The sequence below is a fragment of the Capricornis sumatraensis genome, chromosome 1, assembly GCF_032405125.1.
Source record: "Capricornis sumatraensis isolate serow.1 chromosome 1, serow.2, whole genome shotgun sequence".
Classification (NCBI taxonomy): domain Eukaryota; kingdom Metazoa; phylum Chordata; class Mammalia; order Artiodactyla; family Bovidae; genus Capricornis; species Capricornis sumatraensis.
In genome coordinates, this window is record NC_091069.1 from 176348763 (window position 1) to 176492941 (window position 144179).

At 38.8% G+C, this 144179-nt stretch overlaps 1 protein-coding gene across 1 annotated transcript; it reads right to left on the reverse strand.

Moving 5' to 3' along the window:
* Positions 1-13862: 13862 nt before the first annotated feature.
* Positions 13863-111311, reverse strand: OSBPL11 (oxysterol binding protein like 11). The gene is made up of 13 exons (XM_068974210.1): positions 111121-111311; positions 82248-82316; positions 70087-70262; positions 69195-69274; positions 67489-67665; positions 59760-59961; positions 57098-57243; positions 50388-50528; positions 43456-43954; positions 40460-40646; positions 29283-29465; positions 21898-22051; positions 13863-15453 (listed from the first exon to the last, which is right to left on the reverse strand). The coding sequence occupies exons 1-13, from the start codon at positions 111309-111311 to the stop codon at positions 15388-15390; spliced, it is 2271 nt and encodes a 756-aa protein (XP_068830311.1). The 3' UTR covers positions 13863-15387.
* Between the last annotated feature and the right edge of the window lie 32868 nt (positions 111312-144179).

The following is a 144179-nucleotide window of genomic DNA, read 5'->3' on the forward strand; positions in this document are numbered from 1 at the left end:
CACTAATGAGAAGCCTGTGCACCACAACCAGAAAAAGCCCATGTGCAGCAACAGAGACCCACCCCTGCCAAATGAATAAGCAAAGCTTGAATGTTTCAAGGCATTGAAACAGTTTTTCAGGGAATATCCATGCTAGGCAAGTTCTTAGGGTTTTTTTTTGTGTGTGTGTGGCCTCACTGTGTGACTTGTGGAATCTTAATTTCCCCACCAAGTGTTGAACAACCCTGGCCCTTCACAGTGATAGTGCTGAGTCCTAACCACTGGACCACCAAGGAATTTCCAGGAACCACTTTTAAATCAGAAGACTTTATTAATTTATTATAGGAGAAACAGATATCAGGGACAGATTTGTATCTGTTAATTTTTGTCATTCAGTTGCTAAGTGATGTTCAACTGAGACCCCATGGACTGACACATGCCAGGCTCTTCTGTCCTTCACTGTCTCCAGGAATTTGCTCAGATTCATGTCCATTGAGTCAGTGTTGCTATCTAACCATCTCATCATCTGCTGTCCCCTTCTTTTACCTTCAGTCTCTCCAGGGTCTTTTCCAATGAGTCAGATCTTCTCATCAGGTGGCCAAAGTATTGGAGTTTCAGCTTCAGCATCAGTTCTTTCAATGAATATTCAGAGTTGATTTCCTTTAGGATTGACTGATTTGATCTCCTTGTTCTCCAAGGGACCCTCAAGAGTCTCTACTCTAGCACCACAGTTCAAAAGCATCAGTTCTTTGGTGCTCAGCCTTCTTTATGGTCCAACTCTCACACCAGTATGTTACTACTTGAAAAAACATAGCTTTGATTATATGGACCTTTGTCTGTATCTGTTATACTGTGCCCTTTTCCCAGTTTTGAGATACCCAGGAAACTAAGTCCTAGAGCCATTGGGATAATTGCTCTGGGCTGGTGACTTGAGCATCACACCTTGCAGTGAGTAGTGTTAAAAAACCATAATTCAACTGAGTAAACTTTGAAAGTCAAGTGCCAGAGAATTGATGCTTTTGAACTGTGGTGTTGGAGAAAACTCCTGCGAGTCTCTTGGACAGCAAGGAGATCAAATCAGTCAATTCTGAAAGAAATTAACCCTGAATATTCATTGGAAGGACTGATGTTGAATGTCCAATACTTTGACCACCTGATGCAAAGAGCCAACTCACTGCAAAAGATCCTGATCCTGGGAAAGATTGAAAGCAGGAGAAAAAGGGGATGACAGAGGACGAAATTGTTGGATGGCATCACTGACTCAATGGACATGAGTCTGAGCAAGCTCCAGGAAATGGTAAAGGACAGGGAAGCCTGGGGTGCTGCAGTCCATGGGGTTGCAGAGTCGGACACAACTGAATGATTGAACAACAACAAACTTTGAGGATCTTTTTGGCTTTATTCAACAATTCATGGATCAGGCAGCATCCCATCAAAGCAGAGAGAAAGGCACTCCAACGAGCTGTACAAAGTGGAAGACTTAGGAGGGAACGAGGGCAAGGAAGTTATACCAGCAAAAACTGAACTGCTGGTGTTAAGGACACATTTCTTTTGAGGATAGTAGTGTCTAAAGAACAAATTACCTCACTAGTACTGACCAAGTAATTCCTGATTGACAAGTTTGATTCCATTTCGGGAAGAGCTGAAACTGTAATTAAGTTAAATATTAAGTCCCGTTTGATGACGTGGGGTTAGCATAAGTGACCTGAGGCACCTTTCCTTGATTATGAAGGTAAAGTCACTATACTGGTTAAAGTCTAGAAGAGCCCAAGACTAACTCGGTGGAGATTTCAGATGTTCCCCATTCTTCTGATTCAGATAACGGTATCTACCCCAGCACTTCCCTCCGGGAGGGCCTGAATGGGAAAATCTCAGGAGCAGGGTTATCTAGCCAGGGTGGTGTAGTCACCTTCTATGTGGACACACTCCCCACCTCACCAGCCAGAGGAACTTCAGTTTCTTACATCTGGATAGCGTGATTTAAGCTCCCATTTTGTCATGGGTTTAACAAATATTTATTGAGCTCTGCTATTAGCCTAGGATCTCAGAACACCCATTCTTGCTCCACATCATCCAAGTTCTGTGCTCCCCTCCCCAGGATTCTCCTCCTGTGTCTGGCCAACCCCTCAGGGTCTGTGAAGGTCATGTTCTTCTTCCTCTGAAACTATACCCTTCTTCTCCTTGAACAGCAACCAGCCCCAACCACTCCCATCTCTCATTTTAGTGTCATTGTGGGTGACATCTGCTTCATGTATTCTGAAGATGTTTATTAAGTACATACAAACTTACGATTATTGTGTATTTCTAATGGAATTGATCTTTTATCATGGAGAAGCGTCTGTCTACGGATACTCTGTACGTTAAGGCCCATTTTATCTGATATCATATGGCCACACCAGGTATTATAATGTTACTTGTTTTGTTTGCATGGTAGATCTTTTTTCCATTTTGTTATCTTCAACCTGTGTCTTTAAAGTGTTTCTTATAGACAGTATAAGTGGGAGGGGGGGAGTGGGGAGGAAGGCTGCGTTTGTGAGAAAATTTAAATTACCACGAATCAGTTTAAAACATTGATGTCTTAGATGGACTCTTCTACTTGGAACTTCTGGTATCATTTGCCCCTTGCTGTGTGGACTGCCACAAGGGAACACTTTAAGTCACTAATCAGAGGTACAACCCTCCTGAGGGGGATCCTATCCTTTTTCAGCCAACCACCCTCAAAAAGCAGTGGTTCCGAGGGCAGCAAAGTGAAGGGAAAGCCATGCTGCGAATGAGAACACTCAGGAATAGAATTAAATGAGGGAGGGTAGGACGCAGGAGAGAGAGCAGTATCTGGGATCTTACCCCTGCCTGAGAAGCAGCGTGTCCCAATACATGTTTAGAAAGGTGAACAAGAAACAGGCAAGAGACGGTTGTTGTGACTGATAACCTGTGGAGAGCGCTTCAGTTGTTTTCTGCTAAACTATTTTGTCCTTTTTATGGACATCTATAGAACAATAGGGTACTTCCTGAATACTAAAAATTATTTTAAATATGTAACTTTATACTGAATGTACTTTGCCCTTTCTTTTTTATTGTGTTCTGCTTCATTTCCACCAGTCTATCTTCCAGCTCAAGTAATTGTTCTTCTGCCTCACTTACTCTGCTGTTGATTCCCACCAGTGTATTTTTAATCTCAGTTATTGTGTTGTTGATTGTTAATTGTTGAATTTTTCTAGGTCCTTGTTAAACAAGACCTTGTGTCTTTTTGATCCATGCCTCCATTTATCTTCTAGATTTTGGGTCATCTTTACTATCATTACTTTGAATTATTTTTCGGGTAGACTGCCGATTTCCTCTTCATTTGTTTGGTCTTATGGGTTTTTACCATTTTCCTCCATCTGCTGCGTATTTCTCTGTCTTTTCACTTTGCTTAATTGACTGTGTTTGGGGCCTCCTTTCTGCAGACTGGAAGGTCACAGTTGCTCTTAACTGTGGAGTCTGCCTGCCATGGGTGGACTGGGCTAGCGCCTTGTGAAGTTTTCCTGTCTGGGGGGACTTGTCCCTGTGTTCTGATGGATGGGGCTGGATTTCATCTCTCTGGAAGGCAGTGCCATGGCCAGTAGTGTGTTTTGGGGTGTCTATGGGTTCAGTATGGCTTTGGGCAGCCTGTCTGCTAATATGCAAGGCTGTGATCCTGCTTTGCTGAAGGATTGGTGTGGGGCATCCAGCACTGGAGTCTGCTGGCTTTTGGGTGGAACATGGTCTTAGTGTTGAGATGGAGGCCTTTGGGAGGGCTCTTGCCTATTAATTTTCCATGGGGTTAGGTGTTCTCTGATAGTCCAAAGTCCTGGAGTTGATTCTCCTGCCTCTGGGGTGCCAGCTCAACCCCTTAAGCAGCATCAAGACTTCACAGGGCACACAGCACAGAAGACAAAACACCTAGAATAATGGAGAAACAATTCTCAACATCCAAGATCACCCAAAGAGATTCACACACTTATACAAAGCAAAGAGGAGCGAAGAAGGAGAAAAAACGGGGAAAAAGGTCAAAAGAAAAGAGAGCAATCAATTCAGTAACTTAACTCCTAAATGAAAACAGGTACTAAAAATTAGACTCTCAAAGATACAAAATTAAAAACCAAAGATCAAACAACAAAAATCAAAAACGTGGAAAAAAATTAGAGTCTCAAAATTATAAAATCAAAAACAAAAACAAAAAAATATGTAATTTGTTTAAAAGGTGTTTCCATTTTTTAAGAAAAAGTAGGTTACAAAAAATAAAAATTAAAGGAGTAATAAGGCCAATATGAGAAAAAGAAGAAAAAGCAGGGGAGTGCAGAATATAGAGAGTGGCAGTGTGAGGAATGTTCAAGCGATTCCTGTTTTCCTGCTGCAGTCGATCTGCCTATTCAGAAAGTCCTCCAATACATCCTGGAAGGTCTCTGAACCTGTTGTGGGTGGTGTGGGGTCAGCTTAGACTCAGATCTTCCCTTGCTCAAGCCTGTACTTGCTTTCAAAATCTACAGTTGCCACTAAAGCACACAACCTCAGATTAACTGCAGGAATTTAAACCTCTGCACTTGCCACTTCTGGGGCGGTTTCCTCTTCCTTCCTTTGCTCACAGCTCTTGGTGTTCCACTTTGGTTTGGGGGTTGCCTCTTCTCTCTCCAGTGCCTGTTCTCTGCCCATACATGAGGGGGCGAGAGTAGCCACATATTAGGACTCACTTGCTCAGTTGTGCTAGGAAGAGGCAGGGGTACAGCAGATACTGCTGGAGTGTGTAGGGAGTGCTTGCTATGACTGGGCCCTGAGGGAGGTTGCCTAGTCTGGGGTGGGCCGTGTGCTTTCACGGGGGAGTTGGTCCCAGGTTGTGACACCCTTGGCAGAGCCAAGTCACTCAGGCTTTCAGGAAAATGTGGGTAGTGACTGGCAGGTGCTCATAGCTTGATGGTAATTGTGATCTGTGGGGTCAAGACTGTAGATCTCCTACCCCTGGCACTCATGCCTGCTTCTCTGCCTCTGAGACCTTAGACGGTAGATCAGAGTCCTTTGATCTGTGAGCACATAGAGTTAGAACATGCGGCATTAGAGATTTCCCATGGGAATAATCTTTTGCTTCTCTGGTGGTCCCATATATCTCTCCCTTAAGAATTTGAATATGTCCTACACATTTCAGGGCTTCCCTGGTGGCTCAGATGGTAAAGAATTTGTCTGCAATGCAGGAGAGCCAGGTTCGAGATCCCCTGGAGAAGGAAATGGCAAGCCACTCCAGTATTCTAGCCTGGAGAATCCCATGGACAGAGGAGCCTGGTGGGCTGCATTCCATGGGGTCACAGAGTTGGATACAACTGAGCGACTAACACACGCCGGTGGTCCCAGGGTTTTCCCTGATCCACTTCCACCGTGTCATATTAGCCCCCTCAGAGTACCTTCATGGTAGTCAACCCCTATTCCTCTCACTGAGGACCAATCCCGAGGCCTGAGCCTCCACACCCAGCCCCTACTTGCCACAGCGTGCGAGCCAAAGTGGTGAAGTTTCTCCATTTTGCCTTCGGCGCACCTGTCTCACTGTGCTTCCCTCTGAGGTTCTGAAGCTCCCCTCCTCTGACCTTGCTTGTGAGGGGTTTTCCTAGTATGCAGAAATCTTTTCTCCTTCACGACTCCTTCCCCAGGGTGAAGGCCCCCATCCCAAATTCTTTGTCTCCTTTTTTGTCTTTTATCTTTTGCCCTACCTCATTCCGAGGAGATTGGCTTGCCTTTCTGTAAATCTGGGGTCTTCTGGCAGTATTCAGATGTTCTGTGGGAACTGTTCCACATGTAGATGATATTTTGATACATTTGTTGGGGAGAAGGTGGTCTTCCCGTCCTGTTCCTCCACCATCTTCTCTCCCTGTCTGCCCTGTGTTTAGACTGGTCGTTTTCTTGATGAGATTTTTTTCATGACCTCCTTCTCACGTACTCATTAACCCCTTTCATTGAAGGCTGGCTTTTTTCTGTTCTGGCACATCTCACCTGGTTTACTAACAGACTGTCTCCTCTTCTAGGCTAATGGGGGAGTGGGGAGTATCTCACATCTCTGTATCCCTAGCACTCAGCATATAGGTCTCCTGGATTAATAAATGAGTGGGGGGTGGGACAGAGCATATAAGACAAAACAAACAAATAATAAGAAACCACACTTTTACTTATTAAAGCCAGTAGGTCTCCTGCTCACCCTAGCTCTCATTGTACCAGTCAGGCCAAAAGAAAGTTCTTCTTCCAGCCCATGTAGGCATTTCCTCATACCTGAATGTTCTTTGGAAGGAATGATGCTAAAGCTGAAACTCCAGTACTTTGGCCACCTCATGCGAAGAGTTGACTCATTGGAAAAGACTCTGATGCTGGGAGGGATTGGGGGCAGGAGGAGGAGATGACAGAGGATCAGATGGCTGGATGGTATCACCGACTTGATGGATGTGAGTTTGAGTGAACTCTGGGAGTTGGTGATGGACAGGGAGGCCTGGCATGCTGCAATTCATGGGGTCACAAAGAGTCGGACATGACTGAGCAACTGAACTGAACTGAATTCTCCCTAAAACTGCAAGAGGGTAGGTAAAAATGGTGATGGTGGAATGGTGGCCAGTGCTGCCTCCTTTCATATCCCTTCCCCAGTCCCAAGATGGGCCCTCCTCCCTAGTCCCTACCCCATGGGCCTGGTCCTGTGAGGACCCCAGCTTGGTTCCTGAGAATCATTTTCTTGAGCTAGAGAGGCACGAAGCGGAGTCACCATGTCCCTTTATGCTTCTGGGCCCTAAAGGCAGAGCTCTGCTTCTACCAGGGAGTGACTCTGAGCAGCCTTAGCATCCTCACTTCTCCGCTTTGTTAGGCAGGAAAAGCGGTGACATGGCAGAGATCTGAGTCAGCTGACTGGTTCCAGAAATGAACTTCAGCCCTAAGGGCAATGGGAGAGGAAGGGATTCTATTTTTTTTCCCTTATATAAATAACCCAAACTGGAGATCATCAGTAAGATATTATCCGAGAGATCCTCTAATCAACCCCTTCATTTTTCTGATGAGGGCCAGGAAGCCCAGAGAGGCAGTTAGACTTACACATAGTCAGCACTAGTAGCAGTAGTAGTGTTGGTCGCTCAATCATGTCCAACTCTTTGCAACCCCATGGACTGTAGCCCACGAGGCTCCTCTGTCCACAGAATTCTCCAGGCAAGAATACTAGAGTGGGTAGCTATTCCCCTCTCCATGGGATATTCCTGACCCAGGGATCAAACACGGTCTCCTGCATTGCAGACAGATTCTTTATCATCTGAGCCACCAGGGAAGCACACAGTCAGCACTAACAACCAGCTAATAGCACAAGGTGGTTGGGACAGAGCTCACTAGCTCCAAACTCTGACTGAGGGCAGAGAGTGCCTGGCTTAGCTTCTTCTAAAGGCCAGAGTAAGCCATTTCCTTGTCTGGAGGGATGGAGGAGGAGTTTTTTCTCTTCCACTTCAGGCAGAATGAGGTGCTGGGAAGACAACCACAGCTATCTATCAGCACCAGTGAATAAATGAATAAATTGTGGTATATTCCAAACAATTCATCAATAAAAAAGAATATACAAATCAACATGGATAAATAGCAGATAATTATGCCGAATGGAATAAGTCAGACATCCCCGGTCCCCGCCCCTGCCCCACAAAAGACCATACTGTTTGATTCTGTTAACAAATCTGTGATACAAAGCAGTTAGTGATGTAATGGGTTGAATGATGACCTCCAAAATGATATTCCATATCCCAATTCCTGGAACCTATGAATGTTACCTTACTTAGATAAAAGGTCTTTGCAGGTGTAATAAAGGATCCTGAGATGAGTTCACCATCCTGAGTTATGCTGGTGGGCCTTAAATTCAATGTCAAGTGTCCTTACAATATAATACATTGATATAAGAAGTTCCCTGGAAATGGGAAAGAAGATGGGGAGAGGTGGAAAGGAGAGATTACAAAGAATTAAGAGTCAACTTTCGGGAATGATAAATATTTTCATTATCATGACTGTGATACTGTTTCATGGATGGATACATATGTCAAAACTTATCAAATTGTACACTTTAAGTCCATTATACATTAACAGAACTGTTAAAAAGATGAAAGATCCATGGATCCAAAACAAGACTCCACTTGCAATATTTTGGCTTTTTGGAAGTAACATTGATATATGGTGCATTCTCAGGAAATTGATCATGAGAGAACATACCATCATATGAAGAACAGCTAAATAACACCAGAATACTAAAATTGGGAGGATGAACATACATATAAATATATATATAGTAATCAAATATATTAAGTATTGTGACGTACCAGTTAAAATATTCTTATCTTATATGAACTTCATTAGAATCGAGATCAATGATATCCTTGTAGTGAGACAGATTTTGGTTCAAATAACTTCCTAAAGTCAGTACCTGTCCACAGATATGATAGTGGTTGGAGGAGCTAGTTAGTGGTAGACTACCGGTCGAGATGGACAGAGGAGCCTGGTGGGCTAGTCCATGAGGTCGTGAATGAGCCAGACACAACTTAGCAACTAAAGAACAACAATGTGTCTCAAGATCATAGAGTGGAAGCCTCTCTGAATTGTGTTTGATCTTCTGTTTTTCATGAATTTGTATCCTCTCCAATTTCTGTTTTTTCCCTCTTGTTTTGCTGGAGCATATACTTTAGAAGCTTCCAGAAAAGGAAATGCTGGCATAAAATTTTGAAATCTTGAATGTCAGATTTGTCTTTTGGCTGGGAATAAAATTCTAGGCAAAATTGGAGGTGTTACTCTTTTGCCTCTTAGCTTTAAGCGATGTTATCGAGAAGGCTGGTACTATTCTCTTTTTAGAATCTTCCCTCTATCCTTGCCTCCATATGTGCTAAGTTGCTTCAGTCGTGTCCGACTTTGCACAACTGTATGGACTTTGCCTGCCAGGCTCCTCTGTTTGTGGGATTCTCAAGGCAAGGATTCTGGAGTGGGTTGCCATGCCCTCCTTCAGGGAATCTTCCTGACCCAGGGATGCTGGAACCTGCATCTCTTATGTCTCCTGCATCGGCAGCAAGTTCTTTACCGCTAGCACCACCTAGGATGCCCTCTCTACCCTTAGTGTTATGAAATTTCACAACATACTTTGGTTTGGGCTTTTGTTTTTTCCCCTATTGTGCAGGGTATTCATGGCATTTTCAAATGAATTCACATCATTTATTTCTGGTAAATTTTACATATACACAAATATCTAAATAGTATCATCCTTTCCATTGGTTTTCTTTCCCTGGAATCCCCACTAGTTACATGGTAGACTTCCTGGACTGCATCTCCCATTTTCATATTATTTCTCTCCTATTGTCCATGGTCTGTCCTTTCGTTCTATTTAGTGAAAGCTTTTTCTCTTATCCTCTAGAACATCTATTGAGTGGCTAATTTGAACTATCATATTTTAAATTTCCAAGACCAGTGCCTGTTCTCTGAACAGTCCATTGAAAAAATAGCATTTTGTTCATGTTTCATAGAAGCAAAACCATCTAAAGGTTTAATTTTTTCTGAAATTATTTCCCCCAACTTCCTAAATTATCTCCTTCCTCTAATTTCTCTTTTCCTGTTTGCTTTGATCTCTTTTTTATGTTGGAAGCTTTCCTGAAATGTCTGCTGAAACTTAGCTATTAAAATGAAGTGTGATGTTGTGTATATATAGTGTGTGGAGGAACACAGATGTGTGTAGTGTGTTGGAGACAGGGTAGAGAGTTATGTTGAAGGAGTTGGTGACTTAGAGTTACTAACAGAGTTGTCAGCTGAGCTTTTTGTTGGTGGACCCTTTAAATTTATCATAGGACTTTTTGTTTTCTAGAGTTTTACTCCAGAAAATGTATCTTTTAATCTCTCACCTAAGGGTTTAAGCCTGACTGCCAGTATTTTGGGAATGGGATAGAGGAAGGGGCTGAAAGGTCTCACTTTTACTAACTTGTTCTCTGTTTTTCGGTTTAATAATTTGTGTTCTTGAATTGAGAACCTCTCTGGTTAAATCCGGAGAAGGCAATGGCACCCCATTCCAGTACTCCTGCCTGGAAATTCCCATGGACAGAGGAGCCTGGTAGGCTGCAATCCAGGGTGGCTAAGAGTCGCACACGACTGAGCGACTTCACTTTCACTTTTCACTTTCATGCATTGGAGAAGGAAATGGCAACACACTCCAGTGTTCTTGCCTGGAGAATCCCAGGGACAGAGGAGCCTGGTGGGCTGCCGTCTATGGGGTCGCACAGAGTCGGACATGACTGAAGCAACTTAGCAGCAGCAGCAGCAGTAGCAGCAGCTGGTTAAATCTCTCCACGTCTTTTGTAGGGATGAACAAGGGTAAGTCACCTGGATGCATTGTTTGGAGCTTCTTATGCAGACTTTAAACCAACATTCTTGATTTCGTCTCAATGCTCAACTCTGCCTTTCACATTACTGAGGTATCTGGGTTTTGGAAAGACCAATATATAGCCTTACCTGTGTCAACGTACCATTTTCAGGAATTCAGTTTCCTCCCGCATCTAAGTCTGTGAGGATACAGACAGTATTTACCATATCTGAGTCCAGTGCATCAATCAGCTCTAAAAGGAATACTCAGCAGATGTTTGTTGAATGAATGAAACTCTACCTAAGTGACCTGAAGTGAGCACTAAACTTTCTGAGCAATAATTTCTTCATCTGTACAGTATGAACACTCATCCCTGAGTTTACAACTTCACAGGGTTGTCTGAACATTAAGTGAAAATGCTTTGTAAGAATTTCCTTTGCAATTTGGTTTTTGGACCAAATAGGAATTTTTGTTGTTGTTGCTGTTGTTTATGCCACTAGAATATATATTTTATTAGAATTTTTATGTGTATGAGCTTTGTCTTTTTTATCCCCCATATGGTAGAATCTGGAGAAGGGAATGGCAGTCCACTCCAGAATTCCTGCCTGGAGAATTCCATGGACAGAGAAGCCTGGCGGGCTACAGTCCATAGGGTCGCAAAGAGTCGAACATGACTGAGTTACTAACACACACATGGTAGAATCATCTTATATTCACTTTTCTACTATCTCTGGTGAATCATCACTCAGTTTCCAGTCACTGTAGCAGCTAAAAAGAATCTCTCCAAAGTGTAGATTCTGGAATAATCACACCAATTTGCCTTTCTATAGGAACACACTGAATAGAAGTTAGCTTTTATCTTAAGGCAATATTTTTAACAAAATTTCAGACTTACCAAATTAATTAATAAATCTTAAGAATCCATCTAGACAGCATATTAAAAAGCAGAGACATTACTTTGCCCACAAAGGTCCGTTTAGTTAAGGCTATGGTTTTTCCAGTAGTCGTGTATGGATGTGAGAGTTGGACTATAAAGAAAGCTGAGTGCCAAAGACCTGATGTTTTTGAACTACGGTGTTGGAGAAGACTCTTGAGAGTCCCTTGGACTCCAAGGAGATCCAACCAGTCCATCCTAAGGAAATCAGTCCTGAATACTCATTGGAAGGACTGATATTGAAGCTGAAACTCCAATACCTTGGCCACCTGATGCGAAGAGCTGACTCATTTGAAAAGACCCTGATTCTGGGAAAGATTGAAGGTAGGAGGAAAAGGGGATGACAGAGGATGAGATGGTTGGATGGCATCACCGACTCAATGGACATGAGTCTGAGTAAACTCCGGGAGTTGATGATGGACAGGGAGGCCTGGCGTGCTGCAGTCCATGGGGTCACAAAGAGTCGGACACGACTAAGTGACTGAACTGAAGAATCCATCTGTAGAAGTTGGTTCATAAAGTACCAGATATTTACAGTGAGAGTAATATATGAAGATTATGGAGTGAGGAACTCAATACTTTTTTTCTTATTTTTAGTGACAAGTAGGTATTACAGTTGATGGTCACAACTTGCAGAGTTCAGTGAATCAACACACAGCTGCCATACCTCACCCAATATATAACCTAAAAGTCAGAATACCTACTTTTTGTCACTTCCAGTCTTGGACTTCTTAACGTACAATTTCTCATAGCCAGAACGAAAGTGTTTATTTAAAACTTTGGCCCAAAAGATAAGACACAACTGCTTCAAAAACTGCTTCCCTGGCCAATTAACAAGGTGTAGACTAAAAGAACAAAACAAAAACCAGAAAAGGCCTCTACCTCTTGTTAGGTGAGTAATCTGCAGTAGATGTCAAGAAAAGGTCAGGGACTTCCCTCGTGGTACAGTGGATAAGAATCTGCCTGGCGATGCAGGGGACCTGGGTTTGATCCCTGGTCCGGGAAGATCCTACATCCTGCAGAACAATTGAGCTTCTGTGCCACAACCACTGAGTCTGAGCTCTAGAGCCCAAGAGCAGCAGCCCACATGCTCAACTACTGAAGGCCGTGCATCTAGGGCCTGTGCTCTGCAACAAGAGAAGTCACTGCAATGAGAAGCCCAGGCATCACAATGAGTAGTACCCCCCATTTGCTCCAAGTAGAGAAAGTCCATGCACAGCCATAAAGATGGAGGGAAACCAAAAATAAATAAATGAAAAATAAATGAATAATATATTTTAAAAAGGGACTCATAGGTTATTATTATTTGTTTTTTAAAGGACAAGGTAAAACAGTTAACCTAAAGTGGTATTACTTCACTTCTGTCAACATGGGGAGATTTCAATTACTTTAAATATATTTTTAACAGGAATTTAAAAAATCTTATCTCAGTAATTCTTAAAATGGTTCAAAAATTCAGAGAAATAAATGAACATTCAAATGGTTCAAAGAACAAAACAAAAACTTCTATTACAGTTTACTTAAGTAGTAAAATTAAAATATTTCATTAAAAAACACACACACACACACACGCACAACTAAGTTTACTCCCTTATCTTCCCAAAAGGTTCCTGAAGGTAAGGATTTAAAATCAATGTCCTGGGCTTCCTTGGTGGCTCAGTGGTAAAGAATCCACCTGCCAATGTAGGAGATGTGGGTTCGATCCCTGATTCAGGAAGATCGCACACGCCGTGGAACAACTAACCTCCTGTGCCACAACTGCTGAGCCTGCATTCAAGCCTGGGAGCCGCAACTACTGAGCCACTACTGAAGCCTGTACACCTTAAAGCCCATGCTCTGCAACAAGAGAGGCTACTGCAAACCGCAACTAGAGATTAGCCCCTGCTCTCTGCAACCAGACAAAACCCACCCAGCAATGAAGACCCAGGTCAGACAAAAATAAATAAATTACTAAAAAAAAGTCCACATCATTCTCAAATCCAAAAGAGAGGATATATATGTACAGCTGACTCATTTTGCTGTACAGCAGAAACATTGTAAAACAACTAATTCCAATAAAAAAATAAAATATGGAGAAGGAAATGGCAACCCATCCCAGTACTCTTGCCTGGAAAACGCCATGGACAGAGGAGCCTGGTAGGCTACAGTCCATCGCGTTGCAAGAGTCAGACACAACTTAGCAACTAAACCATCTACCACCACAAAGTAAATACATGCCTAAAAATAACATGTGAAAAGGATATTTGCCATATACTAGCTAGTTTCTTTGGGGGAGGGTGGGAATCAAGGAAGACTTGGGTTATTTTTTCATCAACTTCCATTTTATACTTATTTATAATGACCATTGTTTTTACTAATACTGTAAAACTATGAAAAATGAATAAAATACTAAAAGTTTCTTGCAAAAAAAATAAATAAAATAAATGCCCTTCTCAAATGAATAGAACAATAACTCCAACTTTCTATTTCTCTCTACTCATAAAATAGACAAAGGCATCACTGTTGTCCAGTTTTATTATTTTTTAATCTTTCCAACACATGAACTATAATTCATTTTGAGATTTTTTTCAGTGCATTTCACAGCAAAAATGAACAAGGGAATCATTAAAATGGTTGTACATAAACCAATTATTTTCTTACAATTTACAATTTGTTGAAAAATTTATTTTGCTGTTTTTATCCTATTAACCCCCTTCAATAAAACACGATTTATCAGCGCACAAAGCTTAAATGTCTTATGTTGATGCAACAGATATAGCCACCTACAATGGCTGATGAATAATAGCTATATGTTACACACACTGATTGGAAGACCACATCAGGAGAAACAGAGTAAGGCACCACTCTTGAAAAATTAAGGTAGCTTGCAGTAAAACAAGTGTTGAGTACCATAAGGAGGTGCTCAATAAATACTCGAATGAATGATGAAAGCCATAATTAGCACTATTCTTTTGTCAGTAATTCTTTAACCTCAATAAAATACTTAAAAAAAAAAAAAAGATTTGTACCTGAATACAACTTCCTGATAGCTTTTTTCCTGGTATCTTTTTTATTTCATACTCTTTCTTCGGCATTCGAGTTTCCTTGAAAAGAAAGCAAAACCATACCATACATGCACTTAGTCACATGTTCAAATTCTGAATTACTGACAAACAGGAATAGTTGTTTTAAATTTTGAGTGAACAGAGGTAAAATAAAGCATACTTATCCAGAGGGATAGCACATAATACTGGATATTAACCTACAAACGAAAAAAAGGTAAGGAAAACAGTAAGTTTTATTTTTAAATATCTGCTATGTTCTTTAATGCCTCAGTTCTTAAGAAAGGCGAAAATCTCATCATATTGACAGGAACACATTTTAAAAAATTGTCTCTCAAGTATAATATTTAATAAAACTAGGTATTGAAAAATGTTCTGAAATTTTTCAAGTCAATGTTGTTTTCAAGTATATTAAAATCCTCAGAAGAAAAAATTCTCCATGGTTATAATTCTAATCAATTTATAAATATACTTTTTAAAAGAGAGTTCCAACACAGGTGGATAATGGATAAGTTCCTCAGACACAGGCACACAGTCTCTTTGAAGGAACAGAATACCTTGTTATGACAACCTGGTTGATTTTTTTTTTAACACTGATTTCAGGCACAATGGCTGAAGCCACTTCTGGGTCATCTTCTTCCTCCTCTTGGTCTGTTGTAAGAGTAGCGAATACTTCAGCTACTAACAGAAAGCAAAGCACAAACGCTAAAAGAGACTTCAATTTTCACTATAAAGAAATTAAAATCACTGAGTTCTCATTGTTGTGTTTATCTGCTGCCCCCATGCAAAAACAGGGGATTCAAACTTAGCTTCTGGAGCAGAAACTGGATAAGAGATTAATCATCTAATAATTCAGGTGAAAGGTTTTCAGATGATATTGCTCACATCACAGGAACAGCTTGGTGAGAAGTCCGTCGTGCTTCTTCAACACTTTGGTCGTGCTGCAGTTCTATGGTGCCCTAGTCAGTACATTCGTGTGTAATCAGTTTCAGTCTGTGCAATCAGGAAGCAGGTCACTCAGTGCAATAACTCCATACTGGGAGGGTTTAGGGTAAACAGAGTAGTTCATTTAGTTGAGTCTTAGACAGTATATGTCACTCTGCTGGTTGTGTTGTTGGAATTATTTTCCAAAGGGGTTTGTGATAAATCCAGCCATCTCCCTGAAACAAGCAGAAAAACAAATTAAAGAACCATTCCTCTAGTATTTTCAGAACCAAAACTAGATGCCATGCTTTTACTGAAATGGAATTCTATTTTCACATTTAAACACAAGTTTTTAAAGAAAAGATCTCTTTTGCTTAAGACATCAAAAAGTATGTGTGGTTTAGCTACGATTAGGTGAGAAGTTCTGGTCTGGGAAGACATAGCTTGTGCTCCATGCGGAAGTCATCTGTAGCAATTCTGCTACTTTTACCAAGATGCTTCAGACAGCCTCACCCATGGAGTGACAGGCAGCAGGTGGAGCACGAAAAACTGTCACCAAGGTACCAGCTGTTTTCTACATGGCAAATGGCATTCTAGTAGCTGAGTATTGTTTTCTAGTTCTTTCCTGACTCTACCCCTTAGCTTTCCCTGGTTCCTGTGAACAGAAGGTTACCAAAAGGAGATAAAGTTAGTCAAAGAGTTTACTAAAGACAAGAGAAGACCAAGTGAGGAAAAAAGTGCTGTCGAGAATGCATGAGGCAGCATACTGGGGTAAAAGCTTGGCAGAGCTGAGGTCACGGTAGCTAAGACTGAAATTTAGTGTTTCTGCAATGAGGTTAGGTAAGTCAGATTTGAACCTCTGTCCATAATCCCTATATCGACTTCAATATATCTGCATTAAATTAAAAAAATATATATTTACAATACCCTGTCCCCAAAATGACTTATGGTTAGCAATTATGTGGCTCATAGTGACAAGACTCTCTCCTTGACTAAACTTTAGAAGTTAAGACTCCTTTGTCTCTAGTTTTGCCTAAGCCTTCTAGGCCTGCTGAACTCAGTTTTAGCCAAAAAAATCCCAATGAACCAGTTTATCAAGAATCCTCTCATCTTTGATATCCAATGAAACTCCTCTCCTCCCACCTCCGATCTAACCACAGGCCTCCCTCGATCCATCATCACTGACATCTGACCAAGGTCTCTTGGTAATTTTCCATCCACTCCCTCATCCTACATGCTGGCTACAAACTCCTACTTAGCCCCATATTCAGCGTTGAATTCAATCTTTCTCCTCTATTGCAATATTCTGATGTCATTTAATCACATTACAGCATGCTAGGTTTACAAGTTAACCTGTGCCATCTGACCATCTCATTTCAAAGAGAAAATGAGGGCTCTGACAAGTGAAAAGAGCAGCCCAAGTTCACCCAGGAAGGGAGAGTTCCTTCCAGTACAACTTTTGCATATCTACCTACACTTAAAAATAAGAATTTCACTTATTTATCTTTATTTTTGGCTGTGATAGGTCTTTGTTGCTGCATGGGCTTTCTCCCAGTTGCGGTGCACAGGATTCTCATTGTGGAGGCTTCTCTTGTTGTGGCATTTGGGGTCTAGGGTGTGTGGGCTTCAGTAGTTGTGGCTCCCAGGCTCTAGAGCACAGGCTCAATAGTTGGGGGGTTTAGCTGCTCTGTGACATGTGGGATCTTCCCAGATCAGAGATAGAACCTGTGTCTCCTGCACTGGCAGGTGGATTCTTTACCACTGAGCCACCACGGAAGTTTAGCACCTACCTACATTTTACAGGTGAGGAAACTGAAGTGAGAAATGGTAAATAAACTATCCAAGGTATGAGCTGGAGTGGAAACTTAGCACATCTGACTCCAATATGGCCCACTATTCTGTAAAAGCCTCCCTGCTTGCATTTATACACATCTTAAGAAATTTTAAACATCCATTTAAGAGGATACAACCAACAGATTCTGATGAATGTGTATAATCACAAAACGGAAGAAACAGAGGATCGAATTTATTTTCTTGGGCTTGAAAATCACCGCAGACAGTGACTGCTGCCACGAAATAAAAAGATGCTTGCTCCTTGGAAGAAAAGCTATGACAAACCTAGATAGCATATTAAAAAGCAGAGACATCCCTGGAGAAGGGAATGGCAACCCACTCCATTATTCTCAACTGGAGAATCCCAAGGACAGAGGAGCATGATGGGCTATAGTCCATGGTGTTGCAAGGAATTGGGAAAAAAAGAAAAAAAAGCAGAGACATCACTTTGCCGACAAAGGTCCACAGAGTCAAGTTATGGTTTTTCCAGTAGTCACGTACGGATATGAGAGTTGGACCACAGAAGAAGGCTGAGCACCAAAGAATTGATGCTTTCGAACTGTTGTGCTGGAGAAGACTCTTCAGAGTCCCTTGGACAGCAAGGAGATCAAACCAGTCTATCCTGAAGGAAATCAACCCTGAATATTCATTGGAAGGACTGATGCTGAAGCTGAAACTCCAATACTTTGGCCACGTGATGTGAAGAGATGACTCATTAGAAAAGACCCTGAAGCTGTGAAAGATTGAGGGCAGGAAGAAGGGGACAACAGAGGACAAGATGGTTGGATGGCATCACTGATTCAATGGACATGAATTTGAGCAAACTCCAAGAGATAGTAAAGGATAGGGAAGACTTGCGTACTGCAATCCATAGGGTCCCAAAGAGGTGGACATGACTAAGCAACTGAACAAAGGCAAAGAAGATCTAATAAACTAAATATCAATGAGAAATGGTTAGGAAAAGAGGGTGGGTATTACCAAGTGATTCTAGAAACACTTAAGTTCACCTATACTTTCTCAGATTATTCTCCTTGTTTTATACCAAAAGACTCTATTCCATACTCCATCTAAAGCCAATTTCAAACTGGTCTGTAATTGGTCTGACAGCAATAATGAAAGTACCAAACAAATGAAAAAGTTCTTGTTACCCATAATAATATGGATAAAACACCTACTATGTATCTAGCATTCTGTTTAGGACCACAGGAAGACAAAACAGACTTATCAGTAATATGATTTTTCTTAGCAAAGAGCCATACCTGATGGCAAGAGCTCCAAAGTTGTTATGAACCTTGGGGTACCAGCTTCAACTAGCTCATCAGCCTCATTTATACTCTGCAGTGCTTCTCAGAGCACAAGCCATGGTCCTGTCATACACAGGATGTGAGTTGACTGTTCCACGAGCTTCAGTTCAGTTCAGTTCAGTTGCTCAGTTGTGTCCGACTCTTTGCAACCTCATGAACCACAGCCTGCCAGATCTCCCTGTCCGTCACCAACTTTCGGAGTTTACTCAAACTCATGTCCATTGAATCGGTGATGTCACCCAACCATCTCATCCTATGTCATCCCCTTCTCCTCCCGCCTTCAATCTTTCCCAGCATCAGGGTCTTTTCCAGTGAGTCAGTTCTTCGCATCAGGTGGCCAAAGTATTGGAGTTTCAGCTTCAGCATCAGTCCTTCCAAAGAATATTTAGAATTGATTTCCTTTAGGATGGACTGGTTGGATCTCCTTGCTGTCCAAGGGATTCTCAAGAGTCTTCTCCAACACTACATTTCAAAAGCATCAATTCTTTGGCGCTCAGCTTTCTTTATAGTCCAACTCTCACATCCATACATGACTATTGGAAAAACCATAGCTTTGAATAGACAGACCTTTGTTGACAAAGTAATGTCTCTGCTTTTTAATATGCTGTCTAGGTTGGTCATAACTTTCCTGCCAAGGAGTAAGCATCTTTTAATTTCATGGCTGCAGTCACCATCTGCAGTGATTTTGGAGCCCCCCAAAATAAAGTCAGCCACTGTTTTCACTGTTCCCCCATCTATTTGCCATGAAGTGATGGGACCATGATCTCATTTTCTGAATGTTGAGCTTTAAGCCAACTTTTTTATTCTCCTCCTTCACTTTCATCAAGAGGCTCTTTAGTTCCTCTTCACTTTCTGCCGTAAGGGTGATGTCATTTGCATATCTGCGGTTATTGGTATTTCTCCCAGCAATCTGGATTCCAGCTTGTGCTTCATCCAGTCCAGCATTTCTCATGATGTACTCTGCATAGAAGTTAAATAAGCAGGGTGACAATATACAGCCTTGACATACTCCTTTTCCTATTTGGAACCAGTCTGTCGTTCCATGTCCGGTTCTAACTGTTGCTTCTTAACCTGAATACAGATTTCTCAGGAGGCAGGTCAGGTGGTCAGTATTCCTATCTCTTTGAGAATCTTCCAGTTTGTTGTAATCCACACAGTCAAAGGCTTTGTCATAGTCAATAAAACAGAAATGGATGTTTTTCTGGAACTCTCTTGCTTTTTTGATCATCCAGTGGATGTTGGCAACTTGATCTCTGGTTCCTTTGCCTTTTCTAAAACCAGCTTGAACATCTGCATGTATTGTTGAGGCCTGGTTTGGAGAATTTTGAGCATTACTTTGCTTGTGTGTGAGATGAGTGCAATTGTGTGGTAGTTTGAGCATTCTTTGGTATTGCCTTTCTTTGGGATTGGAATGAAAACTGACCTTTTCCAGCCCTGTGGCCACTGCTGAGTTTCCCAAATTTGCTGCCATATTGAATGCAGCACTTTCACAGCATCATCTTTTAGGATTTGAAATAGCTCAACTGGAATTCCATCACCTCCACTAGCTTTGTTTGTAGTGATGCTTCCTAAGGCCCACTTGACTTCACATTCCAGGATGTCTGGCTCTAGGTGAATGATTACACCATCATATCATCTGGGTCATGAAGATCTTTTTTGTTTAGTTCTTCTGTGTATTCTTGCCACCTCTTCTTAATATCTTCTACTTCTGTTAGGTCCATACCATTTCTGTCCTTTACTGTGCTCATCTTTGCATGAAATGTTCCCTTGCTATCTCTAATTTTCTAGAAGTGATCTCTAGTTTTTCCCATTCTATTGTTTTCCTCTATTTCTTTGCACTGATCACTGAGGAAGGTTTTCTTTTCTCTCCTTGCTATTCTTTGGAACTCTTCATTCAGGTGGGTGTATCTTTCCTTTTCTGCTTTGCCTTTCACTTCTCTTCTCCATGAGCTTAGGCAATCAATATTTGTCATAAAATCTTATGTATCTATTTTGTAGCACTGTGCCATGGCACACCATTTAGAAAGTAACCTTACATCTTATCACCTGAAGGGGCCCAAATGTGAGTCAGCATCTCCAATCTACTGTTCCATCAAGCAGCTAGTTAAGATTACTTAGGTGGGAAGAAAATCACTATTTTACTGGACAGTTGCCATATCTTGCTACCACTTTCTGCATCTGTCTATTTAACATCATAAAATATAATAAAGGTATTTAAGTGCTGGGCTCTTAATAATAATCTGTCAAATAAAGAATGAATGAGAAGTAGTATGTTTCCATGTCATGTTAGTTGAAAGATACAGGAGGCCTGTCTTTTAAATTTGGTTGCATCTTTTACCATTACAGTTTCTTGCTCTTAGCCAATAGAGTTCATTTTTAATGATTTATAGAAATCTTCCCTTAGAAAATTATTCCTATGTTTGGTATATCTGCTTTCTTAGTGAGCTTGAAATGAAAAAAATCCAAGGTTACCAAACTTTAATTTTGCAGAGTAATTACAATGATTTTATCTTTTCATATAAAAAGAGATGGAAAGGACTTTCCCTTCAATTCCTATCATGAAAACAGTTAGTATTTATATCAGATATCCAAAGATGAGAAAAATTAAAGCAATGAAATTACTATAATAAATGATGTGCTTTTAAGAGTAATAGCTATGCAAAATTCATATTCAAATTACTTTTCCAGATTTTCTCCTGAGAGACCAATTGAAATTCAATGAGTTTCCTTAGACTTGGCTATGGACAAGAAAACTTTTTCTGGCATTGGCTCTGGTCCATTATTTACCTTACTCTGAGTTCTATCAAACAGTAATAAACAAAACAAAACCTTTAAATTTAAAAAAGACTTTAGAAATCATTTAGTCTTAACTGCAAAACCAGTGAATTAAACTCTTCTATATAAGCTTTAGTCTCTTATATGAGCTTAGCGATGGGAACTCATTACTATAAAATGTACACTTGTTATTATTGGACATTTTTATTGATAAACAATTCTTTCTAATGTTAAGCTCTTAGATCTAGGCCTAGCTCAACTCTGCTATCCAAGTTGACAAAAAACTTCTATGTGAAAGCCTATATATATTTGAAGAAAGCTATAATGAATGGCCCCAATTTTCTGTTTTCAGTCTAAATACTCACCATTTCATTCTTTTATCCTTAAGCACTGTAGATTCTAACCACTTCACCATCCTCTGGGTGGCCAATTAAGTTTTTCATGTATCCCTTAAAATGTGATATTTGAAGTGAAAAAAGTTTCACTGCTGTGGTACAATGCCAACAAACTTTTAACTGTGTATTCATTACCGAGATTAAAAATTAATCTTAGTATTTTGTGGCAAATTTAAATCCCCAAATCTATTTCTGAACTGCTGGTAAACTATTCTGACAAATTGTAAAAAGGTCACAAAAAAGCTCATGGTTAAGCTGGACTGTTTTTAGAAACAAAGATATGTAAGTGTTAACAAGTCAAAAAAGCCTCCTAAGTTAAAGTTCTCATTATGTAGATAATGAGTTTTAGTCTGAAGGCATATAGAACATATACCTCTTTAATAAAATATTTGGTTTTCCAAGGTGTGCCTGTTTCAGTTCGATGCCTTTCTTCAGTTCTCTGGCGTTCTTCCAGGGTACGTTTATGCTCTGTGGCTTTATCGATTTCAGAGTCCCTCAGAGAGTCTGTCACATTTTTCCACAATCGCCTGAAATTAGAAAACCACATGCTTTACAAACATTAAAAAAAAAAAAAAGTGGATACCTGCAAAATTAACAGTAATTTAAATAAATTACATTTCCTGAATCATATCTATAATTTCACACATGAATTATAAGAATACATACTATATTGCTGATGTTAATGGCCAAGATGCTGCTGTTTCTGCTTCTTTTTAAATTAAAAATAATGTATTTTTTCCCAAGTTATATAACCAAGATTTTATTTCAAAAAAACTTAGGAAATAAGAAGCAAAAAGAGAAATAAATATTTAAAAAGCTGAAATAGAAGACAACATTTCTGCTTCTGGACATGATGAAATAAGGGGCACCATATTTACCCTCCCACTTTTAATCAGCTAGGAAACTAGACAAAAATATATTGAAACAATGGTTTTCAGATATTGAAGAAAAGGCAGCACAGGACAGTGATTCCTGAGAGCAGGCAAACAAATGAGAGGAACCCTACGACTAATCCAACTGACTAGTTAGAGAGCATTTGCAGGCACAGCACAGGAAAGGAGAAGCTTAACAGACTTCAAGCAAAAGAAAACTGCCAAGACAATTCTTGGGGAAAGTATAGTCTGTTCAACAAATAGTACTGAAAAAACTGGATATCTACGTGCAAAAATGTGACCTTAGACTCTCATGTCACAATAAAACTAAGAAGAAGATATAAGAGAAAATCTTTGACACTTTGGGTTAGGCAAAGATTTCTTAGCTACAACACCAAAACCATAATCTATAAAAGAAAACACTGATAGTCTCACCTCATCAAAATAAAAACTCATTACTGAAAAAAACACCATTAAGAAAATGAAAAGACGAGCCATAGATGAGGAGACAATATTTACGAAACACATACCCAACAAAGGAATTGTGTCCAGAATTTACAAAGAACTCCTATAACATAATAAGACGACAAACAGTTCAATTTAAAAATGGGCAAAATTTATAAGTACACATTTCAACAAAGAAGATAAACAAATGGCTAAGTAGCACATAAAGACATGTTTAACGTGATTAGCGATTAAGGAAATACAAATTAAAATCACAATGAGATACTATTTCAGACCAGCTCGAATGGGTATATTAAATAAGACAGGCAATAACAAATGTTGATGAGGATGAGAACTGGAACCCTCATATGTTCCAGGCAGAAATGTAAAATGGTGCAGCCATTTTGGAAAATAGTTAGGCAGTTATGTGAAAAGTTAGACATAAAACCCACACAAACCAGCAATTCCACTCTGAGGTGTTTTACCCAAGAGATATGAAAACATGTCCACAAAAAGATTTGCACAAGAATGTTCACAGTGATGTGTGCATGCTAAGTCGCTTCAGTCCAATCTCTCTCTGACCCCATGGACTGTAGCCCACCAGGGTCCTTTGTTTATGGGATTCTCCAGGCAAGAATACTAGAGTGGGTTGCCATGCCCTTCTCTGGGGGATCTTCCCGACCCAGGGCAAACCCAGGTCTCCCACATTGCAGGCAGATTCTTTACCATTTGAGCTATTCCGGAAGCCAAACCAGGAGTAAAACTATGGTCCAATGCTGATTTTTGTAAGTAGACTTTTGTTTTAATATAGCAACATCTATCTGTTTTGTCATTTCATGCTACAATGGCTGAACTGAGCTGTGGTAGAAACTATCTAGTCCATCAAGCTTAAGATATTCATTCTGAGATCAAACCAGTCAGTCCTAAAAGAAATCAATCCTGAATATTCATTGGAAGGACTGATGCTGAAGTTGACGCTGCAGTACTTTGGCCACCTGATGCAAAGAACTGACTCATTGGAAAGGACCCTGATGCTGGGAAAGACTGAAGGCAGGAGGAGAAGGGGACGATAGAGGATGTGATGGTTGGATGGTGTCACCAACTTGATGGAACTGAGTTTGAGCAAGCTCCAGGAGTTGGTGATGGACAGGGAAGCCTGGCATGCTGCAGTCCATGGGGTCTCAAAGAGTTGGACACGACTGAGAGATTGAACTGAACTGAGCCTTTAACAAAAGAACTTTGCTGACCCTTACCTAACTTCTACTTTAAGAAACTATAAAAAGAGCAAACGATGCACAAAATAAGCAGAAAAAAGGAAATAGCAGAAATCAATGAAAAAGAAAACAGAAATATAGAGAGAAATCAATGAAACTGAAAACTACTTCTTTGAGCTAAAAAGCCTCTTGATGAAAGTGAAAGAGGAGAGTGAAAAAGTTGGCTTGAAGTTCAACATTCAGAAAACGAAGATCATGGCATCTGGTCCCATCACTTCATGGCAAATAGATGGGGAAACAGTAGAAACAGTGTCAGACTTTATTTTTTTAGGCTCCAAAATCACTGCAGATGGTGACTGCAGCCATGAAATTAAAAGACGCTTACTCCTTGGAAGGAAAGTTATGATCAACCTAGATAGCATATTCAAAAGCAGAGACATTACTTTGCCAACTAAGGTCCGTCTAGTCAAGGCTATGTTTTTTTCTGTGGTCATGTATGGATGTGAGAGTCAGACTGTGAAGAAGGCTGAGCGCCAAAGAATTGATGTGTTTGAACTGTGGTGTTGGAGAAGACTCTTGAGAGTCCCTTGGACTGCAAGGAGATCCAACCAGTCCATTCTGAAGGAGATCAACCCTGGGATTTCTTTGGAAGGAATGATGCTAAAGTTGAAGCTCCAGTACTTTGGCCACCTCATGTGAAGAGCTGACTCGTTGGAAAAGACTTTGATGCTGGGAGGGATTGGGGGCAGGAGGAGAAGGGGACAACCAAGGATGAGATGGCTGGACGGCATCACCGACTTGATGGACGTGAGTCTGAGTGAACTCTGGGAGTTGGTGATGGACAGGGAGGTCTGGCGTGCTGTGATTCATGGGGTCGCAAAGAGTTGGACACAACTGAACGACTGAACTGAACTGAACTGAGTAAAATTAATGAACCTTTAATCACATTGATCAGGAAAAGAATCATGAATACAAAGAATGAGTGTGACATCATCACAATAGAGCCTACAAACATTAAAAAATAAGCAAATATTATAAAATACATGTCAATAAATTTGAAAAATTGAACCAAGTCTTTGAAAAATAAAAATTATAAAAGTTTGCTCAAGAAGAAGCAGATAACCTCAATAGCCCTAGGTACTAAAGGTATTAAATTTGTGGTTAAAAATTTTCTCCCAAAGAAAACAAAAAACCAATAACCCCCAGGAATGCAGACAAAAAAATCTATAATACAAGTTTAGCAAAGAGAATCTCTTAAACACCTGGTTCAATAATAGCCAGATTCTTATATCTGCTTCTACATTCAATCTATTGTGATATGTATTGTTTTAGTTAAAGTATATAAAGAAAATATGGCCTCACACAAATACATAGTTAGTAAAGGGAAGGGTATTTTAATAGCTATTTCAAATAACTCAATTCTTTGTTATTATATTAAAACTCAGAAAGTGGTAGTTCTTAAAAGATTAGCTGCAAGGTGGAAACTGAAACATATCAATGAATTTTTCATACTCTGATACATGAAAATCCATTGGTTTAATTTGTACCTTGAATGGAATTTTTATCCATGCATAATTTTATATTATCATGCAGTGATCATCTGAAAAAAATTACCTTCCAGATGGTGACATATTTTATTATGTCATATTTTTAAAAATCATCTTCATTAGTTTCGTCACCAATTTCATCAGAAACATTAGTTTCATCACCAATTTCATCAGAAAACTCTTTCTAGGGAAACTTTCAATTCATTGTGACAGATAAAAGTTTTCTAAAATTTTGATATTTGCCTTTAAAAGCTTCATTTTTTCCTCAAGTTTTACTAAGATACAATCGACATACAGCCCTGTATAAGTTTCAGGAGTATAGCATAATGATGTGATTTACATATATTGTGAAATGATTACCACAATCAGTTAGGATTCATCCTTTCATATAGAAACAAAATCAGAGAAACAGAAAAAAAATTTTTTCTTCCTTGAGATGAGAACTGTTAGGATCTATTCTCTCAACCAATTTCAAATATACCAAACAGCACTGTTAACTACAATCATCATGAGATACATTACATCCCCAGTACTTATTTATCTTATAACTGGAGGTTTGTATGTTTTGACTACTTTCATCCAATTCCTTAACTCCCTAGCCCACATTTCTGGTAATGACAATCTGGCTTCCTTTCTATGAATTTAAAAGTTTTGTTGAAATATATAGTTGATATATAACACTGTGTTAGTTTCAGGTATACAACACAGTAATTTAGTATTTGTATTACTATGAAATGTTCACCACAATAAGTCTAGTCAATCTCCATCACCATACATAATTACCAAAAATATTTTCTTCTTGTGATGAAGACTTTTAAGAACTACTTTCTTAACAACTTTCAATTATCCAATACAGTATTATTAACCATAGCCTCTATGCTGTACATTGTGTCCTCATGACATTTATTTTAAAACTGGAAATTTGTACCTTTTGACCTACTTCATTCATTTCACTCACTGTCCAGGTACCCACCTCTGGCATTTTGGCAATAATGCCAATCTCTGTTTTCTGTATCTGTCAGTTTTTTTTTTTTTTTAAAGATTCCACATATAAGTAATATCATACAGTATTTGTCTTTACATATCTGACATTTTACTTGGCATAATGTTCTCAAGATCCACTCATGTTGTCTCAAATGGCAAGATTTCATTCTTTTTATGGTTGAATAATACTCCCAATTATAGAAATACTGGGAATATTATCATACAATACAAAAAAACAAAAACTACCAATTGTATAAGTGAGACCACAGAGAATTTGCTCTTTCTCTGACACTTCATATAATACCCTCAAGGTCCATCCATGTTATCACGAATGGCGGGGTTCCTTTCTTTTTTAGGACTGAATAATATTCCATTATAAATACACATCACAACTTGCTTATCCATTTATCTGTCAATGGATGGTTAGGTTGTTTCCATTTAAATTTTATTATTAGCAAAAAAAAATTTCCAATTGTTTTCCTTTAAATGCCATGTTTATAATATTCATTTACAAGAAAAATGTCTGCCCAATATTAAAATTATAATAGTCTAATTTGTCTGTCAATCATCTAAGTAAAAATGGTGCTTTAAGAAAGGGTAGTTTGCTTGTAACTCTATCAGTTGCACAAGTTCTCTTCCTTAAGATAATCAGTGTACTTTATAATCTCGCACAAGTGCTTTATGTATAGTCCAAATGTGTCATGCAGAATATTTTTTAAAAAGACAGGTAATCAATGTTCCAGATCTAACAAAACTAATAATCTGTACTGCTTTTCAAGGACATTTTAAAAAGAAAATGGCTTTGAAAAAATTGCAACGTAGAAAAGAAAAAAAACTGCAGGGCAGTAAGGAATACCATGATTACTTTTACAGTTTGATGCCACTGCCTTGAACGGTGCTAAGGCCCAGCAGTGCTACCCACCACTGCTTTTGTACCACCAATGCAAGTGCCAACAGAGTGAAAAAGGCAAATAATATTTTAGCATTATTAAGAAAGCTTTCTCAACTTGCAAACCCCTGGTACAAATATCAAGGGCCCCAGGAGTCCACAAACCAAACCTTGATGCATGCTTCTAAATAAATCCTAAATAAGAATTTTTTTTTCAATCACTACTGTTTTAGTTTTTGAACCAACCTGAGTTTTTGCATAATGGGTACTAAATATCTGCTTATAAATGGTTTGGTTCCATTTATGTGATCTTAAGATGGTTAATGCTTCTTTATATTTGATACAGTAGTACTTACATGTGATATAAAATTTAAACAGTACAAAAGGGCATTCTGTGAAGAGTAAGTCTGTTTCTTATCAGAGAGATGAATAAGTGGCTCAGCTGTGTCTGACTCTTTGTGACCCCAGGGACTGCAGCCCACCTGGCTCCTCTGTCCATGGAATTTTACAGGCAAGAATACTGGATTGGGTTGCCATTTCCTCTTCCAGGGAATCTTCCTGACCCAAGGATCAAACCCACATCTCCTGCGTCTCCTTCACTGGCAGGCAGATTCTTTACCATTGCACCACCTGGAAAGCCTAGACCCCAGTATTCCTCTCTGGAAGCAACTACTGCCGATACATTCTGGAGACTACCTTATTAACACATATAGAGCCACTTCATTTACTTTTTAAAAAATTATTTAATCGCTGCACGGGCTTTTCTCTAGGTGCGGCAAGCGAGCACTACTCTCTAGCTGTGGTGCTCAGGCTTCTCATTGCCGTGGCTTCTCTTGTTGTGAAGTATGGGTTCTAGAGCACATGGGCTTCAGTATTTGTGGCTCCTGGGCTCTACAGTACAGACTCAATAGTTGTGGCGTATGGGCTTAGTTGCTCTGCAGCATGTGAGATCTTCCTAGACTAGGGATTGAACCCATTATCTCCTGCACTGGCAGGAGGATTCTTTGCCATTGAGCAACCAGGGAAGCCCCATTTCATTTATCTTATTCTTTTTTTCTTAATATTTACTTTTATTTATTTAGTTGGTGTGACAGGTCTTCACTGCGGTACATTGGATCTTTGCTTTGTTGTGGCATGTGGGATCTAGTTCCCTGACTGGGGACTGAACCCAGGCCCCTGCGTTTGGAGCATGGAGTCACTGGACCACCAGGGAAGTCCCCCATTTCATTTACTTTTAAAGGCCTATGACATATATTTCCAAAATACCTTCTAAGAAGGTTGTATCAGTTTACCTCCCTAATCAACGATATGAAAATGTCTATTCATTTTTTCCCAAAAGAGATACCATTAAAAAAAATTTTTGTCTTACTCTTACTTTGTATTTCTTTGAATTCTAATTATAATGAACAATTATAAAGAACAATTTTCTTAGTGGGTATTGTTCTCTTCTATTTTTGTGAACTACCTCTTTATGTCTTTGCCCATTTTCCTATTAGGGTACCCATCTTTTTATTAATAATTTGTAAGAGTTTGTATGACAAAGATAGTGATCCTTTAACTGCTAAAAGTTGGTATTTTTGTCCAGATTACAAATGTTTTATTTTTACTAAAATGTGATTATGTACACATAATGTCATAGCTGGTACAGCATTTACAACCATGAGATCAGGCCAACACTTTCAATTTACAGATGAGGAAGCTTATCTAAAGTGGTGAAGTGACTTGCCAAGGGTTAGAAATTAGTGAAAAGGCTTAAATTAAGATCTAGACTTTCTGACTCTTTCCTGATGGATGCAAGGATGACACACCTGGATTCAAATGGATCCTGCTTCTCCAAAGGTCTTACTCTTTTCTTCGTCACTGCCAACTTAGTCAAGTCCACGTATTTTGTCTCTCCACTGCTGTAAGCAAACTCAAGAACGCTATTCCATTCCCCCTGTACTCTGCATACAACAGTGTTGGTGATGTTGTGCTTTACTTCACCTGTAACCCTAGAAGCAGGCAGAAAAAAAAAGCTTTAATAACTAATATTGTGCTTGTTTCTTAGGGATTTTAAAACCCCAAGAATGTACTTTGTGAATTCTGTTTAAAATAGTTACACGATTCGCTTCAATTTGTCAGTGCCAAAGTCAGAATCCTTGTAAATCCATGATAGTTTCCAAGATAATTTTTTCAAAAAATATTAATTTAATTTTAGAAAGAATACTGGGAATCAAACTAGAGACTTACCATAAATGATTACAAAGTATGATATTTTAATTTCTGCTACAAACAACTATTATAACATTAAAACTAAGTAGGAATATGAAAAATATTAACTTTTTAAATTACAGTCAAAAATGCTAAAATAGTCGGGGCAGGGTTAAAAAAAAATGTTACAACACTATAGCTTATTCAACATTTTTTAAAAAAGAACTAGTCCTATTTATTTAAAAAATTAAAGTCCCTCGATTTCTCTGGTAGTGCAGTGGATAAAAATCCGCCTGCTGGTGCAGGAGACATGGCTTCAGTCTCTGGTCCAGGAAGATTCCACATGTCGCAGAGCAACTAACCTTGTGCACCACAACTGCTAAAACCTATGGGCCCTAGAGCCTGTGTTCTGCAACAAGAAAAGCCACTGAAATGAGAAGACTATGTACCACAAAGAAGAGTAGCCCCAGCTTGTTGCAACTAGGAAAAAACCCACACAAAGCAACGAAGACCCAGTGCATCCAAAAATAAATAAATGAATAAATAATTTTTAAATTAAAAAAAGTTTAGAAAATTTGCAATTCTGGATACATAAATTCGTATAAAATCACATCAGCTTAATTTTAAGTTAAATACAGAAACCAGATAACAAGAGATAGAAAAAATAAGATATATTAAAAATTTTATAATTCTCTTAAAAAGAGCACTGGCATACAAACATTATTGCCAGCAACACAAAACTCTGAGAGTGCTCAAGCACTACTGTTGAAAGTTTAATGAAGGGTTATCTGGCTGGTTTATCAACAGACAGATAAGATGCAGCTCAAATGAAGGCTGGAATAGAAAACAGGTCTAATTATTTTTAATGAAGTACTCTATGTTCACTGTTGGACACAAACAACAGGGTAAGACTAGACAAAGATTGAGAACTCAAAGAATAGTGGGCAAATATTAGGGTCTGGTCAGTGTGCCAGGGATTATGGTTTATCTGGATTCAAAAGGGAATCCAAAGGACCCAAGCTCATGTTCAGGTGACAGCTCAGAAACCCGAAGTAGCATTTGTGAGATATAAGTCAAGGGCCTTGGAACCAGAAGGATATGGTTGAATTTAGGGAATCCATAGCTTTTAATCAGGAGAAGTGAATGGCCTACAAATTCAAAACTCAATGCAGAGGTATGGGAGCCAATGGGCTTTCTGGTGGCTCAGTGGTGAAGTACCTGCTTGCAGCGCAGAAGACACTGGGTCGATCTCTGGGTCAGGAAGATCCCCTGGAGAAGGAAATGGCAACCCACTCCAGCATTATCACCTGGGAAATCTCATGGAGAGGAGCCTGGCAGGCTCCATGGGGTTCATGGGGGTGGGGGGGCAAAAGGATGAGACACGACTCAGTGACTAAACATCAACAACGTCAACAACAGCACAGGAGCCAATAAGCAAACGAACCAGATCTTAGAGATGAAGGCGTACTAGGGTTTGGAATCCAAGAGCAGACCAAACATCAAAAATCAAAAGTTAGAAAAAAATAAAAAGTTAGGCATAATTGTAGCTAATTAGACACAAAGAACACGAAGTCTGCTAGATTACAGCAGAAGTGGGAACTCTGGGTTATAATTCAAAGCATATGAACTTAAATAACTATGCCGCTAAGGGGTTTTCCCTTGTGACATCCATGTTTCTTCTCTGATCCTACCTGCCAACATTGTTTCCTTCCTTGTAAATGTATATCTAACCAAACAGGATATAAAGAAATGGCACTAAACACTTACCTCTTCCATCTTATAACCAGACACACCCAAAACTATATTCTGCAAACTTAGGGATAATAATCCATTTCTCACTTGATCTTTCTTCTATTGCCACAATCTCTCAAGTTATTATTATCTCTGTCACAAGCCTTTCTACTTAAAAAGTAACAAGCATGCTGGGTTACACGGAGTCTTTGCTGCTTACTGCAGTCATAGCAAGATCATCATGACAAGAAATGGGGCAGGGAACAAGAACTGCACAACTAGAGATAGGTCATGCATACACACGTGCTAAGTTGCTTCAGTTGTGCCCTACTCTGCAGCTCTATGGACGTTAGCCCACCAGGCTTCTCTGTCCAGGGGATTCTCCAGGCAAGAATACTGGAGTGGGTTGCCATGCCCTCCTCCAGGGAATCTTCCCAACCCAGGGATTGAACCTGTCTCTTATGTCTCCTACATTGGCAGCTGGGTTCTTTACCACTAGTGCCAACTGGCAAGCCCACAGACTACTAGAAAATCACTGGATATATTAACTTGGCTTCACACAGGAAGCTTTTATTTAAAGATTGAAAGTTAAGACTTCAGCTTTGGGTTTTAGATATGTATATAAGAAACACCACATGAAAGATAATTATATTTTATGCAGAACAACTACAGGACACACTGTCCTATCACGTTACTTAATGCCACTACATGAGAATATTCATCCTTTTCCATCACCATGTTTATTATAATAAAAGATGTTATTTTTAACTGTCTGTTATACATGAGTTTTTCCTGAAAGCCTTAAAAATGCTTTCCAAAGATAGGGTTCTGAATTCTAATACTAGAATATCTAAGCTTCTTGACATATTGGGTGCCACTGTGAGTTTTCCAAATTTGCTGGCAACAGGACTGCAAACAGTCAGTTTTCATTCCAATCCCAAAGAAGGGCAATGCCAAAGAATGTTCAAACTACAATACAATTGCTCTCATTTCACATGCCAGCAATGTAACGCTCAAAATTCTTCAAGGTAGGCTTCAACAGTAGATAAACAGAGAACTTCCAGATGTACAAGCTGGATTTAGAAAAGGCAGCAGGACCAGAGATTAAATTGCCAATATCCTTTAGATTACAGAAAAAGCAAGGGAATTCAAAAGAAACCCTCTGCTTCATTTGACTACACTAAAGCCTCTGACAGCACAGATCACAACAAACTGTGGAAAATTCTGAAAGAGATTCAAATACCAGACCACCTTACCTATCTCCTGAGAAACTTGTATGGAGGTCAAGAAGCAACAGTTAGAACCAGACATGGAACCACAGACTGGTTCCAAATTGGGAAAGGAATATGTCAAGGTTGTACACTGTCACCTTGCTTATGTAACTTATATGCAGAGTACATCATGCAAAATCACAGGCTGGATGACTCACAAGCTGGAATCAAGATGGCCGGGAGAAATATCAACAACCTTAGATATGCAGGTGATACCACTCTAATGGCAGAAAGCAAAGAAGAACTAAAGAGCCTCTTGATGAGGGTGAAAGAGTGAAGTGAAAAAAACTGGCTTAAAACTCAACACTCAAACAACTAAGATTGTGGCATATGGTCCCAAAACTTCATGGCAAACAGATGGGGAAAAGTGGAAACAGTGACAGATTTTATTTTCTTGGGCTCCAAAATCACTGTGGACTATGACTGCAGCCATGAAATTAAAAGACACTTTCTCCTTGGAAGAAAAGCTATGATAACCTAGACAGCGTACTAAAATGCAGAGACCTCACTTTGCTGACAAAGGTCCACATAGGGACCATGTAAGTGCAGTCAAAGCTGTGGTTTTTCTGTAGTCACGTACGGACGTGAGAGTTGGACCATAAAGAAGGCTGAGTACTGAAGAATTGATGCTTCAAACTATGAGGCTGGAGAAGACTCTTTAGAATCCCTTGGACAGCAAGGAGATCAAACAAGTCAATCCTAACAGAAACCAACCCTGAGTATAAACTGGAAGGACTGATACTGAAGCTGAAGTTCCAATACTTTGGCCACCTGATGTGAAGAGCCAATTTGCTGGAAAAGACTCTGATGCTGGGAAAGACTGAGGGCAGGAAGAGAAGGGTCAACAGAGGATGAGATGGTTAGATGGCATCACCAACTCAATGGACACAAGTTTGAGGAAACCCTGGGAGATAGAGGACAGGAAAGCCTGGTATGCTACAGTTCATGGGGTCACAAAGAGTCAGACATAACTTAGCAACTGAAAAACAAAAGCTTCTTGAAGGCGGGTGTTCTTTTTTTTTCTTTTCTATATCTTCAGTGTGCCACTTAGCAGTTAGCTGACACAATCTTAATGACATTATACCACTACATATATTTAAAAATGGAAAATGGGATCAGGATATGGAAAAGGGCATGAGGAACAGTTAACTAGGCCTGTTTGGCTCCATCAGAGATAGCTGTGGAAAATGAGGGAGTAAGGAAAGGCAAGTGGAAGATAATATATTTATACCAAATGCAGACAGCAGATAATGTGTCTGCTTGATTGCGGATAGCAGTAAAAAACTAGGCTATGTCTGAGGAGGGAGGCATGGTTAATAAAGACACCAAAGAGAGCCTAAGTTAAAATATTCTGTAAAATCAAAGAAGAAAAGATATCAAAACAGAGAAACCTGTTTCTAGTATTAATCTTTTAAATATGAAATTAAGTGAAATCATTGGTTCCCATCAATAAAAATCAATTTGGTGGCAGTTTATTAAGGGAAATCACAGTGGAGAAATTGAGGAAACTCTAGAGTCAACCAAAAGTATACTTCCAGGTAACAAAAAGACCCATGGCCTTTTGGACAGGTTAGAAGGTACGAAAGGAGAAAGGAAGCCAACTTAAGTAAAATATTAAAAGAAATAAGATGGCAAATGTAATGACTGATCATTAACAAACCAAGGATATCTATCTAAAATCATTAGAAGTCTTCAAAAAGTCAAAGTATGAACACAAGGTATCAAAAGCCAGTAAGACTTTTGAAATTCTTGGTTTTGGATACTCCCTCCCTCTTAGGAACCCAGATGTCAAGATAAAAGAAGCTCCAGTAATGTGGAAAGACCACATGTGGTCCCCCTTGGATTACAGCCCCAGCTGAGGCCCTGGTCAACAGCCAGCTCTCCTGCCTCCCATGTGACTAAGCTGCTTTTGATACTCAGCTGGCTCAAGCCCAGAGGTAACTGAAGCCACAATCGAGGCCCAACACAACCACATGAAAGATGCCATGTGATAATCGCCTAACTGAGCACAGCCAACCCACAGAACTACAGTGACAACAATAAATTGCTGTTTAAGCACTAAGCTTTAGAGAGGTTTATTACAAGCCATAGATAACTAGGTCATCATCCAAACTTATCTTACACATACTGGCTTCCCCTATACCAGTCAGTTACTCCTTGAAGTCTATCCATTCTGAATGCCTAACTGGTCTCCCAACTTCTAATGCCGTGCCCCACAACCCTAATCTAATCTTTATCTGCCACCAAATTGATTTTTATTGATGGGAAGCATATCACTTCCAAATACAACATTGCTCATATTGTATTCTTATAAAAAATGTATAACGTGAACCTAAAACGAAAGACAAACCCAAATTAAAGAGATGCGTTTTATAAAACCAGCCTGTAATCTTCAAAAATGTCAATGTCATAAATGACAAATAAAGGCTGAAGAAATATTGCTAATTAAATGAGACTAAAGGGATATAACAAGAAAATGTAATGCATGATCCTGGGTCAGGAGAGAATAGATTGCTAATTATCAGGCCAATTGACAAAAATTTAATTTGGATTATACATTAGATAATGGTATTGTATCATTTTATATTTCCTGAATTTGACAACATTCATGATTATGTTGGTTTCCCTGGTGGTTAGACAGTAAAGAATCTACCTGCAATGCAGGACACCCAGGTTCAATCCTTGGGTTGTGAAGATCCACTGGAGAAGGGAATGGCTACTCAGTCCAGTATTCTTGCCTGGAGAATATCATGGACAGAGTAATTATGTAAGAGCATTTTCCTGTTCTTGGGAAATTCTGGCTGAAATACTTGGGTAAAATGTCATGACGTTTTAACTCTCAAATGTTTCAGGAATAAAATAACAATAAAACAACAATGACAATAAAGTATGTGTGTATAAATATAGAGAGATTTTGATAAGGCTGTTGTAACAAAATGTTACCAACTAAAAATCTAGGCAAAGGGGACATGAGAATTTTTATAACTCTTCTGTGGGTTTGAAATGATTACAAAAGAAAAGATAAAAATAAGTAAAATAAACAAAATATATCATTAAATGTTTGAATGTTTCATTGGCTCCCACTGCCTTCAGAATAAATTTTGAATTTGTCAACAAAAATATCACTAAAGATAATATGATAGGAATGTTAAATCATAAAAGTAAGGCTGAACGTGCCCTATCTTTTAAAGTACCTCTAACTTTTAATATAGATTCTGTATCAACAAAATTGTGGCTACAGAGTAGTTAAATAAATGAAACTATTTTTGCGTAGAAGGGCTATGAAAATTACATACAGAGAAAAAAGGAACTATAAAATTAGCCAGCCACCTTTCCTCCCACTCGCCAACCTGAATCCTAATCCTGCAAATCTGCTCTCTGGAGCTGCCCTTGGAGATTCAGCCATTGGTGGGCATCAGGCTCGTCAGCGCATCTCTGCTTTGTTTGTTTACTGCCTGCTCCTAGCAGGGAATACTGAGTGAGACAGACAACAGCTGAGTTTTCAAAACTGCAGACACAGGAAGTCAAAGGACATGATTATGGACTTCATCAGGAAGAGTGGGTATTGCTGAACGTTAGAGTTCACAGAGCAGAGAAGCCTTATGATAAATAATGATTTCAAAAGAAGTCCAGTCATTATTTACTCAGTATAGACATGGGAGAACTCATCCTGGAGAAAAACCTTTATTAGTCATTCATATGTTAAATGGCACAAGAGAAAACAAAGAGGAAAATTATATGAAGACAAATGCTGTGAGGCAACTCTCTATAATCATTCACTCCTTAAACCACACGAAAGAGTCCATACCAAAAAAAAAAACAACTTAAAAAAACCCTGTATGAATGTGATTTAGGTGGGAAAGTCCTTCATCACCACTTGACTCAGGTAATACAAGATAATTTACACTGGAGAAGGACCCTACAAATGAAGTAATTGTAGTAAATGGCCAGTAAATGTAGACTTTAGCCAGAGCTCTACCTTAATTGACATCAGAGAACTCCTGGGAGGAAATGCTATTTTTGAAATCAATGTAGGAGACCCTTTAGCTGGAGCTCTGGCCTCAATGTACAGAAGACAATTCATATTGGGGAGTAATCCTATATACATAATGAATGGGAAGAAGTCTTTAACAGGAGACTCTTGATGAGTATCAGAGAATTCATAGAGCAGATACAAGGTCAATTAAATGAATGTGAGAAAGTCTTTATTCATTGAGCAACACTTGTAAAACGCAAGAATTCACTGGAGAACAACACCTTGAATAATATGAATAAAGGAAAGTCTTTAATAACTATCTATTAAAAACCTTATAATATTAAAGATCTCTCCCTGGAGAAAGTCTATACATACAGCTATTATGTAGGTACAACTCTCAATTTATTAAACATGAAGAGAATGCACAATGGCTGTTTTCAAACTTCTGAAAGGTTATCCTAGAGGAAAAAGGGAGTATCAATTGTACAAAGCTCCCAAAATATCAAATCCAAGGGCTCATATAGAAGCTAATCAGTAGCAGATCAAAACATCATTGGGAAAAGCCATAATTTGACAGGGTGGACAAGACTGTATCTTTAAGAAGAAAGAAGCTCACACTTACTGTATTTCCCTCACACTATATACAAAAATAAACTCAAAATGATTTAAAGACCTAAAGCCATAAAACTTTTAGAGAAGAACATAGGAGAAACACTTTTTAGCATAACTTGTAGCAGTATTTTCTTCGATTAGTACAAGAAACAAAACCAAAAATAAATGAATGGGAACTAATTAAATTTAAAAGCTTGTGCACAGCAAACAAAACCATCAACAAAATGAAAAGAAAAACCATGGAACATGAGAAAATATTTGAAAATGAGTTGATCAATAAGGGGTTGACACCACAACATTGTATAGCAATTAACCTCCAATAAAAAGTGCGGGGGGGGGGGGTGGTTAACATCCAAAATACACAAACACCTCATACAACTCAGTATCAAAAAAACTCAAACAACCCAATCAAAAAGTAGGCAAAAGACCTAAATAGACAGTTTTCCAAAGATGGCATACAGATGGCTAACATGAACATGAAAAGATGCTCAATACTGCTAACCATTAGAGAAATGCAAATCAAAAAACAATAAGATATTACCTCACCCTTGTCAGAATCACTATCATATCAAAAAGTCTCCAAGTATCCAAAGAAATACAAACAAAAAAACGCCAGAAGAATAACTAAGTGAAGTGGAGACAGGCAATCTACTGAAAACAGAATTCAGAGTAAAGATAGTAAAGATGACCCAAAACCTCAGAAAAAGAAGAGAGGCACAGAGTAAGAAGATAGAAGAATTGTTTAACAGAGCTGGAAGATACAAAGGACAGAGTCGAACAACATAACAACTGAAATGAAAAATACACTAGAAGGAATCAATAGCAGAATAAATGAGGCAGAAGCACAGATAAGTGAGCTGGAAGACAGAGTAGTGGAAATCACCGCTGCAGAACAGAATAAAGATAAAATAATGAAGAGAAATGAAGACAGTTCAAGAGACCTCTAGGACATTACATGCACCAACATTCGCATAATAGGGGTCCCAGAAGGAGAAGTGTCCTAGAAGAGAATAGGGCTTCCCTAGTGGTTCAGACGGTAAAGAATCTGCCTGCAATACAGGAGACCTGGGTTCGATCCCTGGGTTGGGAAGATCCCCTGGAGCAGGGCATGGCAATCCACTCCAGTATTCTTGCCTGAAGAATCCCCAGGGACAGAGGAGCCTGGTGGGGTCACAAAGAGTCGGATTTGACAGTGACTAAACACAGTACTTAGTGGGCTTTCTCTCCTGGTGGCTCAGATGGTACAATATGGGAGACCCGGGTTCAATCTCTGGGTCAGGAAGATCCTCTGGAGAAGGAAATGGCAACCCACTCCAGTACCCTTGCCTGGAAAATCCCATGGATGGAGGAACCTGATATGCTACAGTCCACGGGGTCGCAAAGAGTAAGACACGACTGAGTGGCTTCACTTTAAACACAGTACAGCACAGAAGGAGAAGAGAGAGAAAAGGCCTGAGAAAATACTTGAAGAGATTACAGAAAACTTCCCTAATATGGGAAAGGAAATAACGACCCAAGTCCAGGAAACACAGAGTGCCATACAGGATAAACCCAAGGAAGAACACACTGAGATACATATTAATCAAAGTGACAAAAATTAAAGACAAGGAGAAAACATGAAAAGCAACAAATAACATTCAAGGGAATCTCAATATGGTTATCAGCTAATTTTTTCCAGTAGAAGCTTTGCAAGCTAGGATATATTGTACCTCTGCAGGCACCATGTATTAAAATGATGAGAAGGAAAAACCTACAGCCAAGAAAACTCTACCTGCAAGGCTCTTGTTCAGAGCTTTACAGAAAAGCAAAGGCTAAGAGAATTCAGCACCACCAAATCAGCTTTACAATAATTGCCAAAGGAACTTCTCTACGCAGAAAAGAAAAGGCCACAACTAGAAACAAAAAAATTTATGAATGGGAAACTGAAAGTAAAAGTCGCTCAGTGGTGGCCAACTCTTTGCAACCCCATGGACTATACAGTCCACGGATTCTCCAGGCTAGAATACTGGAGTGGGTAGCCTTTCCCTTCTCCAAGAGATCTTCCCAACCCAGGGATGGAACCTAGGTCTCCCACATTGGAGGTGGATTCTTTACCACCTGAGCCACCAGGGGAGTTATGAATGGGAAAGCTCACCAGTAAACATAAAGCAAAGGCAGGAAATCATCCACAAAATGTGAACCGTAATACTACCTTCTCTGAGGATAAAGGACAACTATTTTGATAATCTCCAGTGGTTCTGTTTGACTAATTTTTTCTTTTCTAATTCTGTGCTTCAGTATTTTGAAATTCGTATTTTTTAAGGCCCATTCAATGCCTAGGAGTCAATAAATCTTTCCACTTCTAAGACTGTTCAGTACCAGCTGTCTGGTAAAGAAGTAAAATAGCTATATACACTGAAAGTTTCATACATGAACGAAGCTAGTGCATTCTGGTATAACCATGTAAGAAAACTTTTTGCAATAATAAAGTCAAATTTTCATTCCCTATGATCCAACAATTCCACTCCTAGGTATCTATCAAATATAAATTCATGCATTCACCAATGTTCTAGAAACACTATTTGAAATGGTCCAAAATCAACTTACATACTTTAATATGTTATTCTTTAATACAAACTGTAAAGAAAACTATCCCTACTTCAGAATAATCAGAATAGACATCAAAAGCTAAAACAAAGAGTATTCTTTTGAGGATCCTGTTAGAAAACCTGTCTTCATGTAGTTGGGTGATCTGGACGAGTGCTAAAGAAACCAACAAGCCATTAAAGGAGTATAATAACTGGCCATTCCTAGGTGGAATCAGAACAGAGCCATTATTCAGTATTGGTGCCTGAAGATACTGACTTCCACCACTGTGCTTCTTGAATTATTCTTTATAGATCAGTAAATACATTCTCTTCCTAATCTGTAGCAATATATCTCTACCGAAGTCTCAGTTCAAGTCTGAATCGCTTTAAAAGCAGAAATGGGACCAGAAACAACATACCATTTGTTAGGAGTTCTAGTTTATTAGAGTAGATAGATCTGTCACTATTTTTAAAATCAGATCATAATTTCCAGAATTCCTTCAAAGATGAAATATATTTAAAAAAAAAAAACATGAACAGAAATCCAACCCCATTTCACAAAAAACAAAGCAGAAAATGAATGAGTTATAATACAAGATTAAACTGATAAGAGTCAGATATCACTAAAATATTCTTACCGGTGCAGTTTGCCACCATAAAACGGCTTAGTATGAAAAGTGATGCTGGCTGAGTACCCAGTTTTTGCACAGTTGACATTGACTTTGCCACCCAGTTCTACCCAAGGAACAGTTAAAATCGACCGGGCATATGCACAAGGCAGAGAAAACGTATACTCTTCTCCATGCTCCAGTAGACTGAGGATACCTGAATGTGAAAACATGAAGGTGGATAATGTTTAAAAAACAAACAAGAAAAAGATAGCTATGAAAAATCCATATTAAGATTTTCTTCTGCTTGGTAAAGGAACATCATAATTTTCCTTAGTTTTCTTTTCGCTTTGGATGAAATTGGCTTCATTTACAATTACATTTGACAACAATTCATGGTAACAGTTAATCAAGGTTACTTTCATTATGATCTTATTATCCCTTTGGGGTTCATGGAACAAAATTCCCTCTAATGCTCCTAAAAATAAAATAAAACTTCAAGTCAGAATTTAAGTCCATGCTAGACTGTATCATCGTAAGATCTGATCTTTAGCTAGTACTAATAACTTTTAAAGTAGCTTTTAGAATAACTAAATATCTAACATAACATAGACTTTAATCTCAAACAACATGGGGGGAGTTTGTCATTTTATTCTATGCATATTAAGGGACAGAAAAAAGTTATTTTATGATATAAACTAATGTCATCATAGTAATTTTGCTTGCCAAATTCTGAAATATTTAAGGCAAAGCTACAAGAATTAGAAATGACAGTTTTCAAACAATATTCTAATGGGGCTTGTTCCATATTAAATGATAGTATATTAAAAGATGACTTTAAAAAAACATAAGAAAGGGTTACAGGGGAAAAAAGGAATTCCATTTATCAATAATCAATCTGTCACAGATGATTAAGAGACATTGAAGTGACCTGAGCTAATTACATTACTAACCTAAGCTCATTACCTAGTTCACCATCAAAATAAACACTGAACTAGATATGTACTGCTAGTTTGAACTCTGAGGGTATCTCTCTCTTAATAAATGCTCATGAAGTACTGTGTTCTTAATGTCCATAAAAAAGGGCAAAAATTATATTTTCATATAGTCAAATTTTTAGGACAGATTGAGTTCTAAAGCAGTCTACTTTACATAAAGCAACAACAACTGTTTTTTATATTGTTCTTAGTAGTTTTCACAAAGGGCAATAATAAATTGAGCCATATGAAAAGAAACATGTATATATTTATATATAATGGTAGCTGTCAGAGACATATATATATTTGGTTATTCAAGTATTTGATAATAACTTGATTAATTCTAAGTTGGAAAGGATATCATGTTCCTTTCTAAAAACACTTAGCCTTACAAATTGGATTCAGGATCTTTTATTTCTAGGAATATAGTTAACATGAGTTAACATTCATTATGGAATTTAAGGTCCAAGAAATATATAATTATTGAACAGGAAAATAAGACTAGCTAGGATAACTGAAATTTAAAGAATTCTAAAATCTTATTTATCTAATAATTAAACACATTTTCCTTCTACTTTAAAATAAAAACAGCTGCTAACAGGAGCACAATAAATTGTCAGAAGTTCCATTCTCTGATTTAATTTACCTTCTGTTGAATGTGTCAATGGTTAATTTAATTTTAAAAAGACAAATCTATGAATATATAACCAGCACTTAAATAATAATTAAAAAAATCTATCAATACCACCTTCTCATTTAACACGTGACTAAGATATTAATGCTTTTCCTCATTTCTTAAGGTATTTTGTTTCTTAGAGTGGGAGGAAGCTACCAGATACTTTCCGTCTCATGAACTGGTAAGAGTAACTGCCTTTGGGGAAAGTGTGCCAAAGAATGAGGGTCTAAATCTGACTATGCCTTAATTTCTATGATTCTGGACACATTCCATCACTACCAGACTTCAGGTTTTTCATCTCTAAGTAAACTGCTTTGTGAAGAGCCTAAGGTTAATGTGATAGACCTTATAACGGAGTTAGCCAACTCTTTTTTTTTTTTTAAACTAATTCAATATCTTACTATGTTATAAAAAATTTGATTAGTTTGAAACATTACTTGGAAACTGACTCAGCACAATAGGTGTTAAAGATGAGGAATGCGTGTAAGGGGAATAAAATATTTTCTTCAGGGCTAAAACAACACAATCTCAAAATGTTAGAGTCACAGGCTTAACTACACCATGCTTACAGTGTCAGTCTATATTTAAAACAAATTTTCTCATGCACAGGAGTGTTCCTTTGACATTAAAATGGCAGTTTTTTTCTGCCATTATATTTTCATTAACTCTGCAATGATTTCTGTGGAGACTTATCTGTTGTTGTTAATCTGTTTTTTGTAGAACTTTGTAAGAACTTTGTTTAATTGTTAAAAGAAATTAAAAGAAAACAATTCCTTTTAATTGTTATAATCATTTGTGCTGGAATAGATGAAAAGTTTGGCAGTATATTTTAAAATATTTTATGAATATTTCCTATGATATATAAAAGATATAGACATAGATTTACCTAGAAAATATTTCTTGAGTGCTATTTATAATAAAAACATGTTTTATGTTTTAAAGCATTATCAATAACTTGAGAAAATATTCACTGCAAAAAAGGAGGACACAACTACATAGAGAGAATCCTAATGTTATAAAACTGAATGTATGAACATACACACATAGAAAAAATACAAAATACTAGCTAAATTTATCTATCTCTGAATGGAGGGATTAGACATACCTTTTCACCTTGACACTCAGCTCTAAGTTTACTAAATTTTCTATAATAAAAATAATTTACATTTAAAATCAGGGAAAAAATTGCAAAAAAAATTTTTATTTGTTGATAGATTCACACTCTCCCCTCTACCAACATTCTGAAACATACTAGGAATTGGGGGGAAAAGCAGTACACATACAGTTCAAATTTACAATTGATATTTATCTAGTTCCCCCAATTTAAGGCTATAGTTTGATATGAAAAATTGGAGAATATTTTTTCTACTTACCTTCCCCAACCATTGTCACGCCTATTGACATGCCTAAGAATTTGCTCTTAGTCCAGACATGAGCATTTACACACATTTTCCTCTCTGCACATTCGGCATAAAATCCTGAGACTGGAGGATGATGGGAAACCTGCTCAGCAACAAATCTGACCATATAACAGTCTGAACCCATCTGGTTCAAAGCCTCCTCTGATGGAGGTACATGATTTGTGATGGCCTGGGTAGAAGAGCTGTTAATGACACTGGATGCTACCTCACTTTTGGGCATCCTCCAGGAACAGTGAAACGTTTCTCCAATGATAGGATTGTATGGTTTCTTAGCAATGGCTCCCTTACGGCCTTCGTGAAATGAGGTAAGGTAGTACTCAACAAAACGAATCATCCTGTCCTCAGCTGTAGCTCCATTAGTGATGGCTATAAATAGGTCTGGATGAGACATAAAGTCTGCATACATTTCCAACAAGGATCGCTTCTCTAGGATAAATGTAGGAAGCACCACCTAAAACAACAATAACAACAACAAATCAACCAAAGAGGGAAGCACAAAAAAACAGTAATAAATACTTTCAGAGAATTGAGATGCTATTATACACATGAAACAAGAATGCTTTCTGAAAAAGAAAATTCAGAAAAAATTAAAACATGATAGGAAAAATTAAAATTCAAGAGAAGGGTTAGAAGATAAAGGTGAGGACCTTCCTGGTCTGGTCCTCTATTCTCCTATGAGATTTCTGCTTCTTTCAAGTCTGTTTCTTTATTTTGGTCTTTATATTCCTAATTAGAGGTCTTCTCAAAGACCTGATACATCTGTAGAGAATGATTCTTATTTCTCTGAAAATATTTCATTCTAGATGGATATTAAAAGCAGAGTCACAAAAGAAAAGTAATTTGTCTCAGTAAAAAATAAGTGTGCTATACTTTGAGGAAACCAAAATTGAAAAAGACACACGTACTCCAAAGTGCACTGCAACACTATTTACAAGAGCTAGGACATGGAAGCAACCTAGATGCCTATCAACAGATGAATGAATAAAGAAGTTGTGATACATATATGTAATGGAATATTACTCGGCCATAAAAAGGGATGCATTTGAGTCAGTTCAAATGAAGTAGATGAACCCAGAGCTTAATATACAGAGTGAAGTAAGTCAGAAAGAGAAAAACAAACATGGTATATTAATGCATATAAATGGATCCTAGAAAGATGGTGCTGATGAACCTATTCACTGGGCAGCAGTGGATATGCAGACATAAAGAAGAGACTTATGGACACAGACTGGAAGAAGAGGGTGGGACTAATGGAGAGAGTAGATGGAAACATATATACTACCATATGTAAAATAGACAGCTAATGGGAATTTTCTCTATGTAACAACCTAGAGGGGTGGGATGGGGAGGGAGGTGGGAAGGAGGTTCAAGAGGGAGGGAACATTATGTGTACCTATGCCTGATTCATGTTAATGTATGGCAGGAACAAGTGCAATGTTATGAATCAATTATCCTTCAATTAAAAATAAATTAATTTAAAAATATAAGCATGCTTAAAAGGAAATAGCCTTTCCAAATGGTTAAGGTCAAACAATCAATTCAGGACTTGAAGAGGGTCAACTAAAAAAAAAACAATCACTTCAAATTCCTAGATTGGATAAAAGTATCATAAGGGGAAAGACATAAGGGAAGAGAATGGTAATTTACATTTAATTTTAAGCACAAGAAGACTAATTCTAAGAAAATACCTTTTGATACTTAAAGTCAGGTAAATAGAAGGAAGATTAAACATTTTATTTAAAGCAGAATTGGAGAAGCACTGAAATTGGTTCAACTCTGTGACAAAACAATCTGGTAACATTTTTTCAAGAGCCTGAAGATTTCATATCCATTTAGCCTAATAATGATTCTTCCAAGAATCAAGTCTTAGGAAGTAAGAAATGTGAAAATAAAATTAAAACAGTCTATGTTTTTACCTCTGTACTGTGCTTAAGTCAGTTCAGTTGTGTCCAATTCTTTGCAACCCCGTGGACTGTAGCCCACCAGATTCCTCTATCTATGGGGATTCTCCAGGCAAGAATACTGGAATGGGTTTGGAGAACCTATGCCCTTCTCCAGGAGATCTTCCCAGCCCAAGGATCGAACCCAGGTCTCCCGCATTGCAAGCGGATTCTTAACTAGCTGAGCCACAGGGATACCCAAGAATACTCTGCTGCTGCTAAGTCGCTTCAATCGTGTCCGATTCTGTGCGACCCCACAGATGGCAGCACACCAGACTCCGCCATCCCTGGGATTCTCCAGGCAAGAACACTGGAGTGGGTTGCCATTTCCTTCTCCAATGCATGAAAGTGAAAAACGAAAGTGAAGTCGCTCAGTTGTGCCCGACTCTTAACGACCCCATAGACGGCAGCCTACCAGGTTCCTCTGTCTATGGGATTTTCCAGGCAAGAGTACTGGAGTGGGGTGCCATTACTCTGGGTCTAGTTAAATGATATGATAAAAGGGTACAAAGTAACCCTCTATAAATTAAATGATTGATACTAAGACACTTTCCCACCTAGCCCTCTTCTCCTCCCTAACTCCTACTTGCTTTACCTATCAAGCAAGAAGTTAGAAGAATTTTCCTCTAGGGGAACTTGACTAACCATAGAGGAAAAATCTAATGATACTAACATCAGGTTCCCCAACAAATTTAGATTACTCAGTGTTGAAAAGCACAGGCTCCACTCACATGTTCAAAACTTAAAATCAGGTTTTTAGTTCCTCTATACTTAAACATGAGTGGAAATCCAAGAAACAACAGATCTCTAAGAATACCTCTCCTTCCCTGGTGGCTCAGACAGTAAAGTGTCTGCCTGCAATACAGGAGACCTGGGTTCAATCCCTGGGTTGGGAAGATCCCCTGGATAAGGAAATGGCAACCCACTTCAGTATTCTTGCCTGGAAAATTCCATGGACTGGTAAGCTACAGTCCATAGGGTCACAAAGAATCGGACACGACTGAGTGACTTGACAAAGAAATATAAAGAAAATATACAGCCAAGACTGTACTCACTATTCACTTTCCTTTAAGTAACACTGTTACAGGGTACATATATAGGTGGTAAAACTATAAATGAAAGCAGGAGGATGATTAACACAAAAGATAAGTTAAGTAGTTACATCTAGGAAAAAACAGAGGACTACAACTGGAAGGGGCACTCAGAGAGCTTCCAAGATCTGGCAATGTTCTGTAACTTAATCAGAGGTGGGTACACAGGTATTTGTTTTACCATTGTTTTCTGAACTGTTTCTATGCACTCTAGCCAGTCTTCTATATGTACAATACACTTCACAAACAAAACATATTAACTGAAAAAAATGGAAATGTTATAAAATTGAATATAAAATATTATATAAAGAAAAACTGAAAAGAAATCACAAAAAGTAACATTTGTATTGTTAGGATGGTAGAATTATAGATTTTTTCCTTTCATTTTTCAAAAACTTCCTTTGAAAAGTTTATACTAAATTCATGACACTATTTTTAAAAGAACAAAATAACGGGGAAAATGGCTATTACTTATTCACAATATGCAAGTAAGGACCTTCTTTGTTGCTGTAGTCACAGTACCTAGAACAGTGTCTGGAATATAAGGTGGCCTGACATCACTTCATGGGAAATAGATGGGGAAACAGTGACAGACTTTATTTTTTTTTGGGGGGGGGGGTGCCTCCAAAATCACTGGTGATTGCAGCCATGAAATTAAAAGACGCTTACTCCTTGGAAGAAAAGTTATGACCAACCTAGATAGCATATTCAAAAGCAGAGACATTACTTTGCCAACAAAGGTCCGTCTAGTCAAGGCTATGGTTTTTCCTGTGGTCATGTATGGATGCGAGAGTTGGACTGTGAAGAAAGCTGAGCGCCAAAGAATTGATGCTTTTCAACTATGGTGTTGGAGAAGACTCTTGAGAGTCCCTTGGACTGCAAGGAGATCCAACCAGTCCATCCTAAAGGAGACTGGTCCTGGGTGTTCAATGAAAGGACTGATGCTGAAGCTGAACTCCAATACTTTGGCCACCTCACGCGAAGAGCTGACTCACTGGAAAAGACCCTGATGCTGGGAGGGATTGGGGGCAGGAGGAGAAGGGGACGACTGAGGATGAGATGGCTGGATGGCATCACTGACTCAATGGACATGAGTTTGGGTAAACTCCGGGAGTGGTGATGGACAGGGAGGCCTGGCGTGCTGCGATTCACGGGGTCGCAAAGAGTCAGATACGACTGAGTGACTGAACTGAACTGAACTGAATACCTTATAAAGCCCAACACTGTTCTTATGACTTACAAACCTAAATTTACTAGAAGACAATAAACACCACAATAACCAAATAAACTCTATACCAAATGCTCATTTTAACCAATTTTAAAACTAGTGTTTTCTGAACCACTAATACGAAAATATTTCTAGAATAAAAATGATACCCAGTTGAAATACTAAGATTAGATGAAAGATGAATTGTTAAATGGCTTTCTTTATTCCTAAAATATCTGCTTCTTAGTAGGTTATTAACTGAACCAACTTACAAACTTTCTTATAACTACTGTAAGTCTAAGTAGAGAAATATGTTTTTTGATTTTTAAATAATTCAAAGTGAATGCTAAAAGCAAAATTCTTTTTATTTAAGTTACATTTTCAGGTAAGTAATTCACTGGAATCAAACAACCTTTTAATATATACTTTTATTACCTCATAGGCATTGAAAACCTCAATTCGAAATATACATCCTGAAGTCAATTTTGAAATTCCAAACTAACGCAAAGTAGTGTTAGTAGTGATTCAAAATATATAATTCCACAGTAAGTAATGTTTAACATACATAGGTTTTGAACCTCATTGGCTTTCTAAATCAATGTCATGGATTAATTGTTAAAACAAATTAAGGCACACTCATTAGATAAACTGGGAATGGAGAAGATGGGCCTAAAATTAAAAACTATACATGAGTGCTTCTCAAACTTTAATGTATATATACATATTTACTGAAACGCAGATTCTGTTTCTCTAACTTTGAGACTGGGGCCAAGATTATACATTTCTAACAAGTTCTCAGGTGATGGTGATGATACTGACTTGCAGATTTTTTTTCTTCTTTCAGTTCTAAGGTATAACTGACAAATAAAATCATAAGTTATTTAAAGTGTACATTGTAGTGATTTGATATACACATATATAGTGAAAGGGGGCTTCCTTGGTAGCTCAGCTGGTAAAGAATTCACCTGCAATGCAGGAGATCCTGGTTCGATTCTTGGGTCAGGAAGTTCCCCTGGAGAAGGGATAGGCTACCTACTCCAGTATTCTTGGACTTCCCTGGTGGCTCAGATGGTAGGAATCCACCTGCAATGTGGGAGACCTGGGTTCAGTCCCTGGTTAGAAAGATCCCCTGGAGGAGGGCATGGCAACCCACTCTAGTATTCTTGCCTGGCAAATCCCCATGGACAGAGGAACATGGCAGGCTACAGTTCATGCGGTCACAGAGAGTCAAACACAACTGAGCAACTAAGCACAGCACACAGTAAAAGGACTCCCACCATCAAATTAATTCATGCCACATTTTTAAAGTAGCAAGCCTGCACACCAGGGGTGTGCAAACTATGGCCTTCAGGTCAAATCTGGCCTCCTGCTTGTGTAATATAGTTTTGTGTGGAAATACACCCATTCCAATCCAACATATTGGGTTGGCCAAAAGGTTTGTTCTGTAAGGTGTTACACGGAAAAACCCAAATAAACATTTTGGTCAACCCAGTATTATCCATGGCTGCTTTTACAAAGGCTGAGTTGAATACTGCTGATCCTTAAACAATATGGGTTTGAAATGTAGGTCTACTCATACATGGATTTTTTTCTCCAATAAATATATAAAATATACATGTAGAACATCATGTGCAAGACTCGTATTGAGGTGGATAGTCTACCCTTACACAGGCTTAAGGGGAGTAATACATAATATAAAATGAATATGTTAGTTTTCTTACTATTTCATAACTTTGTTTTCAAAGAATTATATTACCATAACTATCACACCTCTCTCATAATGCAAGAAACTGTGTATTATCACAGGTATGAGATTTTAAAAAATTGAACAATGTTTTCTATATTGTATCATGAATATGACTGTAATACTGTACTTCACAAAAATTTTATAACAATATTCATTAGTATATAGGCTAGGCTACCATGAAGCTTATTACACGAGGACACCATAGAACAATCATGTTGCTGCTTCATCATTATCAATGCATAAATTATTATACCTGTAAGTAAACATGAATATTTTTCATGTTCTTTTCATTTTTGATGTCTAGTATTAGTAACACATATAAACAAAAGTTGTATTGAATATTTATGTTACTGGTAAGGCTTCCAGTAAATAAATTAGTAGCTAAGTTTTGAGGGAGTTCAAAAATTATACATGGATTTTCAACTGCATGAGGGGTTAGTGTCCCTCACCCCTACACTGTTCAAGAATCAACTACAGCTGCCTCAGAGATCTATGCCCACATAGCTAAAAGCATCTACTATCTGATACTTTACAGAAAATGTTTGCTGACCTCTGTTACAGATAATACCCAAAATGTACTATCAAACATGGGAAATAAGAATAAAGCAGAAGGATCAATGACTTTAATAGTTTTATGGGATTAAATCCTTTTCTTTAGATCTTCCTATTCTGTATTCCAATGGACTCTTTTATTTTGCACAGAAACAAGACTATAGGTCTTTAGTTGCCACATGACTTAATCTGCAAAAAAACCCATCACATTTTTAATGAAAATAAGAAATGTTGATCAAGAGAAAAAGAAACCAACTCATAAAGATTAAAAAGCCCTGACAGCATTAACAATTATAGGTATAGTCCTGACCAAATGATCTTCATAGACTGTTTATCCCATTACTTACCCTTGTTAAGTCCATGCCCAGCTTGAGCTGTGATAAGAGATGTAGGATAACACTGCGCTGCTCTTCCACAGCTCCCAGGTCATCCTCCTTGTTGTCACAAGTATCCTCCACCTCATCATCTGCATTTATTTCTTCAGGTTCCTTGATGCAAAATAAAGCAAAAGTCTATTGCTACAAGTGTGTATCAATATGCACTAAGAATAAAAGTATAAACATCAGATGAAGACATATTGGGCCTAAACGAAACTGAGAGTAGACAAAAATCTTTCTGAAAATACAACTTACATCATTTGGCCATGGAATAGATTTCCTTCAATGAATGCACTATCACTGACATTGAACATATTGTTGCTTTGTCATAAGCATCACACACAAAATACATATACTTTGTGAAAATAGGATTTTTCAGGAAGAGTGAAAAAATGTCTCATCTGAAGCTTAGGCTTTGAAGGCTTTCTCCACCTGCCTGGGAACCCTACTGCTATCTATAATTCAAGATGTTTTGAGAATTAAATATTTGCCCCATTTTTAATACTGTAAAAGTAAAATTTTAAAGTGACTGTACATATCCAGTCTAACTTCTATAATCTGTATTTAGATATTTACTCATCCTTGGAGTTGTCAGGAAAAAACTTTGGGGATGAAGAGAATTTTAGGTGCAGGTATGGAAACCCTGTAGTTGATTATGCAGTCTTAAGACCACAAAACATTCTCTGCACAATTTTTCAATCAATCAATACAACAACCCCTTGAAAAGTCAAAATTGTTTACCCTCCTCTTAGAAAGGTCTTAGCTCCAAATAACTGATTAAAAGAAATCTAATTTCATTTCATTTTTAAAATTAGATTTATTTATTAATTTTGGCTGTGCTGAGTCTTTGTTGCTGCACATGGGCTTTCTTTAGTTGTGGCAAGAGGAGGTTACCCTTTATTTGTGGTGCACGAGTTTCTCATTTCAGTGACTTCTGTTGCAGAGCACAGGCTCAAGAGCACGTGGGCTTCAGCAGTTGTAGTTTCCTGGCTCAGTAGGTGCAGCTCACTGGCTCAGTAGTTGTGGCACAAAGGCTTAACTGCCCTGTGGCATGTGGAATCTTCCTGGACCAGGGATCAAACTTGTGTTCCCTGTATTGGCAGATGGATTCTTTACCACTGGACCGACCACCAGGGAAGTCAGAAAAATCTAATTTCTTATTTTTATTTAAACAACAAGTAACAGTTTCAAATCCCCAAATTCTAAATAACCTTATTGGATGTCACTTTCCATGTTTATGTGGGGATGGAATATGATTTTTCTCAGGGGTACCTCTTTTCATTACCTTTGTGCAAGAGAGCTTTCATGAGTATATTATCTTTGGTAATGTGTTAAATTTCAAGTTATGAGGGTTTTAAAAAAGAAATGATTCTGTTAATGTCTCTGCTTTTAATTTTCTCTTCCCATAAACAAATCTTATCAAATAGAAGCCCATCTGTTCTCTGTAGCTAGACAAAGAAAACCAATCCTAATCAGGCATAAAATCAAGAACTTAATATTCTTAAAATATTAAAAACAAAATACAAAACATGGTGATAGAGATGAAAAATAATGAATTTCTGGTCATTCTTTTGCCTTTATTCTCCTTTTTTCTTCTTCCCTTCTATCATCGCTTCTATCAATAAAATCTTTATTATATCAAATTCTGATAAATCAATTAATAGTCCAGCTCAAAAAGCAAAGAAGACTTAAAGAGCCTCTTGATGAAAGTGAAAAAGGAGAGTGAAAAAGCTGGCTTAAAACTCAACATTCAGAAAACGAAGATCATGGCATCCAGTCCCATCACTTTATGGCAAATAGATAAGGAAACAATGGAAACAGTGCCAGACTTTATTTTTTGGGCTTCCAAAATTACTGCAGATGCTGACTGCATCCATGAAATTAAAAGATGCTTGCTCCTTGGAAGAAAAGCTATGACCAAGCTGGACAGCATATTAAAAAGCAGAGACATTACTCTGCCAACAAAGGTCCGTCTAGTCAAAGCTATGGTTTTTCCAGTGTCACACATGTGGATGTGAGAGTTGGACTATAAAGAAAGCTGAGCACCAAAGAATTGGTACTTTTGAACTGTGGTGTTGGAGAAGACTCTTAACAGTCCTTTGGACTGCAAGGAGATCAAACCAATCAATCCTAAAGGAAATCAGTCCTGAATATTCATTGGAAGGACTGATGCTGAAGTGGAAACTCCAACACTTTAGCCACCTGATGTGAAGAACTGACTCACTGGAAAAAACCCTGATGCTGGGAAAGATTGAAGGCAGGAAGAGAAGGGGATGAAAGAGAATGAGATGGTTGGATGGCATCACCAACTTGATAGAGATGAGTCTGAGCGAGCTTCAGGAGTTGGTGATAGACAGGGAAACCTGGTGTGCCACAGTCCATGGGGTCACAAAGAGTCAGACGTGACTGAGCAACTGAACTGAACTGAGTTGAGTCCAATTCATTTCTTCAGAAACCAAATGCAACAATTCCTTGCATATACCACAATTATTTATTTTTATGACCTTAAGGAAAGATTCCCAAAGGCGTATTTCTCAATTTTCCTTTTCTATAGCTAGTAAGTCTGTCAGGAAGCACTTCCTGTAATCCACCCTAAGTCAGTTGCATAATATAGTTTAAGTATATTTGTGAACGTATACTCATTATAAATCAGAGGGAAAAACTGATCATTTGAGAAATGTAGAGGGGGAAAAATACAGATATTGATTAAATAATGTCCTTCAGCTTCTGAATGGTACTATTACATTTGAGGTCAGAACCTAGGACACAGATTAATAGTGCAAATATAGCCTTAACGTTATTATACACAGTTATACACATAGTTTATTGTGTAGTTTACTCTAATGAAAATAGTATTAAACTAAAGAGATAAAACAAATTTGATAGAAAAGCTAAAGAACATATTTTTGTTATCTTTATAAAAACAGTCAAACACTTAATAAAATAGAAAAAAAAAGGAATTCCATTCGTGAATAAATACTGATTCTAAAGTATGATATGAATGGAAGATTCTGGAAACTCTCTTCTTCTCTTTTTGAAAAGCCTCTTCTTAGAGATCACGCCTTTCTTAAAGAAAAGCTTAAGGTTAAAAAAAAAAAGCATTACCAAAATTCCAACAAACTGCTCAAATGTATAAAATCCCTACAAACTCAGAATGACTAGTAAATACAGTGGCAAAAGCAGTTGAGTTTCTAGGAATTCATAATATCTGGAGATTGCATGGCAAAAGGAAATTCCACAAAACTCATACCAATGACATTTTTTGTCTTCCTGATTTCTGACTTGGGCACTAGGGAAGTGTGGGCTTCATTCTAGCCTCTAGCATTTATCTTCTCTATCACCTAACAGCAACATTTCCAGCACTGTAATACATGTTTCCAGCTTGCACTGATACTTATATTCCAAAAAAGGCATATGTAAAATTTTGAAACAATTCAGGTCTATTCTTGTATGCTTGAAAGTGAAAGTTGCTCAGTTGTGTCTGACTCTTTGTGACCCCCTGGACTACAGAATCCATGGAATTCTCCAGGCCAGAATACTAGAGTGGGTAGCCTCTCCCTTCTCCAGAGGATCTTCCAAACCCAGGGATCAAACCCAGGTCTCCCACACTGCAGTCAGATTCTTTACCAGCTGAGCCACCAGGAAAGCTTGAGTGGAGTCTAAAATCTTTTGTTAATTGAAAAAAAAAGAATCTATGCACTTAAGAGTTTTTTCTGTTTGCGCTGGGTCATACACTAGGTTACTCATTTCAAAAGGTTTGGAAATTCAACAGTCCTCTCCCCTACATCTCTGTGCCCCATCCCTACCATATGTCTCTATCCTGATCTCCAACATGTTTTGTATTCTCATTTAGAAGAATGAAAATGTTGTGGAGTATATGACCTATTGTTTGTAATTTTTCACAAAAAATTATAGTCCTGATCTCTGAAAAGCTTTGGTTTCATCATTTCCAAACTGTTTTTCATGTACATTAACAATTATTAAAAAAAAAATTATACATCCTCTTCCCACATAAAATTCAATATGTTTATAAACTATACTAAACCTTTTCTCTTAAAAAGTTTTCTTTCTATACATCTGTGTCTCTTTTGCTGTCTCGCATACAGGGTTATCGTTACCATCTTTCTAAATCCCATATACGCGTGTTAGTATACTGTATTGGTGTTTTTCTTTCTGGCTTACTTCACTCTGTATAATAGGCTCCAGTTTCATCCACCTCATTAGAACTGATTCATATAAGAATCGGAGAAGGCAATGGCAACCCACTCCAGTACTCTTGCCTGGAAAATCCCATGGACAAAGGAGCCTGGTAGGCTGCAGTCCATGGGATCGCTAAGAGTCGGGCACGACTGAGCGACTTCACTTTCATGCATTGGAGAAGGAAATGGCAACCCACTCCGGTGTTCTTGCCTAGAGAATCCCAGGGACAGCGGAGCCTGATGGGCTGCTGTCTATGGGGTTGCACAGAGTCGGACACAACTGAAGCAACTTAGCAGCAGCATATAAGAAACAAATCGTCAGTCCAGGTTCGATGCAGGATACAGGATGCTTGGGGCTGGTGCACTGGGATGACCCAGAGGAATGGTACGGGGAGGAAGGTGGGAGGGAGGTTCAGGACGGGGAACACGTGTACACCCGTGGTGGATTCATGTTGATGTATGGCAAAACCAATACAATATTGTAAAGTAAAAAAAAAAAACAAAAGGAAACAAAAAGCATACAGATTGAGAAGGAAGAAATAAAGCTGTCTTCATTCTCAGATGACATAACCATCTATGTGGAAAACTCTAAATAATAAAAAAAGACAAACAAACAAAACACCTTTTTGAACTAATAAAGGAGCACAGTAAAGTCACAGGACATAAGGTAAAAAAAAAGTTTTCTTTCTAATTTTGCTAGGTTTGTGAATGGGACCCTAATTTTAATCTCAATTTAGTCTCAAAAACTTGGAAGTCGTTTGTGATCCAACCCTATATCCAGTCAATCACAAGTTCAACTGATTTTTCATTTGAAATGCATATTACCTGTTCATGTCTTCATTCCTACTTCCACAGATTTCTATCCACACTTCAATTCCAAGCCAATGATATATTCCATATGATATACCAATGATCCATATGATATTCCAGTGATCATATTCCATATGATATACCAGTCTTTTTACACATTTTACATCCCTCCTCATGCTCATGATCTCAGTATCTGTCATATTAAGACTAAATTTTTCTGCTTGAGTTTACACTGTATTCTGTGCAGCAGTGTTCCTGGAATAATCATTCCACAAAGAATGCGACATGAATGGCCATCTAAATTTGTAAAATCCAACAACCCTGGGGTCACTTTCCATAAACTAGGTGCTCTGCTAAATTTACTTTATCTTAATAACAACTTATAATGTATTATTAACCCTACTTTACAAATGAGAAAGTTAAGCCTGGTTACTCAAGAGTTGGCCCACATGTTAGGAAATGACAGGACCCAGGTTCAACATCATCAGGCAAGCCTTCCCCAGAGTAAGTAGGGACTCTAAATGATTTTAAGTCTCTCCAGTGAAAGAACTATCTTCTATTTTTGTGTCTCCTCTAATTCTTAACATTGGACTTGTCATATACTAAGATAACTTAATGAATACTTACTAACTGCTTGACTCCACAAATGAATTAGTTAAGAAACTGTAAGAAAAAGAGGATTTGTTTTCTTTCTTCTTCCTCGGCCACCCTGCTGCCACTGCCTGCCTCATTGAGTCAAAACCTTTGCCAGCTTTCGAAGTCCCTGTGTTACATGTTTCTTTCAAGAAGTAATTTACTAATATATAAATAACCATAAACCATGCCTTACTCTTGACTCAATAATTTTAGTTGGGAATAACTTAAGAAATCATCTAAATAAAGGGGAGAAAAAAATAAAACAGTAGACAAAATAACACAGTATTATTTATACAAACAAAAGAAAATAACAACCTAGACATTCAATAGCCTACTTCAACCTTTAAAAATTTTAATTATATAGGCCAGAATAACATACAAAAACACTTATGAGAAGTATCAAGTAAAAAGAGCTTAAAACAAAACTATCTATGTAATTATGATAACCATAAAAATAAAAGATGTAAACTCAAGAGGCAAAAAAACAGTATGATATGTTACAGAGGTAGAACTAAGAATAGAAGAGAGCCCTGTTTACTTCTGAGAAATGTGTAACAAACATTACTAAAATATTAAACTCTAAGACTGTGTGCTATTTTAAGTAGACTAACACTTTTAAAAATTGTATTGGTACAGTGCTTACTATCAAAAAAAACCTTAATAGTAAACTTTTAAACTTATAAACTTAATAGCAAACACCTACTAAATAATGTTAAATTAAGAAATCTATAAGATAAATATCATGCAAATAATCTTCCATTAGAAAAGCTGTTTTCCAGAAAAAGAAAAACATGCAAATTTTAAATACATTTATATAAAGCAAAAGTTAACTAAAACTAAGAAGGACACATAATTTAACCTGGAAAACACAGTATGTACAAGTTTTACACAATAGAGCCCTTCCAAAGCCAATGCAGTTCAAAGTAGAACAACACTTACAGTGAGCTCTCTAGAGTATGCCATCCTGACAATGAAAAGGTGCTTTTCAGTGATTCCTAATTTTTACTCCAAAACTGCATTTTCGTATTACCTTACCCTTGCTAATAGTCCAGATTCTGCAACACACTGCTCTTCTGGGACTACCACTGGCTTACTTTGCTCAGTTGCAAAGGGCTGGTCAGCTCCATTTTTATAGTGGTTTGATAATGGTATCTTTGGTTCTAACCATTCGATCGTCGTTCCTGATGAAGTAAGAGAAAACTTTCGCTGAAACTTGCTCATAATCTGGAAAGTTCAGCAAATGTGGATTTTATTAAACGATTTTGTTTTGCATCTACAAGGCTAAAAGCAATTCAAAACCTGTTAAGAGACTCTGCAAGACAGCAACTTGTATCTCATTAGCATGAGCATGACGATTGGCTATTTTACAACAGAGCAACCTGCAACTTGAAATCAGATACCATTTAAGTGAATCAACCCTGAATAGGAGTGAACTCACTTCCTGGGAAAATCTGTGAATCATTAAGTGTATTCTCACCCCAATAGTTAACCTTTCTGCATGAATCTTGACCCTCTAGTGATAAGAAGTATGCAGTTAGACTTGAGGGAATCACAATTATAGCAACAGCCTGGGATTGTGAAACAGTAAAACCAACTTCAATTTGGGGTTGAACCTTATTCTCAGTACCAATTTTCTAACCAACCAAGATAACCCCACAATCTAATTTAAGAATTGCAGATCCATGTACATTGTTTTTTTTTTTTCTTTCCCAATTATATAAAAAGGCTTCATATACTTTTAAACTGAAAGGTTCTTCTACTGAATAAATAATAGCTGACCTAATGAAAGACAGTGGTCACATTTAGAGACCTGTCATCTTCTCAGTTAATGACTCAAATGTCTCTTATTACCCTCAACTAGTTTAACAAAGTGGATTCTATGCCTAATCAATAATGGAAAATGTTCCATTTGATTTCAGAGGCTGATCTAGGTTTCACAGAAGCTTGGTTATACAGTGTTACATTAAGGGATACTTAGACTACTACACCAGAAATTTAAAAGGAGTATGGAATTTACTTAGTCTGTAACAAAATCCTAGACTTCAGCAGAAGAATAAAGTACAAAGTACCTACCAGGCTACCAGAGCATCTTGCCTTGGCACTTAGTTCAGATTCACTGAGGGGGATTCAGAAATGGGGAATGCCCTGGATAAGTTCATGGGGCCTGTTTCAAAATTTCAAAGAAATGAAAGCTCTTTGTTTCTACCTTGATATGTTTGTTTTTAATATCAGCATCTAGATTCCCCTACTTCTTGAAATAAGATGCACATAAACACTGAATTTAAGAGATTTAAGAGATTATTCACAGATAAATCATAACAAAATTCTTTATCAAACAAATCATCTGGTCTCAGGGTCCTTCTAAATCAGTTCTTTCTAAAATATCTTTCTTTCACAAGCAAGAGGACTTCATTGAATAAGAAAACAATGAGTGTTGGGAAATACTAAGTTACTACTATTAATTCACTGTGATGGGGGTGGGGAAATTGGGGCAATGTTGTTAAAGGGTACAGACTTGCAACTAGAAGATGAGTAAGTCCTGGAGATCTAACACACAGCACAGTGAATGGAGTCAACAGTACTACAGTGAATATTTCAAAGTTGCTAAGAGACTAGATCCTAAATGTTCTCATTATAAAATAGGGAATTCCTTAGTTCCAAAGGTTAGGACTTGGCACTTTCACTGCCAAGGCCCAGGAAACCAAGACTCCACAGGCTCTGAGTGTGTGTGTGTTGGGGGTGGGAGGAGGGCAGGCCAAGAAGGGTCAGAGAAAAAAAGAAATGACAATTATGTGATATGATTGGGACATTAGCTAACACTCTGGGAGCATACAAATATATAAATGTATTAAATCAACACTTTAAACTTGCATGTCAATTATATATAATGTCATTTTATATATACTATATGTCAGTTATATCTCAATTTTTAAATGAGTTTATTAATCTCATTAATAGAAAAACTCATTTTTTGTTATGCAATAACAAATAATGCAATAATGCTGTTTTCCCCAGTAAATTAATTTCAACAAATAGGTGCTCTCGAATACCAGATGTATATCTTATTTTTCAAACGGAAAGGTGAGTGATAGACCTTTATATATATGTATCTCAACAGGGAAATAGTGAATAGCGGACTAAAGCAACCAAGAAATGACTCCAACATTTCTACTTTGATTGACTGGATAGAGTAATGCCATCAACTTCAACAGAAATACTGAATTTTTAATTCAGTTTCTGACAAGTTTAATTTGAGGTCTCTTAAGGAATATTTAATTATATGAGACCTAAATGGTTTTAGATTTGAAAAAGGACACAGTAAAAGAGACTTTGTATAACATTAGTGAAGTCGCTTAGTTGTGTCCAACTCTTTGCAACCCCATGGACTGTAGCCTACAACACCCCTCCGTCCATGGGATTTTCCAGGCAAGAGTACTGGAGTGGGTTGCCATTTCCTTCTCCAGAGGATCTTCTCAACCCAGGGATCGAACCTGGGTCTCCCGCATTGTAGGCAGATGCTTTACCATCTGAGCCACCAGGGAAGACATTAGTATGATAATAAAAACCAAGAGGCTAGCTGGTTTTCTATTTGTCTTGCTTTGATTAAGATTTTCTGGAGCAGAATTACAAAGAATGCAGTTACTATTTCCATGTTTTGAACTGCAATGTTCAGTCCTACCTTTAAGCAATAACTTACCTGAAGGCAATGAGCCCTTCTGATGTGATGCATGCTGTAACTGAAGAATATGAAAGCAGTCATTTAAGCAGTTCATAGTTGCCATGGAAGTAGCCTTGAGCATTAAGAGATCCTGGTCCAAGGAACTAAGATGGCCAGAAGCAGGAAGGCATTCAATTCCTCTAATTAAGTCTCTTTGTTGTCCTTCAGCATGAGACATCATCTAAGGAAAATAACAGTTCCATGTGTCTCACTCATAATCTCTGTATAGCATGTATACATACAGTTGCCACTTTAATAACCATATTCTGTACAACATGTAACATACAATTGTCATTTTTAGGATATATTCAGCCTAGAAATTTATTTTAAATTTGTTTGGCTATTCTCAATAAGCATTTAATAGTGTTACTCAAAAGATGACAACATATAAGTAAATCTCCAACATATGCTGAATAAAAAGAAGCCATTACCAGAGAAGCACATACTACTCAATTCAGTTCAGAAATTTCAGACACAGGCAAAATAAATCTATGGTTTATAGGTGAGGAAACCTCTACACATTAGAAGTCAGGATAGTGAAGAGACAGTAATGATGAAGAGGCATGAGACGGTCCTCTAGGGTACTGGTAATATTTCATTTTTTGATCCAGGAGGTAGTTACATTAAAATTACAAGATACACACTTGTGTATCAGGTTCTTTTATACATGCTTAGAAGGTTAATTAAGAACTGGGATGGAGACCAAGGGAAGGGGCAAACAGATCCATTAGGTTTACCATTTGTCTAACGAAAAGAACTTCCATGATTAATTAAACAGAACAGAAAGCCAAATAAGAAATTATAGACAAAATTCTACAATTAGTTGATACATAAGCCCCACATTTCCAGAGGTAATCCCCATTCATGCTTAGAGTCCTGCTGTAATTATGTCTAAACCTGTTAACAGCTTGAAGGCCAAATTATATACTTACCCTATTTCTTCATTTTACAAGAACTTCTTGGCATGAAATTAGAAATGGGATGTTTATATTATGCCTCTTTTGCATCTCCCACTGGTCTAGGGGTCCTAACTATAATTGCTCTTCTCCTCTGCTTCTAGCAATGCTATAAGCAAATATTAAGTTTTACTTGTCAGATTTCTTAAACAAGTCACAAGTGCTAGCAATGCTGAGGGAAAAAATTACTACTCAAGTATATCTGAACCAAGACGAATTTATTCCTTTCCAGGCAAGGGAAAACTGTCCTTCCAGAACAAATCAAACAGCTAATCTTACGTAAACTTCTTGGGAACATAACAACATTCAAGGATGGGTTGACTTTACAACAAAAGTAATAGCGTGGAGGAAGTATGGCCTTTAGGGACTGTCTAACATTCAGAAGGAAGCATACTGAAACAGAGTTGTTAATGATTGAAGTGAGTTGGTTAAACAGGCTCCGCATTACTTGCTAAGAGATTCAATCTAGAGCCAAACAAGAGACTTTTTTCATTTTCTTTTTTGAACTGAAGAGAATACAATTTCTTATTCTTACAACAAGAAAAACATTTGAAAAACTGGACATTCAAATTCAAAAAACACATTCACTTGAATACACTCTTCAGAGAACACAAAGGAAAAAAAGATTAGGCATACTTTTCTATATCATGTTATAAGCTAATAAAAGTTTAATAAAGGAAAAAAATCATAAGCAGGATATTGACAATATGAATAATTAGCTCTCACAATATAACATTTAAGAAGAAAAGTGTATCTTTGTACAAATGGCCCAAAAAAGCCACATGCTACTGTTGATATTGTAAGTGAAGAGACCTAAGGAATTCCCTAGTGGTCCAGTGGTTAAGAATCAGCTGGCCAATGCAGGAGACATGGGTTCAATCCCTGGTCTGGAAAGATTCCACATACTGCAGAGCAACTAAGCCTTGCACAACTACTGAGTCTGAGCTTTAGGGCCCCCAAGCCACTAAAGCCTGCATGCTGTAACCACTGAAGCCCATGCTCTACAACAAGAAAAGCTACCACAATGAGAAGCTCCCACACCACAACTAGAGAGGAGTCCACATCTTCACAATTAGAGAAAGCCTGCAGGCAGCAATGAAGACCCAGCACAACCAAAAAATAAAATAGACAAATTATTTTAAAAATTAAAATAAAAAAGTGAAGAGGCTTAAGAAAGTGATGCTCTTGACTGGAAAAAAATAAACTTTAAATTATAATTAGAGTGCAAATGTTAAAATCTGAAAATTCCCTGGTGGTCCATTCATTAGGACTCTGTGCTTCCACTGCAAAGGGTACCAGTTGGATCCCAGAAGCTTCATGGCATGCCCCCTTCCTCCCACCAAAGAATAAATTTGGTTATGGTTCTTTCCAAAGGAAACAAATGGGCTGACCATATACAATGAAATAGAACTGATTCTGTGAAGCTGTTTTAGTGACTGTTCCTGACAATAGTAAAACCAGTTCCTTAAGAATGAAAAACCATCATGAAAGCTGAAAACTTGCTTAGTCTGTGATTTGCAGCTAGGTATGACAAATACGGTGATAATGAACATCACTTATGTGGCATCTAGTTTGTTTGAAAATCAGATGAGAATCATGGTTTTATTGCTTGTATTTTAAATGTGTCTCCCTTACTAGACTGGTGATGTTAGCCTCTCCCAAGGCATAGCATAGTAACCTGCAAGAAGCACACACTGATTAATAGAGTGATTGATGAATTGTAAATTAGTAATTTACTGTAATTAGTAAATACTAAAATAGATCACTTTAACACTTCAGCATAAATCCATAGACCCAAAATATGACTCGATTTTCAACAGTCAGTTGCTTTTTCCAACTGTTACTTTATTTATTGCTGGACTTACTCATGGACTTTGATTAAAATACTCCTTTCAAACTCACTTTGAATTATATCTTTGCATTATAACCAACTGGAGCTAGATCACTATATAATAGCAATTCTCAAACAGTGCTCTCCAGATTCTTATGAGGCTCTTTTCAGGGGGTCTATGGAGTCAAGATTATTTTCACAATAATTCTAGGAAATTAATTTGCCTTCTTCACTTGGTGGCATTTGCACTGATGGTGCAAAAGCAATGGTGGGTAAAATTGCTGGTGTCTTAGAATCAAGGCAGTTGATACAACAGTGTCATGACTGTATTCTTCACTGCCATGCACTCACGGAGTAGGCATTGAGGTCTGGGGAAAAGACAGCCAATTTTATTTAAGAATATTTTTGAAAAATCAGTAAAAATTATTAGTTTTACTATATCTTGACTCTTGAGTACACATATTTAAAATTGTCTATATGAAAAATGAGAAGCACACTTCTATTGTACATTAAAAAAAAAAAAAATACCCTGCTGTTGCATACCAAAGCACTGTGGTTGCCCAAGGAAAAGCACTTGTGAGACCGAGTTACAGGTTGAACTAGCAGTTTATTTTCACAGAGCACCACCTGACATGAAAGTATGTGATATATATTGTTTGTTCAGAAACACAGGTGACAACTTGGACTTGGGAATGGCATCTGAAATGAGGGCAGTTTTGTGGGATCTGATACTATCTCAGCTAAATGGTGTCAGAAATGAAACTGTAGAACACCTAGCTGGAATCTGCCAAGAATCAGAGAATTACCTAGTGTGAAGGAAACCCCCACACATTTGGTGATTGGAGTACAGAAGTATGGGGTGTTATAGTAGCACAGAGGAGAAACACAAGAGTGTTGTTTTTCCCTGACAGAATGATTGCTAATAACTATAGCTCTTCAGGCTTGGGAGTATGTGGTAGACATCTTTTCAAAATTAAACAAAATGATCTGTCACTTCAAGAAAAACAACTGACAGCATTTGTTGCCAATTATAAAATATGAGCTTTAAAATGAAATTACAATTTTGGAAAACCTGTATCAGTCACCATAAGCTTGGCAGTTTCCCAATATTGAAAGCCTCTTCGGATGAAGTTGGTAGGGATGTTAATGAATGTGAATTTTTGATATTGTATACCAATATCTGTAACTCTGAACTAATATTTTCCAAATGACTAATGCAGTGTTACAAAATCGTGCATAAGTTAAAGATCCACCTAAAGTGCAAGACAAACCAATGTATTTTCATGAAACAACATGAAAAGTTCACTGATTCATACTAGATTCCACACTGCATCTAACACTTAAGAAACTGCCACTGTCCAGTTTTAATGGAGGATCAAAGAACAGCCACATTTACCTTAAAAAGCTATTTTAAAACATTTCTCTTTTTCCCCCAACCACAAAGTTTTTTTTCATACAGTTCAACTAAAACTACATATTTGCAGTAAATTGAGTGCAATTATTTTGTTTGTTTGGGGGGAAAAAATAGCTGTTTGACATAAAATATGTTATCTATGTTAATATGTATGAATTTATTAATTTTTATTTTAAAATAATAAAACATAAAATTAAAAGGTAAATTTTAAAAACAAGCATTTTTAAAATATCTGTTTCAATTTCTAATAAGGTAAATATTGGTAAATTTAACCTATATAAAGCAAAAATTCTTTGAGGTCCTGAATAATTTTTAAGAGTGAAACAGATACCAAGGCCACAAAAAGCTTGAGAACACTTAGCGGGAACCATGGTCAGTATGGTAACAAAAGTTCTTCTCAATGTCTTTGAAAAGAAAAAGGGTCTACATAGTCTCAAAGAAACTCCCCAGATATTTTATTAACTATAGAGAAAAAGACAGCAACTTTACAGTGGAGAAAAGCTACTTTAACCAAGCAGAAGCTACCTTAACCACGTGATCAAAGTGAACATCACCAGTAACATAACATACTGATATCATGAAGTCCTTGATATAGGTACTGACAATACATATCTTCAAGGGTATCTTTCCCAGAAATGTATTTCACTCAAATAATAAGAAAATATCAGACAAACGCAAATCTGGGAACATTAAACAAAACTGGATCTTCATAGGTATCAATGCCAGGAAAGATAAAGACTGAGCAACAATTATAGACAAAAGGAGACTAAGTAGTAATAACAGTTAAATGCATCATTTTAGGACAGGATCCTAAAACAGAAAAAAGAATGTTAGTGGAAACACTACTAAAATTTGATTAAGAACTATAGTTAACAGTATTATAGTTATATAATTACCTGGTTTGGATACTGCTATGAAAGATGGTAACATTGCAGCAAGTTGGGTAAGGGATACACATAGAAATTCTGCATTACTTTTGCACTTTTCTGTAAATTTAAAATTACTGCAAAATAAGCAGCTCTTTTTTTTTTTTTTTTTGCCTGGGGGAGGCTGTGCTGTCTTTGTTGCTGTTTGGGCTTTCCTCCAGCTGCGGCGAGCAGGGGCTACCCTCTAGTTGCCGTGCACGGGGTTCTCACTGCTGTGGCTTCTCTTTTTGTCACATGGGCTCTAGAGCGAGAGGACTTCACTGGGCTCGGGAGTGGCTCCCAGGCTCTATCTAGCGCAAAGGTTTAGTTGCTTCACAGCATGTGGGATCTTCCCAAATCAGGGATCGAATCTGTACCTCCTACACCAGCAGGCAGATTCTTTATCACTGAGACAACAGGGACAACCCCAAATAAGAAGCTTCTAAAAAGTGTTCTCAGCTTGTGAAAACTGTTAGCTTTGGTTTTACCTTAACACAAACCTTTTCAGTCATTGTCTTGGATAAAAAAAGGCTCAGAAACTTTCTGTGGACCATGCTTTCATAAAGCATTTAGAGCTGCCATAATGAAATACATCCAAGCCACAAAACTGAAACAAGATTTTTTAATGCATGGCATCATAAGCAAAGTCAGAAAAAAATATGCATCTAGAGACCAGATTATGATAATTTTAAATAAAAGGAAATAAGCTAACTTTTAAAGGAAAACATAGTTCCAGAGAACTCTCCAAATGCACTATTTTCTCACAAATAGAATTATCCCATTGGAATACAGAAATGTTCCTAATAGAACATTTACATAAAATATCAGAAATTAACTACAATTTTATAGTTTGACCTACTGAGTTCTTAAAAGCAAAAACATAAACTTAGTGAAGACAAAGACATTCAACTAAAACTTTTTTTGTAGGTGGCATTGGCAGAGACTGCCAAACAATGGTCAACACTCAAATCCTAGAATAATTACTGGTACCACAATTCAAGAAGGCCGCCATTAAATTCGTCAGCTCTATAAGTAAATACCTATCCTTCCTAAAGAGGTAGCTGCGAAACTCTGGGGACACACACATACTCTCTACATACAAGTGTCAGAGTTACATGCTAAATATTAACATGATGCCACAATAATATGAAAGGGTATATTTAAAGTACAGAAAATTACAGTGTGGATATTGTAAGAAATTACTCCTGGGTGTGAGAATAACAAAAGAACCATTAGAGCAGGAAAGAGAAGAGTAGGGATTAAAGTCACAGTAAAAAAAGAACCTAAGAGATATGACAGTGTTCTCAGTACAGCAGGTCATAAAGATGCAAGCACAACCAAGCAGAGGCCTCCACAGATAGCTAAAATCTCAAATACAAAAGGTTCCTTTTTCATCGAAAATGTGCACCATGATTCATGGCAACTTCAACTATATGCTTTTTGCTTGTTTTTAACCTTTTACTGAAGTATACAGACTGACATATAATATTACAGATAAGAAAGTACACTTCACAACAGTATACAGGCTTGACGAATTTTCATAAACCAAACGCATCATGTAACCAACACCCAGATCAAGATAAAGAACGTTACCAGCACTCTGAAGAACTCTCAAGCTCCCATCACTAGCCATGATCAAAGAGTCCCAAAAATTTCATGACAGCCTAATTTTTAGGGGTGAAGGAACACACCATGATACAAGGGTATTCCTAGATGTTTTTCTTTATTCCATCCCTTATTGTCTTAACCACTTTTAATATTCCATTTCCTTCACTGTAGATTAATATATCAGAATCTTGATTTCCTTAAGATATAAACACCTATCAACAGATTAAATACCATCAACATAAATACTAAAAATTATTATTTTATTAAAAAGGTACTTATAATTGTCACTTATTTATAACAGGATTAAAAAGTGAGTCAAAAGCTATTATTCATCTCAAGCATGTTATTTCATCTCTTTAAATCTCAATTTCTTCACCTATAAATACAACCCAAAATAACCTGATAGAGGGAACATTCTCCCCAGCTTCCTACTTTAATCATTTGGGTGTGATTTATAATCCACAATCCACTACATAGGTATCTATGAGCTCTACCAAAATTAACTCAGTAAACAACACCTGGATTATTAAGAACCTAACTGCATTCTTTATTAACTAGAATTATTTGGTACTTAGTTTCAAAGAGAATAAGGAAAATGGTGAGATAAGGGAACATCAAGGATTTAACTATTCTATCTTTGTGTGTTTGAAATTCTCTATTTACATGTATCAGTAAAAAAAAAAAATAAAGTCACTTGGTTGATCACACAGTCTTTCCACTAAGCTTAATAACCCTTTTATCATAAATTTTACATTAAAGGAGTCTATACTTTCTCTTGAGAAATGAAAGATACAGATTTTTGAAACATGACAGTGTACACAGAACCTAGCTGACAGACTTGAGGAAACTTAGGACACCTAAAAAATCAGGTAATTGTTATGACCTAAACATTGAGGCCCCCAGAAGACACAACAGGATTAAAAAATTTTTTGTGACAAAATCAAGCTGGTAATATTATTTTATGCATTTTAACTTGATTTCAATTCATACTTACTTCTCTGACTTCCACAAGATGGTCTGGAGGTAAGTTAGCTCTTTTGCTCACTGATTGTAGTTTGGAATGTCCAACATTAAAAAAGGAAATGGTATTTTGACTTGGTCTCCTCTGGGATATAGGAGAATTACCACTAGATGCAAGTGAGAAGCTCCGTGATTTCAGAGGAGGATTATTCTATTAGACAAAGAAAATAATTCCTTTTTTAAAATTTAGGTAAACTCTCAACCTATAATATACTGGAGGCTCACACACAAACAGTTTTAAAAATAAAGTTAACCTCAAAATTAACTACAAGAATAGTTCTGAAGATGGAAAAATTTAAGACCATCAAAGTTTAAGAATTTCACACATCCCATAGTAAACTGGTAATTTATTCATAAAATTAATTCCAGGTGTGTGCTGTCAAGAATTTTTTTTTTACATTAGACATATATTAGAATAACAAGAAATTTCTAATTTCAGATATTTAAACATCATGATTGAAGCAAAAAATATATTCAGAAATACTCAATGTAATAATTTTTCTAGTGTAACATTCAAGTATCTTTGAAACAAACTAGCACTTTCTGGTCACTGCTAATGATTAGAATCTTGCAGCAAGAATAAATTTTTTTGCTGGATTTCTTAAAGACTGCAGGCCTAAATCACAACTTTAAAAAATTTAGCTATGGGGAAGGAACACTAAGAAGAAAACAAAAAAGTAGGTATGGAAATCCTTTAACTCTGCTTCCCATATATTCATTTTTAGACATTTCTAACCTTAGATTTCAAGTACTAAGACCCTCCTCATCTTAAAAAAGAAAACTGAGATACAGAAATGATCTATAAGCACATGAAAAGATGCTCAACCATATTAGCCATTAGAGAAATGAATTAAAACCACAATGAAATTCTACTTCATAACCATGAGGATGGCAATAATAATTGTAAAAAAGGACAGTAACAGTATCAGTAAGAATGTGGAGAAACTGGAAACTTTGTGTATTGCTGGTGAGAATGGGAAATAATTTGGCCAGTTTCAAAAACAGTTTGGCAGTTCCTATTGCGATAGTTAAACAGACAACTACCATATAACCCAGTAATTTCTCTCCTAGGAATAACCTAGAAAACTGAAATCATATGTTCATACAAAAATTTGAATACAACTGTTCATAGAAGTATTATTCATAACAGCCACAACATGTAAACAATCCACATGCCTATCAGCTGATGCATGGATAAACATAATGTGGTATACCCATAAAAGAGGATTATTCAGTCTTAAAAAGGAATAAAGTATGATCCATGCAATGACATGGATGAACCTTTAAAACATTATGCTTATTGTAAGAAGCCAGACAAAAACAAACAAACAAACACCACATACTATATGATTCCATTTATATCAAATGCCCAGAACAGACAAATCTATTGAAATAGAAATTACAGGTTAGTTTTTGCCAGGGGACTGGGAAGAGAGATTCAAATAGGGAGTGACTACTAAACAGATATGGGTTTTTTGGAAGGTGATGAAAATGTTTAGGAATTAGATAGTTGCAACAACTATATAATCTTCTGAATATACTAATAAAACCCATGAAATTGTAAACTTTAAACGGATCAATTTTATGGTATGTGAATCTCAATTTTAAAATGCAAAAAAATAAAGTTAAAAAGATCTTTCCCCATTTCTGTGCATTAATATCATACATGAATCCACATACCTTGCCAATAGCTTCAGTGTGGTGTTGTGTACATATCTGAAGTCTGCTAACCCAATGTTGTCGCTCTTTAGCATCTGTGGCTGATAAAAAGTATCTACAAGTTATTTACTTTTTCATTTATTTTTAGAATACAATTAATTGTTATAGCATGAAGAACAGATCACTGAAAATCAGGGCATGTTCCTACTCTCCCTGACCAGAGCGAGGTAGGAAAAAGGCCAAAGTATCAACCTTGTTAGGTAACACCATAGCTGGATGTGGATATTTCCCAAGAAGGATAAATTACATATAGCTAGGTGGGTATATGGAACTTGACAAGTCTTAATTTTCTCTTAAAGATATGCTCTTCTTCAAATAAATATCCTTTATTAAGCATTTGGTGTGTACTCAATGTATTCTTTCAGATCAATTAGGATTAACATCATACTTTATGTGTATTAATTAAAAATAGAAACCTCTATACAAATTACATTTATCTAAACAGACGTTATACCTGAATACAAGCATTTTCATAAATCCCAATTATGTTCATTAATCATTAAAAAACACAAAGAGAACATATCAACTAAATCAAGAAAGGAAGTAAAATACAAATCTGTGGAAGACAAAAAAAATTTTAACAAGTCCATGTTTTTAGATTTCTCAGTATTTCATCTATACAAATTTCTTAGAGTGGTTAATTTTAAACAGACTTGCTCACTGTGCAACTTAAAAGTCATTAATTAAAACAGATCTCATAAACCCTTAAAACAATTACAAGGTGTAGAATACTGTTTCTGTAGCGTCAATGATAGTAGTTTCTATTTCCAAAACCTAAATGAAAGGAGAGAAGTATACCAGCTTCTCAAGGAAGAAGAAAATCACACTATTAATTCTCATATTTCAGTCATACCTCTGAGTTTATACTGTTCCCCACTGGCAGCATTTACAGTGAAGGTGTGAGAGTCCTCATCACTGGGTGATATTACAGCTCCTGCAAGCTGCAAAGTACCTCTGGGTTTTTGATTTCTGGACTGTTCATTCACAAAATACTCCAACAGCCCAGCTTCATTGTTTAGAACAAAAAACCTGCAATGATTTTAAAAAAGGTCATACTTTCAAAATATTTCCCCTAGTCAAACTAGAGCAATCCAAATTTTAATCACATACTTTTGAGTTTTTGCTATTAAAAAAATAAAATTCAAAAGCATCTCAAGCAGTACTTAGAAACACTAGACTGAGTTTCCTAGTAGTAAATATTACTGAAGAATTGAATGAGATTAATAAAAGATATAAAATCTTCAGCTGTGAAAGAGGCATTTAATAGGGAAGAGGCATACAAGACAATGCAGAAAGGAAACAAAGATATGGTATCCTTCAGAGGAAGATTTCTCTCCAGAATTCATTAGCAGAGAGGGTAAGTTCCCAGAGACAAATAAATGGTGGGGAGAGTTTTTATTTAAAATTCACTGGGAACAAATCAAAGCATGAGCTCTGGGATTAACAAATGCTAGGTAAGAAATGAGTATGATTTAAGATTTAACCAGTGAAATAAACAATATGAATAATGCCAAAGTAGCAAGACTCTGGAAACACATTATTAAATAGGTCACAACTAAAGATTACTTATCCTGTTTAAAAATGAAAAGGCTGCAACTGGAGATGCAGAACCATAAGGAACTTGAAACTAAATGATGAAATAATGATACACGTTGGAAAATAATTTGATGTCCTGATTTGGTTTTAGATTAACTACTTTGGGAAATATATTAATTTGGATTCCAATTTAAGTAGTACAATAGTTCTTTAGGAAAAAAATCTAAAAAGTTTCTTTTACAAAAAATTAATTTTGGAGTTTAGAGCAATTTGCTATTCTACATGTTAATGTATTCTATAATACATCCAGTCAGACAATTTGATCCAGTTCAAGTTCCTAGAAGATACTGTCTTAAGCAACATGGCAACTATATCAATCACACCAAACAGGGAGAGAATGTAATGGGCCTTTTATTAAGGGAAAGAAAAAGAAATAATGAGAAGCAAATAAGAGAAATTGAAAGCAGCTACCTGAAAAGGGAGCTGGGAAAGCAAGACTATTGTTTTTCTCATTCATCTTTAGCATGCTTGTAACTTTTTTTATCTTAATTTTTTAAAATTTATTTTAATTGGAGGCTAATTACTTTACAATATCTTATTGGTTTTGCCATGCATCAACATGAATCCACCACAGGTACACATGTGTTCCCCATCCTGAACCCCCCTCCCACATCCCTCCCCATACCATCCCTCTGGGTAATCCCAGTGCACCAGCCCCGAGCATCCTGTATCACGCATCAAACCTGGACTGGCGATTTGTTTCTTATAAATATTATACATGTTTTAATGCCATTCTCCCAAATCATCCCACCCTCACCCTCTCCCACAGAGTCCAAAAGACTGTTCTATACATCTGTGTCTCTTTTGCTGTATCACATACAGGGTTATTGTTACCATCTTTCTAAATTCCATATATATGTGTTAGTATACTCTATTGGTGTTTTTCTTTCTGGCTTGCTTCACTCTGTATAATAGGCTCCAGTTTCATCCATCTCATTAGAACTGATTCAAATGTATTCTTTTTAATGGCTGAGTAATACTGCATTGTGTATATGTACCACAGCTTTCTTATCCATTCATCTGCTGATGGACATCTAGGTTGCTTTCAAGTCCTGGCTATTATAAACAGTGCTGCGATGAACATTGGGGTACACGTGTCTCTTTCAATTCTGGTTCCCTTGGTGTGTATGCCCAGCAGTGGGATTGCTGGGTCATATGGGAGTTCTATTTCCAGTTTTTTAAGGAATCTCCACACTGTTCTCTGTAGTGGCTGTACTAGTTTGCATTCCCACCAACAGTGTAAGAGGGTTCCCTTTTCTCCACACCCTCTCCAGCATTTATTGCTTGTAGACTTTTGGATCGCAGCCATTCTGACTGGCGTGAAATGGTACCTCACTGTGGTTTTGATTCGCATTTCTCTGATAATGAGTGATGTTGAGCATCTTTTCATGTGTTTGTTAGCCATCTATATGTCTTTTTTGGAGAAATGTCTGTTTAGTTCTTTGGGCCATTTTTTGATTGGGTTGTTTATTTTTCTGGAATTGAGCTGCAGGAGTTGCTTGCATATTTTTGAGATTAATTCTTTGTCAGTTGCTTCATTTGCTATTATTTTCTCCCATTCTGAAGGCTGTCTTTTCACCTTGCTTATAGTTTCCTTTGTTGTGCAGAAGCTTTTAATTTTAATTAGGTCCCATTTGTTTATTTTTGCTTTTATTTCCAATATTCTGGGAGGTGAGTCATAGAGGATCCTGCTCTGATTTATGTCAGTGAGTGTTTTGCCTATGTTCTCCTCTAGGAGTTTTATAGTTTCTGGTCTTATGTTTAGATCTTTAATCCACTTTGATTTTATTTTTGTGTATGGTGTTACAAAGTATTCTAGCTTCATTCTTTTACAAGTGGTTGACCAGTTTTCCCAGCACCACTTGTTAAAGAAATGTGTCTTTAATCCGTTGTATATTCTTGCCTCCTTTGTCAAAGATAAGGTGTCCAGAGGTGTGTGAATTTATCTGTGGGCTTTCTATTTTTTCCATTGATCTATAGTTCTGTCTTTGTGCCAGTACCATACTGTCTTGATGACTGTGGCTTTGTAGTAGAGCCTGAAGTCAGGCAAGTTGATTCCTCCAGTTCCATTCTTCTTTCTCAAGATTGCTTTGGCTATTCGAGGTTTTTTGTATTTTCATATAAATTGTGTAATTATTTGTTCTAGCTCTGTGAAAAATACCGCTGGTAGCTTGATAGGGATTGCATTGAATCTGTAGATTGCTTTGGGTAGTATACTCATTTTTACTATATTGAGTCTTCCGATCCATGAACATGGTATATTTCTCCATCTATTAGTGTCCTCTTTGATTTCTTTCATCAGTGTTTTATAGTTTTCTATATATAGGTCTTTTGTTTCTTTACGTAGATATAGTCCTAAGTATTTTATTCTTTTCGTTGCAATGGTGAATGGAATTGTTTCCTTAATTTCTCTATTTTCTCATTATTAGTGTATAGGAATGCAAGGGATTTCTGTGTGTTGATTTTATATCCTGCAAATTTACTATATTCATTGATTAGCTCTAGTAATTTTCTGGTGGAGTCTTTAGGGTTTTCTATGTAGAGGATCATGTCATCTGAAAACAGTGAGAGTTTTACTTCTTCTTTTCCAGTTTGGATTCCTTTTATTTCTTTTTCTGCTCTGACTGCTGTGGCCAAAACTTCCAGAACTATGTTGAATAGTATGGTGAAAGTGGGCACCCTTGTCTTGTTCCTGACTTTAGGGGAAATGCTTTCAATTTTTCACCACTGAGGATAATGTTTGCTGTGGGTTTGTCATATATAGCTTTTATTATGTTGAGGTATGTTCCTTCTATTCCTGCTTTCTGGAGAGTTTTTATCATAAATGGATGTTGAATTTTGTCAAAGGCTTTCTCTGTATCTATTGAGATAATCATATGGCTTTTATTTTTCAATTTGTTAACGTGGTGTATTACATTGATGATTTGCAGGTATTGAAGAATCCTTGCATCCCTGGGATAAAGCCCACTTGGTCGTGGTGTATGATATTTTTAATGTGTTGTTGGATTCTGATTGCTAGAATTTTGTTAAGGATTTTTGCATCTATCTTCATCAGTGATATTGGCCTGTACTTTTCTTTTTTTGTGGCATCTTTGTCAGGTTTTGGTATTAGGGTGATGGTGGCTTCATAGAATGAGTTTGGAAGTTTACCTTCCTCTGCAATTTTCTGGAAGAGTTTGAGTAGGATAGGTGTTAGCTCTTCTCTAAATTTTTGGTAGAATTCAGCTGTGAAGCCATCTGGACTGGGCTTTTGTTTGCTGGAAGATTTCTGATTACACTTTCAATTTCTGTGCTTGTGATAGGTCTGTTAAGATTTTCTATTTCTTCCTGGTTCAGTTTTGGAAAGTTGTACTTTTCTAAGAATTTGTCCATTTCTTCCAAGTTGTCCATTTTATTGGCATATAATTGCTGATAGTAGTCTTTTATGATCCTTTGTATTTCTGTGTTGTCTGTTGTGATCTCTCCATTTTCATTTCTGATTTTATTGATTTGATTTTTCTCCCTTTGTTTCTTGATGAGTCTGGCTAATGGTTTGTCAATTTTATTTATCCTTTCAAAGAACCAGGTTTTGGCTTTGTTGATTTTTGCTATGGTCTCTTTTGTTTCTTTTGCATTTATTTCTGTCCTAATTTTTAAGATTTCTTTCCTTCTACTAACCGTGGGGTTCTTCATTTCTTCCTTTTCTACTTGCTTTAGGTGTAGAATTAGATTATTTATTTGACTTTTTTCTTGTTTCTTGAGGTATGCCTGTATTGCTATGAACCTTCCCCTTAGAACTGCTTTTACAGTGTCACACGGGTTTTGGGTTGTTGTGTTTTCATTTTCATTCATTTCTATGCATATTTTGATTTCTTTTTTGATTTCATCTGTGATTTGTTGGTTATTCAGCAGCGTGTTGTTCAGCCTCCATATGTTGGAATTTTTAATAGTTTTTCTCCTGTAATTGAGATCTAATCTTACTGCATTATGGTCAGAAAAGATGCTTGGAATGATTTCAATTTTTTTGAATTTACCAAGGCTAGATTTATGGCCCAGGATGTGATCTATCCTGGAGAAGGTTCCGTGTGCACTTGAGAAAAAGGTGAAATTCATTGTTTTGGGGTGAAATGTCCTATAGGTATCAATTAGGTCTAACTGGTCTATTGTATCATTTAAAGTTTGTGTTTCCTTGTTAATTTTCTGTTTAGTGGATCTAGCCATAGGTGTGACTGGGATATTAAAGTCTCCCACTATTATTGTGTTATTGTTAATTTCCCCTTTCATACTTGTTAACATTTGTCTTACATATTGCGGTGCTCCTATGTTGGGTGCATATATATTTATAATTGTTGTATCTTCTTCTTGGATTGATCCTTTGATCATTATGTAGTGGCCTTGTCTCTTTTCACAGCCTTTGTTTTAAAGTCTATTTTATCTGATATGAGTACTGCTACTCCTGCTTTCTTTTGGTCTCTATTTGCGTGGAGTATCTTCTTCCAGCCCTTCAGTTTCAGTCTGTATATGTCCCTTGTTTTGAGGTGGGTCTCTTGTAGACAACATATATAGGAGTCTTGTTTTTGTATCCATTCAGCCAGTCTTTGTCTTTTGGTTGGGGCATTCAACCCATTTACATTTAAGGTGATTATTGATAAATATGATCCCGTTGCCATTTACTTTATTGTTTTGGGTTTGAGTTTATACACTCTTTTTGTGTTTCCTGTTTAGAGAAGATCCTTTAGCATTTGTGGAGAGCTGGTTTGGTGGTGCTGAATTCCCTCAGCTTTTGCTTGTCTGTAAAGCTTTTGATTTCCCCTTCATATTTGAATGAGATCCTTGCTGTGTACAGTAATCTGGGCTGTAGGTTATTTTCTTTCATCACTTTAAGTATGTCCTGTCATTCCCTCCTGGCCTGACGAGTTTCTATTGAAAGATCAGGTCTTAGCCTTATGGGAATCCCCCTGTGTGTTATTTGTTGTTTTTCCCTTGCTGCTTTTAATATTTGTTCTTTGTGTTTGATCTTTGTTAATTAGATTAATATGTGCCTTGGGGTAAATGAGAAGCAAATAAGAGAAGCTGAAAGCAGCTACCTGAAAAGGGAGCTGGGAAAGCAAGACTATTGTTTTTCTCATTCATCTTTAGCATGCTTGTGACTTTTAAAGGGGCTTCCCTGGTAGTTCAGACAGTAAAGAATCTGAACAAATGGACAAACAAAAAATAAGGAAAGGAATGAATGAAGGAAATAAATAAAGAAACCTCTTTCTACTAGTCTAAGCAATAAGCCCAATTATTCCAAACAAAGAAAAAAGACTGGTCAAGTCAATTCAAAGAAAATTTAGAGAACAATGTTAGAAATCTCAAGTTACTGGGAACATGTATTTCTTATTCCAAAAGCATTACCACAAATCTACAACATGGGAAGCACGCACCTAGATATACAAAAGTAATACCGAGGAGGAACTGGTAAAATGACAGAATTGAGTCAATAACTGATTACCTAATACCAAGATGATGCTATGGACCCAGTGGCACCAATAATGCACATACAATTCGTGTATGATGAAAGACACAAATTAACCCAAATGTTCTTCCTTCACCCTTTCTCTGGAGATGTACAAGATGTGCAGATTGGAGATGGAGAGACAATACACATAGTAAGGAAACTGAGAGCTATTTTGCCCAGAAGGGGACTAGACTCTTGATTATAGTATTCTTAGCAAGCTGGTCTAACCTAGAAGTTAAAGAAACAGAATAAAAGGCTTAAGATTCAGCATCTTTCTTTATATGCTGAAAAGTCACCACATTGTTAAAAAGAAAAATTAAATAATTATTTATTTTGTGCAATTTCAAAATAATAAAGACTGCAAGTTTGAGAAAATGACTAATCCTCCAGAAAGACTGAAGGAGCCAAAGCAAAAACAACACCCAGTTGTGGATGTGACTGGTGATAAAAGCAAAATCTGATGCTGTAAAGAGAAATATTACATAGGAACCTAGAATTTTAGGTCCGTGAATCAAGGCAAATTGGAGGTGGTCAAACAGGAGATGTCAAGAGTGAACACTGACATTCTAGAAATCAGTGACTAAGGACTGGAATGGGTGAATTTAACTCAGATGACCATTATATATACTACAGTGGGCAGGAATCCCTTAGAGAAATGGAGTAGCCCTCATAGTAAACAAAAAAGTCCAAAATGCAGTACTTGGATGCAATCTCAAAAACGACAGAATGATATCTCTTCATTTCCAAGGCAAACCATTCAATATCACGGTAATCCAAGTCTATGTATGCCCCGACCAGTATCACTGAAGAAGCTGAAGTTGACAGGTTCTATGAAGACCTGTAAGAACTTTTAGAACTAACATCCAAAATAGATGTCCTTTTCATTAAAGGGGACTGGAATGCAAAAGTAGGAAGTCAAGAAATACCTGGAGTAATAGGCAAATTTGGCCTTGGAGTACAGAAAGAAGAAGGGCAAAGGATAATAGAGTTTTGCCAAGAGAACGCACTGGTCATAGCAAACACCCTCTTCCAACAACACAAGAGAAGACTCTACACATGGACATCACCAGATGATGATAATTCGGTTATCATTGACACCAAAATCAGACTGATTATATTCTTTGCAGCCAAAGATGGAGAAGCTCTATACAGTCGACAAAAACAAGACCGGGAGCTGACTGTGGCTCAGATCATGAACTCCTTATTGCCAAATTCAGACTTAAATTGAAGAAAGCGGGGGAAACCACTAGACCATTCAGTCATGACCTAAATCAAATCCCTTATGATTATACAGTGGAAGTGAGAAATAGATCTAAGGGACTAGATCTGATCGACAGAGTGCCTGATGAACTATGGACGGAGGCTCATGACATTGTACAGGAGACAGGGATCAAAACCATCCCCAAGAAAAAGAAATGCAAAAAAGCAAAATGGCTGCCTGAGGAGGCCTTACAAATAGCTGTGAAAAGAAGAGAAATGAAAAACAAAGGAGAAAAGGAAAGATACACCCATTTGAATATAGAGTTCCAAAGAATCGCAAGGAGAGATATGAAAGCCTTCCTCAGTGATCAATGCAAAGAAATAGAGGAAAACAGCAGAATGATAAAGACTAGAGATCTCTTCAAGAAAATTAGAGATACCAAGGGAACATTTCATGCAAAGATGTGCTCAATAAAGGACAGAAATGGTATGGACCTAACAGAAGCAAAAGATACTAAGAAGAGGTGAAAAGTATACACAGAACTATACAAAAAAGATCTTCATGAGCCAGATAATCACGATGATGTGATCACTCACCTAGAGCCAGACATCCTGTAATGGGAAGTCAAGTGGGCCTTAGGAAGCATCACTACGAACAAAGCTAGTGGAGGTGATGGAATTCCAGTTGAGCTATTTCAAATCCCGAAAGATGATGCTGTGAAAGTGCTGCACTCAATATGTCAGCAAATTTGGAAAACTCAGCAGTGGCCACAGGACTGGAAAAGGTCAGTTTTCATTCCAATCCCAAAGAATGTTGAAACTACCACACAATTGCACTCATCTCACATGCTAGTACAGCAATGCTCAAAATTCTCCAAGCCAGGCTTCAGCAATACATGAACCATGAACTTCCAAGTGTTCAAGCTGGTTGTATAAAAGGCAGAGGAACCAGAGATCAAATTGTCAACATCCACTAGACCATTGGGAGAAGGCAATGGCACCCCCCTCCAGTACTCTTGCCTGAAAAATCCCATGGACAGAGGAGTCTGGTATGCTGCAGTCCATGGGGTTGCTAAGAGTCGGACACAACTGAGTGACTTCACTTTCACTTTCCACTTTCATGCATTGGAGAAGGAAATGGCAATCCACTCCAGTATTCTTGCTTGGAGAATCCCAGGGACGGGGGAGCCTGGTGGGCTGCCGCCTATGGGGTCGCACAGAGTCGGACATGACTGAAGCGACTTAGCAGCAGCAGCTGGACCATCAAAAATGCAAGAGAGTTCCAGAAAAACATCTATTTCTGCTTTATTGACTATCCCAAAGCCTTTGACTGTGTGGATCACCATAAACTGTGGAAAATTCTGAAAGAGATGGGAATACCAGACCACCTGACCTGCCTCTTGAGAAACCTGTATGCATGTCAGGAAGCAACATTTAGAACTGGACATGGAACAACAGACTGGTTCCAAATAGGAAATGGGGTATGTCAAGGCTGTATACTGTCATCCTGCTTATTTAACTTATATGCAGAGTACATCATAACAAACACTGATGAAGCACAAGCTGGAATCAAAATTGCCGGGAGAAATACCAATTACCTCAGATATGCAGATGACACCACCCTTATGGCAGAAAGTGAAGAACTAAAGAGCTTGTGATGAAAGTGAAAGGGGAGAGTGGAAAAGCTGGCTTAAAGCTCAACATTCAGAAAACTAAGATCACGGCATCCAGCCCCATCACTTCATGCCAAAGAGATGCCGAAACAGTGGCTGACTTTATTTTGGGAGGCTCCAAAATCACTGCAGATGGTGATTGCAGCCATGAAATTAAAAGACACTTACTCTTGGAAGGAAAGTTATGACCAACCTAGACAGCGTATTAAAAAGCAGAGCCATTACTTTGCCAACAAAGGTCCATCTAGTCAAGGCTATGGTTTTTTCAGTGGTCACATATAGATGTGAGAGTTGGACTATAAAGAGGGCTGAGCGCAGAAGAATTGATGCTTTTTAATTGTGGTGTTGGAGAAGACGCTTGAGAGTCCCTTGGACTGCAAAGAGATCCAACCAGTCCATCCTATCAGTCCTGGGTGTTCACTGGAAGGACTAATGTTAAAGCTGAAATTCCAGTATTTGGGCCACCTGATGCGAACAGCTGACTCATTTGAAAAGACCCTGACGTTGGGAAAGATTGAGGGTAGCAGGAGAAGGGGACGACAGATGATGAGATGGTTGGATGGCATCACCGACTCAATGGACACGAGTTTGAGTAAACTCCGGGAGTTGGTGATGGACAGGGAGGCCTGGCGTCTGGGGTTTATGGGGTCGCAAGGAGTCAGACACAACTGAGCAACTGAACTGAACTGAACTGAACCTTTCTGTTCCTCTTTTATCATTCCATTTGCAATTCATGCTGGAAGCCAAGGATATCGCTGCTGTGTCACAAGCCTCCAGGCAGTCTGGTAGAAAAGGGAAAACGAGCTTGCAGTAAACCAGTTGACAACCTGAGACCTCTCTGATGGGACAAACGGAAAAAAGGTTGTGTTCTCAGTGGCAAATGGGGATGGGTTGTCTTCATTCCCACACTTCCTTTGCTGCTAAAATTGGCCCACTAGGACAGCTAGAAGAATCGCCAGGGCAGAAGCAGTGCCCTTCCCTATGCTAGAACTTTGCTTGGATCTCTTAGCTAACTTCCTGGGCAAGCAGTGGCCAATGGATCTTTTTAGTATGCTCCCCCACACAAGGATACAAACAGGCCCATTCTTCCCATGGCCTCAAGTCACCACTGACCTGAAATGCCATGTTTAACATATACTAAATCTTATATGCTTGGGTATACTTTGGAGCTTTCCTACTCCGTTCCACTTCTGAGATTTTCTCAGTAATATTCAATAATATAACATGAATGAAATTCGTTGAATGTCATGGGAAGAAAAGTTAACTTATTTCCCTTTTTAAAAAGAGAACAAAAAAACGTGATAAAGGAAAGTGACGTAAAAATTTTACAAAATATTTTATATTTCATTTAAATATATAAGCTTTCAAAAATTACATAAACACTAAGGTGATAAAATGCAAAATGAAAAGGCTCCCCTGACTTTGTTCTTTCTTAAAAAAAATAAAGGGTGAGAACCTCAGAGAACTACCCTTTTCACTTTAACAGGAATGATTGTCTTCTATAATTTCATATCCAGCTTTGACCTCTCATATGACCTCCAACTTCTAGCATATCACTCTTATGTGAAAGCCCTACTGTTACTTCAAATTAAACATATCCCAAACTGCCTTCTCTTTTAAGCAATCACATGTTCATTACAATGCTTCAACTATTTTTTGAATTCTGAAAAACATTCCCTCATACACTATGTACCACTTTCTAATTGTTTAAGGTAGAAAGGCAGAATCACCTTATTATTCCACCATAACCAAAATCAGAGATCTCCAAATGACATATGAATAAGAAGCAGTATTTATAATGAAAATACCAACTTTAAGTCAGAACTATTTGGGTTCAGATTCTAGCTTTATCACTTTTAAAAATAGTTTTAAAAAACCACAATGAGATAACAGTCAATACCCATTAAGATGGCTATTATACACACACATAGAAACAACAGAAAGTAAGTGTTGAGAAGATGTAGAGAAACTGGAATCCTTGTATACTGCTGGTGGGAATGTAAAACTGTGCAGCTGCTATGGAAAACAGTATGGAGATTTCCCCCAAAATTAAACACAGAATTACAATGTGATTCAGCAATTTCAATTCAGGGTATACACACACAAGAACGCGAGCAGTGACTCTGATATTGTGTACACCAACACTCACAGCAGCATTATTCACAACAGCCAAAAGATGGAAGCAACCCAAATGTCCACTGATTGATAACTGGATAAACAAAATGTGGTATATACTTACAAGGGACTGTTTTTCAGGCCTCGAAAGGTAGAGAATTCTGACACACACTACATGGATGAACTTTTGAGAACATTACACTAAATGAAATAAACCAACCACAAAAGGACAAATATTATATGATTCCACTTATATAAGGTACCTAGAGCAGTCAAATTCATAGAGAGAGAGAGTAGAAGAGTGGTTGCTTAAGGACTCAGGGGGAGAGGAAAATGTAAAATTATTGTTTAATGGGTACACTTTTAGTCTGAGAAGATGCAAAGAGTTCTGAGATGAATGGGGGTGATGATTGCACAAAAATGTCAATGTATTTAACAACACTGAACTGCATACCAAAAAATGTTTAAAATGGTAAATTTTATGTTATATTTTACCACAATAAAAGAATAAAAGTTTAGTCCCCTGCCCCACAAGTATCAATTCCACAAAGTATTTAAGATAGTTGGCTGTGCTACTTCTTGACTGCTTGTTTGACCTCAGGTTGGTTATTTAAACTTTTCAAGGTCCCAGAAGAGTTTAAGAATCCTCAACAGCTAAAGAAGCAAGAACCCTCAACAGGCACCTAACACAAATCTCTTTGCTGTCTCTAAACCACCCTAAAAGCCTAACCACTGGAAGTACACATAAGAAGCCCAAGGCGAATTGATACATGATACTAATCTTAACAGTAACTTCTGACGTATTTGGAGGCTGCAATTTGGACAATGTTAATTCCTCTTACCCCCTAAAAATAGAAAAAGAAAGTCATCAGATTTATAGAAAACATGTTTCCCAGTCATGTAACATCAGATTATAAAATCATCATGCCCAGACAGAATAATCACACTTACCTGTACTGCCACCCAGTGACAAGGTTGGTGTACTTCATTAGGTAGCCGTACACATTTTCCATGTGGTCACTGTTTCAAAAAGATCAGAAAGTGCCAAAATCAGTGAAAATTAGAAGAAATTCCAGGAAGTTAACTGTACAGTTGAGAAAATAGCTGTAGAGACATACTTTTTTCTATAAATGTCTCAAACTTACTTCAGAAGTAAAATTCATAGGTTAACAAATAGAGCTATTTATTTAATCCCCCATATTTCATATCCATAAGACTATGTATTTTATCAGAATTCTTCAAAGCAAGTGTAATCACCCATAAATTATTGGGTATTTCAAACATAAAATCATAAGTGTAAAATTACATAAATATGAAACAAATATACTATAAATATAAATAAAAGCATTTAATAACCTAATTTAATACTAAACAAACACAACCCAGTTTTATGGTTCCAGAATAAACTAAAAAAAAATCTCTAGGCTGAATAGTGCTTCCTCACTCTGGTGGGACACATTATGTCTCTGAATCTTTGGGCTTCCAAAATGAAGATCCTGTTTTCCATGTCTGTGACACGTCACTCCCACTCCCCGATCCCAGACAGGCATGAGGCAAAGTGCTCAACGCAAATCTTGCCACTGGAAAGATTTATTTGGAACCCGTATCATTAGCCTTACTACTACTGAGTTCCTTTACTTCTGCCCCCCCTTTTCTATTTAATAGATATATTCTGTTATAGTGGTTCCTAGAAAATGCAGATCTCACTACTTCTTTTCCAATATTTTAAACTTCCCTATACTTATGAAAAGATATCAAAGCTACAACTACATTGATATATCTTTTTGACATAAAGGCTTCATTTTTTATTTTATAATTTACATTACGAATTCCTTTTAAAATCCTCTAAAGTTTTAACTTTACACTATAAAATGCAACTAATATTAAACATTTATTTTCTCTACTATTCCTGAATTGCAGAACTTATTTGGTAAAAGTTCAGCTAACCACCATTTAGGAAATGGAAAGTATCAGACAACTGACAACCTTTAAAACATGGACATCAAAAGTGAAATCAAGAGAGAGCTGACACAACCAACAGAACAGAATTTTTAAAAGATGTAGATTGATCTGAATGACAAATGAAAAGAGATGAAGATAAAGACACTCTCCTGTGTAAACACACAACAAAATGACCATAAGGGTCTAGGTGTTGTTATTATTGGAGATGAAATGGAAGGATGCCTCAGGAATAAACTCAGTGTTGGGTGCCTTTCTAACCTCATTTCTTCAGAGTGCTTGGAAATAAAGATCAAATCTGAAAGTAAAGAACTGATCCCAGTTCAAAAAAAATTTTTTTTCTATATTTTTCTTCCAATCCAAGATTAGCAAAAAACACTGTTTTTTCACTAACATTAAATGAAAATGCTCAAGCCCTTTTGGTTTTATAAGGTCAGTAATCTCAAGAAGGTAAAATGCCAACCAAAAGTTATGATAATTATATATATACTCTGTCATGTTAAAACTGACAGTACCATTTGAATTCTCATTTCAGTGTTTTCTAAAGCCCATATCTAGAGGAAGGATTCTTCTCTGAAACTCAATCTATTAGCACCCTTAGGTCACAACAAAGGTACTTCTTTCAGTTACACTGGTACTTGAAAAGTCAGAGAGATACTCCTCTAGTCTGGTTCTCAAATTTTTCCCAGGCTTCAAACAGCTTTCTGGGGCCACAGGAGTCCCAACGTCCCTGGACTCTGCCCCAAAATAATTTCACAAAAAGTTCCTTGTCTGTTTTTGATATTTCACATATAGCTTAACTGTCTTGAATAGTCCTCATCCTCAAAACTTATTCCTTCACTTATATATGGAATCTAGTTATGACCCCCAACAACAAAAAAAAAAAACCCAAACTCATAGATAGAAGAGATTAGTGGCTGCCAGAAGTGACAGATGAACAAAATGGGTGAAAGTGATCAAAAGACACAAACTTGAAGTTATAAAATAAGTAAGTCCTAGGGATGTTATTTATAGCATGGTGACTATAATTAATACTACTATATTGTACATTTGAAAGTTGCTAAGTATAGATCTTAAAAGTTCCCATCATAAGGAAAAAAAAGTGTGATAGATGTTAACTAGACTTGTGATCATTTTGCAACATATAAAAAAATCACCGAACACCTAAAAGTAATGTTACATGACAATTATATTCAAATTTTTAAAAACCTTATTCTTTGCTTATTCTTATGGCTTTATAACCTCAATATTTATTTAATTACATCCTGTATCAACCCACAAGAGGACTAAAGTGTCACACAACCAGAATTAAATATTTCCCTAAAGTACCCAGATAGTCCATAATTCACCATTTTTTATTTTCCACTTTAATCTAGGTTCTCTACACCAAGCTTTCATTACTAAATAAGAATCATTTCATAGCTATTAGTATGTAATAAAAACATTACAATTCAATTATAGTTCACTTCCTCTGGTTCTAGGACTACCTATATTCTTCAAATGGATATATGAACTGTGCAGAAAATCTGTCTTAAAACTTCAAATAAACTATCAACAACTAAGAAAAACAAAACTCTTCATTTCAAAGCAATGAGGGCTCATGTTCCTTACCTTTGTTCAGTCCCTCATATTATTAAAGGTATTCCTTATTTGGGTCGTAAGTTATTTGTATTAGTCATTTAATGAATATCAATGAAGTTTTTAGAGTATAATTTCAGTAGCATTTTTCACTAAACAACAAAAGTTTATCTTCATACTGCATAGTAACGTTTTATGTTCAATTTTTAATGTTTTTTAGTATTTTTGATTCTTGTATCTAAAAAGTTAACCTTCTCACAAAAATCACAATAGGGATACTGACACGGTTCATTTGATAGTAGCATAAAGCCAACTTCAAAAGAAACAAATTCAAACATGCAATTTAAGCTGCTGGCCTGCTTTTACCACAGAAAACAGACATCTGAGGTTACAAAGAACCGACTTAAGAACATCCCATCCCTGAACAGCTGGTGACACTGTCCTTCTCATCCTTCCCCTTCTCTCGGCAGTGCAACCAGCTGATGTGGAACCACTGTGCCATCTGGTGGCCCATATAAAAAGCTCTGTGAGTGAACGTCCTTTGTTCACTCTTTCTTCCACTTCCTTGTAATTGAGTTATGTAGTACCTCTAACACTCATGGTTTGCTCCCAATTAAAATATGTGAATGTAACTGAAGATTTACCTGTTAATATGAATAAAACCTAGTTGTTAAAGTGGGAATATACCACATATTTGATTATAGCATACTAATATTTTTCCTATGAAGTAGAGATGATGGTTCAAAAGATTAACACACTGAAAAATAAGCAATAAAAAAGGTAATTTCTTCTGTCCTTCAGCAACTCCACCACTCAAACTGGGTACATTCTGATCTTGTTAACATTTTATTGAAATCAAGCTAGAAGCTGATAATCTCTAAACACAGCTGATGAACTGAACTGTCAAGCAGCATTATTCTATTTAATTTGCTGTTTGTCACCTCCCAAGTAGCTTAATAATGACTGTTTCAATTTCTAATTCTCCATTATTATAACACATATTTTTTAATTCTTCTTCATCAGACTTAAGGAAAACATGTGAAAGTGAAGTCGCTCAGTCGTGTCCGACTCTTTGCAACCCCGTGGACTGTAGCCCGCCAGGCTCCTCTGTCCATGGGATTCTCCAGGCAAGAATACTGGAGTGGGTTGCCATCTCCTTCTCCAGGGGATCTTCTCAACCCAGGGATCGAACCCGGGTCTCCTGCATTGCAGGCAGACACTTTATCCTCTGAGCCACCAGGGAAGACTAAGGAAAACATGCAGAAGCTTCTCAATTAAGCTACTTTTTAAACAGTTTCAAATCCTTTTATTTCAGTTCAACACAATTGTTCAGTACCTTCTAAATATAAAGCACTCTGAAAATCTACTGAAAAGGATAGGGAAATAAAAAAGGCTATACCTCTCCATCCCAAATTCATTACCAAATATAAGAAAAACATCTTCTTGAAGAAAACGACAATGACCCACAGCGACTCTGTTTTTAGCTGTCATACAAATGAAAAGGATAGCTTGTTAAAGATACAGTATTCATTAAACAAAGACATAGGATTCAATGGTGATTAGGTTGAAGTGACAGGACTTGTCAGATGTGGAATGAGAGTGAGAGTAAGAGTAAGACAGAAGGGACAAAGGCAAAAACCCAGATTTCCAGCTGGCACAACTGTGTAGATATGAACACCTTCACTGAACTGGGGATCATAACAGAAGTTTTGGATTTGTTCCAAATTACCATGGTGATTTTAAGGGACCTGTGAGACATAACACAAGGAGAGACCCAATAAGGTAGTATGATTTGGATTGAACACACAGATTTTGGTGGTAATCAGCACATAAGCATATAACTGGTATTTGAAACCATGAGGGTAAATCACCTAGGAATTACACAAATGACAAGGGGTAGTAGGTGGAAGGGAGGCTCAGGAGAGAGGGGAGATATATAAACCTATGGCTGATCCATGTTGAAGTATGGCAGAAACCAACACAATATTGTAATCATCCTTCAATTAAAAATAAATAATTTTTTTAATGACAAGAGAAGGGACAGATTCTAAGAGAGAACCCTAGAGAAAAGTTTTATAGGCAAGAGGAATACAGAGAGGAGATAAGAAGTGGCTGAATAGTAAGACAAAAACCAGGAGTATTTCAAGTAAGTATTTGGTCAAGAATGTTAATACTATTTGAGGAGTAAAGGAAAATGAAGATTGAGAAATTTCTATTAGATTCAACAACCAAGGGAATCCACTGGTGGTCCAGTGGTTGGGAATCAGTGCTTTCTCTTGTGTGGGCCTGGGTTCAATCCCTGATAAGGGGACTAGGATCCCATAAGCCACGATGCATGACCAAAAAAAAAAAAAATTAACAACCAAGAGATAATAATTCAGTGTAATGATGAAGGCAGAGCTAGCTGGCAATGAACTGAAGAAACACTGGGAGAAAGAAAAGTGGTTAAGGCAATGTGGGCTTAAGGCAGGGATAGTTCAAAGTGCCTGATGGGTAGGGTACAGTAAACAGAAAAGGCTCACAACTCAGAAGAGAGATGGAAATGAGGGAGAGGTGGGCTCCAGAGCCCAGGTAGAGGAACCAGCATCAGGTACTTTAGGACACTTAATTATAGGCAGAAGTGTATGCAAGCTGTAGTGAAGAAGGTGCCAGTCAGCCACAGTTCAATATTCCTACTTTCTACTAGGTAAAAACTGTCCTCCAAAAAGGCTGAGCTTTGGTTCAATCCCTTGATAATATAAATAGCATGAACGGAGGGAGCCACCTTCTTAGTTGAGGAAAAAGCCACTGACAACAGATGGGAATGATTGCAACACATGTACCTCCTTCTGCTGTAAAGATATTCCACAGAGCAGCACTGCTTCTTACTCATCCTAGCAGCCCTTGCAGCACCCAGTGCATAGTCTGGGATATAAACAGGTGTTCACTACATCTCTGTTGAATGAATTAAGCAATAAGAAGACAAAAAGTAAAATTTTCCTACAAAAGCACAAGACAACTGAGAAACTTGCAAAAAGAAAAGAAAAAAGAAAAAATTTAAATTCACAGCCTGTATACTGAAATAAATCCCAGATAAAACAAATTCTAAATGCAACTATCTTAATCTATACCAAAAAGTATACAGTCAAGGGAGACTCTCGCCTTTCTGCTAAAGAGTCTTAAAAATGTTAATGCTCCTTGGCCTAAGAATTTCACTTCTAGGTATCCTGACAGACAACAGAAATGTAGACAAACATAATATGCAAATATGTCCACTGTAGCACTATGTACAATAGTAAAAAATATAAATTGGAAAAAAGAGGAAGTGAAAAGGAAAGAAAGAAAAACAAACTAAACAAATGAAATTAAGAAAATGAATAACTAATATAGAATAGTATTCACCAGTTAAAATGTTTATGAGTTAGGCATTTAAACATGTATACTATCATGTAAGAAATGAATCGCCAGTCTAGGTTTGATACCGGATACAGGATGCTTGGGGCTGGTGCACTGGGATAACCCAGAGAGATGATATGGGAAGAGGGATGGGAAGAGGATTCAGGATTGGGAACTCATGTACACCCGTGGTGGATTCATGTCAATGTATGGCAAAACCAACACAGTACTGTAAGGTAAAATAAAAATAAATAAATAAATAAAATGTTTATGAGTTTTTAACATGGGGAAACACTTATCAAGAGCCTAAAATTGCAGGTTACAGAATTTTATATAGTGTGTAAAATATATGCACAGGCATATATGCTGTACATATATTTTACAACAAAAGTACACAAAGTTATAACTGTGGTTATCACTGGACAGAAGAATTATGGTTGATTTAATTTGCTTCCTTTACTGTTTCACATTTTTCAATTTTAATACATTATTTTTATAATCAAGTAAAATATTTTAAAACATTCAATCATACTGAGTAGGTGGGACGGTCCAGACACAGAGCTATTTATACTTATTAATAGAGGTATGGATGAAGTTTTTTAAAACTTTCCAATATGGCATTGCTTTTTGGGGATGTAAAACTATGTTCCTATAAGCCTTTAATTCTCAAATTAGGTTACACATACCCAAAACTGGGCTAGGTGGTTAGGAGAACAGGGTAAAACAGGCTATATTTCTAGAGCAAGCTTATTTGACTGTAAGAAATTGAAGCATTTTTAATGTTAAAACTCACATAAATGTTAAGAAACTTGCTCCCTGTTCACATATTTTCATGAGGATGACTTCACCAGAGAGCTCCTGTCTTCCTCTCCCAGCCTTCCCCCTTCCCTTCACTCTTCCATAGCTAGGCATGAATAGTTCACTCCTTCTGGGCGCTCTTCTTTGTATCCTAGACTATCTACCCAGAGAACATATTCTCATTTGCTCTGACAGAGATAGGACGTGAATATTCTAAGCTGCTTGTAACGAGGTGAATGTGTGCATGCGTGTGTGTGTGTGTAAGTGCTCACCAGTGTCTGACACTTCTGAGACCACACAGACTATAAACCACCAGGCTCCTCTGTCCATGGAATTCTCCAGGCAAGAATACTGCAGTGGGTTGCAATTTCCTGCTCCAAGGGATCTGGCCGATCCAGGGATCCAAGCCAAGTGTCCTGTGCCTCCTGGACTGGCAGGCAGATTCTCAACCACTGCACCACCAGGGCGGCCCTTACCCATCAAAAACAAAACCAAGGGACTTCTCTCATGGTCCAGTGGGTGAGACTCTGTGCTTCCACTGCAGGGAGCAGGGGTTTGATTCCTGGTCAGGGATCTAAGGTCCCACATGTTGTGTGGTGCAGCCAAAAATATAAATAAATAAAACCAAGCAAAACAGAAAATAACAAGTGTTGTTAAGAATGTAGAGAAATTAGAACACTTGTGCATTGCTGGTGGGACTACAAAATGGTGCAGCCACTGTGGAGAACAGTATAATCGTTTCTCAAGAAGTTAAATATAGAATTACTATATTCAGCAATTTCACTTCTGGGTAGATACACAAAAGAATAAAAGCAAGAACTCCAACAGATATTTGCACACAAATATTTATAGCAACATTATTCACAACAGCCAAAAGGCAGAAATAACTCTGGACAGTCCCATGTAAATCAGTGAAGCCAGAATATTCCCTCACATCATACACAAAAATAAACTCAAAATGATTTAAAGACTTAAATATAAGATAAGACACCATAAAACTCCCAGAAAGAACATAGGCAAAACATTCTGACATAAACAGTACCACTATTTTCTTAGGTCAGTCTCCCAAGGAATAAAAGCAAAATCACACAAATGGGACCTAATCAAATTTACAAGCTTTTGCACAGCAAAGGAAACGATAAACAAACTGAAAAGACAGCCTACAGAGTGGGAGAAAATATTTGCAAATGATGCAACCAACAAGGGCTTAATTTCCAAAACAAACAGCTTCTACAATTCAATAACAAAAACAAACAAACAACCCAAGCAAAAAAATGGGCAGATGATCTAAACAGACATTTCTCCAAAGACAACATATAGATGGCCAACAGGCACATGAAAAGATGCTAATTATTAGAGAATTATCCAATGACAGATAAATGTTACTCAAAATTTTATTTTACGCTGACATTAATAACATTTACTTATTTTAAAATTATTCAGTAATTGTTCTCCAGTATGTTAAAACTTATTATAAAAAAAAAACAAAATAAGATACATGCACCCCTACATTCATAGCAGCACTATTTACAATAGACAAGACATAGAAACAACCAAAATGTCCACTGACAGATGAATGGATGAAGATGTGGTACACACACATACATCAGTTCAGTTCAGTTCAGTCGCTCAGTCCTGTCTGACTCTTTGCGACCCCATGAATCGCAGCACGCCAGGCCTCCCTGTCCATCACCATCTCCCGGAGTTCACTCAGACTCTCGTCCATCGAGTCAGTGATGCCATCCAGCCATCTCATCCTCTGTCGTCCCCTTCTCCTCCTGCCCCCAATCCCTCCCAGCATCAGAGTCTTTTCCAATGAGTTAACTCTTCACATGAGTTGGCCAAAGTATTGGAGTTTCAGCTTTAGCATCAGTCCCTCCAATGAACAGCCAGGGCTAATCTCCTTCAGAATGGATTGGTTGGATCTCCTTGCAGTCCAAGGGGCTCTCAAGAGCCTTCTCCAACACCACAGTTCAGAAAGCATCAATTCTTCGGCGCTCAGCCTTCTTCACAGTCCAACTCTCACATCCATACATGACCACAAGAAAAACCATAGCCTTGACTAGACGTACTTTTTTGGGCAAAGTAATGTCTCTGCTTTTGAATATGCTATCTAGGTTGGTCATAACTTTTCTTCCAAGGAGTAAGCGACTTTTAATTTCATGGCTGCAGTCACCATCTGCAGTGATTTTGGAGCCCAAAAAATAAAGTCTGACACTGTTTCCACTGTTTCCCCATCTATTTCCCATGAAGTGATGGGACCGGATGCCATGATCTTTGTTTTCTGAATGTTGAGCTTTAAGCCAACTTTTTCAGCCTCCTGTTTCATTTTCATCAAGAGGCTCCTTAGTTCTTCTTTGCTTTCTGCCATAAGGGTGGTGTCATCTGCATATCTGAGGTGATTGATATTTTCTCCCGGCAATCTTGATTCCAGCTTGTGCTTCTTCCAGCCCAGCGTTTCTCATGATGTACTCTGCATAGAAGTTAAATAAGCAGGGTGACAATATACAGCCTTGACGTACTCCTTTTCCTATCTGGAACCAGTCTGTTGTTCCATGTCCAGTTCTAACTGTTGCTTCCTGGCCTGCATATAGGTTTCTCAAGAGGCAGGTCAGGTGGTCTGGTATTCCCATCACTTTCAGAATTTTCCACAGTTTATTGTGATCCACACAGTGAAAGGCTTGGGCATAGTCAATAAGGCAGAAATAGATGTTTTTCTGGAACTCTCTTGCTTTTTCTATACACACACAGAAATGAACTATTGCTCAGCCATTAAAAAGAGTGAAATAATGCCATTTGCAGCAATATGCATGGACCTCTAGGTTCGCCCAAAGTGAAGTTAAGGCAGAAAGAGAAAGACAAATACCATATGATACCACTTATATGTGGACTCTAAAATACAACACAAATGAACATATCTATGAAACAGAAACAGACCCACAAATATAGAGAACAGACTTGTGATTGCCAAGGGGGAATAGGGGTCGGGGAGGAAGGATTGGGCATTTGGGATCAGCAGATGCAAACTATTATACACAGGATGGATAAACAAGTCCTACTGTCTAGCACCAGAAACTACATTTAATATTCTGTGATAAACCATAATGGAAAAGAATATGAAAAAGAAAAAATATATATCTGAGTCACTTTGCTGTAGAGCAAAAATTAAACACATTGTAAATCAACAATACTCCAATTAAAAAAAATTTTTAAAGCAGAAACAACTCAGGTATCCACAACAGATAAATGGATAAATAAAATGTACTGTGTGTGTACATATATATATATATACACATGAAATACTTATTCAGCCTTCAAAGAAAAAGAAGGAAATTCTGACACATGGTACAACATGGATAAATCTTGAGGACACTGCTAAATGAAATAAGCTAATCACAAAATGACAAGTATTTTATGATTCCACTTACATGAGGTACGTAGATTTGTCAAAATCAGAGACAGAAGGTAGAACAGTGGTTGGGGCGGGGGCTGATATAAGAAGTTATTTAATAGTTATAGAGTTTTAGTTTGGGACGATAAAAAATTCTGGAATGAATAGTGGAGATGGCTGCATAACAATGTGAATATATTTAAGGCCACTGAACTTATAGATACTTACAAATGGTTAAAGTAACAAATTTTATGATATGTACATTTTACAATTAAAAAAACTCTGATAATTTGACTGCATCCTATCTGATCCTTATGTCCTCTCAACTGGTCCTGAACTCATGATGTTATGTATTCATCTCTGAAAAACCCAGTAACATACTCAGTTCAGTTCAGTCGCTTAGTCATGTCCAACTCTTTGCGACCCCATGAATCGCAGCACACCAGTCCTCCCTGTCCATCACCAACTCCTGGAGTTCACTCAAACTCACGTCCATCGAGTCGGTGATGCCATCCAGCCATCTCATCCTCTGTCATCTCCTTCTCCTCCTGCCCCCAATCCCTCCCAGCATCAGAGTCTCTTCCAATGAGTCAACTCTTCGCATGAGGTGGCCAGAGTACTGGAGTTTCAGCTTTAGCATCATTCCTTCCAAAGAAATCCCAGGGCTCATCTCCTTCAGAATGGATTGGTTGGATCTCCTTGCAGTCCAAGGGACTCTCAAGAGTCTTCTCCAACACCATAGTTCAAAAGCATCAATTCTTTGGCGCTCAGCTTTCTTCACAGTCCAACTCTCACATCCATACATGACCACTGGAAAAACCATAGCCTTGACTTGATGGACCTCTGTTGGCAAAGTAATGTCTTTACTGTTCAATATGCTATCTAGGTTGGTCATAACTTTTCTTCCAAGGAGTAAGCGTCTTTTAATTTCATGGCTGCAGTCAGATATATTACAGGGTAGAATATAAATCCTCATGAATTTTGAAGATCATGAAGTTCCATCAGCCATGGGCTCCTTTAAATCACAAACTGCACTGACTGTCTTACACAATTAAGAGAGCTTTCATAAAGGAAGTTTGAGAAACACAGCTGCAAAACATTTGCCTACACAGACTGGAAACAGAAAGAAAAATTCAATATATAATCCTATAGTTACAGACAACTAAATCCCTCATGCAGATAACTAGCCATCTGAAGATGGGAAAGAGGAAATTTATACATGAAAAAGTAGAAAGTCAACTCTAACACTTACAGAAAGGAAGTTGTTTATTATAAGGTGAAGAGCAGGAGTTTAACCCAGACAAACACAAGTTTGAATCCCAGTGTTGACCTTAGGCAAGTAACACATCCAGTCTTATGTCTTTATCTGTAAATGTGAATTAAAAAACCTAACTTCAGATTTATAATGAGGAATGAAGAAGAGATATTTCAATCCAAATATATTTGAAGCACACTTCAATATGGTGAATGCCCAGGAAATACTGGTTTTCTCTCATTCAAAGGAGTCAATTCCTCTGCAGACAAAGGGCTCATTTTCTAGATCAGTTCTCTAGATCTGTCTTACCCTGTTAGACTGACATTTTCAGGTCAGAATGATGGGATCTAAAAAGCTCTGAGTCTCCCACTTCTTTTATTTGAAAAAAATAATTTTTTTGTCCACTAGGTATCTTGTCAAGAACTATGAAGGGTCTGAGACATCATCCTATTTTGTTGTTGTTCAGTCACTCAATCGTGTCCAACTCTGCAACCCTATGGACTGCAGTGCCTCAGGCTTCCCTGTCCTTCACTGCCTCCCAGAGTTTGCTCAAACTCATGTCCATTGAGTTGGTGATACCATCCAACCACCTCACCTCATCCTCTGTCATATTCTTCTTCTTTTGCCTTCTATCTTTCCCAGCATCAGGGTCTTTTCCAATGAGTCGGCTCTTCGCATCAGGAGGCCAAAGTTTGGAAGTTTAGCTTCAGCAACAGTCCTTCTCATGAATATTCAAGATTGATTCCCTTTAGAATTGACAGATTTGATCTCCGTGTAGTACAACGGACTTTCAAGGTCTTTTCCAGTCACCACAATTTGAAAGCATCAATTCTTTGGTGCTCAGCCTTCTTTATGGTCCAACTCTCACATCCGTACTGGAAAAACCATCACTTTGACTATACGGATCTTTGTCAGCAAAGTGATGTCTCTGCTTTTTAATATGCTATCTAGGTTTGTCGTAGTTTTTCTTCCTAGAAGTAAGTGTCTTTCAATTTCATGGCTGCAGTCACTGTCTGCAGGGATTTTGGAGCCCAAGAAAATCAAATCTGCCACTGTTTCCACTTTCACCCTATTTGCAAGCCAACAAATTAGCTTGCCACAGTTTCCTGGATGCTGGCAGAATACATTAAACTCCTATGTCAGAGACCAAAGACTTCAGTAGTCACAGCAATACCAGTAGATTATCAGCCCAGTCACATGGGGCAATGCAGAGGGCAGGAGATGCCTGCATATGTGGTAGGCTGCAGTACAGACAAGGAACCTTGAGTGGAGGGAACCCAAATCTTTTAAGAACAGTAAGTCTATGTGACCTCCATGGCAAGGAGACATTATCTTTATTATACTGGACAGTAAACAAACCTGACTTTTGCTCAGGAGAGAGATATTATCTCTATCCTCTAAGACTTTTTGCTATACAAATATTTTTTGAAAAAAAAAAAAAACAGTAAAGAGCAAAGGAGAGTCAGTACCTCAATGCACAAGGGAAGCAGAAGTATCAGCGACCCATAAAGAATTTTTTCCTAATAACTGTTCCCTAACTACATACATATACAGTGAAAAATCTCTTTCCAACCTTGTCTTCCACCAACAGTTTCCTCCTGAGAGATAAGCACTTCCCTCAACTTTTTATCATCTTTTCAAGAGACAGTCTATGTACCTACAAGTGTGTGTGCACACTTGTGTGCACTCACTAATTTTTTTTTAAATGGTTGCTACTACATACACTGTACCTTGCTTTTTTCACAATTTTCTTAGGGATGATTTCATTTTGACACATATGGATTTAATTCATTCTTAGCATCTGCATAGAAACCCACTGCACAGCAGTATTACTATATATTTAACTAATCCTCCTAGTGATGGACATTTGCTTCCAGGCTTTTATTATTACAAACAATACTATAACCAACTAAGTTATACACATCTTTGTATATATTTGCTAAAAGTGAAATTCCTAGGCGAAAAAGATATGCATTTTTAAAATTTATTTTTAATTGGAGGATAACTGCTTTACAATGTTGTACTGGTTTCTGCTGTACAACGATGTGAATCAGCTATATGTACACATATATCCCCTTCCTCCTGAACCTCCCTCCCATCCATCTAGGTCATCACAGAGCGCCAGGCTAGGCTCCCTGTGTCATACAGCAATTTCCCACTACCTATCTATTTTAGACATGGTAGTGTATTTACGTAAATGCTACTCTCTCAACTTCGTTCCATCCTCTGCAAATAGGTTTATCAGTATCATTTTTCTAGATTCTATATACATGCATTAATATACAATATTTGTTTTTCTTTTTCTGACTTACTACACTCTGTATAACAAGCTCTAGGTTCATCCACCTCACTTCAACTGACTCAAATTTGTTCCCTGAAATGTATATGCATCTTTAATTTTTATATATTGTCAATCTGCTCTCTAAAGAGGCTGCAACCAATGTTAACTCCCACTTAGACTTTACTTATGAACAGGACTTTCAGAAATTACTAGTAAGATTTTCAATACCTTTATCTTCAAAATTAAGTTTCTAAAGCTTAAGTGTGAGGTAATATATACTATGGAATGCACATCTGAAAGGGATACATGATCAAGTTTTGACTTTCCCACTGACTAACGTGCGTGACATTGTACAGGAAACAGGGATCAAGACCATCCCCATGGAAAAGAAATGCAAAAAAGCAAAATGGCTGTCTGGGGAGGCCTTACAAATAGCTGTGAAAAGAAGAGAGGCGAGAAGCAAAGGAGAAAAGGAAAGATATAAGCATCTGAATGCAGAGTTCCAGAGAATAGCAAGAAGAGATAAGAAAGCCTTCTTCAGCGATCAATGCAAAGAAATAGAGGAAAAGAACAGAATGGGAAAGACTAGAGATCTCTTCAAGAAAATTAGAGATACCAAGGGAACATTTCTTGCAAAGATGGGCTCGATAAAGGACAGAAACGGTCTGGAACTAACAGAAGCAGAGGATATTAAGAAGAGGTGGCAAGAATACACAGAAGAACTGTACAAAAAAGAGCTTCACGACCCAGATAATCATGATGATGTGATCACTAATCTAGAGCCAGACATCCTGGAATGTGAAGTCATGTGGGCCTTGGAAAGCATCGCTACAAACAAAGCTAGTGGAGGTGATGGAATTCCAGTTGAGCTGTTTCAAATCCTGAAAGATGATGCTGTGAAAGTGCTGCACTCAATATGCCAACAAATTTGGAAAACTCAGCAGTGGCCACAGGACTGGAAAAGGTCAGTTTTCATTCCAATCCCAAAGAAAGTCAATGCCAAAGAATGTTGAAACTACCACACAATTGCACTCATCTCACATGCTAGTAAAGTAATGCTCAAAATTCTCCAAGCCAGGCTTCAGCAATACGTGAACCGTGAAATACCTGATGTTCAAGCTGGTTTTAGAAAAGGCAGAGGAACCAGAGATCAAATTGCCAACATCCTCTGGATCATGGAAAAAGCAAGAGAGTTCCAGAAAAACATCTATTTCTGCTTTACTGACTATGCCAAAGCCTTTGACTGTGTGGATCACAATAAACTGTGGAAAATTCTCAGAGATGGGAATACCAGACCACCTGACCTGCCTCTTGAGAAATCTGTATGCAGGTCAGGAAGCAGCAGTTAGAACTGGATGTGGAACAACAGACTGGTTCCAAATAGGAAAAGGAGTACGTCAAGGCTGTATGTTGTCACCCTGCTTATTTAACTTCTATGCAGAGTACATCATGAGAAATGCTGGACTGGAAGAAACACAAGCTGGAATCAAGATTGCCGGAAAAAATATCAATAACCTCAGATATGCAGACGACACCATCCTTATGGCAGAAAGTAAAGAGGAACTAAAAAACCTCTTGATAAAAGTGAAAGAGGAGAGTGAAAAAGTTGACGTAAAGCTCAACATTCAGAAAACGAAGATCACAGCATCCGGCCCCATCACTTCATGGGAAATAGATGGGGAAACAGTGGAAACAGTGTCAGACTTTATTTTGGGGGGCTCCAAAATCAGTGCAGATGGTGAGTGCAGCCATGAAATTAAAAGTCGCTTACTCCTTGGAAGGAAAGTTATGACCAACCTAGTCAGCATATTCAAAAGCAGAGACATTACTTTGCCAACAAAGGTCCATGCAGTCAAGGCTGTGGTTTTTCCAAAGGTCATGTATGGATGTGAGAGTTGGACTGTGAAGAAGGCTGAGCACCGAAGAATTGATGCTTCTGAACTGTGGTGTTGGAGAAGACTCTTGAGAGTCCCTTGGACTGCAAGGAGATCCAACCAGTCCATTCTGAAGGAGATGAGCCCTGGGATTTCTTTGGAAGGAATGATGCTAAAGCTGACACTCCAGTACTTTGGCCATCTCATGCAAAGAGTTGACTCATTGGAAAAGACTCTGATGCTGGGAGGGATTGGGGGCAGGAGGAGAAGGGGATGACAGAGGATGAGATGGCTGGATGGCATCATGGACTCCATGGATGTGAGTTTGAGTGAACTCTGGGAGTTGGTGATGGACAGGGAGGCCTGGCATGCTGCGATTCATGAGGTCGCAAAGAGTCGGACACTACTGAGCGACTGAACTGACTGACTGACTGAATGCCACGAGTGACATTGGCCAAATCACTTAAATTCTCTGTCAGCTTTCTCATGTGTAAGATGATCTTTTCAATCTAAAATGTGTGTACATTACTCATCACTCAAAATCCCAAAGGTTTTTCTCAAAAGAAAATTGTCATTTCAAAAGTACAGTTTGCATGTAAGAGCAACATATTTCACATTTAAAATTTTTAGAGAAAAGTAGACATTATTTTTCTAGCACAATATCTTGTTCACATAGTAGCATTTACTTACACCCCATATACTCTCAAAAAGTCTTCATAGTAGCCATTTCAATAAGACTTGGACACTACAGAACAAGAGAACAGCAGGATACTAAAAGTCCCTGCTATCCTCTCCCTATCTGAATATCTATTCTCTCTACTTTTGTTATGTACCTCTCTCTAGCTTTAATTCCAAAAACACACATTGAAATTTTGCCTGTTCAGCATAATTCAAGAAAGAATACATTCTTCCCTTGTGCTGCTGCTAAGTCACTTCAGTCGTGTCCGACTCTGTGTGACCCCATAGACAGCAGCCCACCAGGCTCCCCCGTCCCTGGGATTCTCCAGGCAAGAACACTGGAGTGGGTTGCCATTTCCTTCTCCAATGCATGAAAGGAAAAGTGAAAGTGAAGTCACTCAGTTGTGTCCGACTCCTAGCGACCCCATGGACTGCAGCCTACCAGGCTCCTCCGTCCCTGGGAGTTTCCAGGCAAGAGTACTGGGGTGGGCTGCCATTGCCTTCTCCTCTTTCCTTGTGCTAAAGCTAAGCTAAGTCACTTCAGTCATGTCCAACTCTTTCTAAATTGAATGTAAAAAGAAATAACAAAAAACCATTTCCCTTCCTCCATACCTGAATTAAAAAGGAGAAAAAAGGTGACAACCACACAAGAAGCTCCAAGAAAAGGTCTTTTTCATTTATATATATAACCTGACTAAAGAGTTGATTCTTTTGAAAATTTTACACTACTTAACGACAAATTCAAACTCTCAAGTTTTTTACCTTAAGGAACCGGTAAGTTATTTAAAAATCAACACAGAAAAATTTAAAGCTCACTCTATTACAGAAATAAAAGAAACATCTGGGAATTCTCTGGCAGTCCAGTGGTTAGGACTCCACATGCTTACTGTCAAGGGGTCAGATTTGATCCTTGGTCGGGGAACCCTCTCCACATGCCTCGTGGAGAGGCCAAAAAAAGAAATCTTTTTTTTTTTTTATAATAGTTTCATCATAATTTTTGGTGGCAAATTTTCAAGCTTCCCATTTCTAGGAAGTAGATCACCTCCAATTACAAATTTGCATAATCAAATGATTCTGCATCTTGTATAGCTATAAAATCACGTGAAATTTTAAAAATATAACTTCAAAATATATAAGGTACACTCTAAAATGAAACCATGTCTCTGGTTACCAAGAATATAATAATAAAAACAAAAATGTTAAAGGCATAAGTATATTTTATACAGAAATTTCCCAACTGCTGATCTATTAATAAATTGATTCACTATTTACAATGATAGCAAAACAGAATAAAATCCCACTCAGAATTTCATGCTAAAACTTCACTCTTAATAAAAAAGAATCAAATTAAAACTATCCTGAAATACCATTTTTTAACCTATTAAATTTTTAGATTTTTGCCAGTCTAATAACACATTACACTGATAAGGCTGATGGGAAACAAGGACTCAATCACTGCCACTGTACAACCCAATGAGGAGAAATCTGGTAATAACTACTGATTCAGGAAGTCCAACCTCTGGGTATTTTTCCCATAGATATATTCATATGCTTGCAAGATGCCATGTGTGGAAGGTTATTAACCACAACATTATAATAACAAAATTTTGGAAAACAAATGTCCATCAATAGGGAGCTTATTAAAGGTAGACTGAATTATGTCTCTCCAAAATCCATATGGTAAAGTCCTAACCCCCACTATGATGGTTTTCAGAGATGGGGCCTTTGGGAGATACTCAGGTATAGACTGGGGCCCCTATAATGAGAGTCGTGCCTTTAAAAGAAACACCAGAGAGCTCTCTCCCACCCCTCTGTCTCTACCATGTAAGCACACAGTGAGAAGACCACCAGAAAACCTGGAAAAGAGCCCTCAGCAGAACCTGACAATGCTGGCACCCTGATCTCAAAACTTCCTGCCTTCATAGTTGTGAGAAATTAAATTTATGTTGTTTAAGCCATTCAGAGTACAGCATTTTTGTTATGAAAGCCTAAACTAATACTACATACATATACATAGTTTGATACCATTTGTGGTAAAATTAAAAGTGGAGCAAATGTATATTGTATTTACTTAATTCTTAAAAAAAAAAAATCTCTGAAAGTACACAAAAAACCAAGTGTTTACCCTCTATTTTTAGGTGAGAGGAGTCCTAGGCAGGTGGAGATCAGGTGGAAAGATTTTCATTACAAATCTTTTTTTTCTTCTGGATCAAATGAACATATTACCTATTCTCCAAAATTAGATTTAGAATATTTTTCATTTATGTTAGTTATAAATATGTGAAATATCTACAAAATTGATAAACACCTTATTCTTTATAGAATTGAGAGTACAGGCTCAGGCACTACATTAAAAAGGCCTCTTGTATCAAGGATAGGAAACCTGTTTCAGAAGCAACTGTTAGTGGCATTTCATCTCATCACTTACATCATTTTCATTCTGTCCCTTTCTTCCGTCTCTCTGTCTTTCTCCCTTGGTCTATCTCTCTTTTCTATGTCCTTTTTCCATCCCTGTTTTATCTCTTGTTCCATTTCTAATTTTCTCTTCCTTCTATCCCTCTTGACTAGGGTTTCCAGCTACAGCCAGTAGCAACCATAGGCTTCAGTCTACCCCTCCACGGACTTTCCAGCCAACCTCAAGAATAGCAATGGAAGCAAAGTGCAAAAGCAGGGGAACTCAAGGAAGGGGAGACTCTTAGTAGGAAATAATGCTTTGTTACAATACCTAATTAACCAACAAGAAAATCTTTTTTTTTCACTAGAAACTAAATTGCTCTAAAGTTTTCCTAAAACCCAGATAGCAATGTCAAAACGCTAATGCAACTTTTTTAATTAGGCAATTTAGTTTTAAGTTATACCTGAACAAGTCTGAACACAAATTATTTGATTAAACAAAATCTGTACAGTGGAAGACTCTTAGCTAGGAAAGATGTTCCCTCTCTCAAAGTAGTATAACTTACATTAAGAATATTCTCCACTATTTTCAGAGTGCTAACCATTACACCATGGGGCCTGTTATCTCTACTATTTTCAAAAGCAAAAACAAGAGACATAATTTCCCACAAGTCTATTTGACAGGTAATTACCTCTGGGACCTAAACTACATGACATTCAGAAAATACCAAAAAGACTAATTTGTGTGTTCTAACATTAAGTTGTTTGTATAGTTTTAATAAGCATAACTTCTCGAGAAATATGAACTCAAACAGACTATATTTAAACTCATAAAGCAAAAATATAAGAAATCACAGTATAGTATAACCAAATCTTGTTCAAGGCTTGGTAGAGTTCTCACTAGATTTCTGCAACAGTATTATTACTGTTCTCAGTTTTACGCCTGTAAGCTGTCTTCCCCTTGTTATCAGCTGTAGCAGACTTAAGACAAGAAAAACAAAACATAACAAATACTAGGACACAGAAATACATATTCAACTTTCCTTTAACCTTTAGAGGAAAAAAGCAAACGTTTTATGACTTTTTCTTCAAATCAACCTCAAAAGTGGTAAAAATCTCAAAGACAGCAAACACTAGGTTATATTTAGGCAAATGTCATTTCCCCATTTGCAAATGGGTACTTTTCCCTGTAACAGAGTATTTAGAGTGGAAGACACCAGATCTGACCACAAAAATTATTTCTATGTATTTGCAGACTTCTACCCCATCTACTGAAATGTATACTATTTGCTAATGTTAGCATACTCTTTTCTAACAAAGAGATCTGTTTGTTAACAGGAAGGAAATGGCAACCCACTCCAGTGTTCTTGCTTGGAGAACCCCAGAGATGGAGGAGCCTGGTAGGCTGCCGTCTGTGGGGTCGCACAGAGTTGGACACGACAAGCGACTTAGCAGCAGCAGCAGCTAGCACAGGAGTCCAAAATAAGAAAAAGCAGGCCCATCATATGCCCCAATTTGCTTTTCAGTTCCTCCTCTGGGTAGTTCTCTTCTCTCCATTTTAAATAAAAAAGTGGGAGATTTGCAGATTTGTACATTTTTCTGAAAGCTGACAAGAAGAAAAATAAAGGAACCATACACATTTTATAAACTTTGAACATTTACTATGAAAAAGGAAGGAAGGATCTAGAATTAAGAAATCTATTTTCATTTTAAATACTGAATATAAATCATATGAGTATAAATTACTCTGGAAAGAAGTTTTAAGGCTAATAAACACACTTTTCAGCTTTGGTTTTGAAAAAGTTCAGATTAATATTTTGCAAATATAGTTGAGGCTCTTCCCTTTTCTGATCCTTTTTCATGATCCTCCCAAAATAAGCCTTGGGGTCCCTATTTCCACTGTTCTGAGAGCATACATTATTTTAGAATTAACTAACAGAGAGCTTCATACATGGAAAAGACTCAAAACTATTTGCTGCATGAGTTACAACACTAGTAAATGATGAAACTTTTGTTGTTGTTCAATCGCTAATCACGTCCACCTCTTTGTAACCCCATGGACTGAAGTATGCCGGGCTTCCCTGTCCTTCCTTCACTATCTCCCAGAGTTTGCTCAAATTCATGTCCGTTGAGTCGGTGATGCTACCCAACCAGTTATCTCATCCTCTGCTACCCTATTCTCCATTTGCCTTCAATCTTCCCCGGCATCAGGGTCTTTTCCAATGAGTGCTCTTTGCATCATGGTCACAGCCCTGTCATGGCGAAGGGGCTTGCATAACTCGATGAAGCTATAAGCCATGCCATGCAGGGCCACCCAAGACAGGTTATAGTAGAGAGTTCTGACAAAATGTGGTCCACTGTAAGAGGGAATGGGAAACCACTCCTGAATTCTTGCTGAGAGAACCCCATGAGCAATATGAAAAGGCAATGAAGAAGCTTCCACGTCCTAAACTAATTCTTCATCAGTAATTATTCATTCCTTTAGAGAGCTCATCTACTTTTAATATCTTTAGGCAAACAGCTCCCTGGGAATAAAAGTTCTCTCATTTACTAGCTATATAACCTTGGCCAACTTATTTAGACTACTTTCTGGGAAGGGGCACTGTCCCTAAATTGTTGAGGCAGCATATTCTCCTAACCCTCATATTGAGGGTCTCTGATCCAGGGGCCCCAAGTAATAGGTAGAGGAGGTTGTGGCATTTGTAGGAGCTTGAACAACCATTTGTAACCTAAATGGGAATACCAAGAGGATTAAATGTGATAATAAAAGAGAGAACATTCTGGATACTACAAAGGCAATTATCTACATTTCTAAAGCCCCATATCTCTAAGTCACTTAAACATTCTGGCAACTTAAGCTCAGTTTACCCAAAAGCAAATGTATCACGTAACTCTCAAAAATCTGTTTCTCCTAGTACAGACTTCTCAAAGTTTTGTATCTGGATAACTGAAGTCAATTTTTACTTCCTTTCCCTCTACTACCTTCCACCTAATCACCCAATCAACCACCAAGCTCTGTCACTCTTCCTCTAATGATTCCCTTCTTTTTCAGCCTATTAGCACATTTTCCTTATTATCAAATGTCTGGGTCATGACAACTGATTTCCAAGTAGTTCCTCTTATTCCCCAAAGATCAAATTCATCCCCCAATTCTCAGCTTAAGAGACAAACTTTCAATAGTGTAGCTGTCAAATCTACCTCAATCACAGATGACAATCTTGAATCCATTCATATTAATATTTATGACGTGCACCTTATTGCATGGCTCCCATTGATCCCTACCTGTTGGTATTCACACCTTTGTGTGGGCTAAACCTCATCTTTTTCTTAATGAATAGTGAAAAGTGATGTGACTTCACTTCCATGTCTAGGTTACGAAAGACTGACTTCCTTCTTGCTAGCACTCTCTTCTCACTTCCTCACTCTGATGAAATAAGCTGCCAAGTTGTAAGATACTCCATGGAGAGGTCCATGTGGCTAAAAACCAAAGAAAGCCACCAGTGGTCATCTCATGAGGAACTGAGGTCTGTTTCCAAAAAGCCAAAATAAATGAATTGTGCCAAAACATGAATTGTGCCAAATGAATGAATTGTGCCAAAACATGAATGAGCCAGGATGTGGATCCTTCCCAGCTGAGCCTCAAGATGACTATAGCCTTGTGAAAGACCCAGAGGCAGAGAACCCAGCAGTACTGCACCAATATTACTGACCCACAGACACTGTGAGATTAAAAAAACACTGCTGTTTCAATACACTACATTTGGGGTTAATTTGTAGCACAATAATAGATAACAAACACACTATCTCATATTTCTAAATAAATTCTAGGCAGATTAAAAAATTAAATATAAAACTACCAGATTATCTTAAAACTACATGAAAACAAATATTTATAATTTCTATAATTTGAAGTAAAAGAAAAAAGAGTAAAAGTTTGATTTATACAGGTTTTCTATATGACTGGAAAAATGTAATAGATTAAAATACAAAGATCAGGAAAATCTCTGCAGCAAGCATAGAAAAATATTTAACCATACAAAACTAAGATATATGTAGTTACATATTTGTTACATAAAAAACTAATATAAATTTTCTGAAATGATAGTGAAGAAATCAGTAAAAGGTAGTGCCTCCAGGGAGGGAACATGGGTGGCTGGGACAAGTATGTAAGGTAAACATTTCACTGTATTCTATCAACAAAGTAATAATAGTTTACAGTATTACTGATATTAAAAATATTAACTAGCAAAAGTATTAACATGGAATATTTAAAATAAACTTCAAATATATTAATAAAAAATGAGAAGATATAAGCAGGTATTTAACATGAGAAAAAATAAAATTAATCATAAAGAAAGATGAGTTCAAAATGGATCAGAGACCTAAACGTAAGTTCAAAAATTTAAAACTCTTAGACAAAAATATACGTGCAAATCTTTGCGACCTTGGCATTGGCAACGATTCTTAAATGTGATACCAAGCATAAGCAAAAAAAGAAAAAACAGACGGGCCTTCATGAAAATTAAAAGCTTCTGTGCTACAAATAATTTCATCAAGAAAGTGAAAAGACCAGAATTCCACGGTGGTCCAGTGGTCTGCCATGGGCCTAAATTCAATCCCTGGTTGGGGAATTAAGACCCCACAAGCCCTGTGGCTTGGCAAAAAAAAAAAAAAAAGAAGAAGTGAAAAGACAACCCACAAGTGGGAAAAATACTTGCAAATCAATATCTGATAAGGGAATTGTTCACAGAATACACAAAGAACCATGACAACTCAATAATAAAAAGATAAATAATCCAATTTTAAAATGGCCAAAGATATCAACAAAAAGTCTACAAATAATAAATGCTGGAGAGGCTGTGGAGAAAAAGGAATCCTACTGTTGGTGAGGATACAAACTGGTACAGCCACTCTAGAAAACAGTATGGAGGTGCCTTAAAAAACTAAAAATAGAGTTACCATATGATCAAGCAATCTCACTCCTGGGCATATATCTGGAAAAGATGAACACTCTAACTCAAAGAGATAGATGCACCCCAATGTTCACAGCAGCACTATTTATAATAATCAAGACATGGAAGCAACCTAAATGTCCACTGATATAGGTGAATGTATAAAGAAGATGTAATACAAACACACACAATAGAATACTACTCAGCAAAAAAATAATGCCATCTGCAGCAACATGGATGTACCTAGACTTTAACATAGTAAATGAAATAAGTCAGAGAAAGACAAATACCATATACCACTTATATGTGGAATCTAAAAAAAGACACAAAGGAACTTATTTACAAGATATAAATAGACTCACAGACACTAAAAACAAATTTGTGATTACCAAAGGGGAAAGGGGTAAGGGATAAATTAGGAGTTTGGAATTAACAGATACAAATTGCTGTATATAAAATAGATAAACAGCAAGGACCTGCTGCATAACACAAGGAACTATATTTAGTATCTTGTAATAACCAAGGTCCGTCTAGTCAAGGCTATGGTTTTTCCTGTGGTCATGTATGGATGTGAGAGTTGGACTGTGAAGAAGGCTGAGCGCCGAAGAATTGATGCTTTTGAACTGTGATGTTGGAGAAGACTCCTGAGAGTCCTTTGGACTGCAAGGAAATCCAACCAGTCAATTCTGAAGGAGATCAGCCCTGGGATTTCTTTGGAAGGAATGATGCTAAAGCTGACACTCCAGTACTTTGGCCACCTCATGCGAAGAGTTGACTCATTGGAAAAGACTCTGATGCTGGGAGGGATTGGGGGCAGGAGGAGAAGGGGACGACTGAGAATGAGATGGCTGGATGGCATCACTGACTCGATGGACATGAGTCTGGGTGAACTCCAGGAGTTGGTGATGGACAGGGAGGCCTGGCGTGCTGCGATTCATGGGGTCGCAAAGAGTCGGACACGACTGAGCGACTGAACTGAACTGAACTGAATAAGCTACAATGGAAAAGAATCCAACACTTTGCTGTATACTTGAGACTAGCACAGTATTGTAAACCAACTATCCAGTTCAATTTTTTAAAAGTGGCCAAAAGATCTGAATACACATTTCTCCAAAGACGACAAATAACCAGTAAGAACATGAAGATACTTAACATTATTAGTCATCAGGGAAATGCAATTCAAAAACCACAGTGAGATGCCATTTCATACCCACTAGGATGGCTAAAACCAAAAAGACAGACAGTAACAAGTGTTGATGAGAATGTCAAGAAATTAAAACCTTAATATACTGCTGATAAGATAAGATGGTGCAATAGATTTGGAAAACGGTCTAACAGGTTCACAAACAGTTGAACAGTTAAACAATTACCTTATAACCCAACAATTCTACTCCTAGGTATATATCCAAGGGAAATGAAAACATATGTCCATGCAAAACTTGAACACAAATATTCAAAGCAGCATTATTCATAATATACAACATGGAAACTGATGAACAGATTAGCAAAATGTGGTATATTCATAAATGGAATATTATTCAGCCACAAAAAGGAATAAAGTAACGATATACGCTATAACATATATGACCTGTGAAAGCATTATGCCAATTAATCTTCCAAGTCTGCAAAGCCAAACCCCAGTGTCTGAAACACAAGTGCATGTGCTCAGTTGTTCAGTCGTGAGCACAAGTCTGTGCTAGCCAGGCTCCTCTGTCCATGGAATTTTCCAGGCAAGAATACTGGAGTGTTTTACCATTTCTATTCTAGGGGATATTCCCAATCCTGGGATAGAGCCCACATCTCTGTGTCTCCTGCACTGGCAGGTAGATTATTTACCACTGAGCCACCTGGGAAGCCACTGAATCACACAGTCTTTACTGAATTTCAACCACTCCCTAAGACATAACCTGAACTCTCCATTGTTTAAAATGAGATAGTAGCAAGTTACAGGTAAGCACAGTTGCATTCATGGCTCTCAAGTTCCAGAGGGCGCTGGTGAGGCCATGGAAGAAAATGAGACAGAAAACAGAAAACATGGAGATGATAAAGCAACATATCAGCTTCTAAAGTAAAAGAGCCAAGCAAAGAAGTGAGAAAGGAGCAATTAGACAACAGTTAGAGCAATAAAGGGGCTCCCAGCATAGCAGTCAGTAAAGAATCTGCCTGCAATGAGAGAGACCTGGGTTCAATTCCTAGGTTGGGAAGATCCCCTGGAGAAGGAAACGACAGCGCACTCCAGTATTCTTGCCTGGAGAATCCCATGGACAGTGGAGCCTGGTAGGCTACAATCCATGGGGTCACAAGAGTCGGACATGACTTGGTGCTTTCTCTTAGAGCAATAAAGGAGAAATTAAGAGAAAGTAATGTCAAAAAAGGCAAGAATAGTAACAGATACACTTATAAAGATATCATATATCTTATAAAGTTGGAATAAGAATCTAAAAATATTCATCATTTTTTACTCATATCCTTGGTAAGGACAGAGCCAATTGTCATGGGTTAAGCAATAAATAAGGGTTATGGAAATGGAAGCAGTTGAGGGTAAATTGTTTTTAAGAGGAAAGGATTTAGATTAATTTTCATTATTGTTTTTGTTTTTTAAATCTAGAGACTTTGGGCCTCAGAGGAAGAAGCCTGGGAAGAAGTAACACAAGACAATGAAGGAAACTGACTAATGTCCCACAGGATAAAGGGATAAATTCAACTGAGAGACAGGCTGAAAGACTAGCTTTGAACAAGCCTCATCTAAGTAAAAGTATATGTCAGTATGTAAATGTAGTAATGCGCTATATATCTGCATCACTGGGGAAGAGTTCCACATAACTGAATTACCCGACACAAGCATTTTTTTTAGTAATTTTCCTTGAAATTGTTCACCACTGTATGATACAGTTGTCTGCCTTCTTAAACATATTGTACTCTCCTGGATGACAAGGTCATTGTAACTATAATTATATTAATAGGAAGTAATATAGCTACATGTTAATTTTTCAAATCTTTGACTGTTCTATGTTGTCATCTGCCATTTCCTGAAAACTTTTTTTTCCTTTGTGCTTTCAACAGATTCTAGTTTTAAAATTATATAACCATTAAATAATACCCTAAGTAAGGGATAATAGAATCCTGAATCAAAGTATGGGAATAAAGTATATGGCTTTATGACAGTGTTAAAAAACCTGTTTCACTTTTCAATTCAGTTAAAGATTGGGTTTCAAACAGTTGAAGATGTCAGAAGACTGACCTCTGGCTACATGAAATATTACTTTATCTTGCTTCCTTAAGTTATAGCAAAATAACCCTGCCAAGTTATTGATAATTTTATATGGTTAGTCTTAAACCACACACACACACACACACACACACACACACACACGTATCATGCATTCCAAAACTGAGCCTAGACATTTCACAGTAACTTTACTTTCCTTTCGTATAATCATTTACCAATAAAAAGTTATAATCTTCTACATTTCTGTACGTAAATACAGCCAAGTATATTTCATATATATGGATATTATTCATGATAAGTGTATGGCCTTCACAAAATCTTGATTTTAATCTCTTCCAAATTTCATACAAATTTCACAACTACAAACATCACAAAGGCTAAAAAGGACTAGAGCTAGGCACAAGGCACTTGACCAAAATTTAAGAATTCATTCCTATAGTTTCAAAGGATATTACAATTTCATTCATTTATTCTTAAGATTCTGAATAATCCAGCAATTTCACTTCCGGGTATTCATCCGAAGGAAAGGAAAACACTAATTTGAAAATATATCTGAAACTTCAAGTTCGCTGCAGTATTATTTAAAAAAGCCAAAACATGGAAGCAACCAAAGAGTCCATCAAATGGACAATGATGAGTAGATAAATAAAATGTGGTATATATACACACAGTGGAATATCATTCAGCCATAAAAAAGGAAATATTGCCATTTGCAACAAGGTGGACGTACTTTGATAGCATTATGCTAAGTGAGAAAAGTCAGAAAGAGAAAAGACAAATACTGTACAATCCTTATATGTAGAATCTAAAAAACAAAACGAAACTCATAAACACAGAGAACAGATTGAGGGCGGCCAGAGTCAGGGGTGGGTACAATGGGTGACGGTGATCAAAAGGTACAAACTTCCGTTATAAAATAAGTAAGACGTGGAAAGGTACTGTGCAGCATCATGACTACAGTTGATAATACTGTATCACGCATTTAAAAGTTGCTAAGAGAGCCCTCATAAAATAAAATTTAACTGTGCAGGGACACACATTAACTAGATCTATTGTGGTGATCATTCCACAATACATAAAAATATCAAACATCAAACCTTTATGTTGTACACCTGAACCTAATATAATGTTACATGTCAAATATTTCTCAATTAAAAAAAAAGATTCTGGATGGCTATGCTCACTTATCCTATACATTATCAAAAACAAAAAACTACCATTACTTCTCCAGCACTCACTTCCTGTTCCTTCAGTTTTTCATTCATATCAATGAAAATTAATAAATGTAGAATCTCTCAAAGACAGAGGGGTGTGAGTGGCCTAATCAACTCAAACTGAAACACCTCACTAGTTTAGAGTATTGGAGTAGAGTTGAGTTTGTACTTTTGCCGAGACATGATTTTGATCCCTGAATCGGGAAGATGCCCTAGAGATGGGAATGGCAACCCACTCCAGTATTCTTGCCTGGAGAATTCCATGGACAGAGGAGTCTGGCAGGCTACAGTCCACGGGGTCACAAAAACAGACAAGACTGAGCACGCACACACTCTGTATATAATTATTTATGCACATCTCTCTTTCTAAATCACAAATACTATGAGGGCAAGAATCTTTTTCTGATTGAACGATTCCATCCATCACTGGACAAACAAGTTCTCAGCACCAAGCATTTTGCTAGTCTCTGGAGAGAGTGTAGTTAAACAGTAACCCCCCTTTCAACAAGCAAGCAAGGAGGCAGACTTGTCGTAAACAAATTACAATATAGGAAAAAACAAAAGTGGGTATAGACTCAAATCACAGGAAAAATTAACTCTAGGTAGTAGAGGGAGTTAAGGGATACATTTATGTGTTCTCCTAAAGGCCTTCAATAAACACTTGTTGAATGGACAAATAAATGTATTAAATCTTGCTAATGAAAGCTGAGACTCCCAAGTCCAAATGAAACGTATTAGTTACTTCTGAATATACTGCATAAACCTAACCCTTCAACAACTGCAGGAATGCAGACTTCAGCATACTCACCCCCTCCTCAGGAAATCACCTTGGAGAAAGGGCCATACCTGTACTGCCAGCCTTTGGCACTGCCACCTCGGCTGCTACTGCTGCTGCTGATTCCACCCCCACAGCCACTGTTGCCGCTGTTCTTGTTCGGGGTCACCGCGGTGGCCAGGCCCTCCAGCCTTCCTTCGCTCTCTGAGACTTTCATTGCTGACACTGGTTCACCTCCCTGCATCTTAACTCCAAAGTCCATCTGCCCTTCTTGGGCGGGAGAAACAACTCTGTAGAGTAGTTTTGTAAGTGATAAGATTTAAGATCTGATCTGAAAGGGCTCCCAATTGCTAAACTAGCGGGCGGCTGGAGCAGTAATCATCAAATAGCTCAGGGAAGGAATGAATACAAACATTCCCCCTGAAGGAAACTTTTAAGAGAAGGACAGCGAAGAGGGCAGATGTCCTTTAAATATATATATCTCCTTCCGGACAAAAGCAAGGAGGAAAAAAAAATCACCCTGCCAGAGGATTTGGTGGCATGCTCAAAGGAGGAGTAGAAACAGCGTGAGGAGGTCGCGGACCCTAGCCAGGAGGGCTGGGCGAAGTACGGACCACTGACGGGAACCCGCGGCCTGACCTCTGGGCTGACGGACTGACCCGCCTCGCTCCCTCTTCTCAAGCTGGTCCTTAGGGGGAAGGTTCAGTCCAGCCCGCTCGGCGGTTCCCACAGCAGCTCTCGAGACAGAGCTGGAGCGGCTCGCGCTCAGCCCGGGAGGAGGGTCGGGGAAGGAGGCCGCCGGGGGCGGGACGCCGGCTCCCAGGGTCGCCTCGCCTCCAGTCAGAGGCGAGCAGCTCGGGGCGATTTCCTCCAACGCCCCTGGCCTTGGGCCCTCGACCGGGTTCCCAGAGGCGGACAAGTCCCTCACCCTCGCTACTGCCCAAACGTGAAACCCACAACTGCGGCCACCGCCCCACCCACAGCCCTACAGCCCCACAGCCGGTCACCCGCCCGCTCGCTCTCTTCCCGCCTTCCCTTCCGGAGTAGCGTGAGCTCACTTCCCCCAGAGCAGAGGCCACTGGCGCCATCTTGGAGAAGGGCGCGCGGCCCTGAAGGGGGCGGAGCCTCGGGGATCGCGGTGCTGGGGCGGTGGACTCCGAGGAATGGGAGGAGGCAGGCAGCGAAGGGAGGAGCAGTGGGTCAGCCACAAGGCAGAAAAAAAGGAGTTAGCGCCCTAATGAAGGTGTCTTGCGGCCTTCCTATCCTGGGCAAGGCCTTCCATTTGAGGGCCCATTCCAGGCATTTTAGGAAGAAAGCTTAGAAAAATGTCATTTCTGTAAGGAATTTTAAAAAAATAATTCATCTTAGTAATTTTTAAAAAAAGCCTTATTGGCATAAGGTAAATCAATATTATAAATGAAAAAGAAACTATCATGGAAATTAGAGCTCTCAGAATCAAAACTAGTTATTCTGAGGGTCTTCCCTAGTGGCTCAGCAGTAAAGAATCCACCTACCAATGCAGGAGATGCTGCTTTGATCCCTGGATCTCCAAGACTGCCTGGAAGAGGAAGGGCAACCCAGTCCAGTATTCTTGCCTGGGAAATTCCCTGGACACAGGAACCTGGCAGGCTACAGTCTATGGGATCTCAAAAGAGTCCAGTCGGACACAACTTAGGGATTAAGGACAATGTTCTTTCTGACCTCAGACAACTCTTTCACCCTCCTTAAGCCTAGACTTTTGTATCTATGAAATCAGAATGTTTAGGTGATTTCTAAAGTTCCTTCTAGGACTTCCCTGGTGGCTCAGATGGTAAAGCATCTGCCTACAATGTGGGAGACCCGCATTCCATCCCTGGGTTGGGAAGATCCTCTGGAGAAGGAAATGGCAACCCACTCCAGTACTCTTGCCTGGAAAATCCCAAGGACAGAGGAGCCTGGTAGGCTACAGTCCATGGGGTCGCAAAGAGTTGGACAAGACTGAGCAACTAAACTTTCTTTCTTTCTAATTGTAAATTACAGTTTCTAACGACATGACTTGAATGTATACCATGTGCGAAACACTAGAAGTAGTATTGTTGTTCAGTAGCTAAGCTGTCTCCGACTCTTTGCAACCCCATGGACTGCAGCACTCTAGGCTCCTCTATACTCCACTGTCTCCCACAGTTTGCTCAAATTCATGTCCATTGAGTTGGTTAAGTTATCTAATATCCTCCGATGTCTTCTTCTGTTGCTTTCAATCATTCCCAGCATCAAGGTCTTTTCCAATGAGTTAGCTCTTCATATCAGGTGGCCAAAGTATTGGAGCTTCAGATTCAGCAATGGTCTTAGTTTTTTGAATGTTGAATTTCAAGCCAGCTTTTTCACTCTCCTCTTTCACCTTCATCAAGAGGCTCTTTAGATCCTCTTTGTTTCTGCCAATGGAGTGGTATCATCTGCGTATATAAGGTTGATGATTTCTCCCAGCAATCTTTATTCCAGCTTGTGTTTCATTCAACCTGGCATTTCACATGATGTACTCTGCATATAAGTTAAATAAGCAGGGTGACATATACAGTATGACAAAAAACTTGTCATACTCGTTTCCCAATTTTGAACCAGTCTGTTGTTCCATGTGCAGTTCTAACTGTTGCTTCTTGACCTGCATACAGGTTTCTAAGGAGACAAACAAGGTGGTCTTGTACTTCCATCTCTTTAAGAATTTCCCACAGTTTGTTTTGATGCACACAGTCAAAGTCTTATCATAGTGAAGCAGATGTTTTTCTGGAATTTCCTTGCTTTCTCCATGATCCAACAAATGTTGGCAATTTGATCGGTGGTTCCTCTGCCTTTTCAAAACCCAACTTGTATATCTGGAATTTTTCAGTTCATGTACTGTTGAAGCCTAGCTTGAAGGATTTTCAGCATAAGCTTGCTAGCATGTGAAATGACTGCAGTTGTACTGTACTTTGAACATTCTTTGTCATTGCTCTTCTTTGGGATTGGAATGAAAAGTGACTTTTCCAGTCCTGTGTCCACTGCTGAGTTTTCCAAATTTGCTGGCATATTGGGTGTAACACTTTAACAGCATCATCTTTTAGGATTTGAAATAGCTCAACTGGAATTCCATCACCTCCACTAGCTTTGTTTGTAGTAATGCTTCCTAAGGCCCACTTGACTTCACACTCCAGGTTGCCCAGTTCTATGTGAGTGACCACTCCATCATGGTTATCTGGGTCATTAAGACCTTTCTTGTATACTTCTTCTGTGTATTCTTGCCACTTCTTAATCTCTTCTACTTCTGTTAGGTTCTTACTGTTTCTGTCCTGTTTTGTGCCCATCTTTGCATGAAACGTTCCCTTGATATCTCCAATTTTCTTGAAGAGATCGCTAGTCTTTCCCATTCTATTTTCTTCTATTTCCCTGCATTGTTCTTTCAAGAAGGCCTTTTTACCTCTCCTTGCTATTCTCTGGAACTCTGCATTCAGTTGGGTATAGCTTTCACTTTCTCCCTTGCCTTTCATGTCTCTTCTTTCCTCAACTATTTGTAAAGCCTCCTCAGACAACCACTTTGCCTTCTTGCATTTCTTTTTCTTTGGGATGATTTTGGTCACTGCCTTCTGTACACTGTTACAAACCTCCATCCATAGTTCTTTAGGCACTCTGTCTACCAGATCTGATCCCTTAATTTATCAGCTCCACTGTATAATCATAAGGGATTTGATTTAGGTCATACCTGAATGACCTAGTGGTTTTCCCTACTTTCTTCAACTTAAGCCTGAATTTTGCAATAAGGAAGTCATGATCTGAGCCAAAGTCAGCTCCAGGTCTTGTTTTTCTGGCTGTATAGAGCTCCTTCATCTTTGGCTGCAAAGAACATAATCAATATGATTTCAGTATTGACCATCTGGTGATGTCTCAAAGTAAAAAAGTAAATAAAGTAGTAATATATAGTTATACAGATAATTAAACCCATGAAGAAAATAAAAGGAGATGATGTAGAAAATAAGCACGATGGAATAGAGAAATTACTTTTAGGAAGAACAATTGAAAAAAGCCATCTATGACGAGGTGGCATTTAAAGTGAGAGAATAAAGAAAGGGGAGGAAGCTAAGGGGAAAGCAAGCTTTACTTATTTTGGGAAATGAGAGACCTGGGACCCTGGATCTCAGTGAATAAAAAGTGGTGTGAAATGAAAGCAAAGAGATAGGCAGAGAAATTTGGATTTTAAGTGCAATGGAAAGTCATTGAAACTTTTAATAAAGGAGGATTATGATCTGACTTATGTTTTTAGACCATTTCTCTAGTCTTTTCAGCAGATGGTCCTAGCACACTGGATATTCACATACAAAAGAATAAAATTGGACCCTACATACCATACACAGAAGTTAACTCAAAATGTATCAAAGACACAAATGTAAAAGCTAAAATATTAAAACTCTTAAATGAAAAAAAGGTGTAAATCTCCACACCCAGAGGTCAGGCAAAGCCTTTTGACTACAACACCAAAGCATAAGTGACAAAAGAAAAAAGAGATTGGACTTCATGAAAATTAAAAACATTTGTTTTGCAAGCAATACCATCAAGGAAGTAAAAAGGCAATCCATAAAATGGGGGAAAAATATCTGCAAACCATATATATATAAGGAACTTATATCCAGTATATGTAAAGAGTTCTTACAACTCATTAATAAAAATACAAATAACCAAATTTTTTAATGGACAAAGGAATGGAACATTTATTCAAAGAAGATATAGGAATGATCAACAACTACATTAAGAAGTTTTCAACATTGTTACTAACCAAGGAAACAGATCAAAACCGCAATGAGCAGGGCTGCCCTTGTGGTCCAATGGATAAGAATCCGCCTTGCAATGCAAGGGACACTAGTTCAATTACCGGTCCGGGAAGATCCCATGTGCTGGAGGGCAACTAAGCTTATGCACCACAACAACTAAGCCTGTGCTTTAGAGCACTCCAGCCACCACTGCTGAAGCCGGGTGCCTAGGGTCTGTGCTCTGCAGCAAGAGAAGCCACCACAATAGAAAACCGGTGCACCGCAGCTAGAGTGGCCTCTTCTCACCACAACTAGAGAAAGCCTGTGCACAGCAACAAAGAACCAGTGCAACCATCAATGAATAAACAGATAAAATAAAACAGCATTTAAAAAAAAAAAACACAATGAGGGACTTCTCTGGCAGTCTAGTGGTAGGAACTCCATGCTTTCACTGCCAAGGGTACAGGTTTAATACTTGGTTGGGGAACTAAGACCCTGTAAGCTGCGCAGTGTGGCCAAAAATATATATACATATATAAAAGGTAGAGAATAAGCTAACCAGTATTGATGAGGGATGTGGCAAAGTTGGAATCCTCATACTCCAACAGAGGAAATGTAAAATGTGGTATATCCACACAATGCAGTATTACTTGGCCATAAAAGGAATGGAGTGCTAATATATGCTACAACAAGAATAAGGGACAACATGGAGACTGAGCATGAGCACGGGAGTCTGGAAAAGGTTTCAACTTTTGAGACCTATAAACTATTTCGTTGTTGCACTCAATGGTGATGAGAATTGGGGACTAGCCCATGCTAATCAAATGAACAACAAATGGATGTGTAGCAGCTGGAATGATGTGTTATTTAACAATGAAAAATACAGTACAGAGTACTCAAGTTTGGTATCAGCACTTTCTATGAAAGACAATCAACAGGAAAAGCTACATTATTAACAGAAGGTTACATGAGGCTCATGGAATCAGAGCCAGGAGAGTTGATTCATAGGTGTTTTATTATTTTTAAGTAAAAATTTTTTGTTGTTGTACAATAGGGTCTGAGTCTGACTTTCATTTAATGTTTAAGGAGAAAAGAGGGCATATTATTTGAACAAAGAAGATAAAGGCACTTTTTAAAAAGCCTTTAATGAAGGATATGTTCATCTTTTTGAAGAGTTTAAGGTACATTCTCCTGATTCCAGGTGGGTGATGATGGATCAGTGCATCCTTGCACGTGGAAAGTGGTCAAGGACATGCACTTATATGTCAGACTGACAGTGATTGACTACTGATTGCATGCATGTGACATTGGGTGAGTTACCTAAATTCTTTATACTTGTTTCTTGCCTGAAAATGAGAGTAATAACCTTTCTGTATGGATTGAATTGTGCCTCCTGAAAATTCATCTAATTCTCAATGTGTAGAGAAGGATGCTTATGAGTTAATTAGCTTTTGATGAGGTCATCATAACCTCCCCATGATGAGACTGCTGCTGCTGCTGCTGCTAAGTCGCTTCAGTCGTGTCCGACTCTGTGTGACCCCATAGATAGCAGCCCACCAGGCTCCCCCGTCCCTGGGATTCTCCAGGCAAGAACACTGGAGTGGGTTGCCATTTCCTTCTCCAATGCATGAAAGTGAAAAGTGAAAGTGAAGTCGCTCAGTCATGTCCGACTCTTAGCAACCCCATGGACTGTAGCCCACCAGGCTCCTCCATCCATGGGATTTTCCAGGCAAGAGTGCTGGAGTGGGTGCCATTGCCTTCTCCGCATGATGAGATTAGTACCTTTTTAAGAAGACACACCAGAATGCTTTCTCTCTGCCCCCCAACCCCCACCCCAGCCCCACCCCCGCCCCCAACTCCTGTGTGAAGACACAGGGAGAAGGAGGCCATCCACAGGCCATGAAGACAGTTCTCACCAGAAACTGGTGAGTTTGATCTTGGACCTCTAACTTTCAGATACTGTATTTTGTTATGACAGTTGGAGGTGAGACAATCTCCCTTTTGAGTGGTTATCAGCATTAAATGAAATGACACGTGGAATCTGACACATGACTTGGTAAGTGTTTAGCAACTGTTAGTCATGGTTACTGTAAGAATAGGGTTTTCTTGCCAAATACAGTGAATGGCTGTGTTTGGCGAGGGCACCTATCCCCTGGACAGCTCTGAAGACACACCAAGCAACATATTTCTGAAGACGCCCAAATTTTTCTATGGGAGGATACCAGCTTTGTTTCACAGATGAAATGACATTTTCCAGAGGTAGCAAAAGAGACTTGTCAGGGTACGGAGATAAATACTCCTAAGGACGTTACCTGGAGTCACCAGCTTGTGGGTGTCTGGGTGAAAAGGCAGGTTCACCAGGGGATCCCTGCTTCAGTGTCGCCCCCTCACAGAGGCCTTCCCTGACCACTCACTCTGTACAGAGCAGCAGCCCCTCCCCATTCTTCCAGCCTTTTACCTTGCTTTCATTTTCTAAGCACCTAACATTATATGCTCTGTTGTGCATTTTCTGTCTGCTCATTAAAATGTAAGCTGCATGAGGAAAGAGTCAATTCTTTTTTTCCCACCTCTGCACTCTCAGTACTGGAACACTTGCCTGGAACATTTGTTGAATGAATGAATTTACAGCAGTGGTTAGGAATACAAAATTGGCGTCAGCCTTCGAATCTTGGCTTTGTCACTTACAGCATGTAATCTTGGGCAAGTTACTACCTTTGTGAACCTGAGTTTTCTCATCTATAAAATGGAAATAGGATGAAATAAGAAAATATACAAAAAGTGCTTATTAGCACAGTGCCTGGCATCTAGTGAGGACTGAACCAGTGCTGGCCACATTTTCTCTCTCACCCTGGTGTGCAGGGGAGGGAAGGGTAATTTATTTCCCAGAAGCACAGGAGGCCTTCTTTCTCCTTGAGCCCGCTGCTGGCTGTGGCAGCTACAGCAGCTGGAATAAGGAGACTGATAAGCCGCAGAGAAACAGGACAGGAGGGGACTGGGGAGCAGAGGAGCGGGGAGCAGTAATAATCCCATGAGAGCCACTGTGAGAATAAGGCTGTGGACCCAAAATTTCTGTTTTTTAAAAAAATGAAAGGGACTTCCCTGGTGACCCAGTGGCTAAGACTCTGCACTCCCAAAGCACATGGGGCCTAAGTTTCATCCCTGGTCACGGAACTACATCCCACATGCCTCAACTAAGACCAGGTGCAGCCAAAGAAAGAAATATATATATATTATTGAAGGAAGGAAAAGAGAAAAAAAGAGCAATTCTGAGAGGACAAAATGTTCACGTTCACAATAGATGTTACTGCTACTTTGGTGAAACAGAGTTCTGATTAACCAGGAGCCCCATCTTCCCTGCCTCCAGCTTAGACTGAAATCTTTATCAGTTTCCCAGTCCAATGGGGGGGATTCTGATGAAGGGCTCTAAGTAGGGAGCATTAAAGTGGAAACATTCCCCTGCCAAGCTCCTGGTGGGAGTTAAAGAAGCAGACATACTCAGATTTTGTTTGAGAGAAGGAAGGAACCTTGGGAAAGAGAGAATGGAGTGGTGATCAGTTTTGATAACATGACTTTTTTTTCCCTTCCCTTTTTTTCGCTTCTCCCAGACCTCTCCCCTGAATCCTTATTGAACCTGAAAGTATTTTTTTTTTAATAACCAGTAGACAGTAAAATTAGCTCTTCAAGTTGTGTTATAAAGTGAGAACATATGTTCTTTCAATATGATGTGTTTGGCTTGTCCATTTTTAGACTCATTGGCTAGTGCAGGTAATGTTTTGCTGACAGAAGCCCATAAAAATGTACCTTCAACAGGAGTCACTTGACCTTGCCATCATCTACTGGTGAATACCCTGGGAAGGGAGAAAAAGTAATGCTAACTGATATTTTAAAGTATGCCAACTGATGCTTTATCATGAAATCACATGGGTGTGAATTCTGGGGATCAGCACTCAAATTTATTGTTCCCATCAAATAAGTCAGTTGACAAGCAAGAAAGGAAAGTGTTAGTCGCTCAGTCATGTCTGACTTTTTGCAACCCCATGAACTGTAGCCTGCGAGGCTCCTCTGTCCATGAGATTTCCCAGGCAAGAACACTGGAGTGGGTTGCCATTTCATCTTGCCCAGTTGACAACAGAACATTGATTTACCTGATTGGATATGTGCAAAAGTCTCTTTTGAAAACACTGTGTCCCCCACCAACCTCCGCCCACAAAAGAAAAAAATACTTGGGTAGCATTTTTCAATATGTGTGCCACACAATATTGCAGGATATTAACAGGTGTTACTTGATTTAAATTTTTTCTTGCTGTGATTATATACATTTAAGTTACACCAGTTCCTTTATTGCAGGACTTCTTGGAGGATCTAATATATTAATGCACATCATATATCCTTTAAAGGGAGATAGAAAGTGCAATATTTCCCCAAATTATTTGACCACAGAACTCCTTTTACATAGAACATTTCCCAGAAATAGTGTCCACAAAGTTTATAGATTGGGATACCCCTAAAAGCAAGTAAAATTTTATGAGGAAACCCACCCAGATTAAATTCACCTTATTTTGCAGGTTTTAGCATCATTTATCTCTACGACCTTCTCTGATTCTGCACAGCTCAGAATTCTTACCATAAAAATAGCTTCCCTGGATGGTGATGTTAGGATCAAGGCCTCAGATATGCCCATAATGCCACTGTCAGTGAAGAAGTTGCAACTTCAAGATCCTAAGCATTGAAAAGATGGGGTTTCTCATATGTGATTCCAAATAAAAATAATACCAACATGTGAAACAAATGAAAAGGAGTCCAACAAAGTTTGGATTTCTCCAGCAAACTCTGGAAAGACTTGGAAGAGCAGAGCTTTACTGAAAGCCAAGAAGCCTCCTACTCTGCTCACTGGGTGGCCCAGCACTTCCCTGGAGAAATGCTCTCTTGTCTGGGAGAGGGGGAATCCTAAGGACTCCCGTACTACTACCCTGGTACAAACAAATTTGGTTCAATTGCTTTCCCATCTGTGAGAGGAGACTTGGAAAGGTGAAGTAGTAGAAAGCTCGCAACAAGAAGGGAGCTAGGGATATCAGAAAACTGACCTGGAAAAGGTCAGTTTTCATTCCAATCCCAAAGAAAGGCAATGCCAAAGAATGTTCAAACTACCGCACAATTGCACTCATCTCACACACTAGCAAAGTAATGCTCAAAATTCTCCAAGCCAGGCTTTAACAGTATGTGAACCAAGAACTTCCAGATGTTCAGGCTGGATTTAGAAAAGGCAGGGGAACCAGAGATCAAATTGCTAACATCCATTGGATCATAGAAAAATAAAGAGCATTCCAGAAAAACATCTACTTTATTGACTACGCCAAAGCATTTGACTGTGTGGATCACAATAAACTGTGGAAAATTCTGAAAGAGATGGGAATACCAGACCATCTGACCTGTCTCTTGAGAAATCTGTATGCAGGTCAGGAAGAAACAGTTAGAACCGGCCGTGGAACGACAGACTGGTTCCAAATAGGAAAAGGAGTACGTCAAGGCTGTATACTGTCACCCTGCTTATTTAACTTATATGCAGAGCACATCACATGAAATGCCAGGTTGGATGAAGCACAAGCTAGAATCAAGATTGCCAGAAGAAATATCAATAACCTCAGATACGCAGATGACACCACACTTAAGGCAGACAGTGAAGAACTAAAGAGCTTCTTGATGAACGTGAAAGAGGAGAGTGAAAAAATTGGCTTAAAACTCAACATTCAGAAAACTAAGATCATGGCATCCAGTCCAATCACTTCATAGCAAATGGATGGGGAAACAATGGAAACAGTGACACACTTTATTTTCTTGGGCTCCAAAATCACTGCAGATGGTGACTGCAGCCATGGAATTAAAAGATGTTTGCTTCTTGGAAGAAAAGCTATGGCCATCCTAGACAGCATATTAAAAAGCGAGACTTTGCCAACAAAGGTCCGTCTGGTCAAAGCTATGGTTTTTCCCACAGTCATGTATGCATGTGAGAGTTGGATCACAAAGAAACCTGAGTGCCAAAGAATTGATGCTTTTGAACTGTGGTGTTGGAGAAGACTCTTGAGAGTCCCTTGGACTATAAAGAGATCAAACCAGTCAATCCTAAAGGAAATCAGTCCTGAATATTCCTTGGATGGACTGATGCTGAAGCTGAAGCTCCAATACTTTGGCCACCTGATGGGAAGAACTGACTCGTTGGAAAATACCCAGATGCTGGGCAAGATTGAAGGCAGGAGGAGAAGGGGACAAGAGATGAGATGGCTGGATGGCATCACTGACTCCACAGTCTTGAGATTGAGCAAGCTCTGGGAGCTGGTGATGGACAGGGAAGCCTGGCGTGCTGCAGTCCGTGGGGTCAAAAAGAGTTGGACAGGACTGAGCCAGTGAACTCCCAGGGTTATCAGCCCATCGATGACAGCCCTGGGGCAACAGGGAATTGGGCCTGCTTTGGCTAAGTGGGTAGTGGATTGCTTATTTGATGGTTTTGCCTTGGGCCATCTTTTTTTGTCTTTTTTCAGTCTCTTTTTTTTCTTCAGTCTTTTAGTCTGAATAACTATTATGGATTCTACACTGGAGGCCTCTGTGCAGCTATGTTTGCATTTACCTGTATTTTTTGATGTAAATCTTTGATAAGCAAGAACAGATGTAATATCTTTCATTTAAGAACTATTTCAATCCCATCACTACCCCAGGCTATGAGCACCTCCAGGGCAGGTTACTTACCGTGATATAGCTTCCCAGGTGGTGCTAGTGGTAAAGAACCCATTTGCAAATTCAGGAGACAAAAAAGACACAGTTCCATCCCTGGGTCGGGAAGATCCCCTGAAGGAGGGCATGGCAACCCACCCCAGTATTCTTGCCCGGAGAATCCCATGGACAGAGGATCCTGGTGGGTTGCAGTCCGTGGGGTTGGGAAAAAACATGACTAAATCGACTTAGCATGCATGCATGTGAGTAAAATAGATAAATAGCACATGATGTTGTCACTCACACAGGGCCTGGAGATCAAATCCTCATATCTTTTTGCACATAAGCCACCAGCACTCTGCTGATAATTACTTTCATTTTTCTAAATACCAAACTAGTAGAGTAGAATGTTTAAATGAAAATAACTGCTTGTTGTTCAGGAAATGGAACATGGCTATCTGGGGTGGGAACAAAGAGGCAAGATCCAGTGATTAGTGATGTAGAAAGTAGCTTTCTATAATAAGTTTACCAGCAAAGGACTAGGTTTGGTAACATGCATAGTCAGTATGAAAAAGTAAGATTATGGAGAGAATAAAATTGTCAGATTTATTCAAAGGTTGCCTACGTGAAGCCCAAAGATGAACTATCAGGAGAGTTATGGTTTCTCCTTTTCCTCATTGTTTGATTTGAAATGAAGTCTGCCTAGAGAAAAGGAGATAAGATGATCTCAGATTTTCAAAGTCAATGAATACTGTTTCTTATTTCTTCTTTGAAAGCCTTCACTGTAGTCATTAACTGAACAAATATTTATTGCACATGAATTAAATGCCAGGTATTCTGCTAGTTGCAAAGGTAACAAGCATAAATAAGACATAGTTTCAGGCCCCAAAGTCTATGTGTAGAGCTGGGAAGACAGATTTTAAACAAGAAATTTAAAATAAGTGTGAGAAGTGTCAAGATAGATACAGTATGGAGCCTGAGGAGAAATAGGTTTGTGGGTGTATGGGTGTTTTTTTAACCTGTTGGAGCAATCAGAGAAGCCTTCTTGAGAAAAGTGGTATTTAAGCTTAAAACTAGAAGCGTGAGTTGAGGAGAGAGTGAGGCAATATTCTGAGCAGAAGGAAAAACATGTTCAGAGATGAGAGAGAAGAGATATGAGAAACTTAAAGGCCAGGATGGCCAAGAATCAAAAGGAGTATAACAGAACATGAATCTAGGAAGGGAGTGAGGGATCAGATGCCAGGCCAAGGAATTTAGACTTTTTCCTAAATACAAGAAGTGTCACTGAATGATTCTAAGCAAAGGAATTAATTACATGAGGAGATTTAGATTGTCTAATATAGAATGACATTCTTTCTAGATTAGCTTCTTTTGGACCTAACTATGCTAAAGCTGAAACTCCAGTACCTCATGCGAAGAGCTGACTCATTGGAAAAGACTCTGATGCTGGGAGGGATTGGGGGCAGGAGGAGAAGGGGACGACAGAGGATGAGATGGCTGGATGGAATCACTGACTCGATGGACATGAGTCTGAGTGAACTCCAGGAGTTGGTGATGGACAGGGAGGCCTGGCGTGCTGTGATTCATGGGGTCGCAGAGTCGGACACGACTGAGCAACTGAACTGAACTGAATTGATACTCTTGCCCTGAATTAGGTTCTCAGGAAAACTTCTGTTCCCACTCATTGCTGGATTTTAAGTAGAAAAATGACACCTGGCTCCACTGCCAGGTCTTGCAAGCCATAAGATACAGAGAGAAACTTCCAGCAAGGATGTCTTCTTCCTGAAGTGTCTGAGAGAGTTAAGTGATGGATCTTTTGCCACCTGTTTGCATTTCTTGATTTCCTGACTCTCATTTGCCCAGAAAAAGGCATGTGAGTCCTCTCCTAGTTGTTCCTTTCTTTTCCCCTGACTGTGGCTATAGATTTTCAAGTAGTACTAGGCAACCACACAACCTTGTGAGCAGTTGCTCAACAGCATCAGGGACATTCTGCTCCTTCTTTCCATTTTCCAAAGCAACTCTAGCTTCGTCATAAGCTGTACTTTTAATGGCAATTAGAGTTGTTCATGACTTTCACCTGCAACAAAACCTATTTTAGCTCTTCTGAACTATTCCCAACATTTTAGATTTTAACTGATCAGAGCTTAAACCAAGTTCTCCTCTGTTCTCAGAACAGACCAGGTAAAGGCATTTCACAAAGACCACAGCCCAATAGTATCAGTTCATCTCAAGCATAGCAGAGAGACAGTGTCCTCCGTCATTCCATAGCAAAGAAGCATAGCAGAGAGACAGTGTCCTCAGTCTTTCCAGCTGTCTGATTCGAGGCGCTTTCAATCCTGGAGGGATTGCAGCAACAATTCCTCGTTGCTCTTGGCAATTTAAGGTACCTGTTGCAAAAGCAATACTGTTGGCAGGCCAAGCTGCTAATTATTTGAAGTGTCTGGTCAGGCTTCCAGAGGCCAAGGTCAGGTAGTTCTCTAATCTGTATCCAGTCCTCCCAAGCCCAAGTTCTTCAGGCTTCTATGATCCTCTCTCATGGCAACATGCTATTTCATGCTCAGCTTTTAATCAAGATCCAAAGAGCCAAACGTGACATAGGCTTTGCTGGTTGAACAAAAGGCAAAGAAAATATCACACTTGTAATTGTATGTATCTTGCTATTAACGGGGAATTTTGTGATGACTCTGCAGAGTACAGAGTAACAGGTTTCTTTCTTTTTTTTTTTGGTCTTTTTTAGTTGACAAGAGTCATAGACACAGGAAAGAGTCAGATAAATGAACGCAGTAGGCTAGGTGGGGATTGTATTAAGTGGAGAGTGTATGCTCCATCTTGAGACGAGTACTACTCTATTCCAACAAACTCTTGCCAGAAAGGCCCAGTGAAACCAAATCTTCTAAGAGAAGCCAGAAATATGAACTTTAATGTGAAAGCCCCTCAAGTTTTAAATGTTCACCACTATTTCAAAAAAGTGGATCTTCCCTGGTGGTTCAGAGGCTAAGACTCCGCACTCCCAATGCAAGGGGCCCAGGTTCAGTCCCTGGCTGGGGAACTAGTTTCCACATGCCACAACTAAGATCCCACATGTCACAACTAGGACCTGGCACAGCTAAATAAACAAACAAAACTAATAATTATCCCAAAATTGTTTAATATGTAGGTTTCAGGAACTACACCAATTTGGTTTCATGTCCACTGCAGATTCATCACATTGTCATCTGTACTCATCCAATTCATGGGCAAAATTCTGACCAGGACAGAGCCTGACAGAGACTTCCCTCTGGACTCACATGAAAGTGAAAGTGAAAGTGAAGTCGCTCAGACTGTAGCCCACCAGGCTCCTCTGTCCATGGGGTTCTCCAGGCAAGAATACTGGAGTGGGTTGCCATTTCCTTCTCCAGGGGATCTTCCCGACCCAGGAATCGAACCCATGTCTCCCGCATTGCAGGCAGATGCTTTAACATCTGAGCCACCAGGGAATAGATCCAATTAATCAGAATCCTCTGGGTGGTGGAGTGCACCACCCAGCTCATACTCCTAATTTGAAAGGCTGTTATAAGAGATTTGGCTAAAATTTTGAGGTCACAACATTTCTCTATCCTATCTTCTAGCAGCCTTAATTTTAAAGAATTACCCAAATTAAAAAATAAAGAAAAAAGAAGAATTTCCCAACAAGTTAGTGGCTGAGCTACACACAGTGTGGTCTCTGCTAACCCAAATCTCCCAGTCTATTTGGAGACAGGAGAACACACAACGGAGACACAGTCAAGAGGACCAGGTACTTCTCTTCTCCATCAGTAGAGAGAAAATGAGATACAAGAAGGGAGAGCCTGGGACTTCCCTGGTGGTCTCGTGGCTAAGACTTAAGCTCCCAGTGCAGGTGGGTCTAGGTTTGATCCCACAGGCCGCAACTAAGAGTTTACACGCTGCAATTAAAGATCCTGCATGCCACAACAAAGGCTGAAGATCCTGCTTGCCACAACTAAGACCCGTTACAACCAAATGAATAAACATTTTAAAAAAAGAAAAGAAGGAGGATGGACCTTAGAGGGACCGTCCATGAGCCAAACCTAATAACAGAGCTGTAGGCACATAAAAGCCTCTTTGGCTGAATCTGCTTTGAGCATGCCATGTCCTTTCCCATGATTTTTCATTTCTGCAAAATGGAGGAAATGAAATTTTCTTTACGTATGGGCTGTTGGTCAATTGAAACAGTTTTCCTCAGACTCTGTGAAATCTCCTTCCTAGAGAGCTTGTTGCAGTTGGCACAGACTGGCCGTAAGGAACATCCAACAAAAGATCTGGGCCAGATGGCTATTACAGTCCTTACAGCCATGGTCTTGCAGCAGTGAGGGCCAAGAATGAAGGCATTTGTTTCAAGCATCCACGACAAGGAAGATTTCATACTAAAGTGCTGCTTGGTCCTAGGTCAAAGAGGCTTCGGCCACATCTCCCCACCTGTGCCTGCGTTACACTTCACATCACTTGTGTGGAGCTTAAGAAGGGAGGAAAAAAGACTCAAAAAGTGGATCCACCACAACAGTTTTAAGACAGTTCTTCGGAATCCTTTGTTCCCATTCTCAAGTAAGAGAATGTTTTTACAAAGTGACTAGTTAAAAAAATTGACCATTACTAAATCTGCACATACTTCAGAGCTTCAGACAGTCTAGCCTAGACCAGTACTCAAAAGCCTCTGTGCCCATCTTGAGTTCTATCCCCTTGTGATGCCATAACTCTGACATCACAACTGACCTCCTATTCTCATCATTGTCTCTAAAATCCAAGCAAAGAACACTGAGCTCGGCTTTAGGTGGGAGACATGGGGTGTCTCTCTGGTTATGAAAGTATGGGGGATCCTGAGACGAGTCTACAGGGAAAATACTGGAAATTCTTGGTCCCTGCAGGGCTTTCAGCAAAGAATTAACACCAGTCTGTCAGGTACAGAACCTGAGGAAGTTATAACCCCAAACAAATCTAACCAAGACCTTGGAAGGGTTTCAGCTGTCTTGAGTGTTAACAAACCACTAGAAGGAGAGCTATAACAGAGAGGGAAAAGTGGAGGGCACTTGTTCTAAGTCTCAAATGTCCAAATTGCCTACTAGGACCCAGTGGGACACTGCTTCCTGGATGCCACCTGGTCCATCAGCTTCACATGTGGCATTGCTCTGAAAGGCTCTTCCATTCAGCCCAGTTTCTCCCCTTTGTCACCAGCTGCTTCTTTAGGTCCAGGCCTCAAAGGAAAAATAAATCACATTTTCATCCTGTTCACCTTTGCTTCTCAAGGATGTCCATGAGAGCTGTCTTAGTCTGTCTGGGCTGCTATAACAGAAGTACCATAGATTGGGTGGCTTAAACAACAAATGCTTATTTCTTGCAGTTCTAGAGGCTGGAAGTCCAAGATCAGGGCAGTGGCAGATTCAGTGTCTGGTATGAGCTGCTTTCCTGGTTCACAAATGCCAGCTTCCCTTTTGTTGTGCCCTCACATGGTGGAAATGGCAAGAGGGCTCTGGGTCCCTTTTATAAGGATGCTAACGCTACTCACAAGGGCTTCACCTCCTAAAGGTCCCAATTCTTAATATCATCACATTGAGGGTTAGGGTTTAAATATATGAATTTGAGGAAGACACAAACATTCAGACCAGAACCAGCGAACCGGAGCTGTAAGATTTCTTCTCTACCTTAAACTCGATTCTGATGGACTGAGTAGTAGTCTCTGTAGTTCTGGTCTCAATTGTATTTTGGCTGACATTAATTGGGTTTGAAGTAATCTTAAAGAGTTACCTTACTATCTTAATACATCCCTTAACTCCTGGAAAAAATCAGGTTAGCCATGATAAGATAATGGTCATCTAGCTTTTTAGAGACAGTGTTTTTCATAAGTAATTTATTGAACAATGAGCTGCACAAGCATGTTCATGATTTATAGTAAGAAAATTAGGGACGTCCCTGGAGGTCCAGTGGTTAAGAGCCCACCTGCCAATGCAGGGGACTCAGGTTCTATCCCTGGTCGATTCCACATGCCTGGCAGCCAAAAGACCAAAATATAAAACAGAAGCAATACTGTAGCAAATTCAATAGAGAATTCAAAAAATGATCCACATCAAAAAAAAAAAATCATTTGATCTCTGCTACTGATGGCATACCAGAAAGTTGCTTAAAAGCTGCATTTACAAAGAGTTTCCATCAGCCTGTGGGTTTCTGCTTCCCTATTGAACTAACGGACCATATAAGAATTCCGCCTTATTACCTTTCAGCTGCATTTTTCCTTGCTGGCTTTATATTGCTTTTTGCCCTTCTAGGTAGCTAAATCCAAAACTCAGCATCCATGAAGTTTTGTCTTTCACATATTTCTGAGGAGTCACTTTGTTTTTTTCTCTTGATTTAAATCATAGAGCTAAATCAATAGGTAATTATGGTTTTCTCCCAAACAGTAAAAGAAAATGAGACAAAAAAGAGAGGAAGAAAAGGGAATTTCCTGGGAGGTAATTCTCACAGCTTATGGTAATGCTATGGCTTTGTACTGTTTTCTGAAGGACACACCATAGTTCAAGAAGTTCAGTTTGGTTCTGCACAAGCAGTCCCCACTTCTGGAATAGGTTATGCATTCCAAAGTATAATTACAAAGCCAGTCATTTAAAACTCACAATATCAGTGCCCACAGGAATGAGGCTACCCTGGGTCACTGGGTTCTCAGGGCAGTCCACAAAAGAAGACCATCTAATCCTGAATGTGGCCAACCTGGCACACTAAATCCAGCTACTCTCAACAGCTCTATACGTCTTTGACTCTGCAAGAGGGGGAGAGGGGGAGAGAGGAGAGAGGGCACTCTGTGTTCCAGCCCTGGGTGCCAGGGACCCAGCTCTCCCCTACTCCCTACTTGGCAGGGCCAGCAGCTAGTGGAGGGCTGTGCCAGGGAGGGAACTGGGGAGAAGGGCAGATGATCCTGGGCACAAACACCAGAAATTTGATTCTCTGCCTTAGGACCTCATTCTAGTCCTAGAAGTAATAATAATGATGTCCGTATGGTGCTTTATAATTTACAATTGATATGTTTTCATCTTTATATCTCACTGGTCTCATCTGGTTCTTACAATTCCCTTGAATTAGTTATTGTCATAATTTCATTTAACAGGCAAGAAAACTGAAGTTCAGAAAAGATTTTTTCTAAGGCCAGTGGGGGAAGCATGTGAAAAAAAGATCAACTGCCACCCAAGCATGGGTGCTTCTGACCAGGTCTTCTCCCAGGCCCACTTATTTGTTTTTCGTTTACTTACAAAACACTTTGTATTTACGAGGTGCTGGACAGTGTCCTAAGAGTTCTACAAATATCAGCCCATTTATTAGGGCTCAATTATGAGTTAAGATTTGCTTACTTCCTTTTTACTTTTAAACCTGTACCTTAGTCACTGTGGAATCATCTTAGAAATGCGTGGTGACTTTAATAATGTTCCTTGGAGGCACAGTTTTCAGTCAGATGACCTTGGACTACGGTGTCAAGTGATCTCTGATTCTCATATTTCTGTTATCAGGTGAGTTGTTTTCAAGAGTCAGACTCTGCCAAATAGTTTAAATATGATGTGAGCCTCTGTATTTGCAAATCCAGCAGGTCTCTGCACCGCAGCTTTTTTTACTTGAAGACAAAATACTGTCTCCAACCAGAGCTAATGTCTCAGCCAATGGAAAATGGCCCTTAGTAAATATTGACTATTTCATCTGAGCCTGGCAGCTCTGTGCTTCTTGGCACCTAGAGAGCATTTGACCATCCTAAGAGGAAAGTAGCATAGCAGTTACCAAACAGGCTCTGAAATAGACCTCTGGTTTTGAATTCTGGCTCTCCTTCTTTCTATTTTTGATCTTAGGCAAGTTATCTACCTTATCTGTGCCTCCGTTTTTCTCATCTTTAAAATGGGGACAGTAATAGTGCCAGCTTTACAGTATTTTGTGAAGCCTGTCTCATTCTACAGATGAGAAAAATTGAAGCTAAGGAACAGTAAGGAATTTTCCCAATACCACACATGGAGCTGGGGTTTGAATTTAAAGTAGTTTTTATCCAAAGCCCATACTTTATCAACTGTAGGGTTAGAGTCAACTCCTGGCCAGGTGGTCAGTCAGATGTGCTGTCTTGAGAACAATTTTGAGACTGCATTGGGCTGAGTGGGCATGAGTGTAGGCATAGGAGAGGAGATGGCATATCTGTCATCCCCAACTGGCACAGCCACTGATAGACCTGGACATCATTTAGGAAGGGGGCCCCAGCCTGGGAGCTCCGTTAGGGCAGACATCATGTCTTACTGATATATGTCTCCCCAGCTCTTATCACAGTGCCTAGCCCAAAATAGGCAGCAATTATGTGCTGATCTGGATTGACTTTGGACAGTCCAACCTGTCCAAAACTTGGGCCCTGAGGATGGCTCCTCTGCACTCTAGGTTTGGGCAACTTTCTTTGGTTTGCCTTTAAAAAGGCAAACTTCTAGTTCTAAGTAAAACTTGGGGAGGTTCATCTGTCCAGATGTTAAGACCTTCTACAGCTTCCACCCTTATTTCAAGGGCAAATTTAAGTGTGAAAAAGATACTAACATGATATGTTGATTTCATTCTACAGTCATTACAATGAAACAACTGGTTTCCCGGGTGGTGCTAGTGGTAAAGAACCTGCCTGCCGATGCAAGAGACATAAGAGATGCAGGTTTGATTCCTGGGTCGGGAAGATCCCCTGGAGAAGGAAATGGCAACCCACTCCAGTATTCTTGCCTGGAGAATCCCATGGACAGCGGAGCCTGGTGCGCTATAGTTCATGGGGTTGCAGAGTCAGACACCACTGAAGCAACTCAGCACACATGCACAATAAAACAACAGCCAGTTTATCCAACCTGCTCTCTTCCTCCCTGCTATGCCTATTCACTCTTGCCCAATTATAAAGGCAAATGGATATTATCTTAATGATGGGAATTAAAAAGGATTGATGGGTGAGAGTTTAGAAATAACATCTTATCCTTGGAACATAGTCTGGAACCATTGATTCTGTTTCATTTTTCCTTCCTGATTTAATAAGTAGTAGAGGGTTTCCATGCTGGCTTAGTAGTAAAGAATCCAACCGTCAGCGTAGGGGACACAGGTTTGATCTCTGGTCTGGGACGATTCCATATGCTGCAGGGCTACAAAGCCTGTGCACCATAACTACTGAGTCTGTATGTTGCAATTACTGAAGCCCATGTATTGAGAGCCTGTGCTCTGCAACAAGAGAAGCCACTGCAATGAGAAGCCCATACACTGCAACTAGAGGAAGACTGTGGGCAGCAAGGAAGACCCAGCACAGCCATAAATAAATAATATTTTTTAAAACGAGTGGAAGTATGGATATTCCCTGGCTGTCCACTGGTTAGGGCTCTGCGCTGTCACTACTGAAGGCCCAAGTTTGATCCCTGGTCAGGGAACTAAGATCCCACAAGCTGCATGGCATGGCCAAAAATAAAATAAAGTAATAGAGTTGTGGAAGTCTGGAGTATTTACTATTTCATGAGAGTCAGGGTAAAAGGAGTATTTGATTTGGTTTACATATGAAAGGAGTATTGCATATGTAAAATCTGATTATCTACCTAGATGTGGCTTAAGCGGAGTGTGCTCTGGAGAACTTACCCTTGAGAGAGTTGTTCTTTGAAACCCAATCTAGTATGTATCCCCATAGAGATGCACCTGGTTATTATCTCTTCATTTAATCTAAAATGGTATCTAGATCTTGCAGCATGAGGAGACTGGCTTAATGAAAGTAGGAGGCTGGAACAGATAACTTCTTAAATCTTCATTTCTCCTAAAAATGATTATTGATTGCTTTCCATCAGCCAGGTGCTATGATAATGCGTTAATATACATTATCTCACTTAATTCTCAACAGGGAGAGACGTATTCTCATTTAGGGAGGAGGTGTCATTACATTCTTGTAAAGATAAAATCTTCAACTCCAGAAGGTTAAGAGATATCCTAAGATGGCACAGTTCCCAAGTGGTTAAACTCATTTATTCAGTAAATGTTTGTGAGTCTCTGCTTTTTACCAGACACTGGAATAAACCCCAGAAATACTGAAATGAAAAAGAAGCTTCCTTGTACTCAAGAGCTTCCAGTTCAAAGACAAAGGATCTCCAAGCAGATTATATAATCAGAGGACAGAATGTGGTCCACTGGAGAAGGGAATGGCAAACCACTTCAGTATTCTTGCCTTGAGAACCCCATGAACAGTATGAAAAGACAAAAATACAGATCACTGAAAGATGAACAACCCAGGTAGGGAGGTGCCCAACATGCTACTGGAGATCAGTGGAGAAATAACTCCAGAAAGAATGAAGAGATGGAGCCAAGGCAAAAACAACACCCAACTGTGGATGAGACTGGTGATGGAAGCAAGGTCCACTGCTGTAAAGAACAATATTACATAAGAACCTGAAATGTTAGGTCCATGAATCAAGGCAAATTGGAAGTGGTCAAACGAGATGGCAAGAGTGAACGTCGAGATTTTAGGAATCAGTGAACTAAAATGGACTGGAATGGGTGAATTTAACTCAGATGACCATCATATCTACTACTGTGGGCAAGAATCCCTTAGAGAAATGTAGTAGCCCTCATAGTCAACAAAAAAGAACAAAATTCAGTACTTGGATGCAAACTCAAAAACAACAGATGATCTCTGTTCGTTTCCAAGGCAAACCATTCAATATCATGGCAATCCAAGTCTATGCCCTGACCAGTAATGCTGAAGAGGCTGAAGATGAACAGTTCTATAAAGACCTACAAGACCTTTTAGAATTAACACCCAAAAAAGATGTCCTTTTCATTATAGGGGACTGCACAAGTAGGAAGTCAAGAAACACCTGGAGTAACAGGCAAATTTGGTCTTGGAGTACACAATGGAGCAGGGCAAAGGCCAATAGTTTTGCCAAGAGAACGCACTGGTCATAGCAAACACCCTCTTCCAACAACACAAAAGATTCTACACATAGACATCACCAGATAGTCAACACCGAAATCAGATTGATTATATTCTTTGCAGCCAAAGATGGAGAAGCTCTACACAGTCAGCAAAAACAAGACCGGCAGTTGACTGTGGTTCAGATCATGAACTCCTTATTGCTAAATTCAGATTTAAATTGAAGAAAGCAGGGAAAACCACTACACCATTCAGTTCAGTTCAGTCGCTCAGTTGTGTCTGACTCTTTGCGACCCCATGGACTGCAGCATGTCAGGCCTCTCTGCCCATCATCAATTCCCGGAGTTTACCCAAACTCACATCCATTGAGTTGCTGATTCATCTAATCATATCATCCTCTGTCGTCCCCTTCTCCTCCTGCCTTCAATCTTTCCCAGCATCAGGGTCTTTTCAAATGAGTCAGCTCTCCGCATCAGGTGGCCAAAACATTGGAGTTTCAGCTTCAACATCAGTCCTTCCAATGAACACCCAGGACTGATTTCCTTTAGGATGGATTGGTTGGATCTCCTTGCAGTCCAAGGGACTCTCAAGAGTCTTCTCCAATAGCACAATTCAAAAGCATCAATTCTTCTCTACTCAGCTTTTATACTCCAATTCTCACATCCATACATGACTACAGGAAAAACCATAGCCTTGACTAGATGGACCTTTGTTGACAAAGTAATGTCTCTGCTTTTTAATATGCTGTCTAGGTTGGTCATAACTTTCCTGCCAAGCAGTAAGAGTCTTTTAACTTCATAGCCGCAGTCACCATCTGCAGTGATTTTGGAGCATCAAAAAATAAAGTCAGACACTGTTTCCACTGTTTCCCCATCTATTTGCCATGGACAAATAGATGGACAGGATGCCATGATCTTAGTTTTCTGAATGTTGAGCTTTAAGCCAACTTTTTCACTCTTCTCTTTCACTTTCCTCAAGAGGCTCTTTAGTTCTTCTTCACTTTCTGCCATAAGGGTGCTGTCATCTGCATACCTGTGATTATTGGTATTTCTCCCAGGAATCTGGATTCCAGCTTGTGCTTCATCCAGTCCAGCGTTTCTCATGATGTACTCTGCATATAAGTTAAATTAGCAGGGTGAAAATATACAGCCTTGACGTACTTCTTTTCCTATTTGGAACCAGACTGTTATTCCATGTCCGGTTCTAACTGTTGCTTCCTGACCTGCATACAGGTTTCTCAAGAGGCAGGTCAGGTGGTCTGGTATTTCCATCTCTTTCAGAATTTTCCACAGTTTATTATGATCCACACAGTCAAAGGCTTTAGCATAGTCAAATTCCTTATGATTATACAGTGGAAGTGGGCAATAGATTTAAGGGACTAGATCTGATAGACAGAGTGCCTGAAGAACTATGGACAGAGCTTCATGACATTGTACAGGAGACAGGGATCAAGACCATTCTCAAGAAAAAGAAATGAAAAAAAGCAAATTGCTGTTTGAGGAGGCCTTACAAATAGCTGTGAAAAGAAGAGAAATTAAAAACAAAGGAGAAAAGGAAAGATATACCCATTTGAATGGAGAGTTCCAAAGAATAGCAAGGAGAGATAAAAAAAGCCTTTCTCAGTGATCAGTGGAAAGAAACAGAGGAAAACAATAGAATGGGAAAGACTAGAGATCTCTTCAAGAAAATAAAGAGATACCAAGGGAATATTTCTTGCAAAGATGGGCTCAATACAGGACAGAAATGGTATGGGCTCCATAGAAGCAGAAGATATTAAGAAGAGGTGGCAAGAATATACAGAAGAACTGTACAAAAAAGATCTTCATGACCCAGATGATCACGATGGTGTGATCACTCACCTAGAATCAGGCATCCTGGAATGTGAAGTCAAGTGGACCTTAGGAAGCATCACTACGAACAAAGCTAGTGGAGGTGATGGAATTCTGGTTGAGCTATTTCAAATCCTAAAAGATGATCCTGTGGAAGTGCTGCACTCAATATGCCAGCAAATTTGGAAAACTCAGCAGTGGCCATAGGACTGGAAAAGGTCAGTTTTCATTCCAATCCCAAAGAAAGGCAATGCCAAAGGATGCTCAAACTAACGCACAATTGCACTCATCTCACACACTGGTAAAATAACACTCAAAATTCTCCAAGCCAGGCTTCAACAGTATGTGAACCATGTTCAAGCTGGATTTAGAAAAGGCAGAGGAACCAGAGATCAAATTGCCAACATCCATTGGACCATCGAAAAAGCAAGAGAGTTCCAGAAAAACATCTATTTCTGCTTTATTGACTATGCCAAAGCCTTTGACTGTGTGGATCACAATAAACTGTGGAAAATTCTGAAAGAGATGGGAATACCCAACCATCTGACCTGCCTCTTGAGAAATCTGTATGCAGATCAAGAAGCAACAGTTAGAATCACACATGGAACAACAGACTGGCTCCAAATAGGAAAAGGAGTACATCAAGGCTGTATATTGTCACTGTGCTTATTTAACTTCTATGCAAAGTACATCATGAGAAATGCTGGGCTGGATGAAGCACAAGCTGGAATCCAGATTCCTGGGAGAAATACCAATAACCACAGATATGTAGATGACAGCACCATTATGGCAGAAAGTGAAGAAGAACTAAAGAACCTTGTGATGAAAGTGAAAGTGGAGAGTGAAAAAGTTGGCTTAAAGCTCAACATTCAGAAAACGAAGATCATGGCATCCTGTCCAACCACTTCATAGCAAATAGATGGGGAAACAGTGGAAACAGTGTCTGACTTTATTTTTTGATGCTCCAAAATCACTGCAGATGGTGACTGCAGCCATGAAATTAAAAGATGCTTACTGCTTGGCAGGAAAGTTATGACCAACCTAGACAGCATATTAAAAAGCAGAGACATTACTTTGTCAACAAAGGTCCATCTAGTTAAGGCTATGGTTTTTCCCGTAGTCATGTATGGATGTGAGAGTTGGACTATAAAGAAAGCTGAGTGCAGAAGAATTGATGCTTTTGAACTGTGCTGTTGGATAAGATTTTTGAGAGCCCCTTGGATTGCAAGGAGATCCAGCCAGTTCTTCCTAAAGGAGATCAATTCTGAGTGTTCATTGGAAGGACTGATATTGATGCTGGAACTCCAATACTTTGGCTACCTGATGCAAAGAACTGAGTCATTTGAAATGACCCTGATGCTGGGAAAGACTGAAGCCGGGAAGAGAAGGAGACAACAGAAGATGAGATGGTTGAATGGCATCACAGACTCAATGGACATGAATCTGGGCAAACTCCGGGAGTTAGCGATGGACAGGGCGGCCTGGAGTGCTGCAGTCCATGGGGTCGCAAAGAGTCGGACACGACTGAGCGACTGAACTGAACTGAACTGATGTGGTTAAAGAGTAATTATTGTATGGAATGGGCATCCCAGGAGCACAGACAGCAGAACTTAATCAGCCTGGGAGTCAGGAAGATCTTTGATGATGAAAAAGTAAGCACTAACCTGGTGAAGAAGCGTTAAAAAAGGGACAGACTGCATCTCAGGCCATTAGGAAGGAGAAGCACTAGCAAAGGAATGAAGATGGGAAACAGCATTGTGAGTGAGATGCACAAAGGTAGGGATTGTTGGAATAGCACTGCTGAGGAGATGGAATTGGTGTGACAGGCAAGGACTGCGGCAAGGCTATCCTTGTGATTGTGTTTTCCCGTTGAGCTACACGGTCCTGTTTCCCTCAACATGCTGTCAGTCCTCAGAGCCATGAGAGCCTACCATGGCCTAATATCCTCACCTTTGGGCTCCTCTAGAACAGGTACTTGTCATACATGAATCCTCAGTCTCTAAAACCAGGTTTACAGAAGAGAGTGAATAAATGATGCTGAATAAACGAATTAGCACAAGTTCAATGATAAGCTCATCTTGACTTGGATAACTTAACTGCAAATTATAAAAAAAAAAAGTCCTGGTCTTAGATACAGGACACACAGGGTCTCATCCATTCTACTGATGATACTTTTGGCTATATCACCTCATAGCTCAGTTGGTAAAGAATCTGCCTGCAATGCAGGAGACCCAGTTCGATTCCAGAGTTGGGAAAATCTGCTGGAGAAGGGATAGGCTACCCACTCCAGTATTCTTGGGCTTCCCTGATAGCTCAGTTGGTAAAGAATCTGCCTGCAATGTGGGAGACCTGGGTTCAATCCCTAGGTTGGGAAGATCCCCTAGAGAAGGGAAAGGCTACCCATTCCAGTATTCTGGCCTGGAGAATTCCATGGACTGTATAGTTCATGGGGTCACAGAGTTGGACACGACTGAGCAACTTTCACTTCACCATAAAAAGAGATATAAGGATAGATTTAACTCTAAATTCTTCCTTCTCGAAAAGTGTCTCTTCTCTAAGTTGCAGGTAGCTTCCATTCTAAAACTGTATGTAGTAGAAAAGGCTATTATAAAACTCAACCCCACCCAACCCCTTTCTCTCTGAAGCCCCACACTCAAGGCTATCTGCTGACAAGGCAGTTTGGAATCTTGGCCTGATCTGAAAGGTAGTTGGCACTCCTCATGGTCACAGAATAGTTGGTAATTACAGAGTGAGACTGGCCTAATGCCTTCAGTTATCCACAGATGATGTCCAAACACCTCAGCATGCTGGGGAAGGCTATTCATACTCACCTCCTGGCCAGATACCCCGTGATACCCCTCTTCTCACTACTCAATGTCCTCACTGCCCCCAAACCCATGTTGTTTCTCTCCTCTTGGCCTGTGTTCAGTTCAGTTCAGTCGCTCAGTCATGTCTGACTCTTTGCAACCCCATGGACTGCGGCACACCAGGCCTCCCTGTCCATTACCAGCTCCCAGAGCTTGCTCAAACTCATGGCCATCAAGTCGATGATGCCATCCAACCATCTTATCCTCTGTCATCCCCTTCTCCTCCCGCCTTCAATCTTTCTCAGCATCAGGGTCTTTTTCAATGAGTCAGTTCTTTGCATCAGGTGGCCAAAGTATTGGAGTTTCAGCCTCAGCATCAGCCCTTCCAATGAATATTCAGGACTGATGTCCTTTAGGATTGATTGGTTTGATCTCCTTGCAGTCCAAGGGACTCTCAAGTGTCTTCTCCAACACCACAGTTCAAAAGCATCAATTCTTCGGCACTCAGCTTTCTTTATGGCCCAACTCTCATGTCCATACATGACTACTGGAAAAACCATAGCTTTTACTAGATAGACTTTTGTTGGCAAAGTAATGTCTCTGCTTTTTAATATGTTGTCTTTTCTCTTCCTCACCCCATTCATCCATCTAGTGAATTCCTACTTGACCTTTAACATCCAGTGGAAAGGACCCCTCTGGGAAGTTGTTTAGTCACCGCCCCTGTCTCCGGGCCTAACTTTCACTCTCTCCCTCCTCAGTACCTTGTACAGTCCCTGTCATTGCATTATCACAGTGCTCACTCCTTCATGTGCTGGTCCCCCTACTAGACTGACCTCCTTGAGGACAAGGATCTAGGACACATCTCAGAAGCACAACCATGCATGCTGAATGGAGGCTGAAGAGCCCTGAATCCAATATACTGAACTGACTGCATGTCAAAGAAGAACTGACCATTAGCCCCGGCCCTGCCCATATTCCCCTTCCCCCAACACACACACTACTGCATTTGGAGATGCAGAGCTCAGGGCTGCTTTAGAATGACAGATGACATTTGCCATTGGCTGATTATCCTCTCAGCATCAGTGCTGCATAATGTGGCTTGTAGGGATTTTGTGTAAATAATTATTTGGTGTAGCACTTAACAGTAACTGCATGGCTAGGGCAGCATTTCCTCAACCTTTATGAAGAATCCTCTAATCCTCTTTTGTAAACGTAAATACAAAACTGTATTAAAAAGTAATCTGGTCAAAAAAGTTTGAGAAAGTCTGACGACTTTATTAGCATATTAAAGGTTCAGATGTCTGGTGCTAAAGAACAAGGCTTAATTTTGTTTCACTCAGGGCTTCCAAAGCACAATGTTAAGGAATGGACACTGAATGAGAAGTCAGAAGACCTGAGTTCTCATTTCCTCTCTGCCAGTAATGCAAATGCATGATTTTGAATCAGACACTTCCACTTTTGGAGCCTCAAATTCCTCATTTGTTTATTGAATGGATTGAAAAAAAAAAAACAAACAAACCTAAAATGACATGTCTGGATTAGATAATTTCTAGGAGCCAGCCCTCTAATCCCCATTTTCTGTCCTGCTTAGAAGGGTTAAACAACTCTGCTGGGCCTTTGCTGGGCTAAAAGGCTTACACAGTGGGTACTTAGCTACATGGTCTCAGCTCAGCTCTGCCTCACCCCCGGAACAGCTGGGCAGGAGCTAGCATGTTCTTCTAACGCAGCTGTTTCCTGTGGAAGGTTAGATCTGACTGGACATTATCTGGCAGTTCTGAGCTGGTTGTGCCAACTCCGGGACAATCTTTCTATTTTTATTTGTTCCAGGACAATCTTTAACATTGTAAGAATCAGCCATCCACTTTTCTTCTCTTCCTTGAAAAGAAATCCCCATTGCAGGAATCATTGCCCCGAATATCCAAAAGGCAGTAAATCTTACAGTAAAGGGAAACTATGGATTAAGGAAGAGCTGGTGGGTGGGAGAGATTTGATAGCAATCACCAATCAGGACCCTTTAAACACCAAGTACCTTCCAGGAGACCAGCCCCCTCAAGAACGTAGTGAAGAGAGTAAGGACCAAAGTTCCCCTGGTTTTTAGATAAAACAGCCAGACTGGTTCTCTCTAAAGTGCATTTGTGGAAAGGAAAGTATAGCTGGCTCAAGTCAGGTTTTGTAACCATGGAGTTCATGTGGACAGGGGTCAGCCCATTGGTATTTCCTGCTTGTGGGGGCCCTGTTAGCATGATACCATGTTCAAAACAGAAAGCCCACACTTGCTGCTTTGAAGGGTAGCCTCCAAATGGCGAACGTTTAAGACATTACATAAAAGCAGAGTGGTGGTTCCCTCTGGATATCACCTCAACAAAGTCAGAAATGCCATTACTCAGAGTAATCTGTAGCCAGGATTTTCTTCTTTTGTAAGGTACCACCACTCCAGGATCCTCCCTAGTTTCCTTTCCTCTGTCCTAAAAAATTAAAGGACATTCATTCATAGAGTCAAAAGACTAAACTAAAACAATTGGGACTTCCCTAGTGGTCCAGTGACTAAGAGTCTGAGCTCCCAATGTAGGGGGCCAGGGTTCAATCTCTGGTCAGGGAACTGGATCCCACATGCCAAAACTATGAGTCTGCATACCACAACTAAAGAGCCTGCATGCCTCAAGGAAGATGGAAGACTCTCCACGTGCAACTAAGACCCAGCACAATCAAATAAGTAAATATTAAAAAAAAAAAAGGCAAAAACAATTTAGTGTTCTTTCCTTTATTCAGGGGAAAGCAGTCCATGGGCTGGGGAAGTACAGGGCCTCACCAGCAGTGGAGGGCTCTTCCCAGGGATTTTTGACAAGAGCAAACTTTGTGTTAGAAGCAGCAATGTGGAAACAAGGCATGATCGGCTAGTAGGCTCTATTTTCTAGGGTTGGATAAACCAACTAAATCTGAGCTGGAGGGCTGAAATTGGTATTAGGTTTCCTTGGCAGTGAGGCCTTTCCTGTAAGTCCTGCTGACTTAAGCTTAGATTTGAGGGCTAGGCCACTGGGCAGCCTGCATTTTGTGGGTCCTGATAGAGGAATTAGCTTTATTGCTGTGTTTCAGGTCTGGCACTGGCATCATGGTATGACATGGAGAGAGTCTATATAGTATACCTCTTATAGGGATTGGATCCAAAAGTTAATGTCTAAAGCAAAAATCAAGTATTATCAGAAATAACCTTTGAAGGACTTCCCTGGTGGTCCAGTGGTTGGGAATCCATCTGCCAATGCAGGGGACATGGGTTTGATCCCTGATCTGGGAAGATTGCACCTGGCTCAGAGCAACTAAGCCCATGCGCCATAGCTACCGAGCCCGTGCACCCTAGTGTCTGTGCTCTGCAACAGAGGAAGCCCAGGCATCACAACTGGAGACAGTAGCCCCTGCTCACTGCAACTAGAGAAAGCCCACACACAGCAGCCAAGACTCTGTCCAGTCAAAAATAAACAAGAATTTTTCAAAAAAGAAATACCCTTGAAAATATTTAGAATCGTCCTCAAGGGTGGTGAAATGGTCACACCAAAAGAAGCACCAGGACAGCTGAGGGATCTGGGTTTAACTGAAGGATTCTGCCATTCACCTCACACTTCTCCAGGCCACTGACTCAGTATGTGGAATGGTACTAGTTAAATTACCATTTCAGAGTCTTGTTTGTTTTGTTCTGTTTTGGCTGAAATTAAATTTGCGTAAGCTAAATATATGTATGACACTCATTTGAAATATATAGAGAAATATCTACATTCATCCTGCTAACTAAGGTTATACCCCAGGAGAAAACTAGGATTGGGGATGAAACAGGAGGGAATGAGGCAGGGCATGACCTTTGAAAGAATGGCATAGCCCAAGGACAAAACATAAACTGATTAGAACCAAATGAGTCCAAGATGACAGACAAGGCTACTTCCACTAGACCTTGAGACTCAGTATACACTCATTGTAACACATCAGCAAGCTAAATGACACCCATAGGTCCCATGACAGTTCCAATGCCAACCACCAAAGATCAAAAAATGGGCCTTGGCCCAATTCCTGGAACTCTCCACCCCTTCCCCAAAATAGTTGGAATAATCTTCCCACTCATTAACCTGTGAAACTACCCAGACCATAAAAGCTAATCATACCATATTTTAAGGTTGCACTCACCCCCTGCAATGATCCATGCTCCTATCTGTGGGGTGTGTTTCTCTCTAAATAAATCCACTTCTTACCTATCACTTTGTTTCTCAATGAATTCTTTCTGTGATGAGACAGCAAGAAGCTGAGATTCATTAGGTTCTGAAACTAGGTATGTGATCTCAGTTGAAAGGAAGACTGTGGGTTTTGGCTGGCTTTGAGTCCTGGTCTCATGGGTTCAAGTCCCAGTACAGGTTTCCTGTGAAACTTGTATGCAGGTCAAGAAGCAACTGTTAGAACTGGACATAGAACAGTGGACTGGTTGAAAGTTGGGAAAAGAGTACATCAAGGCTGTATATTGTCACCCTGCTTATTTAACTTATATGCAGAGTACATCATGCAAAATGCCAAGCTGGATGAAACATAAACTGGAATCAAGATTGCCAGGAGAAATATCAATAACCTCCGATATGAAGATGATACCACCCTTACGGCAGAAAGCAAAGAAGAACTAAAGAGCCTCTTGATGAAGATGAAAGAGGAGAGTGAAAAAGTTGGCTTAACACTCAACATTCAGAAAACTAAGATCACGGCATCTGGTCCAATCACTTCATGGCAAATGGATGGGGAAACAATGGAAATAGTGACACACTTCATTTTCTTGGCTCCAAAATCACTGCAGATGGTGGCTGCAGCCATGAAATTAAAAGACACTTGCTCCTTGGAAGAAAAGCTATGACCAACCTAGACAGCATATTCAAAAGCAGAGACTTTGCTAACAAAGGTCTGTCTAGTCAAAGCTATAGTTTTACCAGTAGTTATGTATGGATGTGAGAGTTGGACCATAAATAAGGCTGAGCACTGAAGAACTGATGCTAATGAAATGTGGTGTTGGAGAAGACTCTTGAGAATCCCTTGGACTGCAAGGAGATCAAACCAGTCAATCCTAAGGGAAATCAACCCTGAATATTCATTGGAAGGACTGATGCCAAAGCTGAAGCTCCAATACTTTGGCCACCTGATGCAAAGAGTCAACTCATTAGAAAAGATCCTGATGCTGGGGAAGATTGAGGTAGAAGGAAAAGGGGATGACAGAGGACCAGATGGTTGGACGGTACTACCAACACAATGGACATGAGTTTGAGCAAGCTCCGCAAGATGGTGATAGACAGCGAAGCCTGATGTGCTATAATCCATGGGGTCACAAAAAGTCAGATGCAACTAAGCGGCTGAACAACAACAACAACAGCATATGGGTTCAAATCACAGTCTGAGGTGAACGGTTTCAGGGATGTTAAACAAACAGCAGGTCAAAGAGGATCTCAGCCTTCTCTGTAATTTTTTAAAATTTTTATTTAACACAGAAAACATATTCACACTTTTCTTGTGTAAGGTGTAATGACTGTGACTACATGTAGTTCACTATCAGAGGGAGACAGGCATGAAAATAAACAATAAGACAGCATCATAAGTGCTATAATAGCATTTATGGGAGGCCACAGTGTTGGGGGGAGTGTGATTGATTTCTCCATGTTAATCATGTCCCTATTCTTTTGCGCTCTGTTCAAGGAAATACAGTTGAAGCCTTGATTATCTTGCTTCAGTTCAGTTCAGTTCACTTCGGAATCTCAGTCGTGTCTGACTCTTTGCAACCATATGGACTTCAGCACACCAGGCCCCCTGTCCATCACCAACTCCCAGAGTTTACGCAAACTCATGTCCATTGAGTTGGTGATACCATTCAACCATCTCATCCTCTGTTGTCCCCTTCTCCTCCCACCTTCAATCTTTCCCAGCATCAGGGTCTTTTCAAATGAGTCAGTTCTTTGCATCAGGTAGCCAAAGTATTGGAGTTTCAGCTTCAATATCAGTCCTTCCAATGAACACTCAGGACTGATCTCCTTTAGGAAGGACTGGTTGGATCTCCTTGCAGTACAAGGGACTCACCAAAGTCTTCAACACCACAGTTCAAAAGCATCA

Excerpts from the sequence above, each read along its gene's own strand:
- OSBPL11 (XM_068974210.1), bottom strand. The coding sequence starts at position 111,311 with ATGGACTTTGGAGTTAAGATGCAGGGAGGTGAACCAGTGTCAGCAATG. Across the intron at positions 57,244-59,759 it reads GAAGGGCTCATTGCCTTCAG|GAACGACGATCGAATGGTTA; the intron begins GTAAGTTATTGC and ends TTACTTCATCAG. Across the intron at positions 43,955-50,387 it reads TGGGCATGGACTTAACAAGG|GTGGTGCTTCCTACATTTAT; the intron begins GTAAGTAATGGG and ends TTGTTGTTTTAG.